Below are 144,179 nucleotides of genomic sequence, written 5' to 3' on the forward strand. Positions count from 1 at the left end.
AGAAGAGGAGTTGGAAGGGTTTTAGAACAGGAGTTCACAGAAGGATTAGCATGTAGAACAGCCCACAGGGTGCATTCTAGTGTGGATTACCATGGTTAGAATATTTCAAACTGTAAGTTCTAATTTGAAGAGGAGCCTTCTCAGAGCAAGGAGGAATATGACCTCATTGGGGTGTGTATGAAGCTTTATAGTTTGAAAACCGGACAAGATTCATAGGGTTATAAAAAAGTTATTTAATACACATTCCTGATAGGGATATAAAAATAAACTTCAAAAAGGGCAGTCCTTGTGAGGTATATGGTTCTGAAAACTTTTCCTTTAAAATTAAAAAAAATTTTATACAAATTTTAAAGATTACTTTCCATTTATAGTTATTACAAAATATTGGCTAAGACATGGAAACAACCTAAATGTCCATCGAAAGATGAATGGATAAAGAAGATGTAGTACATATATACAATGGAATACTACTCAGCCATAAAAAAGAATGAAATAATGCCATTTGCAGCAACATGGATGCAACCAGAGATTATCATACTAAGTGAAGTAAGTCAGAAAGAGAAAGACAAATACCATATGATGTCACTTATATGTGGTAACTAAAAGAGGATGCAAATGAACCTATTTACAAAACAGAAACAGAATTATGAACATAGAGAATAGACTGGTGATTGCCAAGGGGTAAGGGGTAGGGGAAGGGATGGAGTGGGAGGTTGGGGTTAGCAGATGTAAGCTTTTATATATAGAATGAATAAACAACAAGGTCCTACTGTATGGCACAGAGAATACATTCAACATCCTATGATAAACCATAATGGAAAAGAATATAAAAAAGAATGTATGTATATGTGTAACTGAATCACTTTGCTGTATAGCAGAAATTAACACAACATTGTAAATCAACTGTATGTCAATTAAAAATAAAAATACCCAAACCACAAAATACTGGCTATGCTCCTTGCATTGTACAATACATCCTTGAAACTATCTTATACCAAATAGTTTGTACATCCCACTATACCATCCTGTTATTGTCCCTCCCCACCACTGGTAATCACTAGTTTGTTCTCTATACATACATTTCATTTAATCATTTCACATATAAATTTTGTTTCTGGGCTTCCCTGGTGGTGCAGTGGTTAAGAATCTGCCTGCAAATGCAGGGAACATGGGTTCGAGCCCTGGTCTGGGAAGATCCCACATGCTGCGGAGCAACTAAGCCCGTGCGCCATAGCTACTGAGCCCGTGTGCCACAGCTACTGAAGCCCACGTGCCTAGAGCCCAATGAGAAGCCACTGCAATGAGAAGCCCATGCATCACAACGAAGAGTAGCCCCCGCTCACCACAACTAGAGAAAACTCGCGTTCAGCAACGAAGACCCAAAGCAGCCAAAAAAAAATTTTTTTTTTAATTTTAATCTTATACCAACTTTAGGATATATACATATCTTCTTTTTCATATTCTTTTCCATTATAGGTTATTACAAGATGTTGAATATAGTTCCCTGTGCTATACAGTAAGTTCTTGTTGGTTATCTATTTTATATATGGTGGTGTGTATGTTAATCCCAAATTCCTAATTTATCTCTCCTCTTCCCCTCCCCCGCACTAGCCCTTTTGTTAAACATAAGTTTGTGTTCTATGTCTGTGAGTCTATTTCTGTCTTGTAAATAAGTTTCTATTATTTTTTTAGATTCCACATATAAGTGATATATGATCTTTGTCTGACTTACTTCACTTAGTATGATTATCTCTAGGCCCATCCATGTTGCTACAAATAGCATTATTTTATTGTTTTTTTATGGCTAATATCCATTTTGTATATATACCACATCTTCTTCATCCATTTATCTGTTGATGGACATTTAGGTTGCTTCCATGTAAATAGTGCTGCTATAAACATAGAGTTGCAAATTAGTTTTCTCCAGATATATGCCCAGGAGTGTGATTGCAGGATCATATGGTAGCTCTATTTTTAGTTTTATAATGAACCTCCATACTCTTCTCTATAGTGACTGCACAAATTTACAGTCCCCCCAACAATGTAGGAGGGTTCTTTTTTCTCCACACTCTCTCCAGCAGTTATTATTTGTAAACTTTTTAATGATGGACATTCTGACTGTTGTGAGGTGATACCTCATTGTAGTTTTGATTTGCATTTCTCTAATAATTAGCAATATTGAGCATCTTTTCATGTGCCTGTTGGCCATCTCTATGTCTTCTTTGGAGAAATATCTATTTAGGTGTGTCCATTTTTTGATTCAGTTGTATGTTCTTTTGATATTAAGCTGTATGCACATTTGTACGTATTGGAAATTAATCCCTTGTCTGTAGCATCATTTGCAAATATTTTCTCCCATTCTTAGGGTTGTCTTTTCATTTTGTTTATGGTTTTCTTTGCTATGCAAAAGGTTTTAAGTTTCATTAGGTCGCATTTTTTAATTTTTGTTTTTATTTCCATGCTCTTGGAGATAGATCCGAAAACATATTGCTGCAGTTTATGTCAAAGAGTGTTCTGCCTATGTTTTCCTCTAAGAGTTTTACAGTATCTGGTCTTACATTTAGGTCTTTAATCCATTTTGATTTTATTTTTGTATATGGTGTTAGAAAATATTCTAATTTCATTCTTTTACATGTAACTCTCCAGTTTTCCCAGCATCACTTATTGAAGAGACTGTCTTTTCTCCATTGTGTATTCTTGGCTCCTTTGTCATAGATTAATTGACCAAAAGTGCGTGGGTTTATTTCTGGACTTTTTATCCTGTTCCATTGATCCATATGTCTGTTTTAGTGCTAGCACCATACTGTTTTGGTGACTATAGCTTTGTAGTATAGTCTGAAGTCAGGGAGTGTGATAACTTCAGCTTTGTTCTTTTTTCTTAAGATTTCTTTGGCTATTTGGGGTCTTTTTGGTTCCATATAAATTTTAGAATTATTTGTTTTAATTCTGTGAAAAATGTCATGGGTATTTTGATAGAGATTGCATTACATAGTTGCCTTGGATAGACAGATGGGACGTTTTAACAATATTAATTCCTCCAATCCATGAATATGGGCTATCTTTCTATTTACTTCTATCATCTTCAATATTCTTCTTCAGTGTCTTACAGTTTTCAGAGTGTACGTCTTTCACTTCCTTGGTTAGATTTATTCCTAATTTTTTGGAATAGTTTGAGAAGGATATAGGTGTTCACTCTCTTCTAAATGTTGGATAGAATTTACCTGTGAAGCCATCTTGTCCGGATTTTGTTTGTTGGAAGTTTTAAAATTACTTCTTTGATTTCATTACAGGTAATTGGTCTGTTCAAATTTTCTATTTATTCCTGGTTCAGTCTTGGGAGATTGTACATTTCTAAGAATTTGTCCATTTCTTCTAGGTTGTCCTAGTTGTTGAGTGGCAAGGGACCTAAGCTGAACCAATCAGACTGAAGCCAAAAACTTTTATATTGAAATAGGGGGAAGAGATTTATTCTTCATGTGACATGTACTTGAGGAAGCATTTAGCCCAGGATTGAGTGGCAGCCATTTTTGGATTATGGAAGGAAAAACTAATTGAAAATAGAACAATTATCAAAGAAGCAGAGGCAAGAAATGGAAAGAATAAACTGCTTGGTCCCATTATTTGAGCTATAAACTCAAGTCTCATCTGAAGACAGCTCTATCTCTAATTTCTTGGGCACATGAGACAATACATGTCCATTATTACCTTAGACCATTTGAGATTTTTGATACAATCAAAGTCATTTCTATTGGAACAAAGTTGCATAAACATAAGGCTTTTTTTTTTTTTTTATAAGGCATTTTTAAAAGTACTCATCAGCCTGTAGAATAGTGCCTGGCATGTGATAGAGGTATTTGTCTTGAAAATGTTTTTGTATTAGTAGCAATCATTAATTATTGTTATGTGTAGCAATAGTAAAAATTAGCAATGAAACTAATGATCATTTACATCTTCAGGTTCTGGATGAATGTGGGTGTGACCACAGAGGCCTGAGCATTTGTTCAAATGAGACTTAGCTGAGCTTTCTCTTTCCTACTTGTCACCATCTTCCCTCTTAATTGCCAACACCTGCAAACACAGAGTTCTTGTCTCAGTAGAAGACCCCTGGCTCTTGAATATGTCCCCTTTAACATTTAAACAACCGATGCTTCTCATATGCACCATAAAACTCTCATATTTCAGCTCCTTCATAGGCATTCTAAGAGGGATATAGCCACATTGAGGGACCAAAGGGTTTGAACCAATTTTCTTTCTTGGGTGAGACCTGGAAAATTGGTCATCTGGGATTAATGATCCCTTTCCACTTCCAATACTTCTCCCTGCCTACAAGCATGTGTGATTTTTAAGGGACATTTCCCAATTGCCATGAATTCTTGAAGTTTTTCTGAGTTCACAGCCCTTTGAATTCTTTAAAGAATTTTTGTTTGTTTGTGTTTGCAAGGAGTTCCAAAGCAGAAATGCACTGTAACATCTTGCTCAGTCATCATTGCTATGTTGCCTTATGGTTATTACTGACAGTTAGTGCCCCCTTGGGTATAGTCTTAACTTCATTTTGCTGAAATCTTAGCTCATTTCTCTCCTCCCATTCTTCAGCAGGGAAGAACAATTGTTCCCCTTTCTCTGCAGGTAATAATGTGGCTTACACATGTAAGCATTGACTCAGTTCTCACTCAATCTGCTCTCTCTTCAGCTAAATCATTCTAATGCCCACTGGACAGATTGAAATAGTCCAATCTATTTTTAAAGGCACTTTTGGCAACAGACAACTTAGAAAATTCATCTCACCCATCTCTCTGCATCTAGGCAGGATCACTTTTTGCCTGGTAGAGCAATATTCTTTCTTCCTTCTGAAGTATTAAGATCCTCAAGGGGAGGGACTTTCCTCCTACTGTTTCTTTACGTAGCCACTAAAGCCCTATTTACAAATTTCTTACTTTCTTTCTTTGGGTGTACAGATAAAAGAGAAGGTCCCAGTGCCTGTCTTCTAGTAGTTTTAATATATACTTGGAGATAAATTTTACATAAGGAACAAATTGGGAGCCATTTCTGGTGTAAGAGCTAACATAGAATTTATTTGAATGTATGAGGAAGGCTTTGCATCTAACCTAAATCTTTGTTGCTATTGTTAAGTTCATGAGATGGTGGAAGTATTTTATTACAGTTCATTTGGGAGGATGAGGATGCAACAAGGTGGAACGAAACCAAACGGTGAAATACCTCATGACTAAATCAAAGATCCAATGGTTAAGATTTGAGATCATCTAATCTGGTCTCCTCATTCCTCATTTGTTCATTGATTTAAGAAATAGAGTGATGCTTATGCATCAGGTGGTTTTCTAGCCCCGAGGACATTAGTGAACAAAACAGATTAGTGTCTTCCTGCACAGAGTTTACATTCTATTAAGGAAAAAGAGGCAATAAACATGTAAGTAAACATAGAATATGAAGTAGTGTAAGTTCTGTGGAGAAAAATTATGGCAGGAAAGGGGGATATGGATTAAAGGGGCTTCTACAGCTGTAATAGGGAGTTGAGGAGGACTCTGAGGTTGAGAGAGAGAAAGAGACTTGTCCTGGGTCAGGAGGCAGGTTTAGAGCCATGACAATGCACAAGCTAACATTTCTTACTCTCAGTCCTGTGTTCATTCCTCTATTTCTTCTGCATGCACCAAGATCAGAAGGCACCCTACTGAAGGTTACTGCATCCTGACTCACTAATGAGAGGCCACAGGGGAAAATGCTGAACAACACATTTTTCTTAAAATGCTATAAATACAGTAACCTTGATTTTGATTATAGTATAAAAGTTGAATTTACAGGTACATTTGGGAAGTGGTATAGGATATAAAAAGAGACTAGTTGTGCCTTAAATTGCAACTTATGAAAAGAAATAATATAATGCCTTATTATATATATATATATATATATGATTTACTGTTTGCTTTCATGCATAGAAATCATCTGCTTGCATATGATTGTTTACTGGTGACCAAGTATAGCCATAGGAATGTACAGAAGGAGAAAGTTGTATTAAAGAATGGTAACTTTATCATGCACTAAACATCTGAGAAAGAAATTTTCTTAGGATAGAAAATCTTTACAAAACGGTGTCATTCGAATTGTCTTGAACCATTTGCTGTCCAAGCTTGGGTGTCCTATTATAGCCCTTTATGGAAACATTTCCCCGTAGAGACAGGACTGAGGAAGGATGGATGAAGCAGAGGTCTTCCTTAGATACCCTCGTGCTATTAATTCCCATCCTCACACTAACAAAGAGGTGGGTATAGGGAAAATGATCATGCCAACCAGCAGATAATATAATAGTCCTTTTGCATTAGATATTAATAAGCACCAAGCATCAGCCTTCTCCACCCCTAGAAGAGTCACACCACTAATTTGGTTTGGTTTATAAAAACTGTGAAGTCTTGAGACCGTAGGGGCTGTGAATGTGTTAGAATAGGCAGCAAATGTGTGCTGAGCAAGGGCAGGAAAGTGACTGGAGATTGAATGTTCACCTTGGAAAACTGTCTGAGAATACAAACTGATGCCCAGGAAATTGAGATTTACAGTTGTTTTATGAGAAAATATTGTTTTTCTGTATTAAAGTCATTATGTCCTAAAGAATTAACAAACCTCAGAAATGGAAGAACTCTCAGATATCATTTATAATATTAATAATTTCAAACCCTTCTCTCATGATTAATAAGTGCCAGGCACTCTGCTCTGCTCTTCCAGAAAATAACTCGTTTGATGCTCATAGCAAGCTTATGTAGTAAATATTATTATAATTAGTATTGAACAAGATGGCCTTAATGGTCCCTTCAACTTAACTGAGCTTTAGGCAGGCTTCTTCTTGATTCTAGGCTCCTGACCTCCATTTTCTTAGAGCATTTTTTTTTTTGAAAACTTGCCATTGTAGGCTTAAAGACTTAAATATAAGACATGGCACCATAAAATTCCTAGAAGAGAACATAGGCAAAACATTCTCTGACATAAATTGTACCAATGTTTTCTTAGGTCTGTCTCCCAAGGCAAAAGAAAAAAAAGCAAAAATAAACAAATGGGACCTAATTAAATGTACGTTTTTCCACAGCAAAGGAAACCATAAGCAAAGCAAAAAGACAACCTACAGACTGGGATAAAATATTTGCAAATGATGCGACCGACAAAGGATCCATCTCCAAAATATACAAACAGCTCATGCAGCCCAATATCAAAAAAACAAACAACCCAGTCAAAAAATTAGGCAGAAGACCTAAATAGACATTTCTCCAAAGAAGACATACAGATGGCCAAGAGGGACATGAAAAGATGCTCAACATCACTAATTATCAGAGAAATGCAAATCAAAACTACAATGAGGTATCAAATCACACCGGTCAGAATGGTCATCATCAAAAGTTTACAAACAATAAATGCTGGAGAAGGTGTAGAGAATAGGGAACCCTCCTACACTGTTGGTGGGAATGAAATTGGTGCAGCCACTGTGGAAAACAGTATGGAGTTTCCTTAAAAAACTAAAAATAAAGTGGCCATATGATCCAGCAATCCCACTCCTGGGTATATATCCGGAAAAGATGAAAACTCTAATTCAGAAAGAAACATGCTCCCCAATGCTCATATCAGCACTATATTTACAACAGCCAAGACAGGAAAGCAACCTAAATGTCTATGGACAGATAAATGGATAAAGAAGATGTGGGGTGTGTGTGTGTGTGTGTGTGTGTGTATATATATATATATATATATATATATATATATATATATATATATATATATATACACAGTGGAATAATAGCCATAAAAAGGAATGAAATAATGCAATTTGCAGCAACATGGATGAATCTAGAGACTAAGTGAAGTAATTAGGCAAAGACAAATATTATATGATATCACTTATATGTGGAATCTAAAAAATGATACACGTGAACTTATTTATAAAACCGAAACAGACTCACAGATGTGGAAAACAAATTTATGGTTACAAAAGGGGAAAGGGGGTGAGGGATAAATTAGGAGTTTGGGATTAACCTATACACACTACTATATATAAAATAGATAACCAACAAAGACCTGCTGTATAGCACAGGGAACTACATTCTTTATTTTGTAATAGCCTATAATGGAAAATAATCTGAAATATATATATAAAGAACATATATATATATATATATATATAAAACTGAACCGTTATGCTGTACACCTGAAACTAACACAACATTGTAAATCAACTATACTTCAATTTTAAAAAGTAAAAAAGGTGGGAGGGAGGGAGACGCAAGAGGGAAGAGATATGGGGACATATGTATATGTAAAACTGATTCACTTTGTTATAAAGCAGAAACTAACACACCATTGTAAAGCAATTACACTCCAATAAAGATGTTTAATAAATAAATAAATAAAAATAATAAAAAGTAAGAAAAACAAAATAAAGAAAATAAAATCCCACCACAGCAAAAGAAAAGAAAACGAAAAGAAAAAAAAAAAAACCCTTGCCATTGTAAATTATTCCTCTACCCCTTTGAAATAGAAATCTCCAAGTCTCTTGCCAGTTCTACAACTCAGGACTGTCTTTTACAAGGACCTGGGAGCCATCTCTTTGGAATGTAATCATCAAAAGAGAATTAGCACCTTTATATCCCAGTTTCTGTGGGAGGGTAGGAGCCTAACATCATAGGACGCCTAGCCCTAAGTTGAAAAACTATCTCCTGTCACAAAGATATGAGAGAGATTTTTCCTTTGGATAAAGCCAGTTAGCAAATACAGATGGTCTATGGCCACCTCCTAAGGTCCTTTGGTGCTTTTCCATTAGCTCACTCTCACCCTTAAAAACTATCACTCCTGCTTCAGCAGAGTTGAGTTCAGGCTTAGTTCTGGCCTCCCTCCATATGGCAATAGCCATGAATAAAGTAACACAGTTAGTGAATGTCTAGATTCTAAACCTACCCCTCACTTTACTGACATTCTGATGCTGTGAGTCAGGGCTTTCTGTCTCATTAGAATCCTTCCTAGAATAAACATTGCTGTGCTAAAAGCTCTTTTATACCATTACTTTGCTTATTCCAATCCAGTATACTAGACAGGACAGTTCTCAGTATCTTTACTTTACATTTGAGAACTTAGGGAGGTTAAACACCATGGCTAAATCATACAGCTGGCTAGTGAATGACGAGGGTATAGGCTTTCATGTTTGGGGCCCCAAGTAGGGTTTATATCCTCATTGCACTCTGGAACTGTGAATCTAAGTAGAGCCAGATACCTGGGAAGGGATAACTTGAAATACCCACCCAATCTTCAGATTTTGGCAACTCTGAAAGCTTATACCCTCTCCAAACCAGCTAAGTACCTCTGGTCCCTCTATCCCCATTCCAATGGTCCCTCTCTCCACTCTTCCACCCAGCAGCCTCCAGAGGCCTTCATGTAGTCCGGAAAAGCCATCTCCTAAAGCCTTTTCCACTCACATTACTTTCCTTTGAACCAGCTCCCTGTAATGTCCCTGTCTTTCCCCAGCCCATACTTAGAATTCACTTAGAAACTGCAATTTGTATACGGACACTTGTCACTTTGCCTTGTCGGGCTTCAAGTATGAGCAGCCTGTTTCTTGTGGGTGTCCTACATCCCAGATTGGCTCCTCTCCTTTCACAGGGTTTCCTAGGTGACCCAGGATGGCAGTGAGGGCAATGGGGGTGAGGTGAGAGTAGTTGTGGCAGAGAGAAATCAGAATTGAAAGGGTGTTAGCAATTAATCTCCAAAATATACCAGCAACTCACACAGCCCAATATCAAAAAACAAACAACCCAATCAAAAAAAGGGCAGAAGATCTAAATAGACATTTCTCCGAAGAAGACATATAGATGGCCAATAGGCACATGAAAAGATGCTCATCACTGCTAATTACTAGAGAAATGCAAATCAAAACCACAATGAGGTATCACCTCATATCAGTCAGAATGGCCATCATCAAAAAATCTACAAACAATAAATGCTGCAGAGGGTGTGGAGAAAAGGGAACCCTCCTACACTGTTGGTGGGAATGTGAATTGGTAAAGCCACCATGAAGAACAATATGGAGGTTCCTTAAAAAACTAAAAATAGAGCTATCATATGATCTTGCAGTCCCACTCCTGGGCATATATCTGTAGAAAATCATAATTCGAAAAGACACATGCACCCCAGTGTTCACTGCAGCACTATTTACAATAGCCAGGACATGGAAGCAACCTAAACGTCCATCAACAGAGGGATGGATAAAGAAGATGTGGTATATATATATATTCCATTGTGTGTGTGTGTATACACACACACACACACACACACACACACACAATGGAATATTGCTCAGTCATAAAAAAGAACAAAATAATGCCATTTGCAGCAACAAGGATGGACCTAGATATTGTCATACTGAGTGAAGTAAGTCAGACGGAGAAAGACAAATATCATATGATATTGCTTATATGTAGAATCTAAAAAAATGATACAAATAAACTTATTTACAAAACAGAAATAGAGTCACAGATGTAGAAAACAAACATGCTTACCAGTGGAGGAGAAAGGATGGGGAGGGATAAATTGGGAGATTGGGATTGACATATACACACTACTATATATAAAATAGATAACTAATAAGGACCTACTGTATAGCACAGGGAACTCTAGTCAATACTCTGTAATGGACTATATGGCAAAAGAATCTAAAAAAGAATGGATACGTTTCCCCAGTTTCTGTGGGAGGGTAGGAGCCTAACTTAGGGGTGGGGGGAGGAGGACTAGTTCCAAGTTGCAAAACTACCTCCTGTCAAGAAGATACCAGAAAGTTTACTTTTCCTTTGGGTAAGGACAATTAGCAAACAGAGATGGGCTAAGAAGCCTACCACTACAGCTCTTAGAAACTCTCCAGCCCTTTGTTTCCACCTAGCTAGGCAACCAGACTGACTGACTGGTCTATGCTCTATGACTGGCAATAGTATCAAAATAAAATAGAGTTCTGTTTGCTCATAATATCTGGTATTTTTTTTTCTTTAACACTCATGGTTATCCTTTCTGCCCAATCCCTTTCTCCTGATCTTTGCTATTGTAGACTAAAAAATTATTCACAACCTAAAAGTTGAGAGTTTTTTAAAAAAATAAATTTATTTATTTACTTTTGGCTGCATTGGGTCTTCGTTGCTGCGCCTGGGCTTTTCTCTAGTTGCAGTGAGCGGGGGCTACTCTGTTGCAGTGCGCGGGCTTCTCATTGCGGTGGCTTCTCTTGTTGTGGAGCATGGGCTCTAGGCACGCGGACTTCAGTAGTTGTGGCACACAGCCTCAGTAGTTGTGGCACACGGGCTTAGTTGCTCCGCGGCATGTGCGAATCTTCCGGGACCAGGGCTCGAACCCATGTCTCCTGCATTGGCAGGCGGATTCTTCACCACTGCGCCACCAGGGAAGCCCTGAGAGTTATGTTTTATTGGGCGGGAATTTTTAGGACTTCAAGCCTGGGAGGCAGAATCTCAAGTAACCCTGAGAGTACCGCTCTCAGGAGGTGAGTGGGGGAGCTAGGATACACAGGAGTTTTGTAACAAAGGGCAGGTAGTCGGGAACATCAAGAGAGTACTGTTAAAGAAAACCAGATATGTCAAGTTAAGGAATTTCGCGCTTCTCTACGTATGAGAAGATGCAGGAGTATGGGCTCACTGAAATCATTCCTTTGATATGCACCTCAGCTGGGGCCAGTATCCTGGGTTTTCATATCCTGAGTTTCCTCAGGGCTCACAGACTCACGTTGAAGGTCTGCAGTCACTGATGACTGTGACATCCTTTGTTTACTGGTATGGTAGGCAATATTCTAATTGTCTACCATACACTATCTTGCAGTGTATTAGGCAACCAAGTAATACATTTTACTGTAAGCGCGCATGCATGCGTGTGTGACCGCTCCCACCTTACTAGAATTTTCTTTGAGAAGGAATGTATCTAAAATGCTCTATACCACATATGGCCTGGTAGAGTCCCGTCAGTGTTCAAGCTCTGTTTATTGCCAAAACATTTTCCTTCTGACGCAAACCACAACTGCTTATTCTTTTTTTAAAGTGCCAAGGTTTAAAAACATATTTTTATTTGTATTGTTTTCTGCCAGCAGAAAATACTGTGAATTTTTTGCAATGGCCAAGAGGAGGGACTCTGAATCCCGCTCGTCTCTTTTCCTAAGAAGATCCAAAATTTAGGATACAGGGAGAAAATGGTTTTAGTGGGGAGGCTCCAAGTGTATCTCCTTGGATGAGGCCTCAAGAAGAAAAACAGGACACTGGTATGGTGGAAGACTTCCTGGAATTTAATTAGGAGCACAGGGGGATGAAGAGAGGCTGAGAGGGAATCCTACTGTAGGCTGCACCAAAGTTTCAGGGCCTGAAAGTGGGATTTGTGCTTCCTCATTTAGCTGGAGCCCTTTGAGAGCACTCCAGTAGCAACCCTTGTTCCTCACATTTGATCATCCTTAATTCTTCTAACTGTCCTAGGCAGTGTCAAAGCTTGAGAGAAAATTAAGTATCTGTCCAGGTTACCACTGTCCCTATCATGTCGACCATGTATTCTAATACCCACAGAGCAGAAATACCAAAGAGAAATGAAGTGACTGCCTAAGGTCTGTCTCTGTGCATGCTGTTCATGATAGCATCAGGATGGAGATTCCAAGTCTCTTACTCTGATCTTCTGTCCGGTGTACCATGCTGCTTTTCTCCTACTGAGATCAGGAGTTTGTAGGGCCAGGGAGCAGGAGCTGGATATTGGAGGCCATACAGCCTCCTGCAAGAGGAGGCGGGAGTTAGGCTCTTCTATGAAGCCGCTGCTGTCAGAGCACGTGCTGTGGTGGTGGTGAAAGCCTGCAATGGGAATTTAAAAGAAATACAGCATGCATTTTTTTAAAAATTGAAGTGTAGTTGATTTACAATGTTGTGTTAGTTTCAGGTGTACAGCAAAGTGATTCAGTTATACATACAAATATTCTTTTTCATTATAGGTTATTACAAGATATTGAAAACAATTCCCTGTGCCATACAATAAGACCTTGTTGTTTATCTGTTTTATATATAGTAGTGTGTATCTGTTAATCCCAAACTCCTAATTTATCTCTCCCCCTCTCCCACTATCCCCTTTGGTAACCATAAGTTTGCTTTCTATGTCTGTAAGTTTGTTTCTTTTTTTTTTTTTTTTTTCGGTATGCGGGCCTCTCACTGTTGTGGCCTCTCCCTTTGCGGGGCACAGGCTCTGGACGCGCAGGCCCAGCGGCCATGGCTCACGGGCCCAGCCTCTCCGCGGCGCGTGGGATCCTCCCGGACCGGGGCACGAACCCGCGCCCCCCGCATCGGCAGGCGGACTCCCAACCACTGCGCCACCAGGGAAGCCCGTTTGTTTCTATTTTGTAAATAAGTTCATTTGTATCATTTTTTAGATTCCACATATAAGTGATATCATATGATATTTGTCTTTCTCTCTCTGTCTTACTTCACTTAGTATGATAATCTCTAGGTCCATGCATGTTGCTGCAAATGGCATTATTTCATTCTTTTTTATGGCTGAGTAATATTTCATTGTGCATATATACCATATCTTCTTTATCCATTCATCTGTCTGTGGACATTTAGGTTGCTTTCATGTCTTGGCTATCATAAATAGCGCTTCTATTAACATTGGGGTGCATGTGTCTTTTTGAATTATGGTTTGCTCTGGGTATACGCCCAGTAGTGGGATTGCTGGGTCATATGGTAGTTCTATTTTTAGTTTTTTAAGGAACGTCCATACTGTTCTCCGTAGTGGCTGTATCAAATTACATTCCCACCAACAGTGTAGGAGGGTTCCCTTTTCTCCACACCCTCTCCAGCATTTATGGTTTGTGGGTTTTTTAATGATGGTCATTCTGACTGGTGTGAGGTGATACCTCATTGTAGTTTTGATTTGCATTTCTCTGATAATTAATGATGTTGAGCATCTTTTCATGCACCTGTTGGCCACTTGTATGTCTTCTTTGGAGAAATGTCTATTTAGGTCTTAGGCTCATGTCTTGATTGGATTGTTTGTCACATCATGCATCTTTGAGACAACTTTGTGTACTGGATTGGTAGAAACTTTTATACCCTACCTGGGGAAACGTTTCTCACTACTATAAGTAATATTTAAAGTTATTAGCAGCAGCTGCAATGGCATCAAAGAGTCATGTGACTTAGGCTTTCTGCTCTTCTCACCATGAAATGAGATTCCTGAAAAAGTTTACTCTTAATGTTTAGACTTATAAAAGTATACCTATGCTTTTATTCTTATTCTTTTGTATAGACTGCTGAGCACTGCTGGAGAAAATGACAAAACTATTCCCAATCCATGTTCTGCACCTTGAGCTGAGTCCTAATGCTATTCACCAATTTGACTATTAATACATATTTCTATTAATAAATATTATTCTTGTCCTTTCTCCATAGTGGTGATCTCAAATCTTTATGATCCTCCTCAAATTTCCTGCCTCATGCTTTTAATGATGACCCAACAGGAAAAAGAGAGAAACTAGTAAGCATATATTTCTTGACCTCCTCTCCAGACAACCAATACAACTGTATTCACACCTGTACTTTTTCCTTTCCTCTAAACTCAAAGATCTGTACCTCAGTCCCTGGCTAAACCCTCCAAAAGTGCTTTGGATCTCAACTCATTCCAGCTCTCTGTTGACCTCACATCCTCATTTCTCTTCCCTCCTGAACCATGGCCTCTCCACCCTATTGATTCTTTTCCTTCAGCAAATATACATGCTTAAAACTTCCACATCCTAGAAAACAAAACAAAACAAAACACTCCTTAGAGTCTCTTGACCCCTTTACCTACTTTGTTTGCATAATTTCCTATTCATTTTTCACATTAATATTGTAAAGCCCTGTCACACAAATAAAAATACTGTTATCAAGTTTCCTAATCATTTTCTAGTGGAAAATCCAAAGGTATAGTTGCATTGTCTTTCCTAGCGGATATTTTATGACATATGTTACTGAACACTACACCTTCCTTCTTGAAGCAGTGTTTTGCCTTTTTAAACTTATACTTTAAAATATTTGCCTTCCAACTTGTTGCTTCTACTGTATTTTGTTCTCAATAAAAGGGCATTAATATTCACTTAGTTACCTAAGATGAAACCTGCAAATTTCTCTGTTTTCCTTTATTTTTCTCATCCCTTCCCTCTCCCACAAACACAAATATGGTTGGTCTTAGGTTTAGCCACTGTACATATTAAATATCTCAAAATCTCACTCTTCTTTCTCTCTATTCCCAGCACTCTTGTCTTATTTCTGGTCATTACATTTCTCCTCAGTCTTCTGTGGTAGACTCTGAGATGATTTTCCTTACTCCACTGGCTCCCTATTTAATCCATCTCCCATACCTCTGCTAGAATGATCTTTCTAAAAGATAAATCTAATCATGTCACTTCCTTCATAAATTTTTAAGTAGTTTCCTATCTTCCTAGACTAAATCAAAACACTGAAAATAACACAGAAGACTTTGTTTCATAATCTGATTTCTATTTATCTTTCCTTTTTTTTTTTTTTTTTGCGGTACGCAGGCCTCTCACTGTTGTGGCCTCTCCCGTTGCGGAGCACAGGCTCCAGACATGCAGGCTCAGCGGCCATGGCTCACGGGCCCAGCCGCTCCGCGGCATGTGGCATCTTCCCAGACCGGGGAACAAACCTGTGCCCCCTGCATCGGCAGGCGGACTCTCAACCACAGCGCCACCAGGGAAGCCCTATCTTTCCTATTCTTAATTTTGATCTTCTCCCACATATTCCCTTTCGACCACTAGGCAGAAGGTGTAGCTTCTGAAGATACAGTATTATGACATTCCATTCCTCTTTGACTTTGAACATGTTTTCTCTCTGCCTAGGATATCAATGTCTTGTTTCTTCTACCTCCCCCCATAACTTTCCCCTGTTCAACCTTTACTCATCTGTCCAGATTCACCTGGACATGTCATCCTCTGGGAAGTTCATTTTTCTATGTCCCTATGGCATTTGATGAAATTAAATCAAAGTAATTGTAGGGCTTCCCTGGTGGCGCAGTGGTTGGGGATCCGCCTGCCGATGCAGGGAACACGGGTTCGTGCCCCGGTCCGGGAGGATCCCACGTGCCGCGGAGCGGCTGGGCCCGTGGGCCATGGCCGCTGGGCCTGCGCGTCTGGAGCCTGTGCTCTGCAACGGGAGAGGCCACGGCAGTGAGAGGCCCGCATATCACAAAAAAAAAAAAAAAAAAGTAATTGTAGATTTTCCTATCATGTCTTTCACTAAACTATGAGCTCCAAGTGGTCTGTGAGTGTTCCTGCTTAACCTGCATAACACTCATCTTGCCAGTGAGTTTATAAGAAGGCAGGCAAAATTCAGTGTTGACAAAGGTAGTGAGGTTATTGGTGCTTAGCTCAAAGGGTTAGGGCACAAGTTAATGAAGGTCAGATTCAAGTACAGGTAGTGAGGCTTGCTCTGATCCACAGCTACAGTCTGAGCTCCTGCACACTCTGGGCAGTGTGCACTGATGAAAAGAGCACTGGTTTGGAGTCAGGAGACCCAAGTTCTAGTTCTGATTCTGATATTAACTAACTAATTACATAATCTTGCTAAGTAATTTTCCTGCTCTGAGCCTTATCAAGCATAAAACGGTTTTTGCTCTCTATGTGATTATAAGGTTTATGTGAGACAATATCTCCAAAAAGGTTATATAATCACTAAAAGCCATTCACATGAAGGGCTAGGTGAGGTAGTGTGGATGGAGCCAGGGCCTCTGCTCTGCACATCTCCAGGAGCAATGCCTACACTACAGTCTATATGAATGTTGACACATGAAGCCATGTGGCGTGACTGCCTTGGACACAGCCTTGGTAATCCATTGGAATATTTGAAATGTGTAACTCAGAAAATGAACATTATGTTATGCATATAGAAATTACTCTTCTGCCTTCCACAGTTCCAAAGAAGAATGAGGCAGTACAGATAAAGGGAAAGCAAAGGAAGAGAAATGAAGATGCAAAGAAGTGTAATGGCAAATACAAATTCAAAATAAGAAGTTAAATTTCCTTGTTGAGAAATAGGCTTTGCCTCCACCCCCCTTTTCTTAAAGCATGGTTCTTTTGTGTGTGGGGAGGGGTGATGAGAACTCTTAAGGTTTACTTTCTTAGCAACTTTCAAATTTACAATACAATATTATTGACTACTATATCCAGGCTGTATACTATATCCCAATAGCTTATTTATTTTATAACTGAAAGTTTGTACCTCTTGATCCCGGTAACCCATTTCACTTACCCTCCAACACTTTACCCCTCTGGCAACCCCCATCTGTTCTCTGTATAATGAGTTTTGTTTTGTTTGTTTGTTTTGTTTTTAGATTCCACATAGAAGTGCAATCATATGGTATTTGTCTTCTCACTTTGTCCCAGCTTACCCTTCCTCCTCCCCATGTCCTCAAGTCCATTCTCTAGTAGGTCTGCATCTTTATACTCTTGAGGTTCATGTATGTGGTTGAAAATGGTAAGATTTCTTTTTTTAATGGCTGAGTATTATTCCACTCTATACACATACCACCTCTTCTTTATCCATTTATCCATAGATGGACACACATTGTTTCCATATCTTGGCTATTGTAAATAATGCTGCAATGAACACAAGGGTGCATATATCTTTTCAAATTAGTGTCTTCATTTTATTTGGATAAACACTCAGAAAAGCATTTACTGGTAGTTCTAATTTTAATTTTTTGAGGAACCGCCATACTGTGTTCCATAGCAGCTGCACCAATTTACACTCCCATCAGCAGTTCATGAGGGTTCTCTTTTTTCCACATCCTTGCCAACACTTGATATTTGTTTTCTTTTTTATCATTTTGACAGGTGTGAGGTGAGATCACATTGTGGTTTTGACTTGCATTAGTGATGTTGAGCATCTTTTCATGTTCCTATTGACCTGATCTGTATGTCTTCCTTGGAAAAATGTCTATTCAGATCCTGCCTATTTTTTAAATAGATTGTTTGTTTTTCTTATTAATTGAGTTATATGAGTTCTTACATACTTTGGATATTAACTGCTTATTGGGTATATGATTTGAAAATATCTTCTCCCATTCAGTTGGTTGCCTTTTTATTTTGTTGATGGTTTCCTTCACTGTGCAGAAGCTTTTCAGTTTGATATAGTCCTATGTGTTTACTTTTGCTTTGTTTCCATTGTTTCTGGAGTCAGAGCCAAAAAAAAATATTGCTAAGATCAATGTTAAGGAGCCTACTGCCTATGCTTTTTTTTCCTAGGATTTTTATTATTTCTGGTTTTACATTCAAGTCTTTAATCCATTTTGAGTTAATTTTTATGTATGGTGCAAGATAGTGGTCCAGTTTCATACTTTTGCATGTGGTTGTCTAGTTTTCTCAACATAATTTATTGAAGAGACTCCTTTCTTCACTGTATCTTCTTGCCTCCTTTGTTATAAATTGGTTAACCATATATGGGTGGGTTTATTTCTGGGCTCTCTTATCTGTTGCATCAGTCTATGTGTCTGTTTTTATGCCAATGCCATATTGTTTTTATTACTATAGTTTTGTAGTATAGTTTGAAATCGGGGAGTGTGATGCCTCCAGCTTTGTTTTTCTTTCTCCAGATTGCTTTGGCTGTTCAGGATATTTTGTGATTCCATATAAATTTTATGATTGTGTATTTGATTTATGTGAAAAATACCCTTGCTATTTTGAAAGAGATTGTACTGAATCTGTATATTGCTTTGGGTAGTATGGAAGTTTTAATAATATTGATTCTTCTACTCCATGAGCACAAAATATCTTTCCATTTATTTGTGTCTTCTTCAATTCTTTCATTAATGTCTTATAGTTTTCAGTGTAGAGGTCTTTCACCTCCTAGGTTAAATTTATTGTAGGTATTTTAATTTACTTTACAATGAAATTATAAATGGGACTGTTTTCTTAATTTCTCTTTCTGATAGCTCATTGTTAGTGTTTAAAAATGCAACATATTTTTGTATATCAATTTTGTATCCTGCACCTTTACTGAATTTGTTTATTAGTTCTCACAGTTTTTTGGAGGAGGCTTTAGGGTTTTCCATATATAAAATCATGTCATCTGAAAATAGTGACAATTTTACTTCTATTTTTTTTTTCAGAATAATTTGGCAACTTTAATTCTTAGGAAGATCAAAGTTCCCTCCAAACCTAATTTGATGTTTTATTACTAAAAGCAAAGACCAGTATGGTACAGTATTACTCCGGAGGAATTAAAGGAAGATCCTTAGGGCCGCTTTACCCACATTCATTTTCTGAATGGATACCTCCCCTACCTCAAAATGCTTTAGGGTGGTACTGCTACCTACGTGGTTCCTTATTACATTTGAAAAGTGCCTGAAAGTTTGGGCACCAGAAAGACATCCCAACAACATGTGTCTAAACTGCAACTGCAGGTTAATATGACTAAAGCAGTTACATTGTGAGAAGTGCTGAAGATATGTGATGTCTTTCCCGGCACAGAGGTGGCCTTGGTTCTTCACCAGATGGGGTAACCACCATCTGAGCCACCCATGAAGAAGTTTCCCTTCCGCTGAGTTACAAGGACATTGGCTCCCTGCATGACTGCGAGTTGAGCAGCATTGGGAGGGCATCCAGGAGGAGGAGGAGGAATGTTTCCAGCAGTAGCACCAGCTCCAAATCTGGCACCTGCATCATACCCTCCTTCCACCAGCATTGCTGAACCAGGTGGACAGATGGGACCAACTGGATAATAAGCCATGGGAATTGTGGAACCTAAAGGTCCAACAGCCACAGACTGGGCCATGGGAAGATACAATGAGGTGCCAGGAAATGCAGCTGACATGGTGGGAACTGTGGCATCCCCCGGGTGCACAAAGCTCGGATGATAGAGCTCTGAGTAGGCAGGTGGAGCATCAGTATAGGGTGGAGCCTGAGGAAGATGCAAGGTCTGAGGGTACACAGGATTCCCAGGAGGCTGCACTGGGTAGGTTGGCTGCGTTGGATATCGACCTTTGCTGTTCGTGGTGGCTGTGGGTCCGGTTCAGCTCGGCGTCGCAGACAGTTATTTTTTCTGTCCTTTACTTCTTTCTTTCCAATTTGGATGCCTTTTACTTCTTTTTCTTGACTAATTGCTCTGGCTAGGACTTCCAGTACTATGTTGAATAAAAGTGGTGAGTGTGGTCACCCTTTCCTTGCTCCTCATCTTAAAAGAAAAGCTTTCAGCTTTTCACCATTGAGTATGATGCTGGCTGTGGGCTTGTCATATATGGCCTAATGCTGAGTCATGTTCCCTCTATGCCCACTTTGTTGAGAGTTTTGATATACTTAAGTTGATAACAAGTTAAGTTTGAATGCATTCTAAAACTCTATATTTTAACGCCCCCATCCAAATTTTGTGTTTTTTATTTTTATTTATTTTTTTAATTGAAGTTTAGTGGGTTTGCAATGTTGTACCAATCTCTGCTGTACAGCAAAGTGACTCAGTTTTACACATTATACATTCTTTTAAAATATTCTTTTCTATTATGGTTTGTCCCAGGAGATTGGATATAGTTCCCTCTGCTATATAGTAGGACCTTGTTGTTTCACATTTTGTGTTTTTGATGTCACATTTTACATCTTTTTTTGTGTGTACCTCTTACCTAATTATTTTTGTTCTAGTTATTTTTACTGTTTTTGTATTTTAACCTTCATACTGGATTTATAAGTTATTAATCCACTACCTTTAATATATAATTACCTTTACCAGTGAGATTTTAACTTTCATACGTTCTCTTGTTAGCAATTAGTGCCCCCTTTATTCAGCTTAATGAATGTGCTTTAACATTTACTGCAAGACTGGTTTAGTGGTGATGAACTCCTTTAGCTTTTGTTTGCCTGGAAAGTTCTTTATCTTTTTTTCAATTCTAAATGATTACCTTGCTGGGTAGAGTATTAATTGGTTGGAAGTTTATTTCTTTCAGCACTTTGAATGTATCATGACACTCCCAGCCTGCAGTTTTTGCTGAGAAATTGGCTGATAGTCTTATGGGGGTCAGCTTCTGCATAACAAGTTGTTTTTCTCTTGCTATTTTTAAGATTCTCTCTTTACCTTTAACTTTTGACACTTTAATTATAATCTTGGTGTGGCTCTCTTTGGGTTCATCTTGTGTGGAACACTCTGGGCTTCTTGGATCTAGATGTCTGTTTCCGTCACCAAGTTAGGGACATTTTCAGCAATTATTTCTTCAAATAAGTTTTCTGCCCCCTTCTTTCTCTCTTCTCCTTCTGGTACCCCTACAATTCAAATGTTATTCCTCTTGATGTTGCCTCATAGGTCCTTTAAGCTATCTTCACTTTTTAAATTTCTTTGTTCTTTTTGCTGCTCTGTTGGGTGAGTTCCACTGCCATGTCTTTCAGATCACTGATTCTGCTGCTTCATCTAGTGTGCTGTTGAACACTGCTAGTGTACATTTCAGTTGTTATTGTATTCTTCAAACCTGTGATGTTTGTTTTCTACTTTCTTTTATTATCTATAACTTTGTTTAAAATTCTCACTGTGTTTATCCATTATTCTCCTGTGTTTGGTGAGCACTTTAATGACCATTACTTTGAACGCTTTATCAGGTAAATTACTTGTCTCCATTTCATTGAGGTTTTTTTGTTTATTTTCCCTGAGTTTTTATCTTGTTCTTTCATTTGAAACATGTTCCTTTGACTCCTCATTTTTGCTTGACTCTCTGTGTTGTTTCTATGTGAAATAGCTATGTCTCCCAGTCTTGAAGGAATGGCCTTGTGTAGGAGATGAACCTTATCATTTAACCTTTCCCTAGCTTGTTGTCTCTCAAACATTTGTGTTTGTCTAAGCAGCCTGATTTATTCTGGGTAAGTCCCAGTTGTTGAGAACGTGCCATGACCTGTGAGTGTCCTAGAGGAGGAATCTCAGTTTTGGGCTGATTGAAAGTTAGACCTTCAGGAAGCAGCTTTTAAGATATGTAAATATATACGGTCCTGTGGGACTGAAATTGTAGACTCTGCTGGCATCAAGACCAAGAACCTGGAGGTGTCCCTTTGAGAATGTTGCAAAATTCTGGGCTCCAGTTGAGTGTATAAGCACCTTTCTGGGAGGTACTGGTGAGTTGTAGTGACGTCAAGTGAGAGTACTGGCTAATGTTCCCTGAGAACACTTCTGTAGCATCTAGATGTGTGGTTAACTTGAACCCTAGTTCTCAGGCTGACGCTCCAGGACAAGTAAATAGGCCTTTTGCACGGGAAGACTGGGGGTTGTTTCAGTCTGCTGTCTGTGCAGTGCCCTGAGGGTGGTAGCCTGCCAAGAACTATCTCTCTAATTGTTTCAGACCTGTGGAGCCCAGAAAGACAATCCTATTGGCCATCAGAGCTAGGTTGACTCAAGGAGCATTCCCTGTGTGGGCTGTGCTCACCTGGCCACTTGGGTAGGGCCATGGGGGAGTAGTGCACAGGGGCAGGTCACTCACCTGGCAGGTTAAAACATGTTTCTTTAGGAAACTTGTATATTCTTGGTTACTTTGAAATGTATGTAAATCTTTTTTAAAGGCTAAATAAGCCCCTTGACACCTTTACAAACCAGAAATGTCTCTCTCAAGGATATGGAATCCATTGCTTTGAAATGTATCAAGGATCATACAGCCCCCATCTCCCAGTCTCCAGTCTAACTTAGATGCCTGGCTCCAACTGCAAAACCACAAATTGCCATAAAAACATGAGAGGTATTTATTATTCCTTTGTCTAAAGGCAATTAGCTAATATGGTTGGCCACCTCAGTTACCAGGTGAATCTAGGATGAAATATGTGTGAAAAATGGTGCTGTCAAGTCCTCTTACTTGAGGACTAGTTATTGTTTATTTTGACAACATGCATGTAATAGGTTGTATCTTCTTGGATATATAAGAGGGTAAGATCCCTTTCTGTCTCTGCAATCTCTTTAGCACATCCTTTGACTGTGTTGCACATCATATTCTGGTTTAATGCTTATTTAAAAACAAAACTTTTTTCTTTCTCTTATACCTTTCTGGAGAGGGATTCTGGGGTGGCAGAAGATTTGTTTTTAATTCTGTGTCCCCCAAGGACACAAAACAACCTTGGTAAGAATTGTAAATGAGGCAGAAAAATAATTATCACATTCTCATAGTCCTCTCTCTCTTTCCTCTCCCTTTTCTTGTCTCTCCCTACACTTCCTATCTGATAGTTCCTCTTGAGAATTTATTTTGGTATAAAAATAACTGTGCCCAGGGTCATAACCTATAAAATGGGGAACAATAAAACAACTTATATCACAGGATTAAATGATTTAATTCCCACAAAGTGCTAAGGATAGTGTATGACATATAATAAGCACTATATATATTTGTTATTGTTAATATTACCATGTCAATTTCATCAAGGAGCAAGTCTGTAGCTACCTGGCTCACAGAGTTTCCACCAAGTACAAGCAGACAGTGTGTTGAGTTACTCACCATTTGGGATTATCTCAGACTAGTTTTCTTCTTTATCCTATGCTCGGCACCAGCCTCCCCACCTAATCCTTCCTGACTCTTCTCCCACTGCTGCTAGCAGTGTTGATGATAAAATGAAACCTCTCACCTCTAGATATGATCACTTCACAAACAGGCTATATATTATGCTGTGCTACCTCAGATCTGGTAAAAGAAGAAACAACAACAACAAAATAAAAATATTCTCCTTAGCCCTGCTTCACATAAATGTGGTAAAGGTCAAATGATTTAAATTTCAGCAACAGGGCACCAATAAAAGGGCCATGAAGTTGAAATTCTTGAGCAAGGTGCAAATTATGAGGGATGAGTGTCATTCTTTGCCAGGAACTTGGAGGAAGGTTAAGACTTCTCTGGAAGAGACTAAAAGATGGAGTGGGAGGGATGAAAGGTGGTATCTGGGAACAAGATCCTCTTTTAACAGAAAATGTGCCCTTGTGCTAATTACAGAAAGGTGCTCAGCTTATATAGATAAATTAGGGGGAAAAAAGAAACTCCCTCTTAGAAGAAGAAGACCCTTGAGATTATGGAAGGTAAGCTCAGTAGAGCTGGGTTCCAGCCCCTATTTGCCTCTTCAAGTGAGTGTCTTTGTGAAATATGAGGACCACACAACTAGACAAAACTGCTGGCTGGGTGCTGCTACCACTTTCTATCCATGCTTGCACCTCTCCTATGCTTGATAACAAGGAGTAGATTAACACCTGGGACTAGATACAGAGATCCTGGGAGATAATTACAGATCCTGGAAGGGGCAGTAGATCTGAGGAACTGTCCCACCTAGTTCTGCCTTTGATGGTGGTGAGTGAATTTCCCTACCCATGTTTATTATGCATTCTTTAATCTTGGCAGTACTAAGTAAGCTGTTTTCATAGCTACTTCCCACCTCCACGTGATCTGTTAAAGGATGATAGACGAGTGAATTGAGAGAGATAGCTTATAGCTTTGTGAGAAGATTATTAAAGAAACTCATAGAACATTGCAATGATTTGGGAACCACTGTGACCCCCTGCCTCAGCTGAAGTCTATGTCAGTGAAGAAGAGATCTCTCATTTTTCTAGGGGAATCATAAAAGGAAAATCTATAAAATCACCTCCTCATTTACCTGAGAGGCTAAGTGCATTGAATTTCTAAAGTTACTGTGTTTCCTTGAATCTGATAAACCATTGTTTGTAAGACATAATTAATTTTGTATTCCATTAGGAAGACAAGTATATGTATTATATATACATATACATATACACCCCCCCCACACACACAAGTATATTGGTTGACACTGCCAATTGTTAGACCCATTCTATTTCAGAGATATTCAAGTGCAGAAAAATGTACATCTTAGAATAAGTGAAATACAGCATCTCTAACCACAGTAACTCCTGCTGTACTGAAATCCCATCACCCTAGCAGAAAATGGAGTCTAGTTACATCTAGTTACATCTAGTTACTTATTTGAAATGTTTAACTCCTAGAAACTTCCTCCCTGGCAACTCAATTCCAATCTTTCTGTATACTGACCTTTAGTCAAAGATGGGACGTTTGTGAGAGGAACTGATGTTTTGGGTATTGCATGAATTGTCTAGAAAGGTATAATCATATAGATCCTGCACAGCGCTTTGCTGGACAAATTGGCATTTTCTTGTGCGAGGCTGACATCTGCTGGACAAGTAACACTTGAGCAAAGCTTTGTTTTGCTATTTTAGAATAAATAAAAATTTTTGGCAGGGAAACCTAGCTGTGGTGCATATACTCCACATTTTCTATTTAAATTTGATAAGTTTAGCAGTTAATTTCCTTTTCAAATTTTGTATGCTGTGGCTGAGTTTCAATGAGCCTTAGAATGAGAGCTTACCCTCAGGGCATCTTTAATATGTGAGGATAAAGCCCTTTAATTAAACTAGTCTTTCTTAACCCTCATGGGGTGCCAGAATCACTGTCTGTGATAGACTGTTTATAAAGATGGCCACAGCAACCCTCCCATTCCACATTGCCTTTTCACAGTGTGACTTTGCCACTCCTATTAAAAAAGTAAAGTCTGTTTTCCTTCCTTTTGAATCTAGGTTGGCTTTGTGCTTTGATTTGAGCAATAACATGTGGTAGAGGGGGCATTGTACAACTTAAAACATATCCTTTAAAAGAGCCATTGCAACTTCAGTTTTTGCTGAACATCCACGTAAGAAAGACAGGTTAGACTACTGAAGAATGACTCACCACATGGAGAGATTGCCTGCCTGGCTGACAGTCAGCAGAGAGGTTCAGCACCAAGGCTAGCACCAATAGGGTGAGCCCATTTAGACCTTCTAGTCCAGCCCAGTCAACTAGCCAAAAGCAACTGCATAAGTGAACCCAGATGAACCAAGCAGAGGAATCCCCCCAGTAAACCCAAGAAATAATAAATAAGTTTTCCTTTAAGTTACTACATTTTGGGTGGTTTATTATGCAAAAATAGGTAACTGCTAACACTAGGAAACTTTTAAAGAAGAATAAACAATAATGCCCAAGTCCTAACCTAAGAGATTTGTATTTAGTTCTATTAGGTGGAGTCCAGGAAATAGCAATTTTTTAAAAAGCCTGTAAGACTGGGATTCACTGATCTAAATATTTTGCCCATGATTACCTTTTCTAAAATCATCAGCAGCAGCAACAGCAACATCATAACAGTTATTCCAGCATGGTACATTACCTACACAAGCTCTCTGTTAGGTTTCATAGGAACAAACAAAGTTAAGTGATTTGGGCAAGATTATTGAGCTAGTAGGAGGTAGGTCATTTGACTCCATATCTTAAATTTTTTCAGCTACATATAGTAGATTGCTGTCTTCTGACATTTACCTCTTTTGTGAGTGACTGATGCAGACAAGCTATATATCTGGAGATGAAAGTTATGGGTAAGAGAGAAAGTAGAGTGATTAGGACCCTAAAACCACAGATAATTAGAATGAAAGGTGTTAGAATCATAAAGACCTTTGTGATTCTGGACCAGTGACAATGAAATTTTGGTGTTAAACAAAAAGCTATTGGACTAGGAAGTGCAGTAAATAGTACTAAGACATTCAAAATGGAGGGAACCCTAAGCAAGATGATTCATTTACTTAATTCAAGAAATATTTCAATTCTTCCTATCTTGGAAAAATCATTATCTCTGATGCCATATTCTCTGTGGTCCTAGCAAATAGGCAGTTGAAATACCAGGAGATTAATTTCTGTTTAGTTTAAATAATAAATCTTTAGCCAAAATTTTCAAAAAATAAAGGAAAGCTCTGAAAGAGTTAATACTCAAAATCCATATCTAGAGGAAAGACATTTTAGCTGCAATAACTACCTATGTGAGATTCATTGTCCTTCTTTGAGGAGGGAAGGAGAGCCATGTACATCAGACCCTAGCTGCAGAATGGAACTCAGAGCCTAAATGAACATACATGTGAGATACATTGAGGACTCTTGCCTAAGTCCTATGATTTGGGTTGATTAGAAAGTAGCTAAAAGCAGGTGCTGGGGTATAAATCTCCATGGTTGGTCTTCATCTGGGTGGTCTTCCCCTGTTGCAAACTACAATGCTTCTCAAACTTCAATGTGCAAGTAAATCACCTAAGGATCTTAATAAAATTTGATACATTAGGTCAGGGGTGGGGAAGGGCTGGGATTCCACATTTCTAACAAAATGATGCTAATACTGCTGATCTGCAGACTACATTTTGAATATTAAGGTTATACAGAATTTTCCCCCCGAACAACAGTTCTCAGACTGTGATCACCAGACCAACAGCATTGACTTCACTTGAGAATGTGTTAGAAATGCAAATTCCTAGGCCCTGTCTAGATCTATTCAATCAGAAACTCTGGGAGTTGGGACCCAGCCATCTGTACTATCACAAGCCCTCCAGGTGAGTTTGATGCTAAAGTCTGAGAACCACTGATCTAGAAAAGTATTTATCCAGCCATAATAGAATTACACTAGGAGCTTAAAAAGAAAAAAATCAGTACCTGGGCTTCATGCCATACCAATTAAATCAGAAGGCAGGATGTGGGACACTTCACTGTGAGTATTTTTAAAAATCTTCCCATGTGCTTACAATGTGCAGCGAGGTTTGAGAACCACACACACACACACACACACACACGAGAGAGAGAGAGAGAGAGAGAGAGAGAGAGAGAGAGAAAGAGAGGGAGAGAGGGAGATCCACTTCACTTACTTCCTGAGTCTTTGCCAGCAAACGTCTGGTAGAGGTGGTGGTTTCCGGATCTGCCAGGCCAGTGGCTCTCCTCTTCCTCCTCACTGTTGCTTTGCACCTGTAACCAAGATCCCGGCAGAATTCAGTCAGTGCCAGTGTTGGAGAAAAGTGCAGAATGGCAGATAGCTGTAAGGGAAAGAGGCTGAATGTACTTGAGAGACTTGGCCTCTTCTCTTGTGGTAGGAGCCTGGTAGTGAGGAAGGCAGGAACAGCTCTACATTCAATGAGAGGTGACATACATGCAAATGACACTGCAAATAATAATCATGGCTTCTCTTTGTGGCAAGGATTTGAGGGCTTTTCCTTAAGACTCTAGCACTTGATGGCAGTACTGTCTATAGACCCAGGCAAGAAGAATTCCAAGTTTTAGAGAGCTCATCGGATGAAGAGTTGGTGGACCTAGAGGATGTGTCCACTTTGATCTCGTACTACCCCGTCTAGACCATGCTCTGGATACCCAGAATCCTCCCAAATGCTATTCAAATGGCCCCAAGCCTGTTTCAGGGAAATTCATTGGCTTTGCCTGGTGTCTGTTCTCTCAAAGACCAGCCTTTCTCCTAGTGTATGCACTCCCAGGCCTGAGTGATGATTAATGGTGGTTATATGTGTGGGTAGGGTGTTTGTGGCATTTGTATATGCAGGCTGGGGTGTTCACATATGTATGTGCAAAATCCCTTATGGTGCAGGGCAGATCTGGCCATGGGAAGAGAAGGGGACAGGATGGGGAGGGTTTCTGCCCACTCTGCCATGTTCTAGCACTGAAGTCCTAAGAGCGAGAATTCTAGATTTGAACCTGAACTTCTAGCACTTTGTGGTTACATACTTGTCGAGGTAGAAGAGAAGATTTTATTTAATCGTGTTTAGCCTAGTGTGTAACCTCTCTCTGTACTCTTGTGTGGATCCCACAAATGACAGGGGCACGTGTGCTTGACGAGAAACTTCAGTGAAGATCAGATTAGATAAGGAATTAGAAAAATAGTGCTAGAAACCTGGGCACTCTTAAGAAACAAGGCTCATTTCTTTTTCTCCCTCCTTGTATATTAACCCATTCCCAAAGGTTTCTGAATGTAATTCAAGAATTGACATATCTGGCGAGGAAAAGGAGCCTGGATTTCCTTTACCCAAGGGAAGGAATCCAGCGCCTTTCTCTGCCAGCCTCTCCCTCACTTTCAACCCACTCACCTCCAAGTCCAAAGTGTCCTGCAGCTGCTGGGTTAGAGATCGGTGCAGTTCTGTTCTCTCTTGGCCCTGTTTCCATTTCTGTTGGATGATGGACAGGTCCAGTGATTTAACCTTCCTGCCCATGGGATTCTTCTGAAACAGACTCTTTCTTGCTCTGCTCTTTCTTTGCCAGAAGGTCTCATCCTTGGCTGAATGGGCTTCCTTACTGGTGGCTTGTAAACCCCACAGCTGTCTCTTTACCTGTGCAGGGTCTGTGCTCCACTGTAGATCTGCTCTGGGCAGAGAACGTGTGCAACAGGGGTTAGAATCCAGAGTTTCTGATGGTTCTTGCAATGTGGACATCCCCTGCTGTGTTTCCTCTTTAAAGCAGAGGGCACATGGACAGGAAGAAGTGGGCAGCTTTGTACCCCTGATGGGGGACACAGGATCTCCCTGTGGGACTGGCCCAAACCCAGGGTCTTGCTGGAGGACCAACTTCTCTCCTCGCACTCTGTCCATCACTTCCCACACCACCTGGTCTAAACTGTTCCTTTTGGGGGTGTGGTCAGGTGGTGATAGCCTATCTCGTGGGCATGTGTACAGGCACATTTTGGAGATGGCTTTCCGGAGGCGCTCTCTGGGTGAGTGTGGTTCAGGTTCTGGGGCCAGAATCTTGATGGATGGCACATCAGTTGGGTTGCAATTCCAGAACATGTGGGACGGTGTGAACTTTTGGACAGGGGTCTTAGATACGTAGGAGTAGAGACAGAAGAAGGCATCGGCGGTGACGGCCAGTGTTTGCACTTGCTTAAACCTGCCTGAGTGCAAGGGTTGAAGATGGTGAGTCTAGGGGTCATCAGCAAATTACTTCTTGAATCTTTCCCTTCAATAGTCTTCCTAAAACTCAAAATTCAGAAAGAAAGTGCCATTTTCTCTACCAGCATTTCTCCCATTTAGATTTCTGACACCCAGGATTCTCTTTCTTGACCTTCTTGACTTTTTGACTCCCTATCCCAAATAGTCCAAAAATTAATTCTATACGGGATGAAAAACTTTTCTGTATCTTGATTTAGCATATCCTTTCTGCTGTCAGTATACAATGGTCTCTATCACTGTGTTTGCCTTAGATGACAAACATGACTAAAAAGGGCAAAACTAACATTATTTTCTTAGCAAGAAAACTTTAGGGTTACAGAAGTCTTCTTTGATAGCAGCAAATTTGAGGGATAGCAATTACTAGGCAATGAACAGGGGTAGAGAAATTTAGATGGACTATATCATTTCTGCTAGACTTTTCTTCTCAATGTGTGGCCAGTAGTCCAGTAGCATTGGCATTACTTGGGAATTTATTGTAAATACAGACTCTCAGGCTGTATTCCACACATTTTAACATTATCCTTCAGTAATTCATACATACACCCATGTTGGAAAAGCACTGTGATAAACCATATATCCATTAAACTGTAAAAGGCAAGAATCATGTTTCTCTTGCCTAGCTGCTGTTCTTCCAGAATTTAACAACTAATTATGTACTTGGTACATAAAATAAATTCAATAAATCATCCTCAATCTTTAGTGTGCATAAGAATCATCTAAAGTGCTTGTGCAAATACTCCAACTCAAAATCCTTGTTCCAGCAGGTGGAGCTCAGAAGCGTAGTTTTACCAAGTTTTTAAGTTGAATCTGTTACAAAGAATCTGAAACAGCACTATCAGAAACACTATGTTGGGGGGCTGTAAAAGAATATAATTTGAAATATATTGTAACATATAGAATAAAATAGAGTCTTTTATCCCTCATCCAGGGAGAGAAGCCCTCTCATATCTTTCCTTAGTATGGAATTGGGACAACTTAAATCATTGTTTCCCTAGATGTGGTCTAAGGATTATACATAAGAATCATCGGTGTGCTTACTTAAAATAAATATTCCTGAGCCCTTCCTTCTCTGGAAGAAAAGCCTAAGAATATGAATGTTTTATTAACTCCTGCACAATTTAACATAATTAACAGAACCACTGCCCTAAATGGAAATGATTTTAATGTAGTGGCTATAAATGGGGAACATTCAATAATTCCAAATGAGAAATAGAAAATGGGGACAAGATTTAAAGACACTGTTCCTATTTGATTCAGTTAAAAGAGAGAAGATCTAGGGGCTTCCCTGGTGGCGCAGTGGTTGAGAGTCCGCCTGCCGATGCAAGGGACGTGGGTTCGTGCCCCGGTGCGGGAAGATCCCACATGCCGCGGAGCGGCTGGGCCCGTGAGCCATGGCCGCTGAGCCTGGGCGTCCGGAGCCTGTGCTCCGCAACGGGAGAGGCCACAACAGTGAGAGGCCCGCGTACTGCAAAAAAAAAAAAAAAGAGAGAGAGAGAGAGAGAGAAGATCTAAAGAAAGTAATAGTGATATGAAGTCTCTTGAAGACAATTTCTCCAAGAGAGAGAAGCTGAAGTCAAAGTTCTCTATCTTCAATGAAGACAGCATAGGAAGAAATAGACACAAGAGACAAAGGGTCGAGTGAAGCTGACCAAGAGAAAGTAGTATTCAGAGCCACTGATCCCTGCTGTGAATGACTGGAGGCTGGGAGAGAAGTTGAGCATATATCTGTGGTAACACTCACTGGCCAGCATGAGGCACGGGTCTTCCATCTCAATCCTCCGCACCTGGGACTTCAGGAAGAGCTGGAAATCAATGCCTTTGGCCTGAGACGGGGTGGTGAAAAATCGGGCAGGAATTCGAGAAGTGTCTTTGTGGTCCTCCTGGCCAAAGCCCAGACTGAAAAGGACATCTTCTGCATCTTCTTGCACCTTGTCTAGAATCTCTGAGATGCTGCAAAGAGGGGGTTTGGGTAAACAAGCAAAGCTTTGAGACACAGGGTAATACAGAGTATCTAATAAAAGTGTCAGGAGACTGAGATACCTTTCTGGCCATTTCTCCATCTACCACTGTGACTGAGAAAAGCTTTCACTTCTCTGAATCTAAACTCTCTGTCTGAAACATGGGAATTACAATCTCGCCCTGGTTTAAAAATTGAACGAGATTCTGTCATGACTACAGTGATTACAGATGAATGAAAATTTGCTATGAGAGGGATCTGAAAAATCAAAAGCAGTCTAGATGCAAAGGAACCTTGCAGTTGTGTTATTAACCTGTCAGTTCCCACTTGCACATACTATGATACAGCTGGCTTTTGCCAAACGCTTTGTAACTTGCTACCCAGCTTGTGCCAGTGGCTGTGTGGAACAACCAGGCAATGAGTGTGTAAGGAACATAAAACTCATTTTATTCTCAACCTGAGGATAAAATTTTATCTATACAGGTATGCTCAAAACCTGATTTTGAGAAGTAGGCCCCTTTACAGCACAATTTCAGGACAGAAGTCCTGCATTACAGACCAAACACTTTCTCTCTGTCTCTGTCTCTCTGTCTCTGTCTCTCTCTCGGTATGGCACCAACATATGTCTACATCCAAAGCTTGGTAGCACCAAGCTGGGTGACACTAGAGCTCACCAACTATGTGTTCCAAACAACAATATGGGTAGGGGAGCTGTGAATTATTTGAGGCTTTGACTAATCAAAGAGAGTAACAGTTACTCTCTTCAGAAAGGATGCTGAGCTTTTTGATCCAAATCGAGACCATCTTATTCAAGTAATAGCTGGATAATTGGAATCCCTGGATCTATTCTCGTGCATTCCTCCTAACTGCCAATTTTATCCTCATGATCCTAAGTTTCCTTTATCTGAATTGTGGGCATAAGACTAGATCACCGAGGAGGGGGGAGATCAAGGTGGCAGAGAAGGAAGATGCTGAGTTCACCCACCCCAACGAACAGATCAAAAATACATCTCCATGAGGAGCAACTCTCGCTGAAAACACATTGGAGACTGATACACTCTTACACAGCCAAGGCTGTAAAGCAAGATCTACATGGAACTGGGTAGGAAGAGAATAGAAACAGTCAGGTCAGGACCTGCATCCCTGCAAGGGGACACAGAGGAAGAGGAGGATTACATGGGCTCTGAGATCCTCCCTTGGGAGTGGGCGGTTCAAACCACAAATTGGGCAACCCAGCCCTAGGGTCTGGGCAGAGAAGTCCCATTAGCTGGCTTGAAAACCAGTGGGACTAACAGGAGGGCTGCAGGAACCCTAGACTCTGCTCACGAAGAGAGCGCACTTGCTCGCTGACTCCCTGAGACAAGGAGGAGGAAGCAGAGTGAAAGCACCTTGGCTCTGGCCAGCTTCCTGCAACCCACACGGGGCACCCACTCTAGTCCCTCTTGCTCCATGGTGCTGCTCTCCACTGGGGTGAAGGCTGCCATTACTGAGAAGAGTGTGTAGCTGTGGGCGATGGAGCTGGCTTGGACCTGGCGCTACATCTGAACCGGGCGATGGCAGCCATTACTGGCGCTCCCAGCAGAGGCAGATGGAGAGCGGTCTGGAACTCTGACTCGAGCCCCAATGGGCCCTTGCTTGCAATGGGCACCTGCCCCGGCCCTTCTTGCTCCAGCCCTGCTCCCCTCTGGGGCGTAGGTACCAATGCTGGGATGCAGGAGAGCACACACTCAGAGGGAATGGAACCAGCTCAGACCTGATCCTCAGGAATTCTGCTCCAACAACTTAGGACACAATCTTGCCCTGGATAGGGTGCTGTGAGCCACTGAGCACAGGAGAAGCCCTGGGTCACACCAGGCTCTGGTTCTAGCCCTTCCATCTCCAGCTACAGCTTCCACTAAGGTGATAGCTGCCAGCACACCACGGGGGGAAGAGGTGACTTGTGTCCACTTCAGACCCGGTTATAAAGCTATAGTCATCAGAACAGTTTGGTACTGGCACAAAAACAGATATATAGATCAATGGAACAGAATAGAGAGCCCAGAAAAAAAAACCATGCACTTATAGTGCATGATAAAGGAAGCAAGAGTATACAATGGGGAAAAGACTGTCTCTTTAATAAGTGGCGCTGGGAAATTGGACAGCTACATGCAAAAGAATAAGAAAATTTTCTCACCCTGTATAAGAAAATAAACTCAAAATGGGTAAACACTGTTCCATAAGAACAGAAGTCATAAAACTTCTAGAAGAAAACACAAGCAGAATACTCTGACATAAATTGTAGCAATTTTTTTTGGATCTCTCACATAAGGCAAAGGAAACAAAAGCTAAAATGGACAAATGGCACTTAATTAAACTTAAAGCCTTTTGCACAGCAAAGGAAATCACTGATAGAATGAAAAGACAACTTACTAAATGAGAGAAAATATTTTCAAATGATATGACTGATAATGGGTTGATATCCAAAATGTATAAATAGCTCATACATCTCAATATCAAAAAACAAAGAATGTAATTAGAAAATGGGCAGAAGACCTCAACAGACATTTTCCCAAAGAAAACATACAGATGGCCAGTAGGCACATGAAAAGATGCTCAACATTGCTAATTATTAGAGAATTGAAAATCAGAACTACAATGAGGTATCATCTCACACCAGTCAGAATGGCCATCATCAAAAAGTCTACAGGGCTTCCCTGGTGGCGCAGTGGTTAAGAATCCGCCTGCCAATGCAGGGTACATGCGTTTGATCCCTGGTAGGGGAAGATCCCACATGCCATGGAGCAACTAAGCCCGTGTGCCAAAACTACCGAGCCTGCACTCTAGAGCCCATGAGCCACAACTACTGAGCCCGCATGCTGCAACTACTGAAGCCCATGCGCCTAGAGCCTATGCTCCACAACAAGAGAAGCAACTGCAATGAGAAGCCTGCGCACTGCAATGAAGAGTAGCCCCGCTCGCCACAACTAGAGAAAGCCCATGTGCAGCAATGAAGACCCAACACAGCCAAAAATAAATTTTTTAAAAAAGTCTACAAATAATAAATGCTAGAGAGGGTGTGGAAAAAAGGGAACCCTCCTACACTGTTGGTGAGAATGTAAATTGTGCAGTCACTATGTGGAACAGTATGGAGATTCCTCAAAAACACTAAAAACAGAGTTACCATATGATCCAGCAATCCTACTCCTGGACAAATATCCAGAAAAGATGAAAACTCTAATTCGAAAGATACATTCACCCCATTGTTCATAGCAGCACTATTTACAACAGCCAAGACATAGAAGCAACTTAAATGTCCATCAACAGATGAATGGATTAAAAAGATGTGGTATATATATATACAATGGAATATTACTCAGCCATAAAAAAGAAAAAACTAATGCCATTTGCAGCAACATGGATAAATCTAGAAATTATCATACTAACTGAAGTAAGTCAGACAGAGACAGATAACTATCATATGATATTACTTATATGTGGAATCTAAAAAAATGATTCCAATGAACTTATTTACAAAACAGAAATAGACTCACAGACATAGAAAACAAACTTAAGGTTACCAAAGGTGATAGCAGAGGATGGGGAGAGATAAATTAGCAGTTTGCAATTAACACATATACACTACGATATATAAAACAGTAAACAATAAGGACCTCCTATACAGCACAGGGAACTATACTCAACATCTTGCAATAACCTATAATGGGAAAGAATCTGAAAAAGAATATATATATATATATATATATATATATATATATATATATATACACACACACATATATATGTATATATATATATATATATCTGAATCACTTTGCTGTACACCTGAAGCATTGTAAATCAAATATACTTCGAAAAAAAATTTTAATGCATATATTTGGGTCTCACCTCCAGAGATTCTGTGTTAACTGAACTGGGGTGTTGTCAGGGCTAAGGTTCAGTAAAGACAAATCACTAAAGATAGTTAATAGCTAATAAGGTCTCAAATTCAAACTTGACTCCAAATTCCAAACAATTTTTATTATAGTACACTAGTTTTCATCACTTTCCATCTTGTTTTAAAGTTATTTGTGTGTGTATTTTGTTCACCCTATAGGTTTGGTGGGCTCCTGGGAGCAAACTCTTTGTCTGCTTCATCTTCAAATTCCAGACAGTGATTGCCTGGCCTGCATTTGGGGGTACAAAATTATCTGAATGAATCAATATTTTATTGCCTCAATCAACCAATCAATCAATCAATTTATTGATTGTTTACTGAGTACTTATAAGTCCAGGAACTCTAATGGTACCAATACTAGACCTCCTGCGGTACAAGGTTCAGGAGAGGAGACACCTGTATTTTACACACAGCATCCAGCTCTGAGCAGTAGATTCCTCTGCATCCCTACTATTCTTGAAGCAAATATTGTTATGCTTGTCAAGTATGTGACTACATAAAAGCTCTAGTAGTATATCCCAGAAAAAAACTGGCAATGGTTCTTAGTTCCATTCTCTTCTACCTCTCATCTTCCCTGCCCTTACACCCCTGCCAAACTTGGCACTTACCTTGAACTAGTCTTGTTGCTCCCACCCGTCATGCTGCTGGAAGCCAAACTGCAGCCAAGATCCAGTAGCTGCCCAGGCCGGGCTGTCTCCAGGAAACTCCTGCAGGGATCAACGCTGAAGTCATACTAATCTTGTGAGCAGTCTGCACCCTGGTTCCTAGACATACCCTACTGGGCATTGTCACTCCCTGTTGGGTAACTTTGAACCATCTAGTGTAAAAACTCAATCTATGGTCTCATTCCTAGTTGGAAATCTCACCCTCTACTGTGAATCTTCACCTCTTTGTTTTTAATTTCTTGGACTCTGACACCCACCCCAGTTCAGTAGGTCTTGAAGGAGACATCATTCAGCCTGGCTCAACTGAACACTTACCTGGAGAAGAGTTTGCTGTTGGCGGCCAACAGTGTGGCTGGACAAGGAACAGAAAGACAAAGAAAAAGTTAGAAGGGAAAATGCAAATCACCTAAGCTGCCCCTCCGAACTTAAAACTCAGCCCCCTCTGTTCCCCTCTGCCACTACTATAGGCCCCTGAATCCCATGAACTCTGTTCTTTATATAAGTATCTGAAGATTATCAAACACAGACCTGGACAAATATAGCTGAGAAAAACTGGCCCTGAGCCTCTGAACTTCTGAACAATGCCTGGTGTCCAGAAAAGAGTTTCTCTGTCCTGAGGAGGACAGAGTCATTCAGGCCCCCAGGCTAGTGTTCCTGCCTCACCACTTGAGTCTCTACGGGTCCCAGAAGACACTGGTAGGTTGCGATACCTCCATCCTTTATCCCAGCCCTTATTTTCCTCCAATGGACTCTCTCTCTTACACCCAGTACTCAGGCTGCCTGGGGCTTCCTATACAGAAAACCATCTCAAAGATGTCTAGGCAGCCACTTTTATGGTGATTTTATATATTCAGGGACCGAAGGAAAGCTCCAATGATGGACCAGTAGATGTCTTGATAGGCTGGTGAGGAAGTATTTCTGGGCATGTGACACTTTCTGAGTTTTCCATTAGATCATATGAGATTGCTCTTTCCCTGCAGATAAGACCCCAGGGACGGGCTGCTTCTTTCTGCAGTTCTCCCCTTCCATTCTATCCTTAATTCATCCAGTAGATAGCCTCTTCCTCAATCCCAACCTCAGAGAGCTGTGCCACTTACCTTCTGCTCCAAGGGTCAAGTCATCTTCAAAGCTGGTTCCATGGCTGGGGCACCCTGTCAAATAATAAGGCAAAGGCTGCAGAAAATCAGGCTTGGACTCACACACACACGCACACACACAATCACACATTTGTATACACATCTACAACCACACAATTACATCATACATCCACATGTTTGAAAAACTACCCCAGCCATACATATACTACCTCAGAAATCACACTCATATTTTGATTTAAAAAAAATCACATAAAAACTCACCTATAATTAACCTGTCCCCTATATCACATAGTCATGTACACAATCCTCTGTCAAAGAATTGGCACATGGGGGTATGCACTCACACATAAACATACATACATAGACACACATATTTTATTTTATTTTGAATTTTTGAATTTTATTTAATTTATTTTTTTATACAGCAAGTTCTTATTAGTCATCCATTTAATACATATTAGTGTATATATGTCAATCTCAATCTCCCAATTCATCCCACCACCACACCCCCGTCACTTTTCCCCCTTGGTGTCCATACGTTTGTTCTCTACATCGACACATATTTTATAAAGCTCGTTTTCCATAGCAGTGGTTGTTAGCTGAGCAGCCACTAACAGAAGATAACCTTTAAGGACTAGTCAGCCTGTGGGCTCTGACCCAATACTTACTCTATCTTCTGGGCCTCCTGCACTGTCTTACGACCACTAATAGGTGTTCTGTAGGCAGTGAAAAGATAGCATCTTACGCACACATACACATGTGCATGTACACACACACACACAGCCGTGTCACTGCCTAAGGTAGAGGAACAAGAGGAGAAAGAACAGAGCCTCTACTTACCGTTGTGGATCGGCTGTCCTGCTTCCTCAAAAAACCCTTCTTCAAAGTATCTAAAAACCAGAAAGAATCCCATAGGCTTAAATCACTACATTTTCGAAAGGCCTTTTCTTCAAATATTTCCCACAAGTTCATGTAATTTTCCAATGAGAGTCAGTAGTATTTAAATTGCTTTTATGTTGAAGAAAATGGAGAGTGATGATTTGACTGACAAATCCATAGAGGTAGTCAGAAGGTGCTGTATTTAATTTTATTTATTTATTTATTTATTTGTTTGTTTGTTCATCACATTTATTCATTTTCATCCTAATTAATAATAAATAGAAGTAGTTAAAGCAGGAATAATGGATTTGAGATTTGTTAGATAACGGATTTGAGAGTTGTTAGAGATCTTGCCAACACACAGACACACAACACAATTTCTTACATAAAATAATTTTACATCTCAAGGAAATTATCCGTATGATACACACACACATATATATGTGTATACATAAAACTTCATAAACTGCCATGGTGCTGTGTTTTAGATTGTGCCGCCATTGTGCCGATAACAGTGTTCCAAGTCAGTTTAGCAATGATTCTTCAGTAGCTAGGAAATAGGGAAGATACGGAAGCAAAACTGGAGAAATATATTTACGGAAGCAGGGGTCTGGGTGCCATAAACTTTCCATCAGAAATAAAAATACTGAAACTAAGAAAAAACTTTTAGGAGGTCATCTTATCTACCTACACCTCCTTCCTTTTCTCTGAGCCCCGTTCTTGCTGAATATCACGTCTTTCAGGAAGCAGCACGAACCAAATCTTGATTAGAGATTACATTTCTACATTTTGAGATATGGGCTTATCAAACATTTACTGTCTCCACAGGAAGAACAATTGGAATTCAGCATACATGGTAGTAAGAAACAACTTAAATGAGGAAGAAACTCGCTGTCTCAAACGGGTGATTGAAGTTGTCTGTGAAAAAGCTTTGAACAGGGACCAGCGCACCTGGATTCCAGTCCTGGCTCCTGGCTGCTGCTATGTTCCCAAATACTAAGTAAGGGGATTTAGATGCCTAGATATTATCATTATCTAAGTTCACTTCAAACACTGACGTGTTGTGAGTTTTATAGCTGTCTTTCCTGAAAGTTTTAAAACTGGAAGTTGCACATGATACTTTTTTTTTTTTTTTTTTTTTGCGGTAAACGGGCCTCTCACTGTTGTGGCCTCTCCCGTTGCGGAACATAGGCTCCGGACGCACAGGCTCAGCGGCCATGGCTCACGGGCCCAGCCGCTCCGCGGCATGTGGGATCTTCCCGGACCGGGGCACGAACCCGTGTCCCCTGCATCGGCAGGCGGATTCTCAACCACTGCGCCACCAGGGAAGCCCTGCACATGATACTTTTAATGTAATCTCAAATGGAGGCTGGAATAGAGAAGAGTTGATCAAGTGAGTTAACAGGGAAACTGACTGGAAAGCATCCATTGGAGCTGGTCTGAAATGAGCCCTCTCCTTTATCAGTCTCCAGAGATCTAGGCACCTCTCAGGCTATTGGAGTATCAGTTCACGAAATGTTTAATAATGAAAATGGGCTTACAGACTCAACATCTGTAGAACGAGCTGTGTTTAATTTTAGAAGATAAATCCCTACATATATAGACATCTTTTGCTGGTACTTTCCTTTCAATAGTGAAAAAATCAACAATATTGTCTAAAATCTGGATTTTTACATGTCCTCATGAGAAAAACTGTACATCAATATATGCTATAAAATGTGGAATGATACTCAAGGTAATTAAGAATGGGTAACTCGGGCTTCCCTGGTGGCGCAGTGGTTGAGAATCCGCCTGCCGATGCAGGGGACACGGGTTCGTGCCCCGGTCTGGGAAGATCCCACATGCCGCGGAGCGGCTGGGCCCGTGAGCCATGGCCGCTGAGCCTGAGCGTCCGAAGCCTGTGCTCCGCAACGGGAGAGGCCACAACAGTGAGGCCCGCGAACCGCAAAAAAAAAAAAAAAAAAAAAAAAAAAAAAGAATGGGTAACTCTAATAAACACAACTAGAACTACAAATACATACTTCTCTTCCTAATATACAATTACATAAAGATATATAATACTACAAACGTGTTAGTATATATAACATTACAAATATTAGTATAAATTAATATTTCCTATTACTATTAAAAAACACTATGATAACAATATAGTCAACTACTAGAATGCTGAGATCTACTGTTGCATTTAATGCTTGTGCTGCAGCTACACAGTAATGCAACTACTAAAGCCTACAATTACTATAACTACATTAAAACACACTACTGTTACACTTCTAGGTATGCAATCAATGGAAATGCCTGTATGCGTTCACCAAAAGAAATAATGTTTATAATAACTCAGAATTGGCAGACCCCCAAAACTCTAGTTATTGTAAAATGGATAAATTGCATGATCAATAGACAATGCTACACAACAATGGAAAAGAATCATCTATTGCTGGAGGCAAACACATGGATGAACATCACAAGCATAATGCTGAACAAAGAAAAGACACATAAGACAGTGCATATTGTATGATTCTATTTATATAAAGTTTAAAAAGTACAAAGTTTATCTTTGATGCTACAAGTCAGGGTATTGGTTACCCTTGGAAGCAGGGCAGTGAACAGAAGGGGACAGAAGGAGCTTCTGGAGTGCTGGTGATGTTCTATTTCAGATTTCATCACTATATTCCCTTTGAGAAAATTCATTGAACCATATATTTAAGACTCGCTTATTTTCCAGTTTATACTTCAACACAATTTATATTGCTATTATTTTATATTTATATGTATACATATGTATATTTATATGTATACATTTATATGTATATTTATATACAGCTTTATTTAGGTATAATTGATAAACAAGGAACTGCACATATTTAATGTGTGCAACTTGAAGAGCTTGGACATATGTAAACACTTGTGATACCATCCATCACCAATCGAACCAACAGACACATCCAACAACTCCCAGAGTATCCTTGTTTCCCTTTGATTTTTTTTTTTTGAAGTAAGAACACTTAATATGAGATTTGCCCTCTTAACAAATTTTGAAGTGCACAATACCATATTGTTAGCTATAGTCACTATGTTGTACAGCAGGTCGCTAGAATTTATTCATCTGGCATAGCTGAAATTTACATCCACTGAGTTGCATGACAATTTATATTAAAAAGAAAAATGCTACTGATATGTATGCTATACTTCAGTAAAATTTACATTAAAAAGTACCACTGATAAAATTCCTTATTTACCCAAAGCAAAATTTAGTAACACAATATTTGTTGGGTGTGCATCCTTCATTTCTATTTTCTAGCTGTGCCCTAGCAGGCATGTCCATAGTCTGTATATGAGGACCAGCTCAGGCTGACCCTTGTGATGGTATGCTCTTCTATGTGTATGTGGAATACACCACAGAAGTATGGACATAGGCCTGGATCTGTTGATCCACGCTCAGCTCCTCTGAACATGGTGGTTTGAAATTTCATGTCCCTCATCCAAGTCCCAGGCCTTTCATGAGTTATTGCTTAGAACATAAAATCAATGACTAGAGACTAGATCCATAGCTGCTCCTCTCCATATTTGCACTGAAAGGTCCCTTAGCATCATTTCAAGTCTGACATAGAAGAGCCAAGCTACTGCTCTTCCTGTATACCCAATTCATAAACAAAGAGTAGGGAGGAGGATTGGACTGTGAGAAGAAGCATGTGGCTATTTTTAGCTTCTTCCAGCAATTTCCATAGATTCTGCCTGCAGAGACTGATGAAATGAAAATTCATTTTAAGGCAAGACAAAAATTTAAACAAATTATTTTTTCTGCCCATTTTGGCCTCCTGCCTCCCCTCTGGTGTGCACTGTGCACCTGCATTATGCATTAACCAGACCTCTGCAATGGCAGAAATATCTGCTCAGCCACAGAGATCAATTTTTCTTCTTCTGGCACCAGCCATGTAATGCCCTAGATGATGATATTTCTTTCTCAATCCTATGTATGGGGTCGTGATGACCCACCTCTCTCCTTGTACGTGCAGACATCTTTGGTGAACTTTATGTACAATTCCAATATGTCATTTCCCTTAAAGATAGTGACTGGTGCAGAACAGACTGGTCAGATGACCTGGGGAGATACAGGGCAGCACCTAATAGAAGTTCTTAGCTTCAATACTTACTGATGACCTATTAATGTTACTAGCTATATTACTTGTAATCTTATTTTTAAAGATTATTTTTTCTTGCATTACCATATGTGTGACTGAGCCTCAGATGAAATTAATGATGATTAGGTGACTTGAAATGATTGATCAAATATGTAGTTCTATAAGATCAATGATAGTGATAGTGTAAGTCTAGATACAGGAAGAAACAGCAAGAGGAAACAATTTCCTGGACCATAACAGACCAGTAAGACAGGTGGTCCAAAGGCTTTTGGCTACTGTTAACAAGCCCTAGTCCAGTAATAGCACATTGAGTGGCCTATCAAAGAAATCCTCACCTGACCTGGGAATAAGCATTCCTAGTGCTATGGGTCATGAAATGCCTCTCAAAGCTTGGTCGAAATTAAGACAGAAAGGGAAGGGATTGTAAAATGAAGACTGTTGCCCACCACCCAGTTTTATAAGAATCAAGTCATTAGCCACTGCAATCGCTGACCTACAATACACCTTGTAGGAATTTCAGGGCAAAGATCAGGAGAAGGCACTTTTGTGCTCTGGGAAAACTGACAGAACTGGCCCTCAGATAGTTAGATACTTTCAGAAGTTTTACTCCCATTCCTTTCTAACTTCCTTCCTTCCTAGAGGTAATCACTGTCCTAAAGTTGATATGTATCATATCTGGACACACTTTTCTGATAAATAAAAGGATATAGATAGATGCCAGGTAAATAGATAGATGGACTTATTTTGTGAAATTTTAAAGTAGCATAAAGCTCATCTTTATAAACTTCATGTAGGGGAGCAAAATTTGCCACCCTGAAATGTCTCTTTGGCATGTGGATTATTTCAAGCTGAAAACAACCAAGGCTCAAAAGACTCAGGAAGAAACTTTGACCTTCTCCCTTAGCTGCCTAAAGAATTTGGATAGAGGGACTGTAACAGGAATAGAGATCTCACTAGAGAATATGAACTAGGTGTGTTAGAAATCAGAGTCTGCTCAGTATCCCATTGTCTTTACATAGTCCAGTAAATGTTTGTTTACCAAACATTTGCTTTTTCATCTCCATGTGAATTGCCTTCCTCCCCTTTGAAGTCCCAAACCACTATCCCCAATATCATCTTTTGTCTTTAGCTGAGGATGGTATTTAAGGTGAGGGTTTCACCATTTTGGTGAGTTACTCAGTTCTCCAGGGTGTCTCCCATGTATACATGTTATTAAACTTTTGTTTGATTTTCTCCTGTTAATCTGTCTCATGTCAATTTAATTCTCAGATTAAAGAATTAAAGAAGAACCTAGAAAGAAGGGTAGAGGAAAATTCTTTCCGCCCTGACGCTCACCACTCACATATTACTACAGAGTATAAAGCACTTGTACACATATATCATTTAAATCTCACAAGAATCTTTTGGAACTTTATTATTCTAGCTCTCCACTTTACAGAAGAGGAGTCTGAGATAGAATTTCAGTTGTTTGCTTACAGCTGGTTATACAGATGGTTAGCACAAGAATTAGGCTCAAATCTTGGAGTCTTTTCACTCACCAGACTACTTTTTCACCATAAATTTTGGTTCAGGGTTTATCTTGGTAGAATATAGGTAGGGAAAGGTGATTTCTGGAATTTACAATCTTGAATTTCTGGGAATTTATTTTTTCAACTAGAATGTAGTATGTTTGCGGTCAAGGAGCAGATTTTAAACTGCTTGGCACCCCTCTAGGCCATTTAGACAATCAGACAGTTAGCAAACTCACAGTCAGTAATAATTATTGACTTGAATTGATAAGACTGAAGAATAGTTAATGGGATAAAGGCAGTAACTGAGCCCACTGTTTCTCCTGTATGTATCTGGAGAAGCATTTTAAATCCTGGGACAGTTCTCACCCACCCAAACCTGCAAACATTACCACCATCCATTTACTTCCCTATATTTTGATTACCCTTAATTAACTTTGAAATTCCAAACCAGATTATGACAATAAAGACATGACATGTTTTGTAAACAACAAAAACACAAAATAAATTCTTCCTGGCCTTACCTCCCAGGGCAGAGTTCAAATAAACAACCTTGGATTATAGAGTGCTATTTATTTCCTACCAAATAAGCCAGGATGGGTTTATTCATATGTTAATAAACAAGTTTAGATGAAAGGCTATGTAAAACTTGAAACATTTCTGAAGAGGAAATAAAGAGTAGGCGGGAGTTATAAGTTCTGAGAATTCATTATCACACAAATGATCACACTTAAATAGGTCACAGAAGCTTTCCCTCCATGTCTGGGTAGACTGAACCTAAAATGGTACAGGCAGAGGGGGTGTAGGGTTTCAAATTTTTAAAGTGTTTCTCAGGAAAGAGGTACTACATTTTGCCTTGAAGTACCAGCTCCAATTCGTCACTGCTTTGAATGACTGGGGTAAACCCTTAGCCCCTCTTCCTGTGTTCTGCAGTAGAAATAAACAACATAATGATTCATAATGAAGAAATACTCTGACCATAAGAACAATTAGGTTTCTAACTCCTCTTTTGTTACACAGTGTAAAACTCCAGTCTGAAGGGAAAAGCAATGGAGCAGGAATCTAGAATTTAGCCCAGTTCTTTCCTGTGGCTACCCATTTCCATCCTTCTTAGTTTTAGACCAGGTCCAGCCTGTACTTCCGATCCTCACCCTAACTTGGTCTCAGCCCAGAGATGCACTGGATTTATAGCCCCAATCCCCACACTCACCCCAAATCTTTATACTCCCTTCTCCCTTATTTCAACCTCACTTCTAATCATTAAGCCCAATTAAAATTCATGTCCCTGCTCTCTGAGTTCTCGAGTCAGAGCCTGTTAGCACACCCAACCATTAACCACGCTCAGTCCAGCTGCCTCGCCAGCACTTACCCACAATCCTGCAGCCAGTCTTCAATCTTGTTGATTGGATTCCCTAGAAAAGCCAGACATCAGATCACCGTGGAAACTGAAGGAAATCAGAATTCCTCCCTGAAATTCACCCCATTCCACAAACTTATCATTATATAAGCCACCTCATGACTCCTTTTTCTTCCCATAAAACTTTTCTTTAAGATAAAAGAGGAATATACCCGTGTATAAAAATAGTGGATATTTCTTCTCTCTCTGCCTCTGTGCCCCCTTTCTCCCAGAAACTTATAAAATACCCTAAGGTTTGGGAACAGGAATAGATCCTTCTCTTTAAAAAAGAAAAGAAAAAACCAAAAAGAAAAAAAAAAAGCACAATTTTGCATTTGCGCTTTTTGTTTCCTACCAAATAAGCGAGGTAGCTTCACTTACATAAGATTTATTTTTTAATTTATTTTTTACTTTTTACTCTTATGTCTGTAGTGTCATTGGAGCCTACAAGAAGCTCTGAGAGGCATGTGGAAAAGGTACTATTACTATTTCAGGTACTAATACTTCAATTAGACAAGCATGTCCTAGAGCGGTGAGCGACATGCCAAAGGTCACGTCACACAGCTGAGTTGCAGCCAGAGTCCAGGCACCCAGATTGCGTGTAACCTTGTTACACAGACAACACAGAAACACTCCAAACATTCATAGAGAACCCTGGCCTCGGATCCTCACAGATAGCTGCTCAGGACGAGGCAAAAGTGTGCCTCTTCCTTTTTCCCAATCTTACACTGTTTCTTTCTCACATAATTCATGCCTCATATTACTTTACCCATCTTCCCTTAAACTCATTTAACCCAGTCAAAGTAAGCCTCGTGGTGGGGGCTTAGCCTAAACCCAAGACCCGCTGCCCACACTGCAGACCTGGGTATCTGGCACGTTTTCCATATCACAAGAGAACGTGCAAGTCTGTTTGATGTCTAATGGCCTCTTACCTTCCTGGAAAACATCATCCAGGCCAGAAGGCTCGGGATCTGGGACACCCTGCAGGGCTGCGGCAGCCTCCTCTTCCAGGACCTGGGTCTGCCAGTGCCGGCTCTGTCGAAGCCAGGCCCGTCGCCTCTCCCAGGACGTGGGGCTCAGCACAGAGCCCTCCATGGCGCTGGTTCAGACTTCAGCGCCTCCCGTCACAGGGATGCCGTCCTGAGAGCTGGAACACAGTGATGCTACCTCATCCTCTGGTCAGTAATCACCACTCCCAGGGCCGTCCCCACATCTTCCCAGCTCTGCAGAAAGGAGCGTAACCCTCTGCCCATTCCAGAGGAGGGAGGAGATGTCTGGCTCTTCCTCCATCTTCCAACAAAAGGAATGCTCTGAGCAATCTAACACCAGGTCTTCCAAGTTTGGAAACTGGAAATATCATGATTTAAGGGACACTGAGAAAGCACTTCTGACTTGAAGAGTTGCTACTTCTCATGATAGGTGAAATGTTGTATTAGAAAACATTTTCTTTAGTTCTTAAGAATTTTGTCTCCCAGAATCTTCCATAGCCAGAGAAGTCAATACACTCAAAGTAAAGAGTCAAAAATCAGTGTAAAATTTTAATTGCATCACTTTACCAATTGCCACACTAGCTTTTACACTGTATATGATTTTTATTATGAATGAAGTTTGGTTTCTAAATGTAGATGCATACAAATATTTTTTACTGAAGGTCTGTTATGCGGCCAAGTCTTTCTTCAGGGTACTTTACATATGTTATCTCACTTATTTTAATTTTAACCATCCTATGAGTACTTTTTACAAATACGTATGATTTCAAAATTCATGCTTCTTCCAGGACATTACTAACTTAAGGTTTAGAAATTATCAGAAAAATATGAAATAAATTAAAATTAACATTAAAAAAAGAAGGCACTCATAATCTATAGTATGATATAGTAATAGAGATAAGTAAAATATCATCACTGGATACTACTAATGAAATACTGTTGTGGACTGAATATTTGTGTCTCCCTAAAGTTCATATATTAAAATCTAATTCTTAATGTGATGGTATTTGTTGGTAGGGACTTTAGGAGGTAATTAGGTCATTTGGAGGTGGAGCCTTTGAGAGATAACTAAGAGGGTGAAGCTCTCATGAATGGGATTACTGCCATTATAAGAATAAAAGAGGTTAGCAGTCTGCAGTTCAGAAGAGGGTCCTTCTAATACCCAACCATGCTGTCACCTGATCTTGGAATTCTAGCCTCCAGAACTGTGAGAAATAAATTTTTGCTGTTTATAAGTCAAAAAATTTAAATTTAAATTTAAAAAAAATCTTTAAATTTGCAATGTGTAAATTTCACTTTATTTGATCCTCATAAAGATGTATGAAGTCTCAGATCTCAAAGGTTAAACGGATTTTTCTAAGGTCTCACAACCAGGATACCAGTCTAACTACAGTCATTCTGGGCTTGTTTTGTTTTGTTTCCTATTTAGCATAGGATTTCTCTGGGGGCCGTAGGGATGAGGGTGGGGAGAATCCCATAATAAAAACAACAAGGAGACATTGCCTGAAGCAATTAGCAGTTACCACTTTCAGGATCATCACTTTCTAATTTGTCAGCTTGGGTTTCTCCATGGCTGTGAGTTAATTGTCCAGTTCATCAGTGTGCTAATATTTCATTTAACACTGCCTAATCAACACCTCTGTATTCTTCCAAGAGATACATTCTGATGCCACGAGCACTTACTCAAAGAGGAAGACAGAGTGGATGAATCATTTGATTGTCCAAATAGAGCTTAAAAAGACTTGAGGCTAATGTACAGTCACTGGCTTATACTCAGCCCTCCTGCCTCTTCCCCACCAGCTGCGCTCACAATCCCCACAGTGAATAGGTGGAGGTGGGACCAGCCCTTGTCACTGGAGCTGCCATAAACGCTTCATCCTCATAGCTACACCTTTAACTGCTGGAGTAAGGAAAAATAAAAGGGGGAAATAAATAAGAAGAGTTCCAGTTTCCAGAGACTTCTGCTTCTCAAACACTTAAAAACAAAATCATCAGTGAAGCATTCAACAATTTAGGCACTAAAATACCTATTTTTGAAAAGAAAGTCCTGAACATAAAATGCATTCCTAGGGCAATAAAATTGTTTTGGATGTTTCTGGTTGTTACAGACAAAACATATCCAGAGAAAAATAGTACAATAATTACTGCTGTTTGATCTAAATTCTTTTACTGCAGGTCCAGCCTAAGGCATGTCTCTCCCCCAAGGAGAGACAGCAGTTGGCGCTATGAAACTTTATTAACCCTGGACACCCGGCCCTTTCTCCACTGCCTGTGCCTTTGAGGGGAAATTAAACAACTGAATGAAGTCTGTGGTGCATAGTGAAGCCACAAAGAGGGGTAGCAGAGAGAATTTGTTGTCATTTGGCCAGAGCTGTTATGAGGTGATAAACTGAGGACGAAACTGCCACTATAAAGAATTTAGGGAAAGAGTCTAAAAAGCCTTGTTAGTGTGCATTTAGCTAATCCTGCACTTCCATCCAAAATATTGAATAGGTTGGTGTCAGTCAGTCCAGGGAAGAAACTATCAAAGGCTGACTTGCCTATTGTCTTTAATTTCCAGAGCAAATGAATCTCACCTAAATCACAAGAAATCTTCAGGTCACAAGAAGAACTAATTTGGTCATCAGGGGAATTTAAAAGGTTCAGGAATTCAGGAAGGAAGGGAGGGAGGGAGGGAAGAAGGCAAGAAGAAGGGAAGGAAGGAAGAAAGGAAGGAGGGGAGGAAGGAGAAAAAGAAGGAAAGAAGGAAGGAACCTTCAACTCCCACACTTTATTCTGCCACTTACTAATGGTATAGCCTTGGCAAATTCAATCCCTTTCTCTGGGCTCAGTTTCTCAATGAGGATGTTATAGACTAGCACAGTGTCAGAATCTCACTAATTGAGATGAGTGATGGAGGTCTCTACTTTGGTTTCAGCATCTCCTGTGAGGCGAATCTATCCCGCACTCCTCCTACATCTTTGAAAATATGTCAGACTCATACAGACTCATTTCCCCTCTGCCCGCTGAAAATGCTTATCCCCCGTTCAACCCTAGGCTTTCCCCATGTTTTTCCCCTCCCTTTTCTTCCCTCTCAGCCTTTGGCACACTTAACCTGAAAGCCCAACTCTTAACCAATTTCTCTGTGAAGCCAGGCCTGGCTTCCACAGTCTCCAGATGATAGTCACTTCCACTGAGCTCCTTCCCTGCTTGATTTTCTTCTTCATTGTTCTTATCACTAACATACTTTATGTTTTATTTGTTAATCCAATTTATTGTTTATTCTTCTGATTAAAATAGAAGTTCCACAAGGACAGAGATTTTTGTCTGGGTTGTTCACTGCCATGTCCCTGATGCTTAAAACAGAACCTAACTGATTTTCCCCAATCTCTGCCACACGTGGGTTATAGAGACCTGTTCACAGGGCATTATGTGGGAACACTATAAGTACAGCAGTATTTGGAGGCTGGGAGAAATAGAATTGTCTGGTTAGTGGTAACAGAGGGAAGCTGGGCTGCTTGGAGATGAGAAACTGGGTATTCTTTGTGGAAATCTGGAGGAAATGGCACGTGATCATCAGACAAGCACATCGGTAGTGAGAGTGTTAGAAAGAATTGAAGGATGGATGCACACAGCTGTCAAGATGGCACCTTTGAAAGCATGGAGGGTCCCTGTGATAGAGAGAGGGCATGGAGATACTTCCTTCAAAGAAGTCGTACAAAAACACACACCTGGATGTACAATGGAGTTTGGTGCAGTGAAAAGAGCACTGATGGGAGTCAGGAGTCTTGGGCGTTCTTCTAGACTCTCTGTCCAATTAACTGACTTCTGGCAAGTCAATTAGGTTTTCTATTTGGGCATTGGCTTCATCCTCTAGAAAATGAATTGGTGGGACTCAAAGTTGTAAAAGTTCGCCTCTAATACCAATGTTTATGAATTTATTCCAATTGAGTCTGAAATATTTGTAGGAATAATACCTGTACAAAAGATGCCTTTGTGTAGTCTTTCCTGTAAGAATTAGGAAACGGTCCAGTGGCTTCTGGAGTTCCTTGCCATTTAACAAATTCCCTTTCAAATTAACACTGACTTACGAGGCTCTTGGACTTAAAACCTTCAGTGACCCAGAAAGTGGTGAGCCTGGATGAGAGAGGCTGAGAAGCAGCCCAAGGAGTGTGATTCAGTCAGGAGAGCTCAAGGACCCCCAGCACTTCTTGAACTTCTCTGAGTCTTTGCTTTAGCTTACCCAGTTTCAGCCACCTTCCTCTCTACCCAAACACATCCTATCTACATTTTGAAGGGTTCCTCAAGTCATCTCCCTTCTCTTGCCCACCACTAGCACCCAGCACATGCGCCTAGACCACATTCAACAAGATGTAAGTGGCTTACCTTTCTGGCCATTATCCACCATTGCTTGTAACCTGTCCCCTAAATCCTACCTCAGGGCAGTGCATTGTACATTGCAACAGAAGGGGCTCAGTAGATACTGTACCTGCAGAGGACCAAGAGTCATACTGCTGCTGAAATATTATCCCCCTCTAGTGTGTATCATAGGCCAGGGGCTCCCGACTTTCCACATGGTCTCAAATCCTAATGTATATATTTTGGATACCTTCTAATGAAGAGGAAAAACGCTTGGGGCATAGTCACGCCCCCTTTGTTGATAGAACATAGGGCCACACAAATCTGACTGAACTTATAAGCTGAAACTATCAATTTCTCTTATCCTAAAAAAATATTTTCCAGAATTTTTCATTGTAAGTTTTTATTCCCTGGTCAAAAGTTCCTTCTGGAATCTTGAGTACCATTTTTCTTGATGCTGGTTTAGATTACAATATTACATTTAGTCTATCTTCTGTGGGGATGAACATCTGATGCCTGCTGATATATTTTCCCTGACATTCCCACTAACCACCCCCCTACCCCAAAAAAAACAACATCACGAATGCCACGCTGGTTCTGTTTCTACTTGCCTAAACCACCCCAAAGCCTCCTTTCCCCTCTGCTATCATTTTCAGTCCTCTGTCTTTTCTTCTTTCCTACATTTTTCTAGGGATTTGCTCCCAAAATATTTCTCCACAATCTGTTGAGTGTTCTGGAATCTGACTACAACCAAGTACAGTAGGAGAGAATTCTCTTTTTCTGAGGATGTTATAGTTCAAAGCAGAAATTGCAGCAGCCATGATTGAAGTTAGACAAGAGGAATCACCATTAATGGTTTAAGACTAGGGAGCTGGGGACTTCCCTGGTGGCGTAGTGGTTAAGAATCTGCCTGCCAATGCAAGGTATACGCGTTTGATCCCTGGTCAGGGAAGATCCCACATGCCGCGGAGCAACTAAACCCGTGCACCACAACTACGGAGCCTGCGCTCTAGAGCCCGCGAACCACAACTACTGAGCCCACGTGCCACAACTACTGAAGCCCCAGCGCCTAGGGCCTGTTCTCCGCAACGAGAAGCCACCGCAATGAGAAGCCGGCGCACCGTAAAGAAGAATAGCCCCTGCTGGCCGCAACTAGAGAAAGCCCACACACAGCAACGAAGACCCAACGCAGCCAAAAATAAGCAAAGAAAATAAATTTATTTTTTTTAAAAAAGACTAGGGAGTTGTTTCAGAGCTTTGAAAGGAGTATCTTCCAACTAAAATCATCAGCAGAAGCAGTAACTTTACTAGCAGAGAAAACCTTTACGGGTATGTGATTATTACTACACCGAGAACATCACTTACTTCCAGTCTCTTTTCTAAGGAATGTAGTCAGAGATTCACTTTATATAAACATGGGCAAGTCAAAGCAATAGGTACTCATAATAACTGAGATGTATAGAGTTCCTTATATTTATCCATAAAACTGTCCCACAAACTACTTCACTTAATCCCAACAATCTCCTTGGAGCTAATTATTGTTATCTGAAGCTCAGAGAGATATATGACTAGTCCAAGGTCATATATTTAGGATCCTGTGGTGCTGAGATTTAAACTCACATTAGTCTGACTCTAGTTGTATCATCTTTCCACTAATAATAGAGTAAGAGAATAACCTAAGATCACCATGCAGGTGTCACTGATAAATGTAATTTAGGATAAAGGAAGGAGAAACTATGTGAGTAGATGCTCTATTTCACATGCTAGATGAACTCTCCATTTTATAGTCTAGTATAGAAGAGGCAGATAAACCAAAAGTAATTTATGCTTGACTTTGTCACAATCTTAGTAAAGGAAGAGTTGCTTTGTTTGGTTATTAGTGTAGTTTTCCATCTTGACTCCAACTAGATGGTTATGAAGCAGTTTTGCCTTCCTCAGACTTAGAGAGGTTTAGCAGCCAGGGCCCAACTAGGTTCTAGTTCAGAGGAGAGAGTCTGCCTGGAATTTCACATTACTTTTAGACTGTTGTGGCATTCAGAACATTTAGCAATGGTTATGGAGCAGCACAGGCAACTCAGAGGTGATACCAGTCACAGTCCTGTGACTGGGTCCTACAAGTGTGTGGCTAGCTTGGCACTGAGTTTTTGGTGCCATCTGGGGAGTCTTGTGGGAAGAGCTGGGGTAGCTGGGTTAGTGATGGGCACTCAGCGGTCTTGGAATGATGAATATTTATCATAATTTGATATGAACATATTTTAATATCTTAGCAACCATATGGGCTACCAATCTGTACCTGCCAAATAGCAGCTCTAGTTACAGACGTCTTACTGTGGGGATATTTTGAAGGGGTCTAGGAAGGATGGCCAACTCTTAAGGAGGAAAACTGTAGAAAGAATGTGGGGCTGTGCAATCAGAGTAAAGCTTGTCTGAAATCACAGTTCTGTCTACTTACTGCATATGTGTCCTCAGTGAAATTCCTTATCCCCTCTAAACTTGAGTTTCTTCATATGTAAAACAGATAGTGTACCAAACTTGTTGGGTTATTGGGGTTTAAAAATCAAAAATCAGATAATGCATACTAAGTCCCTGATGTATAAAGGAGGTGCTTAATAAATATAGTTATTATTGTTATTAATTTCCCCTCAGTCTAAGCCATTCAGTAAAGTTGGAACATTTTCAGGAATAAGGAAAGAAGGAAGGAGAAGGAGTGGTCAGCAGGGTACAGAAATGTGTGTCAAATCCAGATGGTGAAAGAAGGATGATGCTGTTAAGAAGAGATAAAAACTAAGCAGTAAATAGGTCCTCTGTTCTTACTTAATGCCCAGAGCAATCAGAGAGATCATCTAATCCTGATCACTCATTTTTCAGTGAAGGGAAATGACACAGAGAGAGAGATAGAGAGACGGAAAGAGAGTGAGAGGCTTATCTGAAGTCACATAGAATATTAACTGTTATCAACAGGACACACACAAGTTCTGAGCCCCAGGTGTATGCTTTCTTCCTTTATATCACACAGCCTTCCTCCTCACTCTTGGTTTCCAAGACCTAGCCTTAGGTTTCTCTTGAGCACGCTGGGCCTCCTCCCGGGACGTGTATCAGACGGACCTCTCTTCTCTTCTGGCTGTACTGTGCCTATACCCCAGCAGTGCCTGTGAATTCGGACTGAGAGTGAAAACAAGCGTGGGAGGAGAGAAAAAGGAAACGGAGTTTCCATGATAGGGCCTGTAAGACCTTCCGCAACTTATGCATCTTTTCTGCAGTCACAGCCAAGATAGACATCACCATTCTTGCAAGGGGTTGTGGGAAATCCCAGGACAGCCAATTTCTCGGTTTTCAATGAGGACAAACTCCACCTTAAGCCAGGTTGACTGCCCCCCATTCTCCATACCCCCAACCCCAGCAACAGGCTCTCACACTCCTTCACAGATAGGCAATGTCTTGCTAATCTCTAATCCTCTCCCATGTCACTGCCATTTGGAAGATCATCAGTACAAAAATTACCCTGAGTGCAGCATTTTTGCATCCTGAGACTTCTTGTGGTCTAAGGGAGCAGTTCAATTGATTTGAGGAGAAAAGAGGGATGCTATTTGATAAATAATACCAAGAAAAATGCCCATTTACTTTTGTAACTCGTTTCCTCTCTCTTTTCATCCCCTCCCTCCTACAAATAAGTTTAGCTGAATAAATCCCCCAAAAAGACCATCTAGAGCCTCTTTTTCTCTCCTCTTTCTTACTTACTTCTACCTCCATGTTGTGGATGAGTTTTATGGGAGCCTTGTAAACTCCTACCGGAAATATTAAAGTTGTACATTTGGAAAAAACGTGCTGTCCGTGACTAGATTCTTTCATCTGGATGGGCTATCATCAAGGCATCAAGAATAAGAGACATCAGTTTGCCTGGACTGGTTTACAGGTAGTTCAGTCTAGAAACAGGAGTGAGAATAAGCAGACTTCTCGATCATTGAGTTAGTTCTGTGAATTCCTATCTTTAATTCTTCAGTCTCATTTCCTTGGTAATGAAGCTCTGTCCCTCAGATACTCATGTTTATTCTTCCCTCTTTTTCTTTCACAATATCTACACCCTCTTTTCTTCTTCTCAAAATCTGTATTTAAGCCTTTTTGCAATAGGCCCGTGTGTGGGCTGGGCACACAGTACTGTGGGTAATGGAATACCCACCTTTGTCTTGTCCTTTAGGCTGTAAACAGAACAGTTGGCAGTTACCAAGTGGAGAAAGATGTCTGATCATTTCCTCTTACTGTGTGAATCATGACCTGGGCTGGGACCAAACTTCCTCTCCATTTTCTAACAGAATATGAATCATTAACCAAATGATGGTATTGGCTCTCCATGGCTACTACATTATGCTTAACCACAGGACTCCACCTAAGTTTCAGTAGAGCAAAGGAGTTACGAGAAAGTGTCTTTAGTATGGTTGTAAAGAGTTTCTAAACTCCTTGGGGTGCACGTGAAGAAAAAATCATTTGTAAGATCTCTTTCTATCTCTCTTGTGATAGCTTTAGCTTGTTATCTCTGATATTCTCCGTAGAGATAGATCATAAATGTGTGTTACCTTATTCCTAATGATGTTTCAAGTTACATGAAAATTAGACCAGATCTTTAGCTCTAATCACTCAAGCCTAATAACTGAAGATTGGACATACAGGTAGAAAGTCTGCAACCTCCAACCTCCTATCCTGGGCACTGCTGTGTACTGTCTAGAAAGTTCCCTTTTCTCTCTATTTAGGGCTATTTGTGGTAGACAGAGTCACTGGGGATCTCTTCCAAACACTTGGGGTCTTATCAATTCTGGGGGGCTCTTTCATCTTGTCCTTGTTCTGCACTGGGGACACACCTGTACTCCTCCACACACTGGTGGGTTCAGCAGCAAGCAGGGCATGGGAAAACCCCAGCGTAGAGGATCTTTCCACTCCTCTATCTTCCCCCAAACTCACGCAGGTGGTGACATGCTCAGCCTGGCTACCACTGAGACCAGGTGTGTTGGAGGAGCAGACCCCATCCCTCCTCAGGATTACACAGGTCATTTTAAGTGGTCAATATATTCATCGATCCACCTCTGAGATGTATGGCTTGAACACCAAACCTTGACAGGTGGTTATTGATCTTGAGCCTTCCAGTAAATTTGGCCCGGTGTCGTCCAGTTGTATAAATTCTCCCTCCCCTTTCACCCTAGTATATGTTGCTATAGTTATCTCCTCAACAACTTTCTTCTACAGCTTTTGAAGAAAGTGGTCATACCCACAAAAAGCAAAATTAATTCTGGCTAGGTATTCCCGAGAGTCAGAGTTATGGATGCTAGAATGGGACCCAGATGAAGCTAAGAAACTTTTCTCCTTGAGAACTTTTCCAAGTTAGAAATAGATTGAAACGAAGCAAAAGTGAGGACAGCAAGACACAGAGAGGAACTTCTCAGGTGAGAAAGATGAAAAATTCCTAAATATTAATTCAGGCCATCAAAGGAACCCATGTTCTGTGACCCTAGCAAGAGTGCCTCTCTGATAATAGGAAGGAAAAAAAAAAATAAAGAGACCTTGCTCCAAGAGGCGCAGTGATGTATTTTTTAAGGTTGAAGTCAGGGATGTGGGAGCTTTTCTCCTGACATTTCAATTTTCTTCGCAGCCTGATTTTTCTCTGACTTGTTTCCTCCTATCTCCCGGCACCATCCTAAATCAGTATAGTCTTAAAATTGAGGTGGAAGTTGTACTCACCTGTTCGCTGGTAAACAGCTGAGTTTGAGGCAAAGCAGTTCTCAGAGCTGGGCACAGCCCTTCCCAGGTGGGATGGAGGTGAGGACAGGGAGAAGGTATCATATTGCATATTGTATCTTTCTCTCTGTCTTCATTAAAATGCTGTTGCCAGCTTGAAAGGGGAAGCGGAAATGAGAAAACACACACACACATACACTCACATATGTACAGTCCCCTCCTCCTACCCTGGCCACATCCTCTGCTCTTTAGCTCGGCAGACTGACTGTAGAAGAAAATATTTGTGGTCCCCGGAGCTCACCACTAGGGAGCCTGTCCCATCACAAAGCTGCTGTGGTCTTTGCAAGACAACAGGAGATCTTTTCCTGTTAAGGGGAAGGTACAGCTCATTTAAGGATGTGTGTATAGGAAAGTCTTCTAACCATATAACTGCCTCAAATAACCCCACTGCCTCACATAAAGCTTCTGTCTCCAGGAGGAGAGGTGTCTAAAAATGGTAAGGCTCTCTCCCGAAAATTATCTCACATTTATCTCAGAGAAGATGCTTACAGCCCCATCACACACTTGAGAGGGCTTTAAGCCAGAGTGGATCTGTTTTCATAACTCTTTCACACTCTGGTAAACTCCCCAGAAGCTTGTTTTCAAATACTGCACCATTGTAAGCAACTGTTTCTCTGTGTTGACTTCTTAATGTTTTGTTTTCACACTCAAACCAATTCAAAGTATTTCTTTTCTTAAATAAATGATTGCTTTCCAAAATCTGTCACACCCTGGAGATGTCTTCAATTTATTGGCTTTCAGTTCCAAGAAGACTTACTAGACTAGAATTTTTTCCCATTCCTCTATCACTTTCACCTCTGACCAGCATTCAGCATCCTTAACGATACCTCTCTCCTTATCTCTCCAATATTTCCTAATACTTTTTCTTCTTTGATGTTGCACCATTCAAGTTATTTCCTATCTTTCTTTTCCTGGTCCTAATTCTGTTTCCTTCCCTGTGTCATTTACTTATAAATATTTATCATAATATTTATTGTACAAGACACACCTCTGATGTGCTAACTGTAACTGACTTTCTCATATTCATTCTTTTTCCCCCAAAAAGTTTATGGCTATAACTACAGCTGGATCTCTTTTTACCATGTTCCCAAATTCCATTTCCAATTGCCAATAGGACAACTTCATTGGATATTCACAATATAGTTATAGTATCATGGAGAAGCCTAAATAAAATTTCTGCTCAGCAAATTAAGTTCTCTAAACATTATTTTCTTCAAAGCTAAGTAGTATTAAAATAATAATTCTTGATGTCTCTCTCTCTCTAATACACAGAGACACACACAATACATTCATTTATATGTAGGGATAAAAATGTCTAACATATTTTCCCAGTACATAGTAGGTGCTAAACATATGCTTTTCTGAGAATTAACTCAAAATCAACAAGCAAAAAAGCCAATGCTAGCACTCCCTTGGTCTCTTTAACATTATTTTTCTCTGTACAAATTAACTACAAAAACTAACTAATGGAACTCTTAAAATTATTTTTAACCTTAAGTTTCTGAAATTCATTAATTTCCTTAACTGTTAATTCATTAATTTCCTTAACTGTTATTTTCAACATGCTGGGGACAGGGAAAGTACCACCTCTATAGTGCATTTTAATTTTTAGAGTGATAGGAAGCTGCTCCTAGTATTTAGTGCCTGAGGACCAAAGATGCCGAACGTCTCTGAAGGCACAGGACTGTTCAGCAACAGGAATGACTGTCCCGGCCCTAATGCCAACATTTTGATAAACATGGGTGGTTTCATGGTGAGAAGATTTGGCTCTGGAGTCACACCCTGGTGCTAGGTGACTCTGTAGTCCGGGACACATTAATTAACACCTCCAGGCCTCAACTTCCTATCTACAAAATGAAGATAATCTTAAAGGACTGGTTGCAAAGCTATAGGAAAAAAGGAATGTAGAGTATATAGTCCAGGGCTTAACTCACGGCAAATGCTCAACAAATTGCGGCTATTTTCTTAAGGCTCTTTAATACAACATTTTCAATTTATCTATAAATTGAAATGCTATATCCCTGTATCCATCAAAGTGACCTTACTGATTAAAGAAGCCATTTCACAAGGAAATTTCTAGAGATTTTGTTTGTTAAAGAAATGTTTGCTTCTTTATAAGCTGTTGCTGAAAGATTAGGATGAAGGCTATATGATTCCCAGGAGGACAAAGAAGGCCAGAATATTCTTCTATGTTTGTTGTCTTCCTCAGTTGTAGAGTATTTTTCTCTCAGCTACTCTTCCTCTGTCTTTTAATAACATTAAGAGCCTCAGTTGACACTGTAAAGTTCTCTGATCATATATTCCACAGGCTTCCTGAAACCTTGACCAATTGTCCTTTTTCTGCTAGATGCAGTTCAGGATTTCAGGAGGTTTTTAGGAGATTTTGTTCATTTTTTTTCCTGGTTAAAAATAAAAACGCTTAAACCATCTGAGATGTTGAGTTAGCTCTCTGCTGCCCATGCAATTCGTCAGTTCAACACTTTATCACATGGCCAGCTTGTCATTTTAGGGTGGTCTCCCTCCGTGCTTTATGAAATTTAGTAAAAACGCTGAACTGGGAGTAAAAAAGCCATCTGGCTTTAACACTAGCTATATGACAATTACTTAACTTCCCTGGCTATCAGTTTCCTCTTCTGACAAATAGAGGAATATTTTCTAAGATTCTCTTGGCTCTAGAAACCTATAATATGTACATACACTGTTTTTCTCTTCCTTCATGTACCCATGTGTGGTTTATTACGGAAAACGAAAATATTAAGTGAAGGATGTTTGGTAAGAAATCACTAGGAAGATAAGAGAGAATGAGTTAGGGGAAAAAAAAAAAAAACCTGTTGGCCTTTGCAAAGCTAAGTAAAAGTTGCTTTTGAATGATATTATCCTCCAGACATGTAACCTGATAACACCGAGAAGAACATTTTCTGAGCACTGAGGTGTCATCAAACAGATGAGCTGGGGCTGGGCATGAGTTCTGAAGCTATAGAATTGAGAGCTAGTTGGCAGGCTGCCCAGCCAGACCTGGGGCAGAGCCAGGACAGCTGCCCAGCGAGGCTGTCCCAGGATGGAGAAGCTGCTGCTCACAGCCGCGGCTCTGGGCCGGGCAGCTGGGCCTCCCTGCCCAGGCCCAGATGCAAGCGACATGCTTCCATTTCAGTTCTCAGCTTTCTCTTTTTCACACCTTCGGGTTTGCAAACAGCCGTTTTCCACTGAGTCTGTCTCTCAAATTACCAATGTGGGAGTTTGAGTGAGTTTGTCTCCTTCCTGTGCCAAAGGCTCAAAAGTGGGGAGAGGATGTGGATGGAACCCTAGGGGAGAAGGTGAGGGTTCAACTCGTCAAGGAGTTGAAAGTTTTCTGAACTTTCTCCACACCAGAAAATGTCCTCCGAGATCATCTTGTCCTTTTCTCTGCTTCTGTGTTCTGTGAGTACAGCATTCCAAGAAATGGGACTTGCTGACTTTTCCCATTCCCTGAATCACTCAACTTAATTGCAGGAAAGTTCTTAGTTCTGTTTTGCTATCTCTTCCCTAGTTGTAAGTCAAGCAGAACTAAAGAGCAATATGTCACAGGCCCCTGCAGAAGGTATTCCTACAGAGATCTGAAATGATAATTCTATTTAAATTGTATTTAATTGGGTACCTTCTAAGTTTCAGAGATAAGCTAGATCCAGGGGGATACAAAGAGAGACGATATGAAATGCTATCTCCTAGAGGGCTTACTCTCTTGTGTGATCAAATAATTTGGGAAAATACATGGTTAACAAAAGAAAAACCTGATTCTTTAAGGCACAACTTCTCAAAGCTTTTAATAAGCTGATATGACTTGTGACTCTCTTAGGAGTTTCTGTTTCCCAGATGTCTTAGTCTTTTTGTTTTGTTTTGTTTTTTGGAGGAGCAACCCGAGAAAATTACTTATGGGGAAGTTGTCCTCCACTACATCCATTTCAGTTCTGCCTTCTCTAAATTAAATAATGACGTTCCTGTCTTTTGTCATACTCATATGATTTAAACACAGATTGTTTGACTATCTGGTAAGCCCATGTCTTAGCTTTCATCTGATCAAGCCTGTTTAATGTAGAAGCACGTTGTTTAATTTAAAGGTCTCATTGGGGTCTCAAGTGTGATTCACGTAGTGAGCTCAGTGTTTTATAACCCCTTTGAAGAGGACAGAGCCTGGGGTCCACAGCATGTGAGTGTACGTGCAGTGGAAGAGGAGGGATCTGGGGATTTCGCAGGATGGGAGTCAGAGGACTTTGGGGGCTAGGATAGCCCTGTGGACTTAAGGAATGAGAAATGTGGAATAATTTTCAGCTTGGTCTCCCTACCTAGAAGAAAAGAGGGCTTCTAGGAGGGTTCCTCTCTCTACCAGGAACCTGATACAAAGTCAACGCTCATAGCAATGGTTAAACTGGTGGTAGGAAAAGAACGAGGGGGATGACTGAAATGCAATCAAAATGTTTGGGTGAAAGAGCATTTAAGGTGGGTGGAACCTTCGAGAAACTATGGGGCAAGTGCCAGCAGGCTAGTGACCTCACGGATTTGGGAAACGTTTTAAGCTGGGGTCTTTAGGTCCAGCACTCTAAAACCTTAAAAGGATAGGCATGAAAAGCCACAACAGCAGGTAGAATTTGGAGGCTGCTGTAGATTTAGCCTAAGGGAAAAAAATGTAGGGTTTGAGTGTGGGGTTAGGGTTTAGAGGCAGAACACAAGAACTTGGGTTCCGGTGAGGACGCGGCAGGAGTTAAACAGATTGGGGGAAGCGGGGGACTCTTTTCTAAGCCTACGTCCTTCGCTCATCTCCACGGAAGGGAAGCTCTGAAGCCCTGAGGCCATTCCCCCAAAGCGAGACTGCTCTCCCCAGACACGGTGGACCAGAGACCCGGTGAGCGGAGTGGACAGGCAGGCACGGGAGGGTGAGGGGCAGCACCAGTGATGGGGGTAGAACAACACACCAGGATTGCTGGAAAGATGTCAAAATGCTCCAACCGCGTTGTGTCAGTTAATCAGAGGAAGTGAACCGTCAGCCTCTGATCAGATGGGGAGCTGCAGAGAGGGAGATCGTGTAGCATCCAGCCCAGCCCGCGGTCTGGGCAGGAGTCTCGGCCCCAAGGAGAGTTCTCTTTGTTAGGGCTAGAAAGAAAGAAAGAGGAAGAAGTGAGGAGAAGAAAGAAAAGAAGCCGCACCAGGGAGAAGCACAGAGAGAGAATCTGAAAGGAAGTGATTCACACACAAGAGAAAGTAAAACTGGAGCAGTTTTGAAAGGCGAGTTGCTCTAACCGACCTCTTGGAGGAAACATCTCATCTTTCGCAGGCACCTGCTCCTGTCACAACTGCCCTCCCTCCTTCCCTGGAGGAGCAGTTCCCTCCTCTGGAGCCCCTCCTGCCCTTACCAGCTCGGACCTAGCAGCTGGCCAGGCCCACCTTAGAAGGCAGGAGTAAATGAAAGGGTGGGTGTGAATGAGACTTAAACCAAAGTGTTCTACAATCACATACTATCATTTCTGCTGCACTCAGGATGAACTTGTTTCTTTTGACCTACTTTTGGTAAGAGTGAGGGGTCCAAAAGCCTGTCCTTTAGGCTTTGCTCTGCATCTCTCCTGGATTTCAGGATTCTTCAGTACAAAATGATCAGATACAAATACATGGTGTTTAAGGTTCTTTCCAGTATAATAGTTTCTGTTTCTAATAATACTAGTTACCATTTGTTGGGTAAATACTCTGGGAAAAACAATGAATGTATATTAATTCTAGGCTTCAAAATCCACTTCTGTAGGGTGGATTTGATAACCCACAGATGAATTAAATGAGACTTTAAGCAGAATCTGTGTGTCCTGACGTTTCCCATCCCACAAACCTCTGTAACTCACAGATGAATTCTTCAAATAATTTTTTCCCTAAATACCACCAGGTGGCAGCCTATACCAATGCTCCGATTCCGGTTGTGGTTACTTACTAGGTGGCATCAGCAACGAGCCCACAGTCCAGAAGGTTGACCTAACCCCAAATGATTAATTAACCCAGGAGACTGGCTGGATTTAGGGGCTAAAGTGGGTAAATGAGGGTTTCTTCTTCAGAGTGGGTAAATTTTTATTTGGGTCAAAGTTCAATAGGATTTCAAAAGGTTGAGGAAAAAAATGAAGGTTATGCTGGCAGATCTGAGTGAGCATTAAGTACCAAGGTGGAAAATATAGGTCATGTTTGGGAAAACTCAAGTAGCGCAAGGTGAGTTGTATGATGAAGAAAGAGAGGAACATAAGATTGTTAAGACAGTTTGAGGTTAGATCTAAGAAATCCTTGGATGTCATGATTCAAGGTTTGAACTTTGTTTTATTTTGTAAATTTTTCTTTTGTAATAATTTCAAACTTATGGAAGAATTGTAAGAAGAATAAAGAGAACTCCAGGACATCTGTCACCCTGACTGACATATTTTTCTTTATCACACAGTCTCTCTTTTTTTTTCTGAACCATGTGAGAATAATTTGCAGATGTTATGCCCCTTTACCCTTTATCTAAAAACAAAGCTACTGATTTTTACACATCTAGTACAATGATCAAAATCAGGAAATTTTACAGTGATACAATACTATTATCTAATATAGATCTTATTCAAATTTCATTTCTTCCCCCAATTTCATTCTACACATTCCCCCAATGTGCAGAATCATACACGGCACATAGATTTCACGTCTCTTTTGTCTCCTTTTGTCTGGAACTGCTCTTCAACTTCCATTTCTCTCTCATGACCTTGACATTTGGGAAGAGTATAGTCCTTCTATCCTGTAGAGCATCCCCCAAGTTGGTTTTTTTGCAGTTGCATGTGATTAACTTTGGGTTAGACAACTTTCATGGGTCAGGATGATGTAAGTGATGAAACATCCTTCTCAGTGCATCACATCAGGAAGCACATGGCATAAGTTTTCCCATTATTGGTAACCCGAGGCAGTATTCTCCTTTTGTTTTGTCTTGTATTGTAAAGTTATAATTTTCCTATTTAATTAATAAGTGATTTTAAATATTTTGAAAGTAAGTAAACATCCTATTCCTTATCAAACTTTCACTTACTAGTTTTAGTATTATATTTTCTTAATGGTGGAGAGTCAAAAATATATAAAAAATATATGGAGTAGGGTAGGATATAATTAGAACCATGTTTAGAAATATCATTCTGGAAGCTGTGTCTGTGCATTATGTGTTTGTGTGTGGTGTGTGAGTGTGCGTGTGTGTGTGTGTGAGAGAGAGAGAGAGTGAGTGATTTTACTATCTTTAACTCTTGTATATTGTCCTTCTTCTGCATAGAACTCCAGTATTGGAGTTCTAACCTGCTTCAAGAAATATTTTAACCTTGAGTCTAGCACATGACAACCTTGATAGATTAGAGGGGGAAAAAATACCCTTCTTCCAGGTCAATGCTGCCTGATCTCAGAGCACCCACCTTGGCTGTATTTGCTCACTTGGGCAGACACCCCTGTGCAAGGCACAACCAGCACGGTGATAACTGCAGGAGCCTACAGCTCTGGGTTGGATTTGGGGGCCATTAGAATCTGGGAGAGGACAAACATTTCTTAAGCTCTCACTATCCACCTACCTCTCTTCTAGATGTTTCACTATGCATCCACTCACTTAAATCTCACAGCAACCCTTCAAGGCAGGCATTATTATTCCCAATGTACAGATGAAGAAAATGAGTTCCAGCAGTCTCCGTATAATAAGGCAAGGATTTCATCCCTGGTCTGATTATGAAACCTGTATCACTTCTGCTCCACTCATTGCGATGGCCATACTAAGAGCAACCCTTGTCATGTCTCAGTAACTGACATAACCAGCTTCTTAATATGCATTTTCCTCCCAGCATGGTGGGCAATAAAGAGCAGATGCCATTTGTCTTATTTTATAGAGGAAGATATTGCCCACACAGGTAGTGACAAAATTAACCTTTTTGACTTTCAGTCAGAAGATTTTTCTAATTATAGCTTGTCCCTCCTTCTTCTGAGGAGGGAGGAGAGGATATGGGTGGCTGAGGGGGGAAAACATAGGGCGTAAAAGCTGTAGGAATGGAGGATTTCAGGGGTAGGGAGACCTGTGAAATCAAGATGCCTCTTCTGGCTTCCTGGACGTGGGCTGTGGAGCTGCCCAGTGGTGCCTGTGGGCTTTGGGATGCAGGACACATCTGAGCCCTTCTTGGCTCCTTTGCCAGAGCCCACGAGATTGGCAGGGACCCTAGAGAAGAACCACTCTTCTCTCAGGGGCAGGACCGATGCTGAACAGCTGAGCAAGCAGGACTGGGCAGGCAGGGCCATCTCCTCCAGCTAATCGGTTGTCCAGAGTCCCTGGAGCATAGCTTCCCTTTGTCCTCCCTCCCTCCTTCCCTCCCTCGGGAAGCAAGAGCTGACTTCTCTCCCTTCTTACTCCCAGTGGCTCTCAAGGCCCCTGGGGGAGATCTTTGCCTGGGAACAAGAGAGCCAAAGGAGCTCTGGAACCTCAAAGTACAAAAGCAAAGGAAGAACCAGGTTTCTCCTCTGTCTTTTGCTTAAAAGACAAGAGGCCCCTAGGATATAGAACAGAGGACAAATTTGCAGGACGTCGCAGGGGAGGGGAAAGAAAAGTTAACTCTGAGAGTAAAGAAAAGATCCCCAATAAATATCTATATATCTTCCCACTCCTCGAAATAACAGGCTGAAATGTGAGTGGGAACTGGCTTAGGATTTAAATGAAGGAAGATTTCTGTGGAGTTTTGAAGTTTTATGTCACTTTATGGGGGTAGATAAACCTGTCAGGTCCAGCTTGGACACCGAGGGAAGGGCGGGATGATGCTTGAAGGAAGAGTGTGTTTCACAGGAAGACAGTGATGAAGCGAGTGGTGCACTGTCAGGATTTGAATCCCGGCCCTGCCATCATTAACCGGCGATGTGAGTTTGGACGAGCTGCATAGCCTTGAAGCCTTAATCTTCTCACGTAACATGGGACAATAATAGTGCACATCTCTGGTGTAGTGGGAGTGAAATGAGAGGGTATATAAAGCTTAGTATATCACCCAGTACGTAGTAAGTGAGCAAAGAATTTAGCTGTTATATGTTATCACACTTTTTACTTATGATGAAAGGAACATTGGGTTGACAGTGAGGAAAACCGTTCTTTTATTTCTACATCTTTCAAGATATCCAGTTCTTTTCCTGGTAAATAATATCTTCTTTCTTTCATATGTCCTTTATGCAAAAAGGCTGCAAAGTGTGAGATCCAAGATCTGTTTCCAATTGTGATACTAACTCACGTTTTGAGCTAAGGCAAATTATGTCACTACTCCGAGCCTCAGTTTCCCCAAATATATATGGAGAGGATAACACCTATTTGGGGTTGCTGGTTAATAGCATAGAGCTTTGAGTCAGACAGGCCTGGATTTAAATTGTACCTTTTAACACTTACTAGCTGTCTGACTGTGAGTATTGTAATTAACATCTCTGAGCCTCAGTTTCCTCCATTGGTAACTGGGAATTATAATACCAAATACCTTGTTGAGCTTTCAAAGGACAATTTAAGACATTAAAGTGTAAGCTGCTTAACCCAGAGCTCTGCACAAAGTAGGCATCCTCAAAGTAAAATGAGTAGCTGGTAGCTTTTGGGTCTAAATGAAATTGCCTACCAAGTAATTTTTTCAATCACATTTCTTTTGCCTAAGACAAGGGGGAGATAATGAGTGTACAAATTTAAAATCCTGCTTTCCCCATTTAGACAGACCCACTGAAAAGGTATCTGAGAATATCAGTCCAGAATTCAACCACAACCTGCTCCAACAACTCCCGTCCCCTGTCTCCTTCCCCTCCACACTAGCTAACAAGGCCCATCCATCAACTCTCAAGCTCACCTTTGTCATGCAGAGTGGACGAGCTGCTAGACCAAGCTCACCACCACCACCCCCAAAAAAAACCACACCAACACACGTGCACACATTCTGCGCTCCACACACATAATTTCTCAAAAGCCAAATTAAAGTCACCGTCCATCCACGGACAGAAGTCTCTTTCCTCGTCCCTTCTCCCAGGGGAATCCTCACTTTCCACTGACATCACCCTGCACCCCCCATCCTCTAACACAGGCACAAACTGGACACCATCTCACTTCTCCTCCCCTACTCTATTGCTCAGTAATTATATTCTCCGCCTCCCAGTGTCATGCTAATACAGGCTCCTGGCACAGCTGCCCAGATTAAATTAGAGCCCAAACCAGCAGGCTGACTAATTATATTTTCAGCCTGGAATTCTCTTCCCCCACCTTTGGGGTATGGGGCCAATGAGGAGTAAATGAGCGCTGCCAATATTTGCTGAGGATATTTGACTCTTCTTGCCTGGGTGGTTTTGTCTTCCCCATCCAATCTGGGCCCCTGGAATTAGATTAGATCAGAAAGAGAGAAGAGAGTTTTACTCAAAGGACCTTCCTAAATCCCATCATCCTCCTGCTGGCTAGCTCAGCTGTGCCTGGCCACCAACATCAGGCCAATGACAAAGAATGGCAGGGAACTATTTCTCAAGAATAAGATTCTACTCCTGCCTTTATGAGTCCTTCCCCTCTTCCCAACTCCGAAGTCTCTTCTCCAAATATTCATTGCCACTTATCCTGCAATGATTGTTGCTGAGTTCTTCTACCTCTGTCTCAAGTGGAAAAGAAGGCTACTTTCCTTAACAGAATACTGTTTTACAGCTTATCCGCCAACTTTTGTCTTCGTGGCTGGAACATAATAAGTATTCAAAATTGCCTGGAGACAAGATTTGCCAGTCCTTCATTTCTCCATTCCATTAACATTTGTTGTGCACTTACCATATGCCCCATAATGAGACGGATGTGAAAGTATGGAGAGGCGTAACTCCTGCTTTGAAGAAGAGCAGGGACTCATGATTGGTCTAACTATGTATAGATGTGCAGGTAGATAGATCCTTTGAGAAATCTGTGCCTCATGCAGTGCTGGCACAGAGGCTTGGGATAGGGATCAGCAAAGGCATTATTGAAGAGGTAACCCTTGCGTGAAGTTTTGAAAAGTTGTTCAGAAAACCATTAAAGGACTCCTCTGTGGTGCAGTGGTTAAGAATCTGCCTGCCAATGCAGAAGACACGGGTTCGAGCCCTGGTCCGGAAAGATCCCACATGCTCTGGAGCAACTAAGCCCATGAGCCACAGCTACTGAAGCCCACGTACCACAACTACTGAAGCCTGCACACCTACAGCCCGTGCTCTGCAACAAGAGAAGCCACCACAATGAGAAGTATGCACACCGCAACGAAGAGTAACCCCCGCTCTCTGCAGCTAGAGAAAGCCTGTGCACAGCAACAAAGACCCAACGCAGCCAAAAATAAATAAATCTATTAAAAAAAAAAAAAGAGGTCTTCCCTGGTGGCGCAGTGGTTGGGAGTTAGCCTGCCGATGCAGGGGACGCGGGTTCGTGCCCCAGTCCGGGAGGATCCCACATGCCGCGGAGCGGCTGTGCCTATGGGCCATGGCCGCTGAGGCTGTGCGTTGGCAGAGGCCACAAGAGTGAGAGGCCCGCATACCGCCAAAAAAAAAAAAAAAAAAAAAAACCATTACAGTTAGGACAGGAATTCTGAGAGAAGAGATCAGAGATATAGAGGCAAGAAAGGCACAGACATTCATGACCTGGAAGCATAAGGAATAAGACAAGAAAATTAGCCAGAAGGATGTCTTGAGAAGTATAATAATGTTTTATTTCTAGATCTTTGGGGGCCCTTAATTCATGTCTTCTTAGCTCAGGGAGAACAACTCTGCCTCTCCAAGACCTGAGCTCCCTCAGTTAGGGTCGCTTCCTTTGTTATCAACTTTCCTATTCAAGTTTGCTTGTAATAATCCCTCCTACAAAAAAATGTCCTATAATAATAGGAAATACAGGACTATTTCCTTTGGAGTCACATTTAAGAAGGAAGCTATGATTTCCAAAGAACTGAAGGCAAAAATTCTGGCGGTAATATTGTTAAAAATAAAATAAAACCAGAAAAAAACCTCTGACTGGCTCGTGGATGCTTTCCCATATAGTCACCAATCTCTTGTACCTCTTCCTTCCTTCATTTGTTCATTTAGCACTCATTTTCCCAGGCTCTTTTCTATATCAAGCACTATTCTAGAAATGATCCAGCATCAGTGGATAAGACAGCCCTTCCCCTTGAGAAATTTAGTCTAGAGGAAGATAGACTGGGACACAGATACTTAAAAGGAGAGTGTGGTGAGAGCACAGAGGAAGAACACTGTATTCATTTCCTAGGGCTGCTGCAGCCAAGTACTGAAAGCTGGGCCACTTAACACAGCAGAAATTTATTGTCTCACAGTTCTGGAGGCTAGAAGTCCAGAATCAAGATGTTAGCCAAGCCATGCTCCCTTGAAGCCAGTGGCGGGAAATCCTTCTTTTTCTCCTCCTACCTTCTGGTGCGTTGTTAGCAATCTTTGGCATTAGCCAGTATATGCATCACTCCAATCCTCTGTGTTCACATGGCATACTCCCTGTGTACATCTGTCTTCACATGGCTGTCTTCTTATAAGGACACCAGTCATACAGGATGGGGTCCCACCCTCCTCCAGTATGACCTCATTTTAACTCAACTAATTACATCTTCAGTGTCCCTAATTTCCTAATAAGATAGCATTTTAAGGTACTGGGGGTTAAGATGTCAACACATCTTTTTTGGAGGGAACACAATTCAACTTGCATCAGGTACCTAACTCTTCCTAGGTATATCACGAAGTTTCCTAGAGGTGCGATTGAACAAAGTTTTCATTCCAGAAAATCAAGTAAGAGTGAGCCAAAAGGGTGATTTAGGGGAAGATGTTCTTACAGAGGAAATAACGTTAGAAGGGACATAAAAGTATAGAAGGGGCATGAACAGACCAGGGAGGTGTGAAGAGTTTCCTGCAGCTATAGAACAGAATATTCAGAAATAAAGTAGTAATTATGGACATGAGAAGTGCTTGCATCAGATAGTGACAGGCACTAAGATGTGTAGACTTTTTCCTAGTGTCAATGAGATGCTGTGTTTTACTTAAGGACTTGTGACTTACCACTCTGACCACAGAAAAATGGGGCCCTTGGCTGTTAGTAAGTGTGATACAGGAAAAGGAAAGTGGCAGGTGGCTCTTTCTCTGTGGCTGAAATGGACTCCTATGGCCCTCCTTCAGTAGAGTGGGCATGGGCATCATCTCTGGACTTCCCAATAAGATACAAATCTCAAAGGAAACAGACTCTGTCTTATTCATCTCTATGTTCCCAGTTCTCTGCACAACAGCTGGTGCAACACAGTGCATGCTGAACTTAGACGAGCTGAGTGAATGGATAGGTAGTAAGGTATGTTTAGGGCATGAAGACTGAGCAGGCCCTGTTGGCCAAGTAATATACCTAGACTCATGCCATTTACTGGTCCTTGGCAGGTAATAAGGGAAGACTCACAGAAATCTCCTTTAGTAGTCCAGGTTTACTATAAGGCTATGTGGGGAAGTAAAGTAGCAGGAGAGCACATGGTAGCAGCTCAATTATTCTGAGTCCAGGAATGCCAGGACTGTGATGCCCAGAGGGGAGAAAGGGATAATTAAGGAAACAAGTTGAGCTCTCCTAACTCACTCTCTGCGTGTCCCTAAGTTTGCATTTCCCAAGAAAGGATCTGATTAGGTCTCTTCACCAACATCTGAAATGAAGCGTCCCACTGGGTTTTGTTTTTTGTTTTTTGTTTGGCTGCGTTGAGTCTTTGTTGCTGCACGCGGGCTTTCTCTAGTTGCGGCGAGTGGGGGTTACTCTTCGTTGTGGTGCGCAGGCTTCTCATTGCAGTGGCTTCTCTTGTTGTGGAGCACGGGCTCTAGTTGCATGGGCTTCAGTAATTGTGGCACACGGGCTCGGGAGTTGTGGCTCGAGGGCTCTAGAGCACAAGCTCAGTAGTTGTGGAGCATGGGCTTAGTTGATCCACAGCATGTGGGAACTTCCCAGACCAGGGCTGAAACCCGTGTCACCTGCATTGGCAGGCTGATTCTTAACCACTGCGCCACCAGGGAAGTCCCCCACTTCCACAAATGGGGTTGTGCCCCAGGCCCTTTAGAGGGGACTGATGTCCTTCACACATAATCTATACAAGGTCTCCTCTGGCCATTGGTGCAATCAACTCCACTGTTGAGCTATAGTTTTTAGATAAAGCCTTAATTATAACTTTAGGGGGAATGAACCATCATCATCAAAAAGGGACAGTGGGCCAAGCAGACCCTTAAATAAATGCAATGTACAAACTTTATTTAACAAAAGCAACAGGTAAAGTCAAACAGGCTTTATATCAAGTCAAACTTATGTGAAGAGAAAAACTGACTAGAAGAAAATTTATCTTAAACACCCTACAGTGACCTACTTGCATTTAACTGAGCCCTGTTGCCGTGAAGAATATAGCTCACACACAGGTATGGATGAATAATTTGTACATCTTTCAAGCATTCACTGAATACTATCTTATATACACATGTACATTAATTTGAGAAAGATTTAACTGCTGATCCCTAGATATACTTCTTTTTTGTTGATCTTTTGGAGGGGTGGTCTGAAGAGAAGAACAGGTGGTCTTCACTCATGAATCAGGTAATGACCCCAGCCTGAACTCTTCGGATACCAAGTCTCCTCCACTCTTCTCTACTTCAGACATTAGATGGGTAGTGGGTATTTGTTTGGAAAGTTCTCTGGGTAATGTGACGTACTGGTACTTGCAGTGTTTGTCAAAGGACAAGTCTGAGCTGTCAGCGAGTTGCATGTCCACCTTGGGCCAAGGCAATGATTGGACTGCCAGAAACTTATTTTTAAGACCCTTCTTCAGAATAAGCAATTGACTGTATCTGAATGAGATGGTCTGTGTCAGAAATTCCATGGCCCTTGAGGATCCTGCTATTTCCTCAGCATGTGCCTTGTATGGGCTGATGCATATTTTATAGACCACCTTTCATATTTTTCCTCACACATGGGCCTTATCTGTCTCCCCAACCACACTGGGTGATCAAAAGATTATGAATCTTGCAATCAGGTAAGTGTGGGTAAGAGTCCCTCCATGGCACTTTACAGATGTGTAAATTGTTTAGTTATTCCTTTCTTCTTACTGCTCAGTCCTCATCTGCAAAAAACGAAATCATGTTTCTTTCCACTTTTGGGGGGAAATATTGTATCAGTCAAGGTTCTCTGGAGAAACAAAACCAATTATATATATTTATTTATTACAGGGATTGGCTCACTTGATTTTGGAGGCCAAGAAGTCCCATGATCTCCTGACTGCACACTGGAGACCAAGAAGCAAGATAGTGTAATTCAGTCCAAGTCTGAAGGCCTGAGGACCAGGAGGCTGATGGTATGAATCTGAGTGCCAGTCTAAAGGTCCAGGAACCAGGAGCACCGATAACTGAGGGCAGAAGAAGATGGATGTCCCAGCTCAGGCAGAGAGAGCAAAGTGGCCCATCCTGCACCTTTTATTCTATTCAGGAGCTCAGCACATTGGAGGAGGTCCACCTGGACGATCTTCTTTACTCATTCTACTGATCCAAATGCTAATATCTCCCAGAGACACCCTCACAGACATGCCCAGAAATGTTTTACAGGTTATTTGGGCATCCTTTAACCCAGTCAAGTTGACACATAAAATGTATCATCACAAACATTAAATTAGAAAATGGCATGAAAGGCTAGGGACATGATCATTTTCTTTCTCATTTCCTTAAGAGCATAGATGATTCACAAGAGTTCTTTGCAACCATTTTCCCAGAACCTGCATCAGAGCAGACCCCCACGGTTTGCTTATAAATGAACCAAAAGCAATTCAGATACATTTCTACAAGAGAATATCTTACAAAGTGCTAATGAATATTACAGCACAACAACACTGAGAAACAACTGCAAAACAGTACAAATTGTTAAGTGTTCAATAAACTGGCACTGCCTTCAGAATATGGGAGAGGAACACATAATTAGTTTCTTCCTAACTTTGAAAATGCTGCAGGCCTCTGCAGTTTACTAGACCAGCTGCTTTGTCAGAGCCCTTTTTATCCCTCCACTGATCTTCTCAGCCACTCCCACCCCCCCACGTATCCCCCAGCCAAAGGATGAGTTATCCAACAGCAAGGTGTGTGGAGGAGGAAAGAGTCTAGAAGGAGGTTAATCTCAGTCCTGGCTATTAAACCTGCCACATCACCTCTTCTAGGAAGCCTGGCTTCATAATGCAGCTCATATTTTTTTTAATTGAAGTACGGTTGATTTACAATGTTTCAGGTGTATAGCAAAGTGATTCAGTTATATATATATAACTGAAGAGATATATATATATATATACATATATATATTCTTTTTCAGATTTCTTTCTATTATAGGTTATTATAAGATATTGAACATAGTTCCCTGTGCTATACAGTAGGTCCTTGTTGTTTATCTATTTTATATATAGTAGTGTGTATATTTTAATCCCAAACTCCTAATGTATCCCTGCCCCTCTTTCCCCTTTGGTAACCATAAGTTTGTTTTCTATGTCTGTGAGTCTATTTCTGTTTTATAAATAAGTTCGTGTGTATCATATTTTTAGATTCCACATATAAGTGATATCATATGATATTTGTCTTTATTCAGTGTCCTTTTGATGTGATCTTAGCAAGTTAAATCAGAAATGGGAGAAGAGTGACCATAAAGTTCATAGCCCTTAACTTACAGATGAGGCCCAGAAAGGTGCTGTGATTTGCTAGCGGTCATAGGGTGAGTTATTAACAAATTCAGAACTGAAACCCAAGTCCTTTGGCTTCTTAATTAAACTTTGCTGTTTTTTTTCTTTTCTTTTTTTCGGTACGCGGGCCTCTCACTGTTTTGGCCTCTCCCATTGCAGAGCACAGGCTCCGGATGCGCAGGCTCAGCGGCCGTGGCTCACGGGCCCAGCCGCTCCGCGGCATGTGGGATCTTCCCGGACCGGGGCACGAACCCGTGTCCCCTGCATCAGCAGGTGGACTCTCAACCACTGCGCCACCAGGGAAGCCCTGCTGTTTTTTTTTCTTAATTAAACTTTGTTGACATGTTTTGCCTATGTTTGTTTGGGACCCCTCTGAAAGCAAATACTGCCTCTCTCTTTCTTTTTCTGTTATTCGTCTAATGTTCTACAAAAAGTAGGACAGGGCTTCCCTGGTGGCGCAGTGGTTGAGAGTCCGTCTGCTGATGCAGGGGGCGCGGGTTCGTGCCCCAGTCCGGGAAGAGCCCACATGCTGCGCCTGTGCCTACAGAGCCTGTGCTTCGCAACGGGAGAGGCCACAGCAGTGAGAGGCCCGTGTACTGCAAAAAAAAAAAAGAAAAAGAAAAAAAAAAGAAAAAAGAAAGAAAAGAAAAAAAAGCTTCTTTCACTTACTGGAAGGACAGGCTGATTCAGTCTTGGAAGGAAAATCATTAAGGAGGTGGCATGCACTAGAAAAATAATGGGTTTTTAACAGAGAGTGAAAATTATTTGTTGGGAGGCAGAATAATCTAATCTGAATATAATTTCGATATGAATAAGGGTTGTAGGAGATGAAGGAGGGACCATGGGAAGATCAGGGTATTTGAGGAAAAGCAAAGAAGCCAGGGATCCTGGAGGAGAGAGTGCAAGGTAAAGAGGATCCTAAGTCAGGTCAGAGAGGTAATAGGACAGGGAGGAGGGAAGGATGTGTAAGTCACTGGAAGGACTTTATGAGGAAAGTGTGAAGCTGTTAGACGCTTTTGCGCAAATACTGGAGATAACTCTCACTTCACTGCTATGCTGAGAACAGACTATCAGGGATCAGGGATGTGAACAGGGGGACCAGTCAGGAGACTATGACAATAACCCAGAAAGAGATGATGATGGCTCAGACCAGGGTAGCAGCAGAACTGGTGGGATTCTTGTTGTGTATTTTTTGTAAGGCTTTTTATTTCTGATGTATCATATATAAAGAAAAATGCACACATAGTAAATGTAGAACGCAATGATTTTTTTTTTTTAACAAAGTGAACTTACTTGTGTAATACCCACCCAGATCAAGATATAAAACATTACCAGCACCTCGGAAGCATCTCTCTGTGCCCCTTCCCAAGTATTATCTCCCCAAAAGTAACTACTATTCTGACTTTTATCATGAGATTAATTTGACTCTATTTGAACTTCATATGAACAGAATCACACAGTATACACGCTTGTGGGTCTGGAATCTTTCATTCATTATACTTGTGACAAGCATCCATGTTTTACATGTAGCAGTACTGTATAGTACTTCATTTATTCATTTTATTTTACTGTATCGTAGGTAGACATTGGGGTTGTTTTACCAAGGAGATATTATGAATAATGCTGCTGTGAACACTGGTATACCTGTCCTTTAGTGCGCACTATGTTGGCATTTTCAGCTTTAGTAAATTCTGCCAAAAAGTTTTCCAAATAGTTTTTACCAATTTAAAGAATTGGTGGCATTCTGAATACACTTGGAAGGTTGCACCAACAAAACCTTGTTGATTAATTGGAAAAGTAAGAGAAAGAGACTGCACAGGAATGACCTTAAGTTCTTTGGCCAGAGTTCCCAGAGAGAGGGTTTCTTTTTTGCCAGTGGCAACTGAGATGTGGAAGCCTGGAGGAGAAGATTTAGGGAGAGATAAGCACTCAGCTTCAGACAAGTTAAGCTTGAGATGTCTCTGAGTCATCTCTTGGTGATATCACTGGCAGTCGGATATATGGGTCTGACGTCCAGGGGGTGGTCTGGGCTGAAGATACATACTTGGGCATACTTGGGCATCAAGATGGCTTTAGAGTAGAATCATATAGAGTTAGATGCAGGACGTTAGTATTAGTTGAGTTAGTATAGACTCAGAAAAGTAAATTATAGATGGAAGTTACAAACCATTGGGATTTCAAAGTCTTTGTTTTGAACCACAATGTTGGATTGCTTTCAAGATGATTACATGTTCTCTGTGCCCTAATGATGTGGAATGTATCTCAAGAAACCTGAAGGGACTTTATTAAAATTATACAATTGACTAATAACTTACCTTAAACTGGTAAAACATAACATTTTTACTACAAAAAATAAATAAAATAAAAATCAAACACAGCTTACTGCCTAAGGGATAACCAAAATCAGTTGTATTTCTTTCCTGACTTTTTTTCTTAGAATATTTGAAAATGCTGGATTCCACCAAAATTCTATCAAAATAGCCTGTTTATAAGGCAAAGCTTAATTTTTTGCTTTCCATGGCAAGGGAGATCACTAACCTGTCAGAGTCTTAAGAAAGTTTTTTTGTTTTGTTTTGTTTTTATAGAAGGACGGGGGGGGGGGGGGGGGGGGGCGGGTGTCGACATATAATGAGGAGATGTAGTTTAAGAAGGAAGTTTCAATGCGAGGTGTGCAGATGATTAGATAAAGATAATGATATAATAGTTTAGGATTGAGAAAGAAAGCAAGGCAAGGATTATGAAGTGAGAATTTTGAAGTCTTGGATGGTAAACAGTCATTTGATACTATCATTCAATGTACATGTAAAAGTTTTTTTTTTTTGAGCAGAATTCCTGAAATAAACAATTTGAAACTATTTTCCTCCTGGGCAAGAGCTTCCTGAACAAGGAAGTCAGGTTAATGTTTTGTTTGTTTGTTTGATTTTTGGCTGTGTTGGGTCTTCGTTTCTGTGTGCGGGCTTTTCTCCACTCCCGGCGAACAGGGGCCACTCCTCATCGCGGTGCGCGGGCCTCTCACTGTCACGGTCTCTCTTGTTGCAGAGCACAAACTCCAGACGCGCAGGCTCAGTAGTTGTGGCTCACGGGCCCAGTTGCTCCGCGGCATGTGGGATCCTCCCACACCAGGGCTCGAACCCGTGTACCCCGCATTGGCAGGCAGACTCTCAACCACTGCGCCACCAGGGAAGCCCCAGGTTAATGTTTACAGTAAGCCGTATGGGTGTAGAAAGTCTTCAGTTCTTAGCATACGTTGCAGGTAACTGAGATCACATTGTGTAGAAAATTTTGTATATTATGTTCTTTTTATTTACTTTCTGCCATTTTTCTATGTCTTCAAAATCTGCTGTAAACACCGGGTAAAAGCTGCGAAGTTTTATTTCACAAATTTACCTAAATTGAATTAGTTATTCTGTTGAGCCCAACTGAGTTATTTCCTGTTTTAACTTATATAAATAGCACAGGGATGAATTTACTTATACACAAAGATATTTCTGATTTGAGATTGTTTCCTTTAGATAGATCATTTGAGGTGAAATTATGGGATCAAAGAATTGTAGTCGCATCTTAACACGAATGTGGTTTTTTGATTTTGTTGTGGTTCTTTCCAGAGAAGCTCCAGTCACATAGGTCAAGCCATCTCAGTGGGCAACCTCATTCAAGTTCACTTTCCCTATGGGAATTTTATCTTTTTTTTGCCCCATGCACAAAATAGTTTAGATTTTCTGCCAAGGGAGAAAGAAAGTAAGGCAGATATTTAGAGCTCTCTGTATAGATGAGCTTGCTCTTTATTCTCTATGGCTCCAAACTGTCAGAATTTTAAAAGCTAGTACAATCATGCAACACATTTACCAGGAACAAGTTATTGAATTATCAACCCTCATCAAAAATGGTAAAATAAGTAAATCTGCTGATTTTCCTCAGCAATCACAAACAAAACAAAACAAAACAAAACATCTTAGAGTTTCACTTAAACAAATAAACCCCTGTGAGTTTACTTATACACGGTATATAAAATACGTTATGTGGCGCTTTAGAGAAAAATGCACATAAATGCCCAGTTCCCAGTTGGTGCTGCGTTAATAGGAACACAAATGAAAGCCATGTCTGTCTGTCTGCCTAAAGGCACAGCTCAAATTCCACCTCCTACTGGAAGCATTCCCCTGAGCCACAAGACACCTCTAGAGGCCTAGAGCCCATTTTGCACTCAACATCTTTTTCCTTGATTAAAGTTACCCATATGTGTGAAGAGCCTCCCTTAGACTATGAATCCCCGGAGTCCCTGGAGTGTTCCTATTTTGTTCACGTTTCTGTCTCCAGCACCTTATAGGATTTGAACAAAGAGATATTTGTTGAATGGGATATAATTTTGGATTATCTGCAGTTTGGGATTTTCCACACCATTGCTCCCTACTGTCAATGTTCCTAATCCTGAATTTACAGATAACCCAAGATAGTGTTAGATCAGCAAGTCTTAATTATACAGCATCAGGCATCCCAGTAGGAGAGAGTGTGCAAAGCAACTTCACTGGACCATACTTCCTCACTGATTTCTGTGACTTCAAAGGCTTTCCTTGAGGGGATGGTGGGAGTCAGGTTGAGTGAGGGTGGGGTAAAGCAGGGAAAAGAAAACCCTCAAGTGAGGCCTGAGATGGGAAGAGGTGGGGTAAGGGAAGTTTGCCTAAATCTTCCACAGCTCCCTTAGAAATTGCCCCTGGGAAGGGGAAGGGGGAGGGGAGGGGGTGATGGCTGGGAGCCAGGGAGGGGATGGTGAAAGGCTGACAGATGGAGTGCTCCCTTTGAGGGCTCTCTAAGGACCAACCGTTGCAAAGCTACACAATGTACAGAAGTAAATCAAATTGAGGAACATGTGCACTAAAGAAGGGGAAAGATGGGAGGGGGAAGAGGGCACACAGTAGAGAAGGGGCTGAGAGAGTGAAATGGAGACCCTCTCAGAGCCTGAAAAAGAGGGAGCAGAGCTGGTTAGGGAGAGAAAAAGGAAAAGGAAGCCAAGTCTTGGGAGGCTACTGTTTATCTGGAACAGTTGGGGAGTAAGGGGTAAGATACGGACAGGGAGGGTCATACAGCCAGACTATGCCAAGACCTCAGGGAACTCGGATGGGCATTTCAATTATTCTCACATTTACGTAAGACTAAATTTTCAAGACCACCAATGGGTAACTGGGGTGGCGGGGGGAAGGGAAGCAATAGATAGAGAAAGACTCCAACAGCATCCTAAATAATAGGTGGCAACTCTCCCCATGAATTATTGTGGGAGGTTCCTAGAGGATAGCACAGTGGTTGGTTTTAGCCTGGCCTCAGCTGGTACCCACAGAAAATATTCAGAGCCTTAATTTAGCCTTTAAAGATGTTAAATCCCTTCTAGCCTAGGGGAATAAACAGCTCCCACCCTTAAAGCTGGATTTGGGCTTCTAACTCCTAGATTCATCTGGGTGAAGGTGGGAGGAGTTGGGGCTGGCTATCAAAAGACTGAGCCTGGGGATATTTTTTCATGGGGTCACTGGATGGGGTAGAGAGAGGTTTCAGTCTTTGTCTTTGCTTTTTAACCTCTCCTCTCTCACCTCACCTTTCTCAATTCTCATTTTCATCATCTTTTATTTATAAAGCCCCCACCTGCCAACACCTCCACACCCCTCCAACTCCCCTCATCATGATCCTTTTGAGCCTGGGGAAGGTGTGGGAGTCTTTACCTCTTTGATGGTGGAGTAAACTAAAATGAACAGGGAGAATTAAGGTCCTCAGGTCCAGGAATGAGCAAGTTTGGAGTGTGTGTAGGGTGACCAAACAGTGTACATTAAAGCTGGGATATTTTTAAATGTGAAAAGAGTGTTAAAAATAATTAACTGGTATTAATTGTTCTACATCAGGTGCAAATGGCAACTGTACTAGCAAACTAGAATTTATGGTCACCCTGGATAGGAATAAATTGGCATGTAACCCTATAGTTGTGTTTTGCCTCTGTGTGAGTGTGTGTGCACATGTATGTGTCTGAGGGGAGGGCAAGGGTGGGATGTAGAAACTGTTCAACTTGTCACAGAGAATCCCTCTTTTGTGGTAACTACCTAGGACTGTTACTTCCCTTTATCTAACCAAAATGACTCCTTGAAGGAGGTGGAGTATTAACTTAATTCCATTTTCATTCAAATCAACCTCCTGGTGTTTAAGGATTAAAAGGATAAAATAATAATAAAAATAAACAAAAGGGACATAGCAATAAGCAGGCTTTCAAAGTACAGCATTCATTTCCTGGCTGTGTGATCTTGGGCAAGCTACTTGTCCTTTCTGTTTTGTTTGCTGATACATCCCCAGTGTCTATTGCATGTAAGAAGCAGTCAAATACTTACTGAAGGCATGAATTAAGGAATCTCATTTTCCTCATCTGTTAAAAAAAAAAGTGATAACAATAGCTCCCATGCCACAGAGTTGTGGCAATTAAATGAAGTAATGTAGGTAAAACTCTCAATTCAAGGTGAACATTCAGAAAATGCTGGCTGTAAGTATTTCTAAAGGAGATAATATATGCAGACTACTGATGCAACAACGGTATGGTACAGACACTTTGCAAATGTGTTTCCTCCTTTATTCCTACCCTTTCCCCACACTATAATTCTGGTATATTAAAATACTCACCTTTGAACCCCCAAAGGGCTTCTGTAGTTATGTATTCTCTGTGCTACCTGATTCCCTGCCTTCCTAGCTCATACCAGGAACTGAAGTGTCAAGAAATAAAGGTCATTTTAGAGGAGAGAATAGGAGAGCAGGAGGAAGGGAAAAATGTCTGAGAAGTTCAGACAGACTTCTGTGGTTGAAAACCATTTATTGTAGAAGCAGAATGCCAGAGTTTGGGAACTGGGCTATGTGGCTGTTTCCTGTGCTCTTTTGGTATTTTCCCTTAAAATTAGTAGGAGAAAGAGAAAATTCCACCTGGAAGATGAGTTCCCGGCTGGTGAGTATACAGCCTGCTTCTACAGGTAGCTTCCACAATGGTCTTCTTTCAACACTCTGGTTGGCTCAAAGGTTTTATGTTTTATTTTCATAAGACATGTTATTCTCTCTGTTCTGAATTCATAAAATACTGTCTGAGAGCATGAGATATGGGACAGAGTGGGGTTCAGAGAAGGCCAGATGAGTGAGGAGTATCCCTTCTATTGTAGGAGCTTCGAGGGACCAAGATGCGACCATCTCCTCATATTGCATTATCAGCTGTAGTGCTAAAAAGTCTCTCCTGAAATTGAATCTCAGGTGAGTGTATTGTGGGCAAAGCATGATTCTTCTGAACATGTCCTGAACAATGGGGAACAAGATGAGAATGTCTTTCTGCCAGGTGCTTCAGTCTGAGAGAGCAGAGAGGCCACTGTTAATCATTTTACTGTGTGTCCCTCCTGGAGCATCCAGGGGATAGATTCTGGATGTACAGTAAACTGTCAGTTATCTGCTTCAGGAAGGCAATATGGTGTAGTGGACTATTTGTATCCAAATTCCAGTACCATCATTTAGTACGCCATCACTTCCAGTGTGACCTTGGGCAAGTGTTTTAACCTTTATGTATTTGATCAGTTTATTTATAAAACAGAGATAATAGTAATAATAATAATACCTCATAAAGCTGTTGTGATGATAAAAATAATACATGCAAAGCACTTAGCCTCTAACACATGCTAAATGTTCCACAGGGACTAGCTATAATTACTACAGTTAGTAATTAGTTTCTTCTCATTGACTTCTACCCACTCAATTGATGGATGCTTAGGAGAGGTGACATGATTGGAGCACTGGCCTAGTGGAGCAGACCACTGAAAGCTACTGTAGATGCAAGGGGACTGTCTCCGTAATGGTGCAGTGTCCACTTAAGAGTAACTGAGCTTTGTTCCACTTAGAGTAACTGAGCTTTGGCTGTGATCTGAGACTGCCAAGGGCAATGCTTTCCTTGGTCCTCCCAGAAGACTTGGTGTTATTCATCTCATTACCCTAGTTTTCTTCCAGTAGTATAAATTAAGGCTGGATTCTTAGGAAACCTCCACTGCCCCCACCAGGTATTTCTCAGGGCTTGACTGAAGCCTCTTAAATTCAACTTAAAGTTTGCTGCTAAGACCAGGCAAATGTTCCGGGGCTGAGTGTATGAGGACAGAGTTGATGGGAACTAGTGAAGCAATCTTTTCATGGAATAGTCATACCACCATATACTCCAGAGTCTGGGGTTGGGCAGGGGGTGGGGCAGGGGGTGCTATAAGATCCTTCAGAAAAATAAGTTTGGCTATTAGTGGGGAATGGGATTTTAAAGATAGCATGTTTTAACATCAATTTTACTTTCACAAGTTATATATGAATACATTATACTTGTCTAAAAAGAAAACAATCTTTTTTTGATATCTGTCTGATCTCAATCTATTTTATCTCAGTCCTGAGATATTCTGAAAAGAAGACTCACTGTTACCAGTTTGTGTATATCTATTATTTAATGTATGTGTGTACATATTAAAAGTTAAGTGTATCATGTTGATATACAGGACCTATATTTCTAAAAATCATTTTACATTTTCCCCCACAGCATGTTAATACATAAAGTACATTTCTTTTTAGTATATATACACCAACTCATGCAAATTAAATAGTATTCCGTTATTTGGCTAAACCATTGGTTATGTAACATATTCATAAATTACTTTTTCGCTATTAAAAACAATACTACAGGGCTTCCCTGGTGGCGCAGTGGTTGAGAATCCGCCTGCCAATGCAGGGGACGTGGGTTCGTGCCCCGGTCTGGGAAGATCCCACATGCCACGGAGCGGCTGGGCCCGTGAGCCATGGCCGCTGAGCCTGCGCATCCGGAGCCTGTGCTCCGCAAAGGGAGAGGCCACAACAGTGAGAGGCCCGCATACCGCAAAAAAAAAAAAAAAAAAACAATACTACAATGAACATCTCTAGTCCATACACGGTTCCTTAGGCATATATGTAATTATGTTAGACATGGAGAGGGATTCCCTGGCGGTCCAGTGGTTAGGACTCCATGCTCTCACTGCTGAGGGCCTGGGTTCAATCCCTGGTTGGAGAACTAAAATCCCACAAGCCACGCAGTGTGGCCCCCCAAAATAATAAAAATAAATAAAAGTAGATTATATTTTAAAAAGAAGACATGGAGAAGTGGAGTTTCTGAAATATATATTTATATAATTTGATTTTCTGCCTCTGCCACTATACTGAAAGTTGGTTAAGAATGAGAATTTTTAATTCAGAAATGAGAGCACAGAAATAAACCCATGCATATATGGACAACTAATTTACGATAAAGGAGCAACATACAATGGAGAAATGATAGTCCCTTCAATAAATGGTGTTGGGAAAAATAGACAGCCACATGCAAAAAAAAAAGAAAAGAAAAGAAAAGAAAAAGAAAGTAGACCACTATCTCACACCATACACAAAAATTAACTCAAAATGGATTAAAGACTTGAATGTAAGACCTGACACCATAAAACACCAGGAAACATAGGCAGTATGCCCTTTGACATCAGTCTTAGCAATATCGAAACTGATATGTCTCCTCAGGCACAGGAAACAAAATAAAAAAGAAACAAATGGGACTAAGTCAAACAAAAAAACTTTTGCACAGCAAAGGAAACCATCAACAAAACGAAAAGACAATCTACTGAATGGGAGAAGATATTTGCAAATGATATATCTGATAAGGGGTTAATATCCAAAATACATAAAGAACTTATACAACTCAACAAGAGCAAAAAAAAAAAAAAAAGATTAAAAACTGGTGGAGGGCAGAATAGACATTTTTCCCAAAGAAGACATACAGATGGCCAATAGGTACATGAAAAGCTGTTCAACATCACTAACTATTAAGGAAGTACAAATCAAAACCACAATAAGATATTACCAAAAAAGTCTACACATAACAAATGTTGGCGAGGATGTGGAGAAAAGGATATGAGAAGCAGATGGTACAGAGCTTTCAAAGGTGCAGAAATTTCCCAACAGATTACAACAAATGGAAGTACTTTTTTGTAGTTGGAATGAGTCACTCTGTATGCCCTGTGGATGCTCAAATGTACAGGCCTTGAATGAATGTGTGGGAGGAGGTTGAGTCGAATGTTCTTCCCAAAAGAGACAAGGAATCTGGGGAGTCCCAAGAAGAGGGTACACCCAAGACTATTACTTGGTTTCTAGATCCACTTTTTTTTTTAACTTTTAAAATTTATTTATTTAGCTGTGCCGGGTCTTAGCTGTGGCACGCAGGATCTTCATTGCGGCATACAGGATCTTTTAGTTGCGGTGTGCAGGGTCTTTAGTTGCGGCATGTGAACTCTTAGTTGGTGCATGTAGGATCTAGTTCCCTGACCAGGGATCAAACCTAGGCCCCCTGCATTGGGAGCGTGGAGTCTTAGCCACTGGACAACCAGGGAAGTCGTCTAGATGCACTTTTGTCACTAACTTCGTTTGTTACTTTATTCAAACTTGGGGACACAGACTGCACACTTTTGAATGGGCTAGTGTTATTCACCCTCAAAGGGGAATTGTAACATTTAACTATGTCACTATCCCCAAATCGAAGAGGTGGAAGGAAGCAAAGAGATCATAATCCAACCTGGTTATTGACTGGTGATGTGAGGCCCAGAGAGCTTAGATCACTCATCATGGCTACACAATTAAAGGCAGAACAAGGTTTCCTTACTTCCAAGCTTTTTTCACCCCACTGCATCACAGTGTGAAAGAATGAAGGACTTTGCAGTTGTAAGGGAGGGTTATTCAATTTCCCAGTTTCTAGACTGTTCAGAAACTCAACTGACACCTCTGTTTTACCCCAGTCTTTATTCAGTAGAGAGTCATGTCACAAACCACTTTGCTCCAACCTGTTTCACAATTATTTTTTGACCCCGTACCACTTCCCTACTGGAGCACGGAGCTTCTTGAGGTCAGGGACTGTGCTTCCTTTACCTTCTGCCCCCATCCCTAGACCACCCCAACCCTGTACTAGTCTTTGAAGAATAGCTTTAAGATCTGCTCAAGTTTTACCCGGAATATGGGCAGGCTGAATTCTCACTTTCTGGAACTTCACTGTCCTACTCTCCACAGTACCTAATTTATGGCTCCAGACTCCGTTTGTTGGTGGTGTTGGTTTTAATTCAGCAAAAGCTAGCCGTCTCCCGAGGGAAGGTGAGAAGGAAGGACATCTGGGGATCTTTCAGAACAGGGTATGTGGCTTGCAGCTCAGCACCCTGGGGCCTAATGTCAGGCATTGGTCCCTGGTCCTCAGTGTCTGGTCGAAGAAGGCAGTTTCCAGCCCCCTTAGGGGCCCTGCAGGCTGGTCCCCTTTGGGGGTCGGGATCACTGGGAATACTAATTAATTCATTAGTGGGGTTGATGGATTATCAAGCTGTCTCCTGGCAGAGGGGCCTTGGGGGAGGGGGGAAGGTAACAGATTGCTGCCCATAAATCTGCCTGTTGCCTCGCTTCTCTCTGCTTCAACGGCTCCCAGCGTCAGGCCTGTGGGCCCGCAACTGAGCGCTGGTTGCGTTTTCTCCGCCCAGCAGATGGTTGTTAACAGGTTAGCTCAGAGCTTTACAAAAAGCGGCAGAGAAAGAAGGAACGGCTGGGGATTGGCCCTCTGGCCCAAGAACCGTGTTGGGGGAGGAGAAGGAGTACAACTGCCCTGCATTCAGCCACCACCCCTTACTTCTGATGACAGCATCACCACCCCTCCCCCACCCCCGCCCCTTTCTGCTCTCTCCGAGTTGAATAGCCAACCCTATAACCGTCCAGGAACTGTGATGAGGGTGACCCTGATGAAACCGATTCCACTCCTCCCTCTGAAAAAGGCAACGCTTAAAGAAAATTTAAGAGTTTGCCCTCTTCGACGCCCTACCGAGGCTGCACGTGCAGGCACACACACTACACACAATTGAACGTGTTTTGAGAGCTAATCCTATTGTGTCCAGTCCCTTACATCTGTCAGAGAAAGCAAGGAGCCCCACAGAATGTTCTGTCCCCACCCTCATCTTTGTCTCAATATGTTCACCTTTCTGCTAATCCACTACTCCTCTCTGCCCTCTGAACATTTCACCGGCAGGATCCTAACACCACCAGTATCGTCAACTCTCAAACATCCATGGAGGTCGCTTCAAAGACACAAACAGGGGATCAATCCATCCTATACATACTCATTGCAGCTGTATTCTAAACACAAATTACTCCATAGATAAATCTTCTCTGGCTGAGCTGTAGATTCTGATTTCGTTTTTAGAAATCCACCATTCCTAGCATGTGTAATTTAATGACTCTGAGAATGAAGTTATTTTGCTGAGCGGATATTTCCTGGATAGGGATGCAAAAAAGATTTGTAAAAGCTTAGAGATTTTCCTATGAACTGAAAAAAAGTATTAATTTCTATTTTCTGGTTTTCTGGGAAGCACAAGAGTCACATGACACCTATATCAGAATTTTTAAAAATATTAATTATTTTAAACCTAAGGTATTCCTTTCAACTTTATTGGCAGTACACTATCTTTTGTTTTAACCTTTTGCACATTTCCTTTCAACAAGGCATATTTACAACTCTTCATCTCTATCAAACACATGTGCTTACATTGGTAAAGTGATTTCCAAAAAGCCTGGAGGATTGATTGCCTTCAAGTCAATTTCAAAAAGAGGTTGAGCTTGGACCCAGAATCCTGTCTTGCTATTGATGGAAAAAACTGAAGTGATTAGGTCATTTTACAGATGTGAAAATTGATGCCAGAAGTAAAGATGAACTATTAAAGATCATGCAGCCAATTGCTTATCCAAGCACCCTTCCCTTCCCTCCTCAGAATCACTAGAAGATTGCAAAATCCTTTACACCTTAAAAAGAACTCACAACTATGTATTTGATCTTGGTAAATTTTTACACAAGGTAGTATTCCAAATTTGACAATCTCTACAATGAAGATTCCACACTTTGACTTGGTAGCCTGGTCCACAGATAGCAGTCTGTCATAACGCATATACATGTATTATCTTTAAATCTTTCCAGATGTAGTTTTCTTTTTTCTCTTCTAGCAATTTAATCTTACTTCAAAATGCCCCAGGAGTTTTAGGAATTATTTGACCCTTCTTTCCTTCCAAGTTCATTACCAATCAGGTGAACATTTTCTTCCTGAATGCTTAATGACATATTTTTGAAAAACAATAGCGAATTCCAATTTGTAATTTGGGGAGTTAAGTGTCCTTAGAGTAAAAGATTTCATTCATTTGCTTTTTGTTTTTAAAATTTCAAACAAACAGAAAAGTTGAAAGAACAGTACAATAAATATAGATATAGCTTTGTCTATATTAAAATGAAAGGGTTTTAAGTGGGAATGTTTGACAGGTTAGAAAGAAGGGAGAGAAAGATTCTTCTTCCTTCTACTTTTAGAGTTTGGAAGTTTTAAAGCCAAAGACTCCAATCCACATGTGTAAGGTAACAGTCAGTGATGTTGTGTCATGGGCATGTGTCTTTCTCATTCTTTGACTCTTCAGACATGGACCAATATTTTTATTTGCCCTTATTAGCTCTTATTACCCTTAACTTCAGCAACTCTCCTCCCATATTCCCTTTCTACCAACCTCTATCCCCATTTAAACCAACCAACACACAAACGAATGGCTAAGCAGGACCTGACCAGAGGAACCCTTTGAAGTGGGCGTGTCTTTCAGCCGTGGAAAGGGAGGAGTTAGACTGCGGGCAGTATCACCCCTCCCTGGACAGCTGGGAAAGCAATCAAAACTGCGGCAACTCGGAGAGCCTCCGGCCAGAGCGCAGGAGCTGCCCAGAGGCTGTGGTCCTGAAAGCTCCACTCCAGGGAACTAACCAGGGAGAGGAGGTACTGAAGACCAACTAAACTAGCTGCATCAGCCCAAGGCATCCTGGAGGAGCATACAGAACTCCAAGGAAGGAGTAGAATAAGTAGCAGTCAGAGAAACCAGACCCGGGGGCATTCCTAAGAGGCAGTGGCCGGGTTTAACATGGATCGCTAAAAGCACCTCCTCCTATGATCTGGATGGTCAGGGAGACTTGGCTTCTCTGAGTCTCCTCCAGGACACAGATTCACAGAGTTCACACCAGGGATTGCCACTGACAGAGGTGAGCCAGCGGATGGAGGGGGGGGCCATGGGGACTACTAACGTTTCTGTGGGTAGTTCCTGCAGACCTAGAGGAGTAGTTGGTGTGCGGTAAGTCTCTTCTGGGCCAAATAAGGAGGGAGCAGGATTTCGGAAACTTGACTACAGAAGCAGAGAGAGTCAGAACATTTAGGGACAGATATTAAAATTGTAATAATGTCACTAATTCCCATAGCACCTGTCACTCAAAGTGAAACTCAGATACTCTCAATCATTTTTATAAAATAGAGATTACAAATTATCCTCTCATTGCTGTCAAGCCCATTCTTCCATGTGATTAATGCTTAAGAAAAGGGCCAAAAAGTTTAACTGCTTTCCTGAGGTGGCTTGCCAAATATGTTGAAAGAATTGACCTAATCCACCACTCTGCTTACAGTTTTCTTGGCTCTGCAAAGATTGAAAGGGGTGGGGTGGGGAAGGAAATGACAATAGAAAAGGGAATGAGAAAAGATGTTGGAAAGCCATGTGGCATATTCTCACCATCGCCCCCATTTTCTCTGCTAAAAATCCTTAGACATTTGGCATCACTTTCCTTTTCCTCAGCTCTTTCAGATGGGAAATCAGAAGAGAAAGATTGTCCATATATATTTTTGCCTCCTCTGCCTCTCGTCATTCATCCACCCCTAAAAATGTGTTCAGAAAAATAATAATAAATGTAAAATGCCTCCCTCATTTTTTGACAGAGGGACCAGAGATGAAATGCTCAAGAACAAGGAGGGAAAACTGAAGGATTGAGTAACTTCTGTTTGCAGAGTTCACCGTTAGGATCTGAGGCTATGAAAACTAAAGTATGACATGTCTATGCTGGATAAGGGGTGTGTGTGTGTGTGTGTGTGTGTGTGTGTGTGTGTGTGTACAGGTATTAATCAACGAGGAAGGTGAAGCGTGTAAAAGTTTGAATAGGAAGAGCACAGAACAGCCTAATGGCTGTTTCCAGGCAGCACAACTTATGAGCACTCTGGTCTGCATTCTGTCTTCAGTGCAAAGACTTTGTAAATCCAAGCAATGCATTCAGTCTCTCTGATCCTTAGATTCCCTAGAAACTGGGCTGAATAGTCCCCTTCCTGTTGTATTTAGGATTTAGTCATAGGATCAGGAGGTGAAGTTAGTACAATCAGCTTTTAAGAGGAAAGACACTGTCTAATCACCACAAACACACACGCAAAAGCTCCTCACTCACTTCTTCATCAATTGAAACTTCTCCACAACAACTCTACAACAAATTAGTTCTTTCTCCACAACAAATTAGTAAAAGTGTAGGATGAATTCCAGGACAGCCCCACACAGTAGTAATGCCCAATGACCTCAGCCCTAGTGATGAAAGTATTGGGTCGCCATAATCATTGCCTCAGCAAACATTTTTTCCAGAACAGATTTGTTTTGTTTTGTTTTGTTTTGTTTTGTTTTGTTTTCTGGTATACGGGCCTCTCACTGCTGTGGCCCCTCCCGTCGCGGAGCGCAGGCTCCGGACGCGCAGGCCCAGCGGCCATGGCTCACGGGCCCAGCCGCTCCGCGGCACGTGGGATCCTCCCGGACCGGGGCACGAACCCACGTCCCCTGCATCGGCAGGCGGACCCCCAACCACTGCGCCACCAGGGAAGCCCCAGATTTTTTTTTAATGAAAAAAATGTGGGAAAATATCTTGAATTTGAGAGAATTGGCTAAACTTAAAATTTTACAGAAGGATCCTAAAGAAAGGGGAAAATTCTGTTATAAAGTGTAGATACATAAGGAAATCCAAATTCCAAGATTAAAAAATAAAATGAGCTTTATAGGATCAGAATGTGTTTGGGGGTTGCAGGGGGGCCTGTATTGTGCCTCCAGAGCCAGTATTCATTGACTTTTGTCATACTGGAATGTGCTTCATGTATATTTTGAGAGCTAATTTCTTTTCTAGGAATTGGGGAAACCTAAAAATGGTGTATCAGGATACTTTGTGCAATAGTGCTATAGACTTTCCTGTACAGCTTCTATCAAGCAATTGCCAACCCTTACATTTACATAATAACTTTACAAAGTACTTGCTTTCATAAAAGCTTCTAAATGAGACATGAAAGACAAAAATATTATTTCCATTTTGACCCAAGGGTAAAATAATTTTTCTGTGCTCATATAATAACTGAGTGATGGAACAGGGTTTCATTTTCGTGCTTCTTTCAATACACCTCTGAGTTGGTTCATTAACAGGCTGAGATCCATGGTAGAAATGGGTACCTGTTCTAGAGAGAGCCACGTTGGTTTCCTTGATCAAAACTCAGAAGTGCATCACACATACTTTCAACTCTCAAATCGAAAACTGGATGTTTACCTTTTTTTTATGTTTCTTCTGCTAACTTTTTAATGCATTGAAGATATTTAGGTGGAAAAAGTCAAAGGAAAGATTTTTTTCTTTATCTTTGAGGAGTCCTAGCTTTTACTTCTATTTGAAAGATTCTTCATTTTTCTCCTCTGAGTTATGGCTCCTGATTCTGGTAGGAAAATCTTATCCCTAATATTGTTTAATCAGAGACAAAAGGAAAAATGTCCAAGTGCCAAGCATGGTCTGTATTCCACCAGAAACTTCATGACCCTGAAAATTCATGTGGCTGAGGAGGAGTCCAGCCAACTGCTGTCTCCCAGTTATAAAACAGGATGCAAGAGGCTAACTTCCTTCTGCAATATGGTGGAAGAGTTTTAGTCAACGCAGTAGAGGCAGCTGATAGAGCTCTGTTTCCTCACCCTTTGTAACAGAACAGGAGCTTTCATATTTAATTTCATTAGGAGGTTGGGGGAGTGGGTTTATCAGGGAATTTTTTGAAATGGCTGTTGAGATGGAGCCTTGGCTCTTGCTGGCATAAAATCAACATTAAACATAGAGTGTAATTACACCTATTTTGTCCACTTGGCCAGAAAGACTCATGGTGAACTTTAGGAACAAAATGCCTAACACTTACATGGCATTTACGATGTCTGGCACTATTCAAAGTCTTTAAATGTATTAGTTCATTTTATGCTCACAATAATCTGGTGAGGTAGGGCTATGATTATTCCTATTTTAAAGAGGAGGAGACTGAGGCACAGAAAGATTATGAAACATGCCTAAGGTCACATATCTAGTAAGCAAATGAGCTGAAATTTGAACTCAGGTAATCTGACTCCAGGGTCTGTGCTGTCTAGCCACATTGGGGAAAAGGGAAGCTTATTAGGCAATTATCAGATGATCTTCTGAGCCAATCAGAGGAGGTTCCATACAGATAAGAGGCACAGTAATTAATACAGCCTCCTTTTATTATTCACCCATGAGAAATAATTTTTATTTTTGAATAAGCAAATGTGTGAATGAGTTAGATAAGAAAACCCAAAACTAAACAGGAGACTAATATGGATAGTGTTTTATAGCATTTAAAGTTTACAAAATCCTTTCTCATATTTTTGACTTGCAAAACCACATAAAATATATCGTATCCCTATGTTATCAAAGAGGAAATGAAAGATCAGAGAGCTGATATAATGTGTTCGAGACCGACAACTAGGAATAAAAAGAATTGGGATTAGAATGTGCATTATTCCAGCTTCCATGCTTTTGAAACTACACTACATATTCATGGGATTCCCTCAGAGCTAATGGACCAGTACCTATGGGAAAAGAGAAAGTTAAACTGGAGCCATCTACATCCTTTCCATCGTTAGTAAGAGAACAAAGATGAAAACTGGTTGCCTTTTATATTGTTTTAGCCAAAGTCATTTGGTTCTTTCCCTTTATACCTGCTGTAAATCTGATTTGAAAGCAGCTCTTTGACCCTTACAGAAACCATCACATTGTGTTAAAGGCAAAGGGTAATCTACTCTGTTCTCTTAATCTCACTTTGTGATAGACGTGAGGATTGACAGAGCTTGGCTAGAGTCCAGAGGTACGGAGGTGGGGATGATAAAAAAGCTCAAATGCAGAGGCTAGGTTGGTATTCCGTTTCAGGGGCAATTCAGGGGACTCTCCTTTCCTCTCCTGCTCTCCTTTCCACACATGTACGTACGACCCAGTGATAATGATGACCATGAAGAGGAGATGAGAGAAACAGAAGGAAGAGGCAAAGGAGAAGGAAACAGAGTATAAAAGGAGGGGGGAATAAATGAATGAAAGCAACAAGAAAACAGTTTGAAAGAGGAAGGAATCCTGGAATATGAGAGTTAAAAAGCAGAGAACACTTAAACTAGCCTCCCTTTGGATGAGGATGGTTTCCTGGTGACTTGCTCTACTGATCCATATCTCCTGAAGTCAAAGTGCCTTTCTTTCTTCCCCATAGCTGTGATGAAAATAAAAAGGAGAAAAAAAAACATAAAACCTAGTATTTGGAATCAGAAGAACTGGTGTTATGTCCTGCTCTACGTCTTAGCATTTACCTGACCTGCAGTGACCTCGACTATAAAATGAGCATAATAATCCCCTTTTCCCTTAAAGTTTTCCTCTAAGGCTACACAAATGTTATTATAATGACGTGTGGAACATTAGGTTTCCCAAGCCCACTCCATCCTCTTTGGCCTCAGAGTGCACCTGCCTCTGAAAGGTCTGTGTTACTTTAACAGAAAGTTAATTAGGTCTTTCACCCTCCCTCTGGATATCTGCCTGCGTTAGAAGTGCAGCTCAGCACACAAGCTCCATCATCCATATTAAAAGTGGGATTTTCTGACTTGGCCTGGCTAGCCAGTTGACCAATAGGTTCCAATGTGTGTTTTCAATCAAGCTGCTTACCCAGGAAGCCTTATTAAGTGAGTAAGTCAAGCTGACATGATTTCCGTGCTGATTAACATGAACCTAGGCTGTTTTTGCAATGCAGTCACATTAATTATTTATAGGAGGTAAATGAGGTTACAAGGAAAACAAGCTCAGATTACCAGAAACAAGTCAAATCATATATTTATATTTTTAAAAGCTATGTACTAATTCCTGCATTCATTGATTTGAGGCTCAAGCCTCAAGGATCAAAAAACATTTATCATGCTCTCCCCTTTCTAATATACAAAGGTGACGGAGGATTTAACACTTCAAAGACTAGCTGGTGGAACTGGGATGCCCCAATGGAGTTTATTAAATACTTTTATTTGGTAAATTGTATACCTACGAATCTCTCAACAAATCTCAAAACAATTCAGCCTCTTCCAGAATTAAATGCAAAATATTGACTAAACCACCAGTCTCTTTTGGTTTTCAAATAAGTTTTACAATTGCAGATTTTTCATAGAAAATTCTGACTAAACAGTATCTGTTAGGCAAGTGAGTTAGTCAGACTATTTGCATGTTTGTCTGAAATAGTCTGCGCTATGTTTGCAGTCACTATGTTCTGTGAAGTTTAAAATCTGTTCCAGATTTTCCATTTTTAATGAAATCTTATAATAGTTGCACTAAAATAATCTTAAATAGGTTTGGCAGACTTCTGGATTGCAATTCGAGCTGCTGCTGTATTCTTGTCTGAGGGTGTGAGATGCGTGTTCAATGAAGAGTTCTCACTTTTAACATATGGGTGGATTTGAAAGATAACCAGTGGTGACCTCCTCTCTTTTCCTGATCCTTTCTAGACACCATGTTACTAACACCTCTAACACCACTAACACTAGACAGACCACAAGGTGCTTACTGAAAAACAAAATGCTCTTCTGGTGACGGTGAGAAAAATATTTCATGGTCATGTTGTATACCAGAAGAGTCAGTAGGAAACAAGGGATGTTATGAGTCAGATGTATATGTGTCTCTAAATAGAGATTGAGTAGTCCTTTGGAGAACATGTACAAAGTCTGAATGATCTCATTACAGTTTTTCATTTATTTTGTGGTATAGTTATATAACAGTTTTCTCATGTTATTGTTTGATATTCTTTTAAAATTTTGCAATATTACAGTTATTATTTACATATTATTTAATTATAACTACTTTAGCATCTTCTCTCCCTTTCAGAAGTTTCTCTATTTGGACAATAATTTATATGCTCACCTTAGCTATTTCCTTTTATGATCTGAATTCTGGGAAGAAAGAAAAACATGTTTTGAGTGGTATATCAGTTAGTTTTGCATAAAATATCCATGAGATAAAGAACCTGAGAATAAAAAGAGTTGGGTATTGACTCTGCAATGAATAATCAAGTCAGCTTCCTTTTCCTATAGTTGATTTTCTTATAAATGCTATAGTTAAGTGAGTGTCCTGGGCATTTATCTGAGTTTAGATTAGTTATTTAGAATGGAGAACTTGAGCTAGATAATTATAAGTTGAATTCCAATACAAATTCTGTGCTTTACATCTAAGACATAAAAAGAAAATTTAGTTTTAAATCAAATCAGATGTTCACAGGCACTAACCATTGCTGTTTCCTTTTCCAGAGTCTGGAAATGGCAAAAACTTATGTGAAACCCAAGGAGATGACAGAGTTGGTCAACACACCATCTTGGATGGACAAAGGTCCAGCTTCTCAGAATGAGATAAGGGAGGAGGAGAGAAGACCAGCTGCTTATGGGATGCTTGGCAGCTTAGCTGAAGAGCATGACAGTATTGAGGAGGAAGAAGAGGAGGAAGAAGATGGGGAAAAGCCTAAGAGAAGAGGTCCCAAGAAAAAGAAGATGACGAAAGCTCGCCTTGAGAGATTCAGGGCTCGAAGAGTCAAGGCTAATGCTAGGGAACGGACCCGGATGCACGGCCTGAACGATGCCCTGGACAACCTGAGGAGGGTCATGCCGTGCTACTCTAAGACCCAAAAGCTCTCCAAGATAGAGACTCTTAGACTGGCCAGGAACTATATTTGGGCGTTGTCTGAGGTCCTAGAAACTGGACAGACACCTGAAGGGAAGGGCTTTGTGGAGATGCTCTGTAAAGGGCTCTCTCAGCCCACAAGCAACCTGGTGGCTGGATGCCTCCAGTTGGGCTCTCAGTCTGTCCTCCTGGAGAAGTGTGAAGAGAAATCTCCTATTTGTGACTCTGCCATCTCTGTCCACAACTTCAACTATCAATCTCCTGGGCTCCCCAGTCCTCCTTATGGCCATATGGAAACACATCTTATTAATCTCAAACCCCCAGTATTCAAGAGTTTGGGAGAATCATCCTTTGGGAGCCACCCACCTGACTGCAGTACACCACCTTATGAGGGCCCACTTACTCCACCCCTGAGCATCAGTGGGAACTTCTCCCTGAAGCAAGATGCCTCCCCTGACCTGGATAAATCCTACAGTTTCATGCCACATTACCCCTCTGCTAGTCTAAGCTCAGGGCATGTACATTCAACTCCCTTTCAGGCTGGTACCCCCCGCTATGATGTTCCCATAGATATGTCCTATGACTCCTACCCCCATCATGGCATTGGGGCCCAACTCAATACAATCTTCACTGATTAGGTCAGTCAGGCCAGCATTTCAGAGGAAGATGTGGAGACATTTCCCATAACTCAAGTGGTTGAGCTGAAGACTCAGTGACCTTAATGGAACCCTATAGATACATATCAAACAAAATAGTCCCAGTCTGTTTACACCTTCCTACACCTGTCTCTCTTTTCTCATCAACTTCTCATATTGTATTGATTCCTTTATTTAGGGTCTTAAAGTGAAATTATCTGACTCTTTACAATCATGTGAAAATAGAACAGAAGCCCTGGATCCTATCTTAGTGGTGCCAAGAACTCACTGAATGATCTATGCCAATTAATTTTTCATTTCTGGCCTCTGTTTACTTACTGGTAAAATCAGTCTATTGTTCTAAGTCTAGATCATTTCTAAAGTCCTTCATAGTTCTGAAATTCTGTGACTTTGGTGATCACTCCTATAAACTGCTTGAAAGTGGAAGGATTGAGGAGTAATAGGAAATGGACACCATGCATGGAATGGTCAAATGGAATTGCCAAAGGAGCACCAGTTGCGTGTCTCTCGGGGACTTGATGATCGGACTTCTTAGCATTTATCTAAAAATAGCTTCCAGAGGCTAACATTCTAACTTGGCTGTCACTGTGAATAATGTTCTTTAAGAGATTAGCTCTGTTTCTTGTTGGGCTGAAAGCTGAACATATCTTCCATAGTAATTTGAGAACCATAATAGAGATCTCATACCAACTCGATTCTTGATGACATTTCAAAAGCACTTTTCTCAGTACTAGAGGTGGGGCAAGCAAGTCACTGAAACCTCAGACTCCTACAACCAATGGGACTTGGAGAAGTCATCTAGACCATTTCATGGCCTTCATAACCTGAGGGCCCTGGAAATTCTGATGAAGCTCAGTTACTGCTATTGGAATCAGCAAACAACCCAGGCCACATTCAAGAGCAATAAAATGGCTGTTGGATACTACCTAACCAACGTTTGGGGACTCTCTCCGGCTCACACCCGCCCATGGGAAAACCACTAGGTTTTCTTTGGCAAGATGAATTTCATTTGGTTAAGGAAAAAATGGTTAAAACCACCAGCTTTTGTCCACACATATTTTCTACAAGCACAAGCACCAATGGATTTATTGACCAAACTTGAGTTTTTCCAACATACATATAATTCTTTATCTCATTCCCACTAATTGTTACCTCTTCCTCACTTCTAAAATATGTTATTACGTATTGTAGGTAACATTTCAAGTGACCAGACTTAGGGATGCAGAAATCAAATCCAAGGTCAGTGAATGCTTTTACCAATTTATGTCTTCACCGCAGGTTTATCCTGATTTGCAGTATGTTTATTTTTCTTCTTGTAACTCTTCTTTCCTTTATATCAGCAGTAATTTTGTCAAGTTTATTTTTTTCCAGAGAAATGTGATCTGAGAAATGTCACTGTCCTGTTCAATCTGCCAGGACAATTATTTAAAGCAAACCAAAAGCTTAAATGGTTTACATGATAGTGGATCACATCCTGCCGCTGCCAGAGAGGATAAGTTTAGGAAGCAGGCAGGGTACACAAATAGGGCCAATGAATAACATTGATAAGGCAGATTAGTATGTTATTTTCCACAGCTTAGCTAGCCCCTAAAACCTGCCAAACTATTTGTGTATCTTGACTTTCTTTACCCTCTTATTATCTCCTTACAGTCTAAGTCATTTTCTTTCCGTTTTGCTTACAGCACTAATCCTGCTGTTTTTGTACCCTTGGTTTGTAAATCCACTCGAAAGTATCCTTGCAGAGAGCTCTTAAACCCCATCAGCCACCAAAGTGGTTCCCCTCACCACGATTTGCCCTAGAGAGAATAGACAAGTAAAATGATTTATAAAGCCATCCTATGTGCTTTCTGAGTCTATACTGGCACTTACCTTCCTGAGAGTCTATGGGGGGGATCTATCCTTGAAGCTAGCATTTTGTGGCATTTAAGTTTGTAGATAATGAATGTTGTCTGAATTATTTATTAGTTATTATTTATTTAATTTATTTCTCCATTCCGTGCAAATTCCTTGGGTTCTAAACATGTGCTTGCAAACCCACCCTAAGACTTCATTCGGAAAGTAGCTCATAATTTTGCTAGAAATTCCTGAGTTTTGGGGTGAGGGCAAAGGAGGAAGCTAGTGCAGAGTTACCTGTAATAATTTCATAAAAAGCAGCAATAATTTGAATGGCTATGCAAGGTAATATTTTTAGATTTTTTTTTTCCTTCACTCTAAGATGAGCCAGTTATTTTGGGGGGATCTGTTGTTTATGCTTTGGGGGAGTACGGTACCCATGAACCAGTGTGGGATTGTTCAGAGAGACTTTATAATTGAATAAAATTTGGAAATGCAGTGTAATTGGAAAGAACCTACTCTCCAACCCTGGATGGTCTTTTTCTTCTGGGGACTTTACCCGATAATGCAAAGCAATTGCTTAAACATTTTGTAAACAAAAGTTTTTCCTCTTTTCCTAGCAGAAATAAAGCTGTGAGTCTTCTTAGACATTGTGTTGCATTGTCAGTCTTCAAAGTTTTTCTTCACTCTCACCTATTAATTTTCTTTGACTCTAAATCCTGCAAGCAGCAGCAGAGCACAGGCTGGCCTGTCAGGAGGGTTTACACATCCCATATTTCAACTGATCTTGCCAGAAGACTTGAAAGGTCCAAACCAAGTAGCTAGAAGCCTAGATGCACTCTGCTACTCACATAATCAACCATGCAATTGAGAAAAAAACAAATCTAGGGCTTTGAGCATTCTAAGCCATCAAACAGGTGACATAGATGACTTACAGAGATGTGGACCAGAGGAAGATGAACTATTATCCAAAATTTAGTTGGGCCTACCAACTCTTAAAAAAATTATGAAGCGTGTTTTTTGGCAATAGCTCTGTCTCATGATTTTTTTCCCTCAGATTTCTCCATTTAAAATTTTCCAGGGTCCCTTTTTACATGCATAAACTGCTGATGACAAAGAAATAATAATGATGATGATGATAAAAATAAACTTTAATAAAATATTGCTGGTCAATCAAGGGAGAGAATTTGTTTAAAATAGTTAAGAAACAAAAATTACAGAAGGAAAGTCATTCTCCCACCCCATCCTCCATCTGTCCAGTACCCACTCTCCAACTAGAAATCACTTTTTAATTTTTAGTTTACTAGTTACCAGAGATCTTTTATGCATATATAAGAGAATATTAGGTACATTAGGTACAAATATGAAGTTAGATTATCCTCTCCTTTTTTCTTCTGTCTTTGGTAGCATAATATAACACAGTTCTGCATACTTTATTTCAACACATATGTTTGAGTCGTTTCATATATCATCAAACTTTCTTAATTCTTTGTTATAGCTGGTTAACATTTTAAGTAAAAAAAAACATTACATATGATATTAAATTACAAAATTTGGGTTTTTCCAATTTTTTGCAATACTGAATGAATAATAATGTATGCATCATTTGATGCTTATTAAGAGAACATTTAGCAAAGAATATTCTAGAGGAATACAGATAAACTGACAGATAGCAGCCACAATCACATCTAGCTGTTAGAAATGCTTACTATATACTGTCACTTTTCTAGGTGATTTACATGTATTCCTTCAATCTAAAACAACCCCTCTAAGAGAGACACTATTATCATCCTCATTTTACAAATTATGAAGCTAAAGCATAGAGTAACCTGTTCAAGCTCACACTGCTAGTGAATGGTAGAACCAGGATTTGAACTAGATGATTTATCCAAAAGGTTTACTTGTTTGGTTGCTTGGCTGGTAGGTGCATAATGTTGTCATATCTACAAAAGGCTAGAGCTGGTGGAAGAGGAGGTACTTTTTGACACCCCTCAAATTGTCCATATGACATGTGGCACCCTGTTGTATCTGTGACCCAGGCTGGCCCATACCCAAGGTCTGAAATGGAACCTGAGAAAAGACTCTCTTTCCATTGACAAAAAGCTCAGCTTTCACTTGTACGTTGTCTATGTAGATATAGGTTAGCTCACAGATCAATGCTTTGTTTCTTGAAAGTGCCCATCTTTCCGAGGGCTTAAATCCATTTCATGGCTGTCATCTTATATAACTTTAGAGTTTTAGAAAGAAAGTTTTAACAGGGAATTATTGATATGAAAATAATAAAATCTTTTACAACATAGGAGCAGCCTATCTTCAAGATTATTTTTTTCTGTCTGTCTAACTTCAGAGTATAGTTTGGTGCATTAATTGCAAGCATTGGCTTTAGGATCTAATAAATGATATTTTAGTTATGTAACTTACTAGTTGAATGACCTTTATTAAATTGATTACCTTGCAAAACCCTCAGTTCCCTCAAATTTAAAAGGGCAATAATAGCAATGACTTCCTCATAGGGTCATTCTGATGAATTAATTGAGATAACATGTCCAAAGCACATATTTAATAAATGGTATTTATTACCATTCATGTTATTATTCATTATTCTTTGATTACTCTCACACTGACTTTTCTCTTTGTCTCTAATAATATGACTAGGGAGTGCTGATGGTGACTGCAGTAGGCTTATTTAAGAAGTCCATAGAGATCTTTAGTTAAGAGGGTTGAATCAGACAGACTTGGGTTTGAATCTAACTGGCTGAGTTCAAAGCTAACCATGCAATTTATTTAACATCTCTGTGTCTCAAGTTCCTTCTTGACAAAAAAGGCATAAAAATTCCACCAAATTCATAGAGTTGATATGAGAATTAGAAGTGATGATAATGCCAATGAAGGGTTTATCTCAGGTTCTGGCAAAAAGGAAGTAATATACTATTATTATTGTCATTGTTATTGTTATTATCGGGAGTCGGGAAGGAATGAGGAAATTGAGAACAAGAAAGCAGAAAAGATCCTTTGAATTTATACAGTTGATCATTGAGTGGGGCCGATATCAAAAGCCAAGCCTTTTGACTAGTACTCCTTTCGTTGGAATGTGCTATTTTCTAACTCATCACAGGGACACCTTTAACAGAAATCCTCAAAGGCAAATTTCCTGAATTTGGGAAATAGGAAGCATTGTAATTTTCTTTCTCTTCTAGAAATTGGCCTGGCACTAAAAGAAGACTTGTGGTAGCATTTTGCTGTCATCTGATCTAAGACAATGTAGGAAAGGAATACTATTATCTCACAAATACATAGAACTATATATTTCTTTTCAATTCAATTTTGCAAATGGTTGCTGAGCACTTCTTCTGGGCCAGGCACTAAGCCAAGGGCTGCGAATACACAAATGAATACATGACTGTGCTTTATAAGTTTATAGTTTGACAGAGTATACATTAATAAAGCATTTCTACCCAGGTATCATTCAGTGTTGACAGCAAGGTGAGGCAAAAAGTTCAAGTATTATAGATGCTGTTTAACAGAGGAGGAAGCTGATACTCAGAGACATTTACTGATTAGCTAGGTCAAGCAGTTAGTTAGAAGTTAAGTCAGAGACTATCTGCTTACAATGTTTTGTTGGTTTGCTTGTTTTAGATAAGTAAAGTCCTGCTTTATTTGTGGTTAAATAAAACACATTTTCTGGAATGAGATTAATGGATTATTATGACAATTCTGGATAATTTAGTGGTTGAATAACGTTGATTAAATTAATTAACCCCTCAAAGCCTCAGTTGCTTTGCTAAAATGGCTAAAATGAATTACTACAAATAAGAAATAAAGCAAAGAAAATTGTAGCCAAGGTCAGGTTCAGATGCATAGTAACCAGGGAAATAGTTGATCATAAAATCAAAGGAATCCCATTATGGCTGTCATAATACACAAGAAAATAAAATGTTTGACCAATACCTCAAATGTGTGTTAAGTAAATGAATTAACTTGCTAACTGTGAACTGAAGAAAATTTTAGAAAATAATGGCTAAAGCCTCAAGGAAAGGAAGAAGAAATTGCTGTTTATTGGGCACCTAAACCAGGTATAAGTCCCAAAGTAAAGTTCTTAATGTTTAGTCAGTCTTCAAAATAAACCATTTGAAGTAGGTTCCAGATATTGTAAAACCCTATTTACACATTGTAGAAATGTGTAAATAAATATGACCCCATGGCAAGTCATGTAAACTCTCTGAGCTTTTGTTTTCTCATCTATAGGATAAGACGACCGTGTCATTAGAAACCTGAAGTTGCTCTCATCTTAATGTTTTCATGAGCAGTAAATGTCCATTTTCTCTGACCGATTACACATATTTTGAAAAAAAAGAATGAATGATGATTGAATACAAGATAATAGATGAAGAAAAAGTGGACTACAAAGCATAAAATCAAGGGGGTGCTTTGTGTGGTTTCATAATTACTAGTCAGCTATCTTAAGAAACTGGGTGGCTTCAATTTATCAATTTAGACAGCAATTTTCTAGGCCATGAACTTATTCTCTAGCGATAACCACCACAACATGTCTGGCAAGCCCATAATCTACATTTAGCTAAAGTAAACTCATCAAAGATCAAATTGAGAAACTGTGTTATTCCTAGAGTTGTGCCCTCCCCCCCCCACTCTGCCCCTTAAGTGGGAAAGAATAGGAAGATGTTGATCATGTTGTTTACTTGATTGCAAATACATCATGTTCTCTGTGATCCATATGGATAATTCATGTTGTAGATGACTGACAAAATATATTTCATATGAAGCTTGTTTCTCCATGTCAGTTTTATATTCCTAGTTTTTGGTGTGTGTGTGTGTGTGTGTGGTGTGGCGTGTGTACACACACATATTAATGTATCTATATTTAAACAAACATATCAAGGTATACAGGTATATATGTGCATATATATTTGAAGGTATGTGTATATATATATTTTAATTGAAGTATAGTTGGTTTACAATGTTGTGTTATTTCAGATGTATAGCCAAGTGATTCAGTTACATATATATATACTTTTTCAGATTCTTTTCCATTACAGGTTATTACAAGATATTGAATATAGTCCCCTGTGCTATACAGTGGGTCCTTGTTATCTATTTTATATATAGTAGTATGTGTATGTTAATCACAAACTCCTAATTTATCCCTCCCCTGCAAAGGTACATATATTTAACACGTATAGGTTGTTACATGTTGAAAACACACACACACACACACACACACACACACACACACACACACGCCTTTGAATGTACTCTAAAGTCAAATGGAAACACTTCTTGGATCATTTAATTTTTGGCAAGTCTACAGCCTGAGTCTTTCCTTCATTAACGTAATGCTACTAGTAACTGAGCTAGGTTAGGCACGGAAGAGAGGAAGCTGGCGAGGCTGAGAGGCAGGAAAGAAGTGCAGGAGGCTCTAGTGTTCCCCGCTGGACCTGGAGGGGCAGCCGGATAAAGGTAAGTGCTCTCTCCTCCTCTGAGAGCTGGCCTCTGAGCTGATGCAGATCCAGGGCAGGCGGGCACGTGGCTGCCCTCAGAGGACCAGGCACAGGCGCAAGCTGCTCGGGGACTCCTGGGGCAGACGCTCCCCTGGCTCCTGTTCAGCCCACTGCTGCCAGCCGGCGGCTTCCCTCCTGCCAGACCCCTGGGCATGCTGATGGGAATGGCACAATTACCTAATCCCTGCCCAGGGAGATCTAGGCCGCATGCAGACAGATGGAGGAGCAGGGAGATTCAGAAGTGTTTAGGATTGGAGGAGCGAAGGAGAAAAGCGCTGGGAGAGGTTTGCCTAATGGGTCAGACTTGAAAGGAGGTTCTCAAGTCTCCTTGCCTCCAAGCAGCTCCCAGGCAAGCTGTTTTCTCACCTGAACAGAAGCTCTGGAAGGAAGGACCTTGGTCTTCCCCTCACTGCTGGTAAATACGCTGAGAAAAGGCACTGACCCACAACGTCTGGCTTTCCAGAAGGAAGATGAAGGATAGATGGAAAAGAAACAGAATCTGGGAGAGTCAGAGCTCCAGGAAGGCCCACTGAGAGAGGCTGACAGAGTCAGAGATACAGAGATCAAGGCAGCAGTGCAAGCGCTCACCGTGTTTCCTTCCTTACTTCTTCCTCTTCCCTCACGCATTCTCACCCTCACTGCCCACTTAGGGCCCTCAGAATCTATCTGTCTGGACTCCTGTGATTGTGTTCTTTTAAACTTCCAATCTTTTTGCACACAATGTTTCTTTTCTTCGTGAATCCATCCTGATTGTGACCACCTTAAAGTAAAGCCACAAGCATGTCATTTCTTTGGTCAAAACCACTATAGAATGAAATCCAAGCTTCCCAAGCCTAACATTTAAAAGCCCGTGCACCACAACTTGTCTTGGTCTACATTTATATATCACTAATTATATATATATATATCTTACTCTCCTACCTGTACATCTGTGTTGCCTCTCTGGATTACTGCTCTAATCAGCATGAAGTGAAATTGCTCCCCTGCCTTTGTTCCTGGCAATGCCTTTCTCTGGGAGTGCTCTCTCCTCCATCTTCACTTGCTGAAATTGTATTTATCCTTCAAAGCCTAACTGAAATTCGTCCTTGATACAGCCTTTACCAGATATCCCTATAATAATTAGGACCACCTTCTTTATTTTATATTTATTTATTTATATGTATTTTATTTATATTATTGCCTCCTTCTTTCTTTATATTTATTTAATTATTGCCTCCTTCTTTTTGAAGTTCAGAGAATCATGATAATTGATCCTACAAGTGAAGTTACTGTTTCCACTTTTGTCTCCTTTACCGTTTATAAGCTTGAGAAGAGAGGCTGTTTTATCCTCTTGTACTGCTCCCGGTGCAGTCCTTTCCATATAGTAAGGAGAAGGTAAAGCAAATTTTGTTTTCGGAGCACGTAAACACATGCTGGGAATTGTGAAGGTAACTTTTCATTCCCATGAACTCATACAACTTTGGGAAAAAAACTTTTTTTTTTTTTTCCGTTTTACAGATGATCAAAAGGAGGTTCAGATAATGTCCAAGTCTACTCAACTCATAAGAAGGAAGTGATGACTTGTTGTCAGAGTGATTTTTGCACAGTAGATGTGTCAATGAAAAAGACTGTAAACATTTCCTGAGTTTTGTCTCCCCAATGTCCACTATGCTAAAGAACAAAAACTTAACTATAAAAAATTTATTTGGACAAAGCCAGACAGGCTGGTTGAAATAATATGGAGTTAAATACAGAGACCAATAAAAGCTGTTGAAGGAGTAGAGTTTTAGAAACAAACAAAACCAGAGGAACAGAAACAGGGCCAACATATAGGCTAAGTGAGACAGAGAGAAGGGAAGGAGAGAGAGGAAGTCTAAATGAACAGAATAAAGGCAAGATAAAAGGCGTGTGGGTGCAATTTCCTCAAGTATTTTTAGATGCTGTCCCAGAGGACCTGGGGTCTCCATGGAGTTGAGGAGGTAGGTCCACTTCAGGAAACAGCCAGCTGCTGCCTCTGTTGTGCCTCAGGTAGGAGCATGTGTATTGATTCCTGCTGCACAAAAATCTGGGCACCACCACGATCTCCACCAAGCCTCCCTGAAAACAGTCCCTGGTTATGTCTTCAGAGCAATAGAAATATCACCACAATAAATCGTTCTGGAGAAGAGCAAAGACTACAGGTCTCCCAAGTCCCCCCATTCACCAGAAGACTTATGTTACAACATGAAAGTTTCCCTTTGGTCATTGGATATATCTTCTTTTTTAAAAAAATAAATTTATTTATTTTATTTATTTATTTTTGGCTGCATTGGGTTTTCGTTGCTGCACGCGGGCTTTCACTAGTTGTGGCGAGCGGGGGCTACTCTCCGTTGCAGTGTGCGGGCTTCTCATGGCAGTGGCTTCTCTTGTTGCGGAGCACGGGCTCTAGGTGCGCAGGCTTCAGTAGTCGTGGCATGCAGGCTCAGTAGTTGTGGCACTCAGGCATAGTTGCTCCGTGGCATGTGGGATCTTCCCGGACCAGGGCTCGAACCCCTGTCCCCTGCATTGATAGGCAGATTCTTAACCACTGTGCCACCAGGGAAGCCCTGGATATATCTTCTTTAATGACAAGGTACAGCAAGCAAAAAATGGTTTACCGGTGATGTGGGTGGATCAATTTCTCTATCTCACAGAGCCATTGAGTTCTCATGATTTGTTTTGGGTTTGTGATCTGGACAAACTCTATGTGAATGCCTGGCTTCCCACATACTGTCGTTGACTTTGGACAAGATTCATAAACTCCTAGAGCTTCAAAATCTTTATCTGCAAAATGATGACAATATCTTGCAAGATTTCTGTGACATTAAATATAATGATTACCTTAATGTATCATGAGGCCTGGAACATTATTAGTGATCAATAAGTAGTACTTTGTCATAGTCATCAACATCATTCCCCCCTATGCAGGTGCGACCTCCATCACATTGGGCTAATGGAAAGAGAGACCAAAGAAGAGGCAGAGAAATGAGAAAAGCGGACCCGTGCGGGTACAAGTAGTACTGGATGATGACTGAAGCCATCAGAAGGAATTACTGGCTTGCAGTCTGGAGCGTGTGACTCAGCTGGAGCCTGAGTACAAAGGGTCCCTAAGCAGAAGCATCAGGGACAGACAGGGGGCAGCTGACACCGTGTCCACCGTTGGCACAGTCCAACAAGATTTTCAAGGATAAGTGAAAAAAATGCAGTCCTGAGAGGGAGCACCGCTGAACCATGCTGCCCTGTTTTGGGGCAGCAGCTGCAAGCAGAGACAGCAGCTGCAGTTGTTCTCAGCAGCCTGGATTCCCAGGGAAAGTGGGCATCAGGCAAAGCAAAAGTGGGGAGAGATAAGCGTGGGGCAATGCCCTGGGTTCCCAGGATGGGACATTCCATTGCACAGAAATAAAGGGCTCGGAGTGACAAGGAAAGGTACTCAGAATGTGAAATGATGCTCGGTGTTGAGAGCAGGCTGATAGATCTTTGGAGAGAGTTAGACTTGGGTTCAAGAACTTTCTAACCATTTCTGCTCCTAGACTGTTGCATAAACATGAGCAGATAATAATCATAACAGCTAATATTAATTGAGTGCTAACCAGGTGCCAGGCAATGTGCTTCATTTTTTACATATATGAAATAATGTGATTCTTAGTACAATACTATGAAATCGGTGCTAGCATTGTTTGCATTTTACAGATGAAAATCTGAGGCACAGAGGGGGTAAAGCAGCTCCACCAGTTCACATAACAAGCAAGTGACAGATCTGAGATTTAACCCAAGCAGTTTGGCACCTGAGCTTGCATTTTTATCCACCACTCTCTATCAGCACTGTCCAAAAGAACTGTCTGCAATGAGGGAAATGTCCTATAACATCAAGCACTTGAAATGTGGCTGGTGAAACTGAGGAACTAAATTTTTAAATTTATTTAAGTATAATTAATTTAAATTTAAATAGCCTCATATGGTTAGATCCTATACAATGGATAGCACAGATTTATATTATCTCTCTAAGGAGACAGATCTCTATCATTTTCAGTTATTTTTTTTTCATCTAAAAATTTGGGGTTTGTACACAGGGATGGAAAATATGTGAAGTGATTTCCACCTCTTCCTCCATGCCTGCCCATATGGACGTCATTAATCAAGCAGAACTCTTTCTTACTGAACATGGACCTTCCTCAGAATCCATCACAACACAAGACTCTAAGCAGTCGCTGTGAAGGAGTTAGACTCTTCATTTGATAAGAAAGGGGTCTCCATCTCTGGACCCTAAAGAGTATCCAAGGAAAGTACTAGGTTTAGGCATTGGAGGGAAAGAAGACATCTCTTCCAGCTCTTTGCATTCCAGCAGCACTGGTTTCTTTCCTCACCATCAGTTGTACCCACACCAAATTGCTTTTCACCCACATAACATCTTTCCCATCCCTTAAGGCTAAATCTGGGCGGCCCATCATTTGCAGTGCACTCAAGTATTTAACTGGTTTTCTCTGAAGACCTGATCCAAGTCGATGTTTGCTGCACTGGATGTCTATTGTCTTATCAGCAAATATGAATGGAGACAAAGGAACACTTTTTTTTTCCTAAATATATTTCTGAAGAGGTCCTCTACCAGCATCCATGGTGCATCTCTGCATAAAAGAAAGAGATTGGCAGATCAAAGACAAAGGAGATGCTATTTCTTGCAAACGCAAGGGAAGTTACAGCTCTCCAGATAATTCTCCAGCTAGAATTTTTGTTTTGAGCCTTGAAATCACCTGGATAACCTACCCTTGGCATCAGCCTAAGCCTCTGGAAACTCCAAGGCCTTATTTGACAGGTATTTTCCTAGTTGATTCCTAACTAACTTAATTCTCTCTTTGCCCAGTGATCTTCCAGCTCCATGCCTTCCCTTGCTCTTTTGCCTGCCAAACTCCTACTTACATTCAAGATGAAGCTCGGATGTCACGTGTGCCCCGGGAAGCTTTTTTGATCCTGCTCCTAACACGCTCCCAGGCTGGACGACGTTCCCCTGCTCTGTGAGCTAATAGCTCCTCTGCTCACTCCCACACAGTGTTATCCTCCCACCTCTGTGGGACATCTAAGTCACTCTGCTGTGCTCCTGTGCTCCTAAATCCATCCCCCCTGAAGACTGTTGGCTCATCAGTAGTAGGAAGATAAATTACAAACCTCTGTCCCGAGCACCTCGCAAAGAGCTTGATATATGGCTAGAGTTAATACATACTCGCTGAGTGGACAGAAGAATAAATGACTGAGCTAGAGAGAAGATCAGACTCAAGCGGCAGAGGAGATCAGTGCTACTGACAGACCAACCCCAAGGTCAGGAGCAAGGGAGCCTGTTCCCTGGCCAAGCTGACCTTTTCTGTTCTGAACAGAATAATCAAGGACAGACTCTCTCTTCCTCATTCCCTGACACCCCCATAAAGTTCCAGTCATTCTAATTTTATCTTCACATTTGCCTCCCCCCCCTCCAGCCCCCAATCCTGCACTGTTCCAAAACACTTGGCTTCTCTCTCCCTCTGTCCCAATTGTTCCTCTTTCTATAGCATCGGAATCTCATTGTCATGCCTGCCCTATTCCCTCCTGACCTCTCAACCGCCCATTGTTAGATGTCCGGAGGGCCCAGGGCCCGGGTGGCAGCTGGGCCCCAGCAGGGCAGACCTGGTGTCCCCGGGGCATCCCTGGCAGGTGCTGGAATACTCAACAGCAGGCCTGATGTCACCACCCCCATCCTCTTCCATAGGTTCCCTGCCCCCTCCCGCCAGCTCCAACCCCCTTTCTCAGGAACTGTTAGAGTCTGAATGGTCAGCATGGCTAGGTAGAGGCTTAATCAAAGAAAACAGTTTGATTTTTTTCTCTGAAAAAAACTTCAGGCCTGTCCTCTGGGCTATTTGTACTCTTGTGCATATCTTTACTCAGTCAGACCTCCTGTGTGCTATTAGCCTAGGTACTATTAGCTGAAAGCATCCCCAAATACCAGATTCCAACTCTGAACATTTTTGGTTACCTCTGTCTGCAAAACTCTCACTACAACATCTTCTGAGACCATCAAATGTTGGTTCAGTCATTCAAAGCTATACTCAGTGCTAATCTTACAAGATAGCGTCTCCCAACTCCAGCGTCTCTCTTCCCTTCTGTGGCCCCTTCAAGCACCTTGATGTTCCTCTGCCACATCCTGGGTCCACTGCTTCCTCACTGTAGACAGTAGTATGCAGGGTATATCCAACAAACCTAGTTCAGCGCTTGACACAAAGGAACTAAATACTATGTACCAGTTACAACCCAGTTATGGAGTTTACCCTCATAACTTCATTTAGCTTGAGCCTCACAATAACCCACTGCAGGGATATTATCATCCCCATTTTACAGATTAGGAAGCTGAGACTCTGCACTTATTATTTGCCCATAGTTATACAGCCTGTTGGTGATAGAACCAAGGCTTGGTTTTTGTGGTCTTACATTATATGATTTTCTACTTAAGTTCATTAAATATTCAATAAAATTTTATTGATGGAATTGTTATGGTCTAGTGATAACACAGATGTCAGGGACATAGACCGAATAGGAGAATAGAGAGGTTCATATATTAGGAAGAATTTTCCCAGTTTTAAGAGGGAATACTGTTTATCTTCCTGAATGCCAAGAAAGGAAAAGGAAATTCTTATTTACATGGGCTTGGATTAAGTAGACCTCTGAGAAGGTAGAGAGATGTATGGAAAGATCAGTTTTAAAATTCTTTCACTTCCTCATTTAAATTCTTCATAACCATGTCTTATCCTCACTTCCAATGACATCGATACAAATGCCAAGTAATAAATGACATTCATACTCAGCAAGAGAGTTTTTCCATTAAGTAGAAAGTCTGTGCACGTCATTTTGTCCTACCTTCATCTTACCCTTTACACCCTGCTCTCTGAAGTCTGTAGGCCTTCTTATTTGGCAAAGGTGATACTCACTAACATGGATTTAATCCCTGAAGTGGGTCTGGTTTATAAGCTGTTCACTCCAAGCCTCCTCAAGGCACTAATGTGTGTGATTAAGATCGTTAGTCGGGATTCAACTCTAAACTTTCAGTCTTGGTTGGAGACTTCGTTATCTTTCTCCTCACCTCGCTCTTTCACCAGAGGATTCTGGCTGATTCATTAAGGTGTGGGGCATGTGAACAAAGGAGGTTTCTGCTGGCAATGAAGAAGATGAGACATCGAGCGTGGTGGTCCTCTTCCAGTTCCCAACAGAGGACCGTGGGGTCTTAGTCTCACCTGCATATTCATGTTTGTTCAAGGAGGTAGTCATGCAATTAATAGGGTAATTCCTCAATAATTTGTTCTCTGGGGAAGGCTGCTGCCTCACTTGGGGCTTCCACAGTTAAATGTTCAGATTCCACTTTTGCATTTGAATCATTCCCAGAGCTGGGAAATAGACAACTTGTTCAGTCCCTGGGGCGAGAGAATAGTTTTTTAAAGACAGGTAATAGCTGGAAGCTAGCGATTCTGGTCAGAGGACATATTAAACTCTTCACAGCTAGGAGCTTCTCCCCTGCCAATGCCTTGCCACCCCCTTAGGTCTTGAAGTATAGCTCTCCTCCCAGATACTCCCCATTCCTACACCAGCATATTGTAGATAAATGTAGTTTTGTGAACCAAGTTATGTTTTTAATAAGTGGCAGTTAATTTGTTACTTGAATGACTAATGTATTGGAAAAATTTTTTAACGCAGAATCTTCTAAAGCCAACCTTCCTTATTTTCCTCTTTTTTTCCTTTCTTAAAAGAGTAATTATACATTGAGGCTTCCTTAAAATGAGTCAGACCTTTATATATGTAATTATTCTGACATGGCTTTCTAATTTTTAAAACTTCTGTTATCAACAATTAGTGATGTTGGTTGTATGCACAGCATTGTTCATTGCTTCAGTTTCCATATTGGAAAATAGCAGGGGGATGAGTCTCTGTTCCTCCATACCAAGGAAGACTAGTCCAATAATCATTGTGCATTCCTCTAGAGAAGGGGAAGGATGCTTTTCTAGGCAGCCAGGGATGATCTTTATACTAGGGATGGACAGCTAGTTAGATCAGGGAAAATGTCTGAGGTTCAGAGAAAAGATTGTGGTGCTGTTTCCAGCTGCCCTTCTGCTGCCAAACAACCTACTCACCTGTATCCATAATATTCATATTACATTTTGATTTCTAGCATGCAAGAGATGGATTCTTATGATCCATGTTAATTAGTATGTAGCAACATCTAACAACAATGTTTGACATTACCAGCCATCTTCACAGTATTTGATACCTATTAGGTGTTCAATAGTATTTGTTGAATTAATAGATTATATGGTTAGTTTTTAGTTCTATTCAAATACATTTTTCATTGATGCAATGCTCCCTCCTTTTCTATTTATTTTACCCTCACAATAACTCTGAACTCCATCCAACTATCAGCCCTGAGTACCACCTGGCACATGATTCTTCTGGCACATGGTTAGTTCTTTTCTGTCCTGGATGGCACAGTGTAGTGTATGAGCTGATCAAACCAATAGCATCACTAAAATGCCAGTTTTTTCCCCGCTAAAAGGCCTCTTTTTGTTCTCTAGGACATGTATAAAATGAAGGTAGAGGAGATTACTTCATATCCCTCTGCAATCATCCTCCTAGAAATCATTCCTCAGGATTATGTTCTCTTCCCAGCTCATCCCAGTTTTGCAATGGGGCATCTCTCATTTTATGGGACTCATGGAAATGACCTGATGCTGTTCCTGAAGATTGATATCAGAGAGCATGTCACAGGCTATACTCTCTTCTACTCTTGAGTATCTTCCTCCTAAAGCCACCCCTTGAAGACTTAGGTAAATTAAAATCTTTATAATATTAGAGAAAAAAAATGAAATTATCCTCTACAAATGAGTGTTCTTATAGGCCACGAGAAAAATACTCCAAAGCACGTCACCAAATGCCCCCTTCTCAATGTTCCTAGTTTCTAAACTCATTCTCTGGAGAGAGGGGCTGCCTTCCCTGGCCTAGGCAAAGGGAGAGAACATGACCCCTATTGAATACCACACCAATTGACTGTACTACTCTCCAGAAAACTTTGCTATTGATTTGCTTTGCAGAGCTTTTATAGAGTTTACTTTACAAGACATAAACTACTTCCTATCCACATTTGGTGGGGGGGGGATTAAAAAATGGGAAACTTCTGGGGAAGCATTTAGGTAAGGATGAGAAAAACAGGTTTCTTATGAAAGGACTACAGGCTGCATCCATCCTCTCAAAGCCAGTATAGATCCTCCTTTTCTAACTGCTTTAACAAGGAGACATTCTATTCTTCAGACAGATTCTAAAACTTCTGACTCACTAGTTGTGCTTTTTTGCCCCCTGAAGCATATGCTAAACTTGCTCTTTATTTTCATGTTCAGCCATCTACTGAACCCTGTAGGCTTTAGGCATACCCAAATAATGATCAGTTTCCTGATACTGATGAACCACTATCCCCTCTGGCCTATTCCTTCTCTCATCCCCAATAATCAAAATGTCAGGCATGTGGTCTGTCTTCATCAAATCTTTGTTGCTAGGATGGTCACAGGATGGCTGGCATAGGTCTAAGTGCTGTGTCCTCCAAAATTCCACCTAAAATCTAGAAGCAAATGGGTTGTGGGTAGGGAATAATGCTCTTCTTTACTTTCTTTTTCTCTTTTAATCCATAAAAAAAAAAAATCCAGGAATCTACCCGGCAGAATTCCTTTTATGTTTCATTGGCTAGAATTGGATTATCTACCCATCCCGAGCTGGAAGGGAGACTAGACACTTGTATTTTTTTACTCTGTGTCCCCTGAGGCAGACTCACATGATTGGGAACAAGGTAAAATGTATTTCCTTTTAAAAATGTGTGTGTGGGCTTCCCTGGTGGCGCAGTGGTTGAGAGTCCGCCTGCCGATGCAGGAGACGCGGGTTCGTGCCCTGGTCTGGGAGGATCCCGCATGCCGCGGAGCGGCTGGGCCCGTGAGCCATGGCCGCTGGGCCTGCGCGTCCGGAGCCTGTGCTCCGCGGCGGGAGAGGCCGCAGCGGTGAGAGGCCCGCGTACCGCAAAAAAAAAAAAAAAAAATGTGTGTGTGTGTGTTTCATGGTAAGGGCTAGCATAAAATGAGAAAGCAGGTAAGCTAAGTCCTCTGACAAATAGAAAGTACCACACCAGATATAAGACTGGACAGACACAGAGGAGGTGAGATCAGGTGTGACTGCTGTTATGGTGAAGCCATGACTCACACCTTATGCTACATACGTCAGAGTAGACAGTCCTAGACTCACTGTGAATGTTTTCTGCACATTCAGGCAGAAAACCTAGTAAAACCAGAAAATTAGGGAGCAGAGGGATGCTCATTTCTGTGAGATCAACTTGGGGACACTGTCATGGGTTCTGGCATTAGAACTCTTGGGTTTGAATCCTAGACCTGTCTTTACTGTTTCTTTTTCGACCTTAAGCAAATTATGTAATATTTCTGGGACTCAATTTTCTCATCTTTAAAACAGGTGTAATAAAAGTTACCTCCCTCAAAAGGCTATTATGGCAATTAATTTAACTAATGCATGTAACAGTTAGTTGGTGAACTATTGCTGTTATGACTCACAGTGGTGAACAAAATAAAGGAGAATTTATCCTGGTTCTATTGGAATCTTAGGAACTAATTATAAACCCCTTTATTTTATAGATTACAGTGCTGAATTCCAGAAAGGGGACATAATTTTTCCAAATTTATTCTGATAATTAATAATAGCATTAGCTCAGGGCATTTTTGTTACCTAATTCATTCTTTTATATAAATTAGAATAAGTTTGCTCGAGGAGACATGTCTCTGGGCAATTATCTTCCAAAGAAGGTCAGTCCTTTGAAGTACGGCCTATAAAATTGGGGACTTCTGTATTAGGTAAAGCAGCCCTCTCTGATTGAGTTCAACTGGCTAGTAAAACTCTTTCACCTTGCCCCTGAGTTTCTCATCTTTTCTTGAATTTAGATTAGATAATACATACTTTTTTTTTTAATGGCATTCTGCCTAGGAATAAGAGAGATTTGAACAAGATCATGCAGGTCATCTCAGTCCTAGGCTGTTTGTGGATAACAGCCCATATAAACTTTTGATGCAAACCTGTAACAGCTGGAAGAGGACCAATCGGCTTAGAGACCCAAAGAAAGGAGTAAACATCACCCAAAGTCAGGGGATTTAGAACCAAATGCCCTCACTTCTAATTCACGTAAAGTCCTACCTTGTTCTCTGCCTTTTTGCCTTGAACATCTTTGTTTACCTAGTTTCCATTCATAGGCTTCTTACTTGCTAGACTCTGGAATCAGATCTGGTAACAGTCAAGAACAATAACGGACCCTCTGTGTGTGTTTTCCATTGAGTTAAGCTGGTTGGGAACTTCTTCTGTTTGGGGTCATCTGATTGAAAATACTTAAAACTAAGTTTTCAAATACCTCTGTATTGCACCCAATTTCTTAGTAACATCAGTTTTCTGCTCTGTTCCTCAATGATCAAGTTTCTTTTCTGGGACTCTATTCCTCTGAGAGTCACTGTGGCTCCAGAACTATTGCTAGACCCTTCCAAAGAGGTCCACCAGAACTGTGGAGCCAGCTGAATGATTGTTAATTGAATATCCATAGATAATTTACCTACCCACCAATTCTGCTCATGTACACACTCTGGGACTTTGACTCAATTTAAAACTTAGTGTGCATATGTATATATACATCTTGCTTGTTCTTTCTGCTGTAAATGAATGATCTTTTGAAGTCTACCCTATGGTTGTACTCATATCCCTGCCTACTGATCCCTAAATAATCAGTCCCATCTGTCTTCCACAGTCCTACCTTTACCTTCACCTAATCTTATAGGTCTTTCTAGGTTCTTAGCCATTTTCCCCACTAATCTGATACTTCTGCTGGGTTTTTAATATCAAGTTATAAAATCTCATGGTCTTTCTATCCCTCATATGTAGGAGGTAGAAACCTAAGGCTTCTGTGTAAGTTTGGGGGATAATTTGGAGAATTTCATGTTCCCACTGTGGATGATACAATGGTGCCTCTTTAAGAACCCCTGATCCCTGTTAATTTTTTTGTTTTGTTTCATTTGTTTGTTTCTCCTTCTATTCTTATAATATTTTCTGTGCCAAAAAGTTCGTATTTGGACTTACTTGTTCTTCTTTGCTGGCTCCTTTTGTGCTTACTTAAAGTAAGTTTAACAGATGAACACAACCTTTGTATACACAAAAATCTAATGGAGCTGTAAAATATTCCTCCCACATTCTCCTAAAATTAAATTCCTCTCAGTCACTTGGAAACCCAACAGAGGAGGGAAGTTGGATCGTTCAAAGAAACTGGATTAGGAAAAAGAGAACAGTAGGTTGCATCCTCATATTGCCTTTAGGCTCTGTTGGCTCAGACATTAAAACTACAACTTCAACTAGGAGGTGGCAGCATGGACATCAACATAGTGCTTCCCAGGAACTTCAGCTTCCACAGGTTCTGTGGAAGGGTCATATTTACAAAGTCATTGGTAAAGGAGGGCATCCCCTATCTCTCCACACTGTGCCCATTTTATACACAGGACTCCTTCAGCTCATCTCCAAATCTTACGCTAGTCCCTGAATTCTCTGTGAGGCAAACAACTTGAGGTCTATCCAAGACTGAGTTTAATGTTTTTATTTTGTGCGTGTGTGTGCTCTGTTTTCACCCAACCCTTAGGGAACAAGGCTTAAAACAGCTTGTTGTGTATACAGAGCCTTCTACACTTAGAACAAAATTATTTCTACCAGATGTTAATGAAAAGGTTGTTGTAACTCCTTTAGCATTTAGTTCCTCTCCTTGGATTAAGGTGAAGGCAGAGATATAGTTTATTTTTTTTTTCATATCTCTGTATTTCTTTGGAAATTTTTGCACCAGCAAAACTCTGGTGCAGAGAAGTAATATGTAGTTTATGAATTCAGTAGACAATTGGTTAAGTGGGCTCTTAGGCATTGCTGAGGGAGGCTAAGTGGAGAAAACCTTGGCCTGACCTCTAAAGCATCTGTCATAGGTTATACCCACCATAACTATATGCAACACTGTTTTGTAATAGAAAATAACCAAGCCAGAACTTAGATCAATGCCTGATGCATCATAGATGTTTAATAAATATCTGTTCAATCATAAGTTTGATTTGCACAGCAGATTTTAAACTCAAAGTAGGAGAAATGGAGTGGGCTGTAGCAAATGTGCTAAAGAGGTTGTCAAAGCAACAGTTGCATTGGACAAAGTTAAGCAGACAAGGAAGATTTTATTCAAGGCTACTGCAATAGAGGAGAAAGGCCAGAACTCAATCTGAACTCAATTCTGCTAAAACAAAGGGTGGGAGGGTTTTTAAACACTGGGGTGATCTAGTGGAAAAGTAGAGGGAGACGTTAGGGGGAAGTCATAGCCATCTGTTTGCTAATTAGCTTTATCCAAAGTAAAAATAAGCTCTTCATATCTCTAAGAAAATAGTTTTGCAACGTAGAGCAAGCAAGCCTCCCACTGAAGTAAGTCTCCTACCTTCTTCCAGGGACTGGGAAATAGGGGTACTATCTTTCTTGATGACTACATTTCAAAGAGATAGCTTCCAGTTCCTTAAGAAAGACAGTATTCGATGGTAAAAACTAGGCAAGGGGCCGTTAAAAATTATATTTACATCTCAGAGGGCAGAAAAAGAATTTACAGTTACAAGTTTTCTAAAGAAAACACTAAGAAAATGGAGGTCAGGAAGGGCCTAGGGTCAGGAAGAAGCCCGTCTAAACTTTAGTCAAGCAGATGGGAAAGTTAAAGCTGTCTTGTCAAGGTCTCAAATAAAATCCATGACTTAGCTGAACTTGCCCTGTTTTGAGTGTCAATCCTGCTGGCTTTCAGACACAGCTCCCTTTTAAGTCTTTTTGTAGCTCTGGCCATGTCACTTAACTTCTCTAAGCATTCTTTAGGACAGCCAAGAACTGCAGTAACTGTTCCAGCTCCTTCACTGGGTCTATTGTGAGGATCTAATCCCACAGATCAGAGAATGCTTTGTAAATTAAAGTGTTGCACTGTTGTACTGGGAGGAGGGGGCTGAAATTATTCTATTTTCTTAAGATTTGGGAAGTCTGTGGCTCTATCTCAGAGTCCTCAAGTGTATTTTCTGCATTACGGGAATTTCTACCTTAGCCTTTGCTTGTGTCACTCATGAATCAGAGAAGTCACCTTGAGATCTCCTTGTCAAACCTCATAATTTTATTTGAGTGGAGACCTAGCTCTTTAACAAGGAAGGAACTTGCCCTTGGCCATACCTAAGTCGTAGCAGAACCTAGGACTCCTGACTCTATTCACTGCACAATAATGTATAAAATATTCACTGAAAAACTAAGCCTTTTCCCTCAGGAGCAGCACTGAACGCCCCACTCTCTAGGAAGCCACCTTTACTACCCTCCATTCTTTGTCTGATTGCTGCTTTCACAATGTTAAATTGTTTCTGCTGCCAGTTATCCAAGGTTGCCCTTCCCGTGTCTCTGTGTCCCACTGTGGCCTTGGATATCCAGAAACAGGGCAGACTGGCCACACGGAAATGGGATTGCTTTTCTGGGCTCTAGGACACTGATCTCTGCTTATCTGCCATCGTTTTCCCCTTCATCTCCCATATGAGAGTGACGATTTGATGATTTGGAGGGCCTGATGAGAGAACTGCAGCAATCTGGACAGTGTGACCCCGAACTTGATCCCTATAGGCCCTGCAGGCTAATCCCTACATCGGCTTTCCCCGACCGCATCTCAGGAGGTCAGGCAGTGAGGTTGCTGATGTTGGTGTGGGAGCAGGATTTTGAGCTTCCCTCTCTGTCAGCTGGTGTCTGTTTTCACGACAGATGGTGGGTGGTGACGTGGCCCTATTGTCCTCCCTTGCCTGCCCTGGAGGGAGATTTCCTTTGCCAGCAAACGTGCTGTACTTCCAGAGGAAATAGCATCTGCCTCTGAGGACAGGTCCAGAAGGCATCCCTACTCTCTCTCCACCACATCCCTTGGCCTGAAAGTAACTCTTCACTCATTTGAGACCCAAAGAGTAACCTGTTGTTCTCAATCAGCTCTCATGGCTGCAGCAAAGGAACAAGTTTAACCTCCCAAAAGAGTCAATGAAGTTAGGTGTGAGGAGGGATTTTTTTTCAATGTAAGGGTTATTAGATATGACTCAATGAGCTCAAAAATTTCAAATTTGTTCATAATCAAACCTGCTTCTCTACTACATATTCTTTTCTGATACTCTCTCCTCCTGTCCTAATACTGCTGTATTTTCCCCTAAGATTGTTCAGAAGAATTTTTAATTTTAGATAGTGGAAAATGGGAAGTATTTTATGGAGAACTTTCAGAGAGCTCAGTAGTGCCTAAATTTTTGCACGCATCAGAATTGCTTGGTATGTGCTTGTGCAGAGTGGTGGGGGGAAGTGTAGGAGAGCTTGCTAAAATGCCGATTTTAGGGCTAAAACCTTAGTCTTATTTAGTAGCCATGACTACTCTGGCATGTGTATTTTTGTTAAGAACAACAGTGACGGTAAAGTTGAAAAATATTTCCTACGGTTTTAGACTGAGGCTATTCATTTAGCAGATTAAAAAAGTATATTGAGGGAGAAGAAAATGGAGAAAAGTTTGCAAGGCTTGCTGCTAATGGAGGATAGAGGGAAGAGGAAAGAGACTCATAGTTAAATAAGAGAAGAAAGAAGAGGATTTTGCGAACTAAAGGGCTCAACCGCTTGTGAAAAAAGGAAGCCCTGGAGAGCTTAATTAAGATGAAGACTGAGGTGGAGGAATCTGGCAGTCCACACCTATTGTAATATACTTAGGATGCAGAGCCATTTCAAAATAATACTATTAATGTTTTCTTTGGATCAAACTAGAAAGAAAATGAAAACTGTCCTGTTTTATGGAAGATGCTGAGCTTAGGGCCTAAAACTTGGAACTTTACTTAAGGATCATAAAAAATAATAATTTATACTTATAGAGTGGTATACTGGTTAGGATATCAGCTTTTAGTTACTGTATCAAATAAGTCCAAAATATTTGTGACTTAAGATAGAAGGTTATTTTTCCTTTACAAAAATTCTAGCAAGTGTGACCAAGAACAGTAGGGTAACCACACAGTTTTCAGGGACTCGGGATCCTTCTCTCTTATTTTGCTGCCATCCTAAATGAGCAGCTTAAAAAAAGATTATTTTATTGACGTATAGTTGATGTACAATGTTATGTTAGCTTCTGGTGCACAGCAAAGTGATTCAGTTATACATATATCTGATAGTTTGCATCTGCTAATCCCAAACTCTCAATCCATCCCTCCCTCACCCCTCCTCCCCCTTGGCAACGACAAGTCTGTTCTCTATGTCTGTGAGTCTCTAAACATGCAGCTTTTATTCATCTCTAAGATGGTTACTCTTGTTTCTGCTATCATAGTCACATTCCAGACAGAAGGAAGGACAACGATGGGGGAGGTGGTGTGGGTAGAGAGAAGAAAAGGTGGGCACAAGCTTGCTCTTGGAGAATGATTTGTAAGTTACATACACCAGTGACCTGAACTTAGTCACACAGCCATGCATAGCTGTGATGGATGTTGAGCCACCATATGCCCAGCTTCACCTTATATTCTAGGTAAGGACAGAAAAACAGATATTGGTGAATTTCAGTGGTATTTTTTTCCTCACAAGCAGGTTATAGTTCCTAAAACGTAGCAAATGAATCATATCTCATTCTCAGTGTGAGACAAGTAACACGGTCAGTATTATTTTTCTTTTCAGATGAAAAACTAGGCATGAGTGACAAGCGGCTGATTTTGACTTTGAACTCGGACAAGTCTTTTGATTACAAGTTTCCTATTCTTTCCACTACGTTGGGATGTTTTCCATTAAAACAACGTAAAGACAGAGCTTTTCTGACCCTTCTGATTGTATCCAGTAATTAATACAACTTCTATCCCTCCAGACACTTTCTAATTCAGGCAACCCCTTTTACTCTCCTCCCTACCCCACCTCACACTCCCATCTCTCCAGACCCGGTTGGAGAGAGATTTCCAAGTCCTACACTTTGAACTCAATAGCTGCCAGGAACCAGAGGGCTATATTTTGTGGTTATTTTAATACCGGTTTTGGGAGCAGCCTCTCAGCTTAATCCTTGGCAGATAAACTCACAGTAGAGAGATTGGGAGTTATTTACGAAGACTTGCTGGCTGTAGGAGATTGGACAGTTGTTAATCTTTTCAGCTGAGGTTGAGGGAGCCTATTTTCATCAGAGTTTGTTCAGGAATAATCCTTTCTTTAAATTCTGGCCCAATTCCTCCAATAATTGCAATCAGGGCAGTGCTCTTTGGAAGACAGTGTGTTAATATGGAGTTTAAAGGAATCAAATAGGCAGACTGAAGTAGTCCCAGAAAAGAACCCAACAAGAGCTCTGTTTGTTGCTCTCGCATAATTTAAGGCTGCCATGGCGGAAGGGGTCTAACAACCACTGTGCTTCCTCCTGTGTCTAGGGAGGACTTGTCTGAAGTTATGCCACATGTGACCCTGGGAAATGAAAACAAACTAAAGACCCTCATGACTTACTAGAGAATTTTACTCCAAGAAAGAACTGATAAAAGAAGGAAAGATTATGTTCAAACAAGTCTATAGTGGGGACTTCTTATGATAGTGCCACTGAGTAAATACATAATTATGTTTCCTTGGGGAAGAAGGTATCACTCAGCTGTAAACCAATAGACCAAGTATGTTAATTTGAAATCTTTCAGAAGCAGATGCCAAGATATGATTAGATCAGCAAGAGATTTTTGGGGGGAGAAATGCCTATGAAGGATTAAGGGGACAGGGGAGAGAACAGGAGTAGGAAGAGAAATCCCTCAGATCTCGATGCAGGTCTGATACCTATGACAGGAGAGGGGAAGGAAGCAGGATTGTGTAGGAAGAGACTCAGACCACAGCACAGTTGTAAGAAAGTTTGGGCGGTGTCATTGGTGAGTCCCTGAGCCCAAACAGCTTGTTGGAGGAATCCTGCATGTTGTAGGGCCTGTCTTGTGGTTAGTCATTAACAGGGAGACCACAGGGGTAACATGGCACCCATGGTGGTGGATCTAGAGGGCTGTCAGCCAGCTGTTCTCCCTGCAGTAGGTTCTTTTGCAGAGTATCCCAGTAGCTCATTTCTATGGCCATCACACCTGGGTTCCCAGTTGTTTGGCTTGAGTAATTTCCTTCCCTATCTGGGCTTCAGTTTCCTCATTTATAGAACAAAATGGCCATGGCTAGATGATCTTTAAGTCCCATGTATCTCTTTCCACCTCTGATTTTACAGAAACTCAACCTTTAATCCCTGAAGGGTGGATGTGTGTATGTGTTGGGCAGGGGCGTGAGCTGGGAAAGTCTGGAGTGGAGAGAAATGTGTTAACGGCTGTGAGGAAAGATGGATCATTCTGTCAGGTACCTTCTTCCTATCTCAGTCCTCTCCCTTTTCTGTTCTCTGTGCTCCAACCTGGGCGATGTCTGGGCTGGCCACAGCTTCAGCCTAATCTAATCTAATCTATCAGAGAGGTAATGAACTATAAAAGTGTGGATTCAATTACAATTAGAGGGGAGTTTTGTGTTGGCTGGAGTCTGCTGCTAGCCAAAGAATAGAAATTCAGGCTAGGTTGAAAGGCCCCATCTGTGCTAGCAGGGCCTGCCGTTAGGTGCCGGGCAAAACCTGACTGAACACAGTGAGGAAAGAACAGAACTCATATCAATGATTTTTTTTAAGGGAGAAAAGTATTTTTATTTTTATTCACTTATTTTTAACATCTTTATTGGAGTATAATTCTCTACAATGTTGTGTTAGTTGCTGCTGTATAGCAAAGTGAATCAGCTATACATATACATGTATTCCCAAATCCCCTCCCTCTTGTGTCTCCCTCCCACCCTCCCTATCACACCCCTCTAGGTGGTCACAAAGCACTGAGCTGATCTCCCTGTGCTATGCAGCTGCTTCCCACTAGCTATCTATTTTACATTTGGTAGTGTATATATGTCCATGCCACTCTCTCACTTCGTCCCAGAAGAAGGTTATGCATAAAATAACCTTCCCCCTCCCCGTGTCCTCAAGTCCATTCTCTACGTCTGCGTCTTTATTCCTGTCCTGCGGCTAGGTTCATCAGAACCATAGAGAAAAGTATTTTTAGATTTTGTCTTTTTTCAGGACAAGACCAGAGGAAACAAAGTTTTCTTTGATTTTCTTACCCTAATTTCTCAGGTAGAGCCCAGGTATACCCAGAATCTTTATGGCTTTGACTCTCTTTCCTAAGACTCCTGAATCTTCACCTCTCACCGTCTCCCTTCTCTTCCTAAGTGGTAAAGCTTTAGGCAGTGGAATAGCCTGTCCTTTGGATTTCAAGAAAGATCTCATTCTGTTGGAACCCATACAAATTCTGCCAGAGAGCCTTAGAGACGTTCATTCTTCCTTTATTTCTTTTTTTTTTTTAATTTATTTTTGGCTGCGTTGGGTCTTCATTGCTGCACGCGGGCTTTCTCTAGTTGCAGCGAGTGAGGGCTACTCTTCGTTGCGGTGCGTGGGCTTCTCATTGCAGTGGCTTCTCTTGTTGTGGAGCACGGGCTCTAGGTGCGCATGGGCTTCAGTAGTTGTGGCTCGCAGGCTCTACAGTCCAGGCTCAGTAGTTGTGGCGCATGGGTTTAGTTGCTCCACAGCATGCGGGATCTTCCTGGACCAGGGATTGAACCCATGTCCCCTGCATTGGCAGGTGGACTCTTAACCAGGGAAGTCCCCTTCCTTTATTTCTGTAATCCAAAATTGTACCCATCTTTCACAGTCCAGCCTACTGGCATTTCCTAAGAATGAATCCTTAGAAGAATCTCAGAGTTGTGATCTGTTTTTCTCTCCTAAACCTCCATTACACAATGGAATTCTCCCAATGAAATCTATCCTAGTTTGCCTTGCATTAGAGACATTTGCTACTTGTTTTTGCTCATTTTTCTTCTTTACTGTGTTAAATCTCTTTGATTTCAGGGATTTTTTTTTCCCCCACTAATCTCTATATCCTTTGCTCTGAGCCCATCTTTAATTAGTGTATAATGTTCATTAAATACAAGCTTACTGAGAAGAATAATGTATTCTCAAGAATAAATACTTGAGAAAGATTGTCTTCTCTGTCCTCTTTATCTCTTCGCTACCCTATTTTCCTGCTTTGCTTAATTTCCTTTTCCAAAGGGAACACTGAGCAAGCCAGTTAAAAAATAAAGTGAATTTTTAAAAGCGAAGTGTTTTTTTTTTCCCATGTTATTTGCATGGAAAGGAAACCCTTGTCCCTTGACCCAATTATAATTATTCTTACCTGAAATGTTATAATTTAAAGTATAAGTTTGGGGAGTCCCACTGCAATATATGGCTTTCCTGAAATTCTGCATGAACTTAGTTACAAAACTGTTTCAATAGTCATCCATCTATAAAAGCATCCTTTATCTCAGTTCTGCCTCTTACTAGTAACATGATATTGGGCATACAAAATTTCTCTGTGCCTCAGTTTCCTTATTTTTAAAACAAGTATAATAATGGTATCTTTTTCAAAGTTTTTGTGCAAATATTGTGCCGTAAAGCAAGTGCTATTTAAATATTTGCTGTGTTTATTACTGTTACTGTCAAAAATTATTAAAAACAGAGAAGCAAATTTAAAAATATATGTATCAATATAAGAGTCATTCATAATCCATTACCATGTATCCAGATTTCTTCGGAGGAATTTTTTTAAGTGGCTAAAACTTTTCTTTCTTCTTTCAATGGACACATTTGTGTCAGGGACTGAACCAATAATATTTTGAGGATTTATAAAATGTCAAAAAAGAGAGCTGGACCTGTATCCTTACAAAGGTTCTCACATTAGACTGATCTAAATTGAATTGTAGAACACCTGGGTCATGTAGGGAGCAAGAATTCATGCACTGTATTAGGGAGTGGGAACCATACATGGGAGGGCTTCTATTTTAAAATCAAGCAAATAACATGAAAATCAGATGCAAAATAAAACCCAGATTAGCATATAATCACATTAGCAGACTAATTGAGTCAGGAGCGCAGCACTTTGGGTAATAAGGTTGCATCCTTCAAAGGGAGAATAAGACAAAGTCCAAATTGTTTATCCATCCTTCTATTTCAATGCAGAGCAGAGGGTCCTGGGACCAGATGTGGCCAGGGTCCCATCCGGGCACTTAGCACAGTATCACTTACTCTAGGGGACCTATAAGAGGGGATTAGGGGTCATAGACTGAGTGGGGCAGCCCCTTAAGGCCTGAAGGATTAGCATTTAATGCAGCCAGCTTTGCAGAAAATCGGGCTTAGATGAGGATCTAACCTCCTTTATTTAACTTTGTTTTTCAAAAGCTCCAAGAGTGAGGGGGGTTCCTTCTCTTTTCATATGGTGAGGTTTTTTTCCATCCTCAGAAGCTGGGGTGGGGACAGACACGTTGGATCTCCAGGTATTTGTCAAATCTGAAATAAAACTTATTTTCCTTCAATCCACGCTTCCTGTGTTTCTTCTGGGCTTTTGTTCTTTCTGCCCAGTTACCTTTTATCCATCCTCTCCTCCTAGATACCTAACCCCGAATATTTTAATTGGAATTAGTTCCTTTACTTCTCTTAAGTCCGAATGGCAACAGCAAAATAAGTCCTACCTTCTAGCCCCCTCAATGTATTTGGAGCAGTTGTTAATGTTGCTATGTTTGCCTTCAGCCATTCAAAATTTATCTGTATAGTGCTTACTACATATAGGCCAGGCTCTTCTAAGCTCCCCTGCCTAAATCATTACAATATAATGGAGAATATTAGAATAAAATAGACTAGAACCTAATGCAATTATATATCTAGATTGACTACAATTTCATCTAGTTCAATTCCTTCAATTTTACTGATGAGTAGGAGAATTTATGAGATATTTAGCAAGGTGTTCATGACCCCAGGTCTAGATATTGGATGACACAGCCATATCCAGGGTCATTCACTCTCATAACAGTGTTCTTTTCACTGTACTCCCTACGTACAATCACAGTTGACCCTTGAACAACACTGGAGTTAGGGGTGCTGACCCTGGCAAGTCAAAAATCCATGTATAACATTTGACTCTCCCCAAACTTAATTGCTAATAGCCTACTGTTGACTGAAAGCCTTACCAGTACATAAACAGTCAATTAACACGTATTTTCTATGTTATATGTGTATCTACATATATTTTATGCATTCATGACATACCTAATTTAAATTTTTTGATATTCATAGGCTATGCAGTTTGTGAGTTTTTTCAAATTGTTGCAATCTCCAAAAAATTTTCCAATATACCCATTGAAAAAGAATCCACGTATAAGTAGATCTGCACAGTTCAAAACCGTGTTACTGGGCTTCCCTGGTGGCGCAGGTTGAGAATCCGCCTGCTGATGCAGGGGACACGGGTTCGTGCCCCGGTCCGGGAAGATCCCACATACCGCGGAGCAGCTGGGCCCGTTAGCCATGGCCGCTGAGCCTGTGCATCCGGAGCCTGTGCTCCGCAATGGGAGAGGCCACAACAGTGAGAGGCCCGCGTACCACAAAAAAAAAAAAAAAAAAAAACCGTGTTACTTAAGGGTTAACTGTACTTCCTTTTTCAGTTTCCCTCTACTATTTTTTCAACATCTCATAAAGTTGCAATACTTATAACTTATCTGCAGAAAATGAGTTTCATCTGAAAGTGGAACATTTTGTCCCCATTTATTTTCTCCCTCAAATTCGCATTATGCATTATCCAAAGGGATCAGAAACTTCTATGAAATACTCCTATTTCCTACCTTTTTCTCTGAGGCACAGGAAAAGCACAATAGCAGACCCTACAGAATAAATTTCTTAGTAAATCTGCAAGCTAATGAGATGCATAGAAGTTCTTAGGCTAAGCTTTAGAGTTAGACCAGGGCTCCAATGATGCTTTGTTGCCAAAATATCAGCTTCCCTGTGCACTGATGCCGTACAGAAATACGGAGACAGAGATTTTGGAGAAAGAGAGAGATGGCTTTATTTTTCTGCCAGGCAGAAGGGAAGACACAGCAGGCTAGTGCCTCAAGAACTGTACCCTCTGTCTTGGGGAATCACAGGGGGTCTTATAGGTGGAACTCGCAGTCCAGGATAAGTGATAAGGATCGAAGTGGTGAAGGTCTTGCATTCTTCTTCTTGCAATATTTTAAAACAGTCACTGCTGGTGTAAGGCAGCCTGCTAATTGGGTCCGTTCATTTCTGGGTTATCAGACTGAGACCTTCTTTCTGAAATGTAAACAGCTACAAGGGGTGATTTGCTACAAGAGAATGCAGCGAGAAAATGCCAGGTGCAGGGTCCAATTCATATGGAATCAGAGAGTAATTAGCTTTGTTTAGCTTTGTGAAGGACCAGTCTAGCTACAAGTGTTTGTTAGTAGCAACAGCTAAAGAATAACCAAGATTGCTTAACTCTTTCAGGCCTGTTTATGCTGGTTCCCCAGACTGTTCATTGTTGCTTATTTTCCTTATTTATCAGAAAAGTCTCATTTCTATTTTTGCTGCAACAGCTTCTGATATTTACTACTCGTGTGGCAGTGGGCAAGCTCCTCCCTAAGCTTCAGTTTTCCTCATCTATAAATTGTGAGACGGTGTGACCCTCACAGGAGGGTTTTTGAGAATAGAGAGGGCTATATATGTAGAACAACTGGCACATGGAAGGCACCAACCAAATAGTAGTCTGTAAGCAAACATATTTCTTAAGCTGTCTTATACTTTGTGCACCTGGCATGGAGGTAAAGGGAATTTAAAAGAAGGAGAATGCAATGCAGTTTATGCTCCAAAGACAACTAAAATCTCGAGAAATGGCTGAAATCCAAAACAGCAAGTTCATAGGCAGAATTCTAGTTTCTGGTTCCTCATGTAAGAAGCTTGGGAGTTGCCTCTCTGTCTAACAAGTAAAAAGCTGCGAAGACTGAAAAACTAACGACTCTTCTTGGATTCACAAGAGAGGGAAGGACACAAGGCAAACCACCGCCCCCGAGATTGGAGAAACAGGAGAACAGGTCATCCGGTTTACCAGAGCAGAGGCTCACAAGTGGCATCTCTGTGGGAAACAGGGGCAGGGCACGGTGACCTGCTCTGTAAATGATGAATTGCTGGAGGCTCCGTGTGGATGCCTCTGAGAGTTAAAAACTCCAGGGGGACCCATCATGGGGGGTGGGCACAGTTTTGTGATTTACTTCTAGGAGCTTGACCGGATTCTCACAGCAAATATCTGAGAAAAATCCCTGCATGCTTCAAGCAGTTGGAGGGGAAGAGGAACAGTTTTGAAATACTTTGGAGAACTCTGTTCTTAACAAGGCCTGCCCTCTGGAGAAACTAGTTCAGCAGAGCCTAACTGACTAGAGGGTGGGAAATGCCCCACACCAGCCATCTCCAGCTGTTGGGTCCACCTAAGGCAGGGAGAAGAAAACTGAGAAGCTCTTGAGAAGTTCAAAGTCCAGAGGCACAGGCTCATTAGAAGTCAGAGACCTGATCATAGGACTACACATGCTTCTCCTCTCCCCACACCTCACAACCACATCACTAAAGGCCTATTTGCAGTAGTTCCGTTTACCCAGTACAACATGTCTGGTTATCAAGAAAAAATTGCAAGGAATACCAAAATGTAAAAAAACAACCACAACTGGAAGAGACAGAGCAAGCATCAGAACCAGACATGGCAGCAGTGTTGGAATTATCCACTTCATAGGCACTTATTAAAAGTGTCTCCAGGATCTAGTGTTGGAATAAAAAGCATAAGATGCTGCTCCATGCTTCAAGGGCATTGATGTCTAGGGAGAGACAGATATCACACTGCCACAAAATATCTGCTATTTGCTAGTATGAAAGGATCGATCCAGTACTACATGACACAGGGAAAGGAAATTTATATAGAGAGAAGACAGAGACTGTTAGAAAGACATTTAAGTTATGCATTAAGGGGTAAAAGTATAGAGCAGCATTCCAAGCAGTGGGGATGCCAGGGCAAAGGACAAGCTTGACAGTAATTGAGGTGTCCTGGGACTAAGGAATATTCTAAGGGATCGATCAGTGAGTAGTATCAGTGGGTGGTGATGCGCGTGGAGGGGGTTGGTTAAGGATGAGTTCAGGTAAACTGTAACCCAGTAGTGCCAGCCTAAAGTGTTTGGACTTGATCCTACTGGTGATAGGGAGACATTGGCATTTTTACACAGAGAAGCGGCAAGATTCAATGTCAGTGGCTGGTATCCTGACATGGGACCAAAGTGGTCCATTTTGGAGAAGGTGTGCTTAACAAACCAATGTATCCTGGAGGAATTTTTGTTCAGTCTGTTAGGGTGGTATATTTTCTCTGAATCAGATTTAGGGAGACATAGATTGCTGAGGGCCTCCTTGATAAATGGGGAGTGGATCAGAGGCAGAAATGGCCCATTGATGTTCTGTCCCCAGACCTGGACTCCTCTCCCATCCCTCTGAGGCTCACGAGAAATTTTTCAAGGTGCCAGTCTGGTATTCATACCCCATCTGTCACGAACCCCGTTGCAGTCCTGCCTCTCATTAGAGGGTGGGCAGCCCCTTTCCCAGCTACCTCCACTGCCCTCTCACCCAGCCTCTACACCAAAACAATTGGATCAGAGTCCCGCGGATTGTTTCCTATGGAAATCAGGCATGTGGAGCCCCAGGGGGAATAGCTCTGCTCTCTTATATTCATTTTCTTCCAGAAAGGAAAGGGATTGGGGAGGGCAGTTTCTAGGCCTTCACATATGTCTGAGAGAAAGTGACTGAGAGTGGCTTAGGGTAGAAAAGGGTAACGGGGTAGCAACAGAATTGCTTGCCTAGGTCACAGACACTTTTATTTGGGGGAGAACTTCAGATTTCTAGGGTTCTGAAAACTGAGAGAGGTAACTTGGTATCCAACTATCCTAAATATTAGTATATTAATATGAGTATAATACCATGATAGTGGGATAAAGAGACACCTCATTTGTTTTGCTATTACACCAAGAATTACATAAGCAAACAGGACATCATCTAAGGTTACCGGTCATTTGTTTATTTTTGTTCTGCTGGCCAGAGCTGGATAAAATTATCTTTTTTCTTTTAAATTGGTTAGTTACTCGGTGATGTTCAAAGAGTCAGAATGTTACTGCTGTGCAGATAAAACATCTGCAGGTTTGACAATTGTTTTTAGACTTCAGCTGGATATTAGCTTTTAATAATCCTGCATTACTTTCCAACTAAACTAGAACTGCTTCACAATTAGCCATCTATATCTATATTTATATCTGTATTTCCTAGATATCTTGTTATACTTTCAAAATCTTGTTAAATGTACCTTGTCTATAGCCCTTACTTTTTACCTCCCCACCCTAAATTTTTGCAAAGAAAACAAACATGAATTACTATGTAACTGTTTTTTAAAATTCCAAATTGATGTATTTATTAGAGAAACTTAGAAATTATGACATCAGGAATATTCCTGCCAATCTGAGACATTTGTGTAAATCTGAGGCTGAGCTAGGCGCAGGGCCCAGGTGTTCTCTCCAGGGTGCAATATGGGTGGATGATGGGGCTTGGGAGTTGGATCAGAGGGTGAGTGAATGGACAGACTCAGACAGCTGAGGTTTGTATTTGATTTGATGATTTGATTTAATTTGATCTGAGAAACTTGATTCTTAGACACAGAATAAACCTGTCCGTTTTTTTCAGTTTGCCTAGTGTTTACTTTTGACAGCATCTTATTAGAACACTTCCTTTTTTAGAAATTATAAGAGATTCCCCATTTCTTATTGAATTAAGTAGTAACACTGAGAACAATCTGTCATTCAAAGCTTCTACCAACAGCCTCAATCTACCACTCTAATCATTTACCCAAATACTTCTGATTACGAACTTTATACACTTGCCAAAACAGACCACATTTGTTTTTCCATTAGTGCAGACTCTGCTTTTGGTCTTTCCTAGACATGCTTTTGCTCCTGTGTGCTGTTGCTTGGAATTCTTATCATCTACCCCTCCCCCACTTCTCTCCTCCCAAGAGAACTTGATTTGTGCCGATTTCTTGAAATCAGCCAGATGGATTTGGCTCCTTCCTTTAAGTCTTCAGGACAGTTCCTACCTCATTGGTGTTATTTGCAGGTTTTTGTATTAACCCTTTTAAAACCACATTTATCAATTTCCCAACTGTAGTCCAGACCCTCATTAGGGCAGTGGATGGCCTCCTTATCCTTACCCGCATCTCCACCTCACCAGATCCCTATACCTATAAAAATATATTATCTCTCCTACTAATTAGAGAAGAGGTAATACACATTTTAAGTTATATATGTATATATATACGTGTGTGTATATATATATATACATATATATACACATATATATATACACACACACACACACAGTGTGTGTGTGTGTGTGAGCGCGCGCGCGCGTGTGAATTTCAGTACCTTTGCATCTTCCAATTTTGGATCTCTGTTTATTCAATGTAAAGTTAAAGGGGTTTGATTCAATGATCTTAAATGTGTATGATTGATAAAGTGTTACAGATTCTACAGTCCTTCCTAACTCCTTCATTAAGGGCATACTTTATGATTTTTGGGGGGCAGGGACTAACCTTTAAAAAGGGTGTCTTACAGAATCTGTCTTATAAATATTTATTTGAATTAAAAACAAAAGTCTAGAGTCTTTACTTTGTGAAGTTCAAATCAAGCCTCTTTTTTCCTCTGTTCCCTCCCCAGTTAGCAGAAATCCTGCTGTGACTGCAGCATCCTGTCCCTGGGCTGGGTCACAGCTTACTGGGACTCAGCTTTCCGGAGGGGGCTGCAGACGCTGGGGGGTGACAGATGGCTCAGCAGCAGCAACAGTTTGAGGAAGGAGTCACCAAGGGGAATCTGAGACGGGCGTGTATCAGGCCTTCCTAAGAGGTAGAAGAAAAGACCCAAGGGGGTATAAATACCAGGGGTTGTCTTATAGAGAGGCTTTTGCAAATTTGGACTAAGGAAACAAGCGCAAAATAAAGAGTTCTTCCTTGGGCAAAGACTTATTTTCCCACTTTTCCTACCATCTTTAGAAGCCTCTGTACAGCTTACTGTGTCCCTGTTGTCTCTTTCTGGTCAGCCTCTTTCTGTAACTTCAGTTAGGGTCCTTTGCTGATTCAACAGGTTTGGGGAAGGGGTCAACACCTCCCTCTGGCCCAGGCTAAGGCTCTAACTTGACACCTGAGCTGTGAGCCTAGAGTTCTAGAACGCTGAACTTTCAGGGCTGGTGGGATGCTAAGGAGCCACTGAGATTGGAACACCTAGGCCAAGGCCCTGAAGTGGCAGGATGACCAGTGTATGGACAGGACAGGGGTCCACTATGATTTTATTTCCAGTTTATCTCTGGTCAAGTGATTAAATCTCAGGGCTTAATCACCATGCTGTTCACTCACGTGCAGCCTTGGGGAGAGCCCCTCTCTCTCTGGGGCCGTTAATTCTGGAAATCCTCAACCTTCTAAGCCTATTACACCAGTACCTCGGGATTAGACGGGGTGTCCACCTAGTGGCTGCAGAGGAGAACAGCAGCTTGGAAGAGGTACATTCCTTAATTACCTCTTTAAGAGGTTGGGAGAATAGGAAGCAGTGACACCAGGAGACCAGTCATGCATTTCACCCTCACCAGGTCGAGTCCAGTGTCTTATAACACTTCGTTCAGGCAAGTTCTTCTGAAGGATCAATCATATCACTTTCGTGAAAGGCTAAACCTATTAATTTCATTCAACACACTGGGGATTGGTTTAAGCATCCTTTTCTGAAAAAGAGTGATCAAGTCAGTGATTTTGTGGTCAGTGATATTACACTTGAGTGTGACTTGGGCAAGTCACTTAATTTGTTGAACATCCATTTCCAGATTGGTAAAATGAAGATGATATTTTCTGCCTTACAGAATGATTATAATTAGTGCTTAGTGCTTTACAGTTTACGAAAGTGGTTTACAAAAGCTACAACTTACATCACGTATAGTGCTATAGTAGATGGTCATGAGAGATTAGTGATATGAAAATGTAAATTATACTAATAGGAGGATTTATACAATTAAGGATCTTAATCCTAACATAAATCTGAGGGAGATTTAAGGTGATTCTACCCATTTCCTAGATGGGAAATCTGAGGCACAACATGAAAAATGACCACAGAACAAATCAGGGTCAGAATGAAATTAGGCTCATCACACTGTTTTTCAATCATTCTAATATACAGTTGGCCCTCTGTATCTGCGGGCTCTGCATCCATGGATTCAACCAACTGCAGATCAAAAATATTCGAAAAAAATTCCAGAAAGTTCCAACAAGCAAAACTTGAATTTATCCCGCGCTGGCAACTATTTACATAGCATCTACATTGTATTAGGTATTATAAGTAGTCTAGAGATAATTTACAGTATACGCGAGGATGTGTGTAGGTTATATGCAAATACTATGCCATTTTATATAAGGGACTTGAGCACCTGCTGATTTGGGTATCCACAGGGGTCCTGGAACAAATTCCCTGTGGATACAGAGGGACGACTGTACTCACATATCAAATGATCGTGGAGATAGTATAGCACTAGTTTCTTGAACATGCCTGAGCCCAAAGTGAGTTCAATTACCCTTTGACCTCAGAGAAGTAGAGATAGGATATTCCTTCCACCCTTTCCTACCTTCTTCATCAAGGATGTTTTGTGGGGTTTAAAAGACAAATTATTCCAAGTCCTAAGGGAGGTAAGGGGGAAAAGAAACATTATTGCCCATTACTGTGTTCTGGTCACTGAGATAACAGTGGGGTACTTTACATTTGTCATTAGAAGTTTAAACCCAGCAATAATCCTAAAAGAGAATGTAGTGAAAGAACCCAAATTATTCTACAATGGGAGAGACACTGGAGAATTTTCTGACATGAATTGTCAAACATTGGAAGAAGTGCTAAGTGGCGCTTATGCAATTTCCTGCCCAAACCCTTTAGACCTTTAAGCGGCAAATGAAACATGTTTAGTGATTATTAGTGCCAAACATTTTATATATCTCATTAAAACAACAACTCTCTGGTACAATTATAATTATCCTCATTTTATACAGGAGTCAACCGAATCTTAGAGATTTAAAACTAAAAATGTCACTCTAGTTCACACAGCTGGCGGCTGACTCTGATGCCTTCCTCTTTTTATTATATTACACGCACACCTTGTTTTCTTGCACTTCCCTTTATTGTACCTTGCAGATACTGCAATTTTTACACATTGAAGGTCTGTGGCAACCCTGAGTGGAGCAAGTCTACCGGAAGCATTTTTCCGAGAGCATCTGCTCACTTCGTGAGCAAAATCTTCATTTTTATAATTCTTGAAATATTTCAAACCTTCCCATTAGTATTATATTTGTTATTGGTGATCTGTGATCAGTGATCTTTGATGTTACTATTGGAATTGTTTTAGGGGGCCATGAATTGCACCCATATAAATGGTAAACTTAATTGATTGTTGAAATGACAACAAGGGATTTAGAATATAATGCAAACTTAGTTGAAAAAACAGTTGACAGGGTTTGAGAAGATTAACTCCAAATTTCAAAGAAATTCTTCTGTGGGTAAAATGCTATCAAATAGTATTGTATGCTACATAGAAATCATTTGTGAAAGGAACAGTCAATTGATGTGGCAAAATTCATTGTTGTCTTATTGTAAGCAATTACAATAGCCACCCTACCTTACAGCAATTACCACCCCAATCAGTCACCAGCCATCAACATCAGGGCAAGACGCCCCACCAGTAAAAAGATTACTACTCGCTGGAGGCTCAGATGATGTTAGCATTTTTTAGCAATATTTTAAAATTCAGGTATGTACACTGGGTTTTTTTTGACATAATGCTATTGCATACTTAATCGACTACACTATAATGTAAACATAACTTTTATATGCACTGGGAAACCAAAAGACTTGTGTGACTCGCTTTATTGCGATATCTGATTTATATTGTGGTGGTCTGAAACCAAACCTGCAATATCCCTGAAGTCTGTCTGTATGTTGATGTAACACACCAAGACCTTTGCTGTCCACTAGTCACAGATATTTAAATTTAAATTAATTGAAATGAAGGAAAATTAAAATTGTTTCTCAGTCACATAAGCCATATTTCAAATGTTCAGTAGTCACAGGTGGCCAGGGGCTACACTATTGGACAGAGCAGATATAGAACATTTCCACTGATGCAGAAAGTTCTAGATAGAACAAAATCCCCTCTATATGAGAAATGGTGTAATGAAGTGAATGAGGGCACAGGCTCTGAGAATCAACAGATTTGGGCTTGAAACCTAGCTTTTCCACTATGAATTGTATAACCTTAAATTACTTATCGTCTTTATGCCTCAATTCACTGGTTTGAAGCATAAGAACAATAAAAGATTTTCTCTCAAAAGGTTATTATGAGTCAAATAGCAGAATCCCAGGAAACTGGCAAGCACTTGGCAAAAGTTAGCTATTATTACATACATTCTAGTTTTTTTTTTTTTTTGCGGTATGCGGGCCTCTCACTGTTGTGGCCTCTCCCGTTGCGGAGCACAGGCTCCGGACGCACAGGCCTAGCGGCCATGGCTCACGGGCTTAGTTGCTCCGCGGCATGTGGGATCTTCCCGGACCGTGGCACGAACCCGTGTCTCCTGCATCGGCAGGCGGATTCTCAACCACTGCGCCACCAGGGAAGCCCTACATTCTAGTTTTAAGAAAATGAATAGGTTTTGTTAGAAATAAGCATAAAGATGATTTGATTTACTGGAGTTCTAAAATAAACCAGGTTGGTGTGGAAGCTTCCCTAAAATGTGTACAGTAAAAATGTTACATTCTGGGAAACCCCTCAGGCCCAGGCAAAGTAGGAATGACTAGGAGTGACTAAATGACTGCATTTAGCCTGAAGGAAAATGATTGTAAAGTCAACTTAAAGGTTTATCTATTTCTATAGCCTAATATTACTTTAATTTGAGCAACATCCATTCATTTTACATTTAAAGTAAATATATGAGGCTCAGCCAAAAAAATGAATGAGCCTATTGATACCCAAATCACTCCCATTTTGTGGGGAGGGGTTAGAAAATGGGAAGGTACCAAAAGGAGATCTTTAGGTCATGGGGAGCTGGGACTAGAGAAAGAGGAGAGGGCCCCACGAAAAAACTGCTTGCTGCTCAGTTTACGTGTTTTATTCCATAGTATCATTTCTTAGCGATAACCGTCGTCTGGAGGCTTTGGGGTAGAGAAACGGCAGGATGAAGGGTTTTTACCATTAGGGAGTGTGCCCTGGGGGCTAGAAGACAAGGTTCTGATCCCTAACTGCTTGTTTGACTTTGGAAAAATGCCTTAATTTGTCAGAAATTAGGTTTCCTCTTTGGAAGGTGAAGGGAAACTTGGGCTAAATTGATCCTGAAGGTCTTCCTAAAGGTAACACTTAGGATTTAATGGGGACATCTCACTCAAGGTTTTCTTTCTGACCACGGACAAGTCAGTGTGGAAGCCGTGTTATCATGGGGACGTGCTGCCACCACATGGTATTTTGGGTTGTCCGCATTCACTCGTTTTGAAAATTTCTGATTTGATACTACATTTTAATACTGGTTTCTCCTAAAGGAAGACAGATATTTGCTTAGCATTTGGAAGCCTTGGGATGCAATACTCTACAGCTGAGCTTGTTTCTACTGACTGACCCTATAAGTAATCATGTACCACATCTATACGCATAATTTTTTTTGATGAAAAAGATGAATCCATTTTATGAAGTTATGAGATTTAAAGTCAGTTATTTCTTAAACTTAGAATAAAAGGTATTTCTGTCATACACATAAGCCAATTTTTTTCCTGAGTAGTTTTTAGAAAATACATTGTTCAGTACCATGCACACATGTCCCATTATATAGAGAGCTTTGCTAGCACAACGCCTTACTGCTAGTGAGCACTCAATCAGGATTTATTGTATGAACAATAATGGACAGTTTCAGTATGTACCTCTTTTATGTTGTCATAGGTACTTTACAAATATTGATTTAAAAATATAGGTACTAAAGTATAGATCTAAGCACTTTGGAAATATACTTGGAAATGTATATGCTCGTATCACTTTTATCTTGTACCTCTCTTCTTCAAAGTCTAATGAAGCTGAAGTGGAGCTCTGGAGAAGACAGAACAGTGTAGCTGTTCTTTCAAGTCTGGGTCTTGGTCCTTAGAGCTCCAATTCCCATTCAGAGGAAAAGACACCTCTGATGTTTTGCTCTGTATAGTCACTGTGCATCTTGAGCAAAATTCACTGTTTTTAGTCAACAGCAATTGGTTGATATGTGTGGGGAGATTTTTGAGTTTGGAAGAGCTGCTGGCCACTTAATGGTTCATCCAAGCATGTGGTGAAATTACTCTTCCAAACTATAATGCAAAAAGAGAAGTAAGCGGTAAGCTGGAGTGTAAGATTAGGTCAGCAGGTAGAATTTGGGATTGGCTGATGTCAGCTTATTCTGACCAGTATCACATGTGGGTTAGCAGCTAGAGAGAAAGGGAAAAAGTGATTTCATGTGTCATTCAAGGACCAGGGAGTCAGGACAGAGAGTAAGCCTGTGCTCATTACTTTTTTCTGAGACAACCTCTCATTATCTCTATTTCAATTTTTAAAACAACTAAAATACTTCACCACTGTGGAAAGTACTGAAAACAGTGTAATATATGGCCATCTAGGACCTACCTCAATTTAGCAAATTTAACGTTTTCTGTTTTTGCTTCAAAGCTCTCTGTTTTTAAAATTAAACAATACAGTGATACTTACATCACTAAAATCTTAAACCTCTGGCATTTTACCCTCCTTTTATGCATAGATTTACTTCTGCTACTTAACGTTTATATCCATGGATAATACATAATGTATTTAGTATAATTTATGAAATTATACATTTATGAAATGTATCATATGTATGTATAATTAATACAATTTATGAAAACTATGCCCTTCCACATATATGATTTAACAATTTATTTTCATCATTAAGCATTATGTTTGCAATATGTACATATCTTGATATATATATATACATATACATATATATATCTTGTTTATTCATTTCAAAAGTCTAGGCTTTTGGAGGGCGAGAAAGCTTCCGAGGAGGCAGAGGAGGAGGAGGAGGAGACCACAAGCCACAAGGAAAGAAGACGAAGTTTGAATAGTTTCTTCTATCCCTGTCTTCCCCTCTTCCATTTGAAAGAGAGGACTCTGAGGTTTTTACTCTGTTACCTGCTCAATGACGGAGCCTTCTGAGGACATTCCAAGACAGTATACAGCCCTGTGGTCTACTTGGAAATCCCGTATAGATAACATTTCAAGGAAGATAACCCCGTTGGTGTTGACTGGATATTCGTATAAACTTTTTAAAGAGATGAGTGATAGAGCTAACCCTTATCTGTAAGTTTTAAATTTATATTGTTTCCCCCCATGTACAAAACCATTTTGTTCCTACGGAGTTTTTTGGTTTTGTTTTTTTGTTTTTGTTTTTTTTGCGTTGGTGGGTTATAAAGGAAAGCAGAATGTTTTATCATGATTTTTGCTTTAGCAACTTTGGGACAAATTAAAAGTCCTAAACTCTGGTGCCAGAAAAAAAAAGTCTATAACATACATCAATAAATCTCTTATCTAATATCATATTAATTAGAAATTTGTTTTTAATTATTTTAACATCTTTATTGGAGTATAATTGCTTTACACACAATGGTGTGTTAGTTTCTGCTTTTCAACAAAGTGAATCAGCTATACATATACATATGTTCCCATATCTCTTCCCTCTTGCGTCTCCCTCCCACCCTCCTTATCCCACCCCTCTAGGTGGTCACAAAGCACCAAGCTGATCTCCCTGTGCTATGCAGCTGCTTCCCACTAGCTATCTATTTTATATTTGGTAGTGTATATATGTCAGTGCTACTCTTTCACTTTGTCCCAGCTTACCATTCCCCCTCGCCGTGTCCTCAAGTCCATTTTCTACATCTGCATCTTTATTCCTGTCCTGCCCCTAGGTTCATCAGAACCTTTTTATTTTTTTAGATTCCATATATATGTCGTAGCATACAGTATTTGTTTTTCTCTTTCTGACTTACTTCACTCTGTAAGACAGACTCTAGGTCCATCCACCTCACTACAAATAACTCAATTTCGTTTCTTTTTATGGATGAGTAATATTCCATTGTATATATGTGCCACATCTTCTTTATCCATTCATCTGTTGATGGACACTTAGGTTGCTTCCATGTCCTGGCTATTGTAAATAGAGCTGCAATGAACATTGTGGTACATGTCTCTTTTTGAATTATGGTTTTCTCAGGGTATATGCCCAGTAGTGCGATTGCTGGGTCATATGGTAGTTCTATTTTTAGATTTTTAAGAAACCTCCATACTGTTCTCCCTAGTATCTGTATCAATTTACATTCCCACCAACAGTGCAAGAGGGTTCCCTTTTCTCCACACCCTCTACAGAATTTATTGCTTGTAGTTTTGATGATGGCCATTCTGACGGGTGTGAGGTGATATGATACTTCATTGTAATTTTGATTTGCATTTCTCTAATGATTAGCGATGTTGAGCATCCGTTCATGTGTTTGTTGGCAATCTGTATATTCTTTGGAGAAATATCTATTTAGGTCTTCTGCCCATTTTTGGATTCGGTTGTTTGTTTTTTTAATATTGAGCTGCATGAACTGCTTATATATTTTGGAGGTTAATCCTTTGTCAGTTGCTTCATTTGCAAATATTTTCTCCCATTCTGAGAGTTATCTTTTCATCTTGTTTACGGTTTCCTCTGCTGTGCAAAAGACTTGTTTCATTAGGTCCAATTTGTTCATTTTTGTTTTGATTTCCATTTCTCTAGGAGGTGGGTCAAAAAGGATCTTGCTGTGATTTATCATGCTGTGAACACATAGAGTGTTCTGCCTATGTTTTCCTCTAAGAGTTTTATAATGTCTGGCCTTACATTTAGGTCTTTAATCCATTTTGAGTTTACCTTTGTGTATGGTGTTAGGCACTGTTCTACTTTCATTCTTTTACATGTAGCTGTCCAGTTTTCCCAGCACCACTTATTGAAGAGGCTGTCTTTTCGCCATTGTATATTCTTGCCTTCTTTGTCAAAGATAAGGTGACCATATGAGTGTGGGTTTATCTCTGGGCTTTCTATCCTGTTCCATTGATATATATTTCTGTTTTTGTGCCAGTACCATACTGTCTTGATTATTGTAGCTTTGTAGTATAGTCTGAAGTCAGGGAGCCTGATTCCTCCAGCTCCATTTTTCTTTCTTAAGATTGCTTTGGCTATTCAGGGTCTTTGGTGTTTCCATAGAAATTGTAAAACTTTTTGTTCTATTTCTGTGAAAAATGCCATTGGTAATTTGAAAGGGATTGCATTGAATCTGTAGATTGCTTTGGGTGTTAGAGTCATTTTCACATTATTGATTCTTCCAATCCAAGAACATGGTATATCTCTCCATCTGTTTGTATCATCTTTAATTTCTTTCATCAGTGTCTTATAGTTTTCTGTATACACGTCTTTTGTCTCTTTAGGAAAGTTTTTTCCTAGGTATTTTATTCTTTTTGTTGCAGTGGTAAATGGGATTGTTTCCTTAATTTCTCTTTCAGATTTTTCATCGTTATGTACAGGAATGCCAGAGATTTTTGTGCATTAATTTTGTATCCTGCTACTTTACCAAATTCATTGTTTAGCTCTAGTAGTTTTCTGGTAGAATCTTTAGGATTCTCTATGTATAGTATCATGTCATCTGTAAACAGTGACAGTTTTACTTCTTTTCTGATATGGATTCCTTTTATTTCTTTTTCTTCTCTGATTGTTCTGGCTAAAACTTCCAAAACTACGTTGAATAATAGCGGTGAGAGTGGACTACCTTGTCTTGTTCTTGATCTTACAGGAAATGGTTTCAATTTTTCACCATTGAGAATAATGTTGGCTGTGGGTGTGTCATATATGGCCTTTATTATGTTGAGGTAGGTTCCCTCTATGCCCACTTTCTGGAGAGTTTTTATCATAAATGGGTGTTGAGTTTTGTCAAAAGCTTTTTCTGCATCTATTGAGATTATCATATGGTTTTTATGCTTCAGTTTGTTAATATGTTGTAACACATTAATTGATTTGCATATATTGTAGAATCCTTGCATTCCTGGGATAAACCCCATTTGATCATGGTGTATGATCCTTTTAATGTGCCATTGGATTCTGTTTGCTAGTATTCTGTTGAGGATTTTTCCATCTATATTCATCAGTGATATTGGCCTGTAGTTTTCTTTTTTTGTGGCATCTTTGTCTGGTTTTGGTATCAGGGTGATGGTCGCCTCATAGAATGAGTTTGGGAGTGTTCCTCCCTCTGCTGTATTTTGGAAGAGTTTGAGAAGGATAGGTGTTAGCTCTTCTCTAAATGTCTGATAGAATTTGTGAAGCCTGTGAAGCCATCTGTTCCTGGACTTTTGTTTGTTGGAAGATTTTTAATTACAGTCCTAATTTCAGTGCTTCTGATTGGGTCTGTTTATATTTTCTATTTCTTCCTGGTTCAGTCTCAGAAGATTGTGCTTTTCTAAGAATTCGTCCACTTCTTCCAGGTTGTCATTTTATTGGCATACAGTTGCTTGTAGTAATCTCTCATGATCCTTTGTATTTCTTTGTGTTTCTGCAGTGTCAGTTATTACTTCTCCTTTTTCATTTCTAATTCTATTGATTTGAGCCCTCTCCCTTTTTTTTCTTGATGAGTCTGGCTAATTTTGTTTATCAATTTTGTTTATCTTCTCAAAGAACCGACTTTTAGTTTTATTGATCTTTGCTATCATTTCCTTCATTTCTTTTCATTTATTTCTGATCTGATTTGTATGATTTCTTTCCTTCTGCTAACTTTGGGTTTTTTGTTCTTCTTTCTCTAATTGCTTTAGGTGTAAGGTTAGGTTGTTTATTTGAGATTTTTCTTGTTTCCTGAGGTAGGATGTATTGCTATAAACTTCCCTCTTAGAACTGTTTTTGCTGCATCCCATAGGTTTGGGGTCGTCGTGTTTTCATTGTCATTTGTTTCTAGGTATTTTTTTATTTCCTCTTTGATTTCTTCAGTGATCTCTTAGTTATTTAGTAGTGTATTGTTTAGCCTCCATGTGTTTGTATTATTTACAGACTTATTCCTGTAGTTGATATCTAGTCTCATAGCACTGTGGTTGGAAAACATACTTGATAAGATTTCAATTTTCTTAAAGTTACCAAGGCTTGATTTGTGGTCCAAGATATGATCTATTCTGGAGAATGTTCCATGAGCATTTGAGAAGATTCTGTTGTTTTTGGATGGAATGTCCTTTAAATATCATTTAAGTCCATTATGTTTAATATATCATTTAAAGCTTGTGTTTCCTTATTTATTTTCATTTTGGATGATCTGTTCATTGGTGAAAGTGGGGTGTTAAAGTCCCCATACTATGATTGTGTTATTGTCGATTTCCCCTTTTATGGCTGTTAGCATTTGCCTTATGTATTAAGGTGCTCCTATGTTGGGTGCATAAATGTTTACAATTGTTATATCTTCTTTTTGAATTGATCCCTTGATCATTATGTAGTGTCCTTCTTTGTCTCTTGTAATAGTTTTTATTTTAAGGTCTATTTCATCTGATATGCAAATTGCTACTCCAGCTTTCTTTTGATTTCCATTTGCATGGAATATCTTTTTTCATCCCCTCACTTTCAGTCTGTATCTGTCCCTAAGCCTGAAGTGAGTCTCTTGTAGACAGCATATATACGGGTTTTGCTTTTGTATCATTTAGCCAGTCTATGTCTTTTGGTTGGAGCATTTTAATCCATTTACACTTAAGGTGACTGTTGATATGTATGTTCCTATTAGCATTTTCTTAGTTGATTTGGGTTTGTTATTGTAGGTCTTTTCCTTCTCTTGTGTTTCCTGCAAGAAGTTCTTTTAGCATTTGTTGTAAAGCTGGTTTGGTGGTGCTGAATTCTGTAAAGGTTTTAATTTCTCTGCTGAATCTGCATGAGATCCTTGCTGGATAGAGTAATCTTGGTTGTAGGTTCTTCCCTTTCATCACTTTAAATATGTCCTGCCACTCCCTTCTGGCTTGGAGAGTTTCTGCCAAAAGATCAGCTGTTAAGCTTATGGGGTTTCCCTTGTATGTTATTTGTTGCTTTTCCCTTGCTGCTTTTAATATTTTTTCTCTGTATTTAATTTTTGATAGTTTGATTAATATGTGTCTTGGCGTGTTTCTCCTTGGATTTATCCTGTAAAGGAATGTTTGCGTTTCCTGGACTTGATTGACTATTTCCTTCCCATGTTAGGGAAGTTTTCAAGTATAATCTTTTCAAATATTTTCTCAGGCCCTTTCTTTTTCTCTTTTTCTTCTATAATTTGAATGTTGGTGTGTTTAATGTTGTCCCAGAGGTCTCTGAGACTGTCCTCAGTTCTTTTCATTCTTTTTTCTTTATTCTGCTCTGCAGTAGTTATTTCCACTATTTTATCTTCCAGGTCACTTATCCGTTCTTCTGCCTCAGTTATTCTGCTATTGATTCCTTCGAGAGAATTTTTAATTTCATTTACTGTGTTGTTCATCATTGTTTGTTTGCTCTTTAATTCTTCAGGTCCTTGTTAAACATTTCTTGTATTTTCTCCATTCTATTTCCAAGATTTTGGATCATCTTTACTATCATTACTCTGAATTCTTTTTCAGGTAGACTGCCTATTCCCTCTTCATTTGTTTCGTCTTGTGGGTTTTTACCTTGCTCCTTCATCTGCTGCATATTTCTATGTCTTCTCATTTTGTTTAACTTACTCTGTTTGAGGTCTCCTTTCCACAGTCTGCAGGTTCACAGTTCCCATTGTTTTTGGTGTCTGCCCCCAGTGGGTAAGATTCAGTGGCTTGTGTAGGATTCCTGGTGAAGGGGACTGGTGCCTGCTTTCTGGTGGGTGGGGCTGGATCTTTTCTTTCAGGTGGGCAGGGCCACATCCGGTGGTGTGTTTTGGGGTGTCTGTGAACTTATTATGATTTTAGGCAGCCTCTCTGCTAATGGGTGGGGTTGTGCCCCTGTCTTGCTAGTTGTTTGGCATGGGGCATCCAGCACTGGAGTATGTGGCTGTTGGGTGGAGCTGGGTCTTAGCATTGAGACAGAGATCTCTGGGAGAGCTCTCACCGATTGATATTACATTGGGCCAGGAGGTCTCTGGTGGTCCAATGTCCTGAGCTCGGCTCTCCCACCTCAGAGGCTCAGGCCTGATACCAAGCCAGAGCGCCAAGACCCTGTCAGCCACACGGCTCAGAAGAAAAGGGAGAAAAAAAGAAAGAAAAAAAATTATTAAAGTAAAAAAAAAATTTTAATTTTTAAAATAAGGAAGTAATAATAATTTAAAAAAGAGAGCAACCAATCCAATAAACAAATCCAGCAATAACAAGCACTAAAAACTATACTAATATAAACATAAAAATCAGAAGCAAATCAGTTGCAGACAGCAAACCCCAAGTCTACAGTTGCTCCCAAAGTCCACCGCCTCAATTTTTGGATGATTTGTTGTTTATTCAGGTATTCCACAGATGCAGGGCAAATCAAGTTGATTGTGGGGATTTAATCCATTGCTCCTGAGGCTGCACAGAGAAATTTCCCTTTCTCTTTTTTGTTTGCACAGCTCCTGGGTTTCACCTTTGGTTTTGGCCCCACCTCTGTGTGTAGGCCGTCAGGAGTCTGTTCACTCCCCAGACAGGAGGGGGTTAAATCAGCGGCTTATCAGGGGGCTCTTGCTCACTCAGGTCAGGGAGAGGGAGGGGTACGGACAGTAGTCATAACTGGAATGTGGGGCGAGTCTGAGGTGGAAGAGGCCAGTGTGATGTTGAAACAGCCTGAGGTGCACCGTGTCTTCTCCCGGGGAAGTTGTCCCTGGATCTCGGGACCCTGGCAGTGGTGGGCTGCACAGGCTCCCAGGCAGGGTGGTGGTGGTGGTAGTGTGGATAGTGACCTGTGCTCGCACACAGAATTCTTGGTGGCAGCAGCAGCAGCCTTAGAGGTTCATGCCTGTCTTTGTTGTCCGAGCTGATAACTGCAGCTTGCGCCCGTCTCTAGAGCTCGTGTAGGTGGTGCTCTGCCTTCCGTGGGCAGACAGGGAAGGAATCCTCTCTCCTCACGCACCCCGAAACAATGGTCTCTTGCCCCTTCGGCAGGTCAGACTTTTTCCCAGACTCCCTCCCGGCTAGCTGTGGTGCACTAGCTGCCTTCAGGCTGTGCTCACGCAGCCAACCCCAGTCCTCTCCCTGGGATCCGACCTCCAAAGCCCGAGCTTCAGCTCCCAGCCCCCACCCGCCCCGGCGGGTGAGCAGACAAGCCTCTCAGGCTGGTGAGTGCCAGTCAGCACCGATCCTCTTGTGGGAATCTCTCCGCTTTGCCCTCCGAACCCCTGTTGCTGCGCTCTCCTCCGTGGCTCTGAAGCTTCCCCTGCCCACCGCCCATCTCCACCAGTGAAAGGGCTTCCTAGTGTGTGGAAACTTTTCCTCCTTCACAGCTCCCTCCCTGAGGTGCAGGTCCCGTCCCTATTCTTTTGTCTCTGTTTTTTCTTTTGCCCTACCCAGGTATGTGGGGATTTTATTGCCTTTTGGGAAGTCTGAGGACTTCTGCCAGCATTCAGTAGGTGTTCTGTAGGAATTGTTCCACATGTAGATGTATTTTTGATGTATTTGTGGGGAGGAAGGTGATCTCCACATGTTACTCCTCTGCCATCTTGAAGGTCGCTCATGTATCTTTATGTTAGTGAGCTATCCTAGAGTCTCTGTGAAAACAAAGCTGGATTTATAGTGAGTTAACAAGTGTACACCTCTTAAATTAATTAATAGATCTTCATAAACCTTTAAGGAGGCATTACCAAGCAATCTTGAAGTATTTCTGTTCAAAAATTATTTCAATGAACACCTAGAAGGCAGCCAAGAACATTTTCTATATGATTAAAAAACATTTTTCAAAACGTGCTGTGCCATGAGTGAAATATTATCAAGATGAAAGTAAAGCCTGATAATTCATATTTCATTGCTTTAAGGAAGATCATGGTT

At 40.7% G+C, this 144,179-nt stretch overlaps 2 protein-coding genes and 1 pseudogene across 2 annotated transcripts; 1 reads left to right on the forward strand and 2 right to left on the reverse strand.

Annotated features, from left to right (window-relative positions):
- Positions 1–12,069: 12,069 nt before the first annotated feature.
- TESPA1 (thymocyte expressed, positive selection associated 1) lies at positions 12,070–56,599 on the reverse strand. The gene is made up of 11 exons (XM_059081478.2): positions 56,428–56,599; positions 46,306–46,520; positions 45,347–45,389; positions 38,289–38,338; positions 37,449–37,502; positions 36,667–36,703; positions 36,295–36,393; positions 31,537–31,745; positions 28,941–29,737; positions 27,720–27,816; positions 12,070–12,860 (listed from the first exon to the last, which is right to left on the reverse strand). Exons 2-11 carry the CDS (start codon positions 46,466–46,468, stop codon positions 12,655–12,657), a joined length of 1,755 nt encoding a protein of 584 aa, XP_058937461.1. The 5' UTR covers positions 46,469–46,520; positions 56,428–56,599; the 3' UTR covers positions 12,070–12,654.
- On the reverse strand, positions 19,372–19,954 carry LOC131766812 (DAZ-associated protein 2 pseudogene; annotated as a pseudogene).
- A 37,102-nt stretch (positions 56,600–93,701) lies between the features above and the next one.
- On the forward strand, positions 93,702–94,697 carry NEUROD4 (neuronal differentiation 4). The gene has a single exon (XM_059081495.2). It carries the CDS (start codon positions 93,702–93,704, stop codon positions 94,695–94,697), a length of 996 nt encoding a protein of 331 aa, XP_058937478.2.
- Positions 94,698–144,179: the final 49,482 nt, after the last annotated feature.

This window comes from Kogia breviceps, chromosome 12, assembly GCF_026419965.1.
Source record: "Kogia breviceps isolate mKogBre1 chromosome 12, mKogBre1 haplotype 1, whole genome shotgun sequence".
NCBI lineage: Eukaryota > Metazoa > Chordata > Mammalia > Artiodactyla > Physeteridae > Kogia > Kogia breviceps.

What these genes read in the sequence shown, in the direction of transcription:
- NEUROD4 (XM_059081495.2), top strand. Translation starts at nt 93,702, where the DNA reads ATGGCAAAAACTTATGTGAAACCCAAGGAGATGACAGAGTTGGTCAAC.
- TESPA1 (XM_059081478.2), bottom strand. Translation starts at nt 46,468, where the DNA reads ATGGAGGGCTCTGTGCTGAGCCCCACGTCCTGGGAGAGGCGACGGGCC. An exon ending in GACTGGCTGCAGGATTGTGG is followed by an intron (nt 38,339 to 45,346) that starts GTAAGTGCTGGC and finishes TCTGGTTTTTAG; the next exon opens with ATACTTTGAAGAAGGGTTTT. An exon ending in CTTGACCCTTGGAGCAGAAG is followed by an intron (nt 36,704 to 37,448) that starts GTAAGTGGCACA and finishes TTCCTTGTCCAG; the next exon opens with CCACACTGTTGGCCGCCAAC.